This window comes from Pristis pectinata, chromosome 35 (assembly GCF_009764475.1).
Source record: "Pristis pectinata isolate sPriPec2 chromosome 35, sPriPec2.1.pri, whole genome shotgun sequence".
Classification (NCBI taxonomy): domain Eukaryota; kingdom Metazoa; phylum Chordata; class Chondrichthyes; order Rhinopristiformes; family Pristidae; genus Pristis; species Pristis pectinata.
This window is the reverse complement of record NC_067439.1, coordinates 10,018,061-10,139,199: the sequence shown is the minus strand read 5'-3', so window position 1 is coordinate 10,139,199 and position 121,139 is coordinate 10,018,061. Positions and strand designations below refer to the sequence as shown.

Below are 121,139 nucleotides of genomic sequence, written 5' to 3'. Positions count from 1 at the left end.
GCCCTCAGGCTCCTGTATCTTCTACCTGATGAAAGAGGAGAGAAGAGAGAATGACCTGGGTGGGTGGGGTCTTTGATTATGCTGGCTGCTTCACCAAGACAGCAAGAGGTAAAGACAGAGTCCAAGGAGGGGAGGCTGGTGTCCATAATGCACTGGGCATCGTCCACAACTCTGTGCAGTTTCTTGCGGTCCTGGGCAGATCAGTTGCCGTACCAAGCCGTGATGCATCCAGATAGGATGCTTTCTATGGTGCATCAATAAATGTGTTGTGTATGTTTCTTATCAGGGCAGTTGACGATCCCCTCTTCTTTCACCAGCAGCAGCTCACACCCCTGGATGGGAAGATCCAGTTCTCAGGAGCCTCCTCAGAGTTTGTGGAAAAGCTGGAGATCCCCCCATTCCTCCCATCTGGTTCCATCTGCCATACACCTCTCCCCTAATGGTTCCCAGTATCACCTTCCTTACTTATCACGTTCCAGCACTTTGTGTTCCTGGTTATCACCTGTCTCCCCCTTCACTTCCCCTCACCTCACCTCGATCCATCTTCCTTTCTTTCATTTGTCTGCCTCTCTCTATCATCCATCTGCCTCTGTTTCCCAATTCCACCCCTGCCCCTCCCCGACCTGGGTCCATCTGCCCTCCTCGGTCCACCAATCACCTCGGGCCCCTGTCTCACCACTGCCCCCCTCTCCCCTTAATACTGACTACCTTCTTTCTCCACACTTAGTCCTTAGTCTTGAACCGAAACGTCAACGATTCCTTTCCCCCACCAGATGCTGCTCGACCTGTTGAGTTCCTCCAGCAGGTTGTTGCTCCAGATTCCAAGATCTGCGCTGTCTTGTGTTTCTCTGGAGTTCACTTCTCTGGTATCCGCCATCTGTTGGGTGAGTGGCTGACGGGGGACAGATCACGAACCTGGACAAAGACACAAGGAGCAACACACACAAAATGCTGGAGGAACTCAGCAGGTCAGGCAGCATCTATGGAGGGAAATAAACAGTCGACGTTTCAGGCCGAGACCCTTCATCAGGACTGGGCTCGTTGGTCTAGGGGTGTGATTCTCACCCAGTCCTGATGAAGGGTCTCAACCCGAAACGTCGACTGTTTATTTCCCTCCGTAGATGCTGCCTGACCTGCTGAGTTCCTCCAGCATTTTGTGTGTGTTGCTCCAGATTCCAGTGTCTGTGGAACCTCTGGTGTCTCCAAAGACACAAGGTTTGTCTTGTGCTATCCCCAATCTTGTGCTAACCTTTCTGAACCAAAGAGGTTCCTCACTGTGGCCCTGCAGGGACAGTCTGGGGCAATTGGAAGCAACGATTTCTGAAAGTGGCATTGAGCTGTACGCATACACACTCTCCGTCTCTCTCACACTCTCTCCCTACGCAGACAGCAGCAAGGCAAATGACCACTGCAGTCCGGCTTGGCCACACTCAGTGGTGGGGAGACGAGGACAGTTTCAGAGAGGGATTGGGGGTACATGGGAAGATTTTGGGAGAGATGTCAAGTGGGAACGTAGGTGGGGAAGGGGACAGGGGAAAGGGGAGACTGTTGGTGTGGGGAGGTTATTCTAAAGGCCCATTCCATCCCCTCCAGAACTACTGAATAGAAAGGAAGTAGGAGACACAAGAGACTGCAGACAATGGAATCTGGAGCAAAAAACGAGCTGCAGGAGCAGGAGTAGGCCTCTCGGCCCCTCAAGCCTGCCCCGCATTCAATATGATCGTCGCTGATGTCCTCTCCATGGCTCACAATTCCCAAATCTTTCAAAAATTACTCGACCTCCTCACTAACACCTGCAACGATCCAGCCTCCACATCCCTCACAACCCTGAGATTCACCACCCTCTGTGAGGACAAATTCCTGTCCACTTCACTTTCAAGTGACTGCCCCCTTACGGAGTCACGGCAACAGGCCCTTCGGCCCATTGAGTCCGCACCGACCGTCAACCATCCACTTACACTGATTCCATTTTATTCTCCCCACATTCCCATCAACTTCCCCCTCCTCCAGATTCTACCCTTCACCTACACACTGGGGGTGACTTACAGCGGCCGATTAACCCACCAACCCACGTCTGTGGGAGGAAACCGGAGCACTCAGGGGAAACAGGAAGAACGTGCAAACTCCACATAGACAGTACCGGAGGTTGGTATTGAACCCGGGTCTCTGGAGCTGTGAGGCAGTGGCTCTACCCACTGTGCCACTGTGCTGCCCTGTAACTTGTCACTTGTAACTATGCCCCAAAGTCTGAGACTTTATACTTGAGCAAACATCCCAACATCTACTCGTCACATCTCCTTATGATCTTCTATGTTTCAGTAAGATCTCCCCGCATTTTTCTGTACTCCAGGAACACAAGAAAATAGGAGCAGGAGTAGGCCGCTCGACCCCTCGAGCCCCACCATTCAACACCATCGTGGCTGATCTGCCCCTGATCTCATCTCCTCTTCTGTGCCAGTTCCCCGTGGCCCTCAATTCCCTGATTTTTCAGAAGCGTATCTACCTCCACGTCTAGTGATCCAGCCTCCACAACCCCCTGGGGCAGAGAGCTCCAGAGGTTCACCACTCTCTGCAAATCTCTAATCTCCTCAGTTTTAAATGACTGGGCCCTTATCATGTAACTACGTTGCCTTTTTCAAGACACTCCCACTAGTGGAGACATCTTGACATCTAGCCTGTCACACCCCCTTATACGTCTCAATAAGGTCACCCCTCATTCTTCTAATCTCCAAGGAGTACAGTCCCAACCAGTTTAGCCTCTCTTGGAATCATAGGATCGAACGGCACAGAAATGGCCCTTCCAGCTCACCTCCTCCACGTCTATCTACGCTAACCCCATTTCCCACATTAGGCCTGTATCCCTCTGTGCCTTTTCTCTCCAAATGCCTTTTAAGCTTTGTAATTACATCTGCCTCTACTGCCTCCTTTGTTCCAGATAATCATCACCCTCTGTGTGAAGAACTTGCCCCTCATATCTCCTTTAGATCTCTCCCCTCTTGCTTTAAACCTCTGTCCTCCAGACTCTCCTTCCCGGGTAAAAGGCTCTGACTATCTATCATATCTATGCCCTTCATCATTTTATAAACCCCTATAAACCCCTCACCTCCTACGTTTTAGTGAGAATAAACCCAGCCTATCCAATCTCTCCTTATAACCACAGCCCTCCATTCCAGGCAACATCCTGGTGAGTCTCTTCTGCACTCTCTCTACTGCTGCCACACCCTTCCTGTAGTGTTGTGACCAGAACTGTGCACAATACCCTAAGTGCAATCTATCCAGTGTTTTGTACAACTGCAACATGATGTCCTAAATCTTATACTCACTTCCTCAGCCTATAAAGGCAAGCATACCAAATGCCTTTTTCACTGCCCTATCCACGTGCCTCATCAGAGCTATGGACTTACACACCAAGGTCTCTCTGTACATCAACATTCCTAAGGTTCTTGCCATTTACTCCATATGTTTAATTCCTTGGAACGCAGAAGAATGAGGGGAGATTTGATAGAGGTTTACAAAATTATGAGGGGTATAGACAGAGTAAATGCGAGTTGGCTCTTTCCACCTAGATTAGGAGAGATAAGTACGAGAGGACATGGCTTTAAGGTGAAAGGGGAAAAGGTTAGGAGGAACATTAGGGGGAACTTCTTCACTCAGAGAGTGGTGGGAGTGTGGAACGGGCTGCCATCTGACGTGGTAAATGCGGGCTCACTCTTCAGTTTTAAGTATAACTTGGATAGATACATGGATGGGAGAGGTCTGAAGGGTTATGGACTGAGTGCAGGTCAATGGGACTATCAGAATAGAGTTTAAGCACAGACTAAAAGGGCCGAATGGTTTTCTGTGTTTTCTATGGTTCTATGGTTCTATGTTCTATCAGAATTTGAGTTCCCAAAGTGCATTACCTCACACTTGGCTGGATTAAATTCCATCTGCCACACCTCCACCCAACTCTCCAGCTGTTCTGTGTCCCACTATATCTTTAGACAACTTTCTTCACTGTCTGCGGCTCCACCAATTTTTGGGCCATCTGCAGACTTACTGATCAGACCACCTACGTCCTCACCCAAGTCATTTACATGTACGACAAACAACAAAGCTCCCAGCACTGATCCCTGAGGTACACCCCTGCTTACGCACTTCCCGTGAGGGAAGCACCCATCCACCTCTTCCCTCTGCCTCCTGCCACCCAGCATGTTTTCGATCGGATGATTTTCTCATCCCAGGAATTATGCTGGTGACTCTTTTTTCGGACTGCCTCCAACGCTACTGTGTCCTTTCTTCGGTAAGGGGACCAGAGCCATTGTGCAGTACTCCAGGTGTGACCTCACCAACCTGTACAATTGTATGGAAACCTCTCTATGCTTAAACTGCAGACCCCTTGTGCAAAATACAGGTGATGCCCTGAATGGGGTCCAGTGCCATTGCTTGAATATGTTCATTCACAAAGTGCAACTGGCTTGGGTTACTGGCACACTGCTCTAAATTCCCTAAAGTGGACACAGGTTGACTCCGTGTAACCAACAGGTTCCGTTTTTACAGATGTCCATAAGTCGATTTTGTCCATGTCAGAATATGCACAAAAATCCCTCGATATAGTAACCATACCTCCATAGCATTGCAATGAATGGCATCAAAAACACACAAGACTGATAAGAAATAACAATTAAAGTGGAGAGAGAGCGAGAGAGAGAGAGAAAATTGGCCCTGCCATTTGTAGGGATAAATGCATTACATATAGATCACAGAACATTACAGCACAGTACAGGCCCTTCAGCCCACAATATTGTGCCGACATTTTATCCTGCTCTAAGATCTATCTAACCCTTCTCTCCCACATTGCACCTCCCCCCCCATTTCTCTATCATTCATGCGTCTATCTAAGAGTCTCTTAAATGTCCCTAATGTATCTGCCCCCACAACCTCTGCCGGCAGTGCGTTCCACCCACCCACCACTCTCCGTGTAAAAAACTTACCCCTGACATCCCCCTTATACCTTCCTTCAATCACCTCATGTTAGCCATGTCAGACTTTTGAATTTAATAATATTATGGGAGCTTGTTCATATGTACATGGGCATTCTCAACCCAGGGACAACCTGTACAGTATCGTCCACGGTAATTTGTTCTGCAGTACAGAAGCAAAGACATCCAGCCACCAGGTGGCACAAGTGTCACTCATACAGTCTCTCCAACACCGCAGCTTCCACAGTGAAATACGTCAAGAGTCTTAATGTTACTTACACTAAGTTTGGATTATCATTCAATGAGGAATGATTAAAGTGAATTTTATAAATCTCACCCCAATGCCTCAATTTCACAAGCTTCATGTGTCACTGTTCATGTTTGGACAACAGGCACCTTGTGATAGACCAGGATAGTCTAAGAATACTTAGAACAGGCGGTTGTCTTCTGAGGAAAGGTAGGCTAGGTATTTTGACAAGGTGGATGTGGAGAGATATCCCCTGTTGGGGGAGAATCGAGACGAGGGTTGATTGGTTGATTGCTGCCAATTTACTACAGAGCTGAGGTAAGATGCTTTCTCTCAGAGGAGCATGTGTCTCTTCCTCAAAGGGTGGTGGAATCAGAGTCTCTGGATATTTTTAAGGCAGAGTTAGATAGATTCTTGATAAGCAAGGGAAGACAGCAACGAGAAACTGAGATCACAATCAGATCAGCCAAGATCTTAGTAATTTGAGACACAAGAGACCGCAGACACTGGAATCTGGAGCAACAATCTGCCAGAGGAACTCAGCAGGTCGAGCAGCATTTGTGGAGGGAGCTGAACCCTGCGTCAGGATTGAGAGCGGAAGGGGGAAATAGCCTGTATAGAGGAAAGGGGGAGTGATGAGACAGGGACTAGAGGTGATTAGTGGACTGATGGGGGGGGGGGGGCATCTTTGAAGGATGACGGGCAGATCAAGCCAGGTAGGGGAGGGAGAGGGGTGGAGTTGGGAGACGTGATAGATGGAGGCAGGTGGAGCCAAGAGAGAGGAGGGGAGGGTGAAGGTGGAGGGTGATGTGGGGTCACAAAGGGCCACCAGTGCTGGAAGCTGATAAATTAGGAAGGTGATAATGGGAACCATTAGGGGAGAAGTGAAGGACAGAAGGAACCAGGACCAGACGAGGGGAGAGGTGGGGGGAACGTGGGTGAAATGTGTGAGTAATAGGCGGATGGGACACAACATGTTAAGTTCTCCTGCAACTGAGCTGCTGTCCAACTTCCCCCACCCAATCTCTACGAATTCCAACCCCTCCTCTAACCCTGCTACCAATGTCACACAGGTAGCCGTCCCCTGCCCTTTTTCATTTACGTATTTGCATTTTGATTTGCAGGCTGTACATAATGGTCAAAGACCAATACTTGGTCACCACGCCCCGCTAACAGTAGATGAAGGGATCAAATATATAGCCGTTAAATTTGCTGACAATAAATAGAGAGGAGGAAAAGTGAGTTGGGAATGGTTCACAAAGAGTTTGCAAAGATATGGAGATGCATTAACTGAACGGATAAAATTTAGCGGATGCTGTACAGTGTGAGGAAATGTGAGATTTCTACTTGATAAGAGCAATAGAAAAGTGGAATATTTAAATTTATAATGCTGCTGTTCTGAACAATCTGGGTGCTCTTATACATGAAACACAGAAAGCGTGCAAATGCAACAAATGATTAGAAAGGCAAATGGAACGTTGCCCTTTATTCCAAGACGGCTAGAGTTTAAGAATATGAAGTAAGGATGTTAATGGGATCACATCTGGAGTGCGGTGAACAATAATGGTCTCCTAATTTAACCAGGAATGTACTTGGGTGGTTCAGAGATGGTTAACTGGGATGTCTCACATTAAGGGATAGTTTAATGAAAAAGGACTGAACGATTTAAGGCAATGGGACCCCCACCATCCAAGTCCCGCCCTCTTCTCGATGCTGCCATCAGGCAGGAGGTACAGGAGCCTGAAGACCCACACCTCAAGGTTCAACAACAGCTTCTTCCCCACTGCTGTCAGGTTCTTGAACCCACCTGAAAAACCCCAACACTCCCTCGGACAGTACTTTTTACCTCTCTCTCACTCTTGCACTGGGGTTGTTATGTTTACATTATTGCTTGTTTTGCACATGTGTATGTTATGTATAATTTATGTTAACTTTAGTTCCTGCTGACTTATGTTTGTCCCCGTCTTGTAAGGTACTGTGCTGATGCTGCAAAACGCTCATTTCATGGCATTTACATGAATTTGAACAATATTTGTTGTACTTTAGAAGGATGAGAGGTGACATTTTTGAAATGTATGAGGCTCTAAGCAGGTCGATAAGGTAAATGCTGAGATGTGTGGAGGAATTTCTTCTGTCCAAGGTTCATGGATCTTTGTTTCCCGGGGGCCGTGGAGGCTGGCTCATTGATTATGAAGCCGAACTGACAGCTTTTTGAACAATAGTGGAGTCAGGGTCAGGAAACAGATAGGAAAGGGTAACTGGGGCCAAGATCAGATCAGCCATGGTATTAGGGACAGGTTGACCAAGTACAAGAAGTGATACTGGTATTGCTTCTACCATTTGCTACGTTCTTACGGGAAGCTGCTAGTGTCACAGCATCAACCTTCAGTACGTTTCATTATGCAAGCTATCTTTAGCCCAGCACAACGCAGGACAGAAGGGAATACAGGCAGATGGGAGAAAAGCAGCATTTAGTAGTTGGAGGATCAGGCTTGGGGGAGATGAGAGGCTTACCCCTGCTTCATAGAGTCATACAGCATGGGAACAGGCCCTTCAGCCCAACTGGTCCATGCCAACGAAGACGTCACATCCAAGCTCGTCCCATTTGCCAGCGTTTGGCCCATAACCTTCTAAATCTTTCCAATCCATGTACCCGTACAACTGTCTTCTAAAAGTTGTTATTGTACCTGCCTCAACCACTCCTACTGGCAGCTGATTCCGCACAGATACTGCCCTTTGTGTAAATAACTTGCCCCTCACGTTCCTCTTAAATCTTTCACCTCTCACCTTAAACCTGTGCCCTCTAGTAACTCAGGGAAAAAGACTGAGTGCATTCACCCTATCTATGCCCCTCATGATTTTATACACCTCTATAAGGTCACCCCTCAGCCTCCTACACTCCACAGAATAGAGTCCTGGCCTGTCCAACCACTCCCTATAGCTCAGGTCCCGGCAACATCCTTGTAAATCTTTTCTGCACCCTTTCCAATTTAATAACATCTTTCCTATGGCAGGGCGACCAAATCTGAACACAATACTCCAAGTGCGGCCTCACCAGTGTCCTGTACAACCATATTCATATGTTATAGAGTCATTGAGACATACAGAACAGAAACAGGCCCTTTGGCCCAACTGGTCCATGCCAACCCAACCGGTCCATGCTGGTGTTATTACCATGTTTGTATTAATCATTTGGAGAAGGTGAGAGGGTATGGAGACTGGAATTGAAAATCATGGGTTCTGTACTGGTCACGATAGAGTGGCCCAGCTGCTAGAGGCGCTGCCTCACAGCTCCAGAGACCCAGGCTCAATCCTAACATTGGGCGCTGTCTGTGTGGAGTTTGCGTGTTCTCCCTGTGACCGCGTGGGTTTTCCCTGGCACTCCAGTTCCCTCCCATGTCCCAAAAACATGCAGGTTGGTGGGTTAATTAGCTTCTGTAAATTGTCCCCAGTGTGTAGGTGAGGGGTAGAATCTGGGGGGGGTGGGGGTGTGGGGGGGGGGTGTCGATGAGAACCTGGGGAGAGTAAAATGGGATTAGTGTAGGATTAATATATAAATAGGTGCTTTATGGTCAGCACAGACTCAGTGGGCCGAAGGGCCTGCTTCTGTGCTGTATGACTCTATGACAATGCAGATGCCCTAATGCTGTTCAGGGAAGGAGACCTGTTGCTCCTGCCTGCTCTCAGCTTGTACGTCACTCCAAACCCTAGACCAATGTAGTCAGTGGTGGTGTCCCTGGCATGGTGATTCCTCCTATCAAACAATAACTCAGCACTTCAAGGAATGAGCCCAACACCACCTTCACAGGGCAACTCAGGGTGATCAATAAATGTTGTCTTGCCAGCATTGCCCATATTCCCAGAGAGAAAGAAACCAGCTTTTGACATGGATCACTGCATCAAGCGTCCCACTCAATGTCAATCCCTCAAGGTGACACCTCCCCTGAAGTGACCCTCTAGAGTCAGGCTGACATTTTGGAAGACCTGTTCTCCACTATTTCCAGGAAGCTTTCTGTACCGTTCTTCCACAAAGACAAATTCAGGGTCTTGACCCGAAACGTCGACTGTCCATTTCCCTCCACAGATGCTGCCCGACCCATTGAGTTCCTCCAGCAGTTTGTCTTTTGCTCCAGATTCCAGCATTCAAATACAAATGATTTGGTTAAGTTCTCTGCAGCTCCCAATAGACTTTCTTAGTCCATAAAGAATCAACGTTAACGGGCTAATCTTCTTTTTCTTTTTACATATCTATTGAAACTTTTGCTGTCTGTTTTCATGTTACCACTAGATTACCGTTCTATCCTGGTCTCCTTTTCAATGGTCTTCCTCTGTTGGTCTGAAATCCCCTCAATCTCCAGGTTTGCTGCTCTCTTTAGCAACATTATTGGGATTTTCTTTGACGTAATCCCAACTTTAACTTCTAGAGTTAGCCACTGTTGTGTTTTAAAGGGAAAGGTACTTGTCTTAGGTCAAGTTCTATAAATGTTAGCTTGTTTATGGCTATACCTTTAATACCATTTCTCGATCTACTAGAACCCAGGTAAGATAAGATTGCTTTATTAGTCATGTACATTGAAACACACAGTGAAATGCACCTTTGCGTAGAGTGTTCTGGGGGCAGCCCGCAAGTGTCACCATGCTTCCAGCGCCAACATAGCATGTCCACAACTTCCTAACCTGTACATCTTTGGAATGTGGGAGGAAACCGGAGCACCTGGAGGAAACCCACACAGACACGGGGAGAACGTACAAACTCCTGACAGTCAACGGCCGGAATTAAACCTGGGTCACTGGCGCAGTATTAGCGTTACGCTAACTGCTACACTACAACCAACTTGTGCATCATATCTTCAAAATGTGTTTCATTAGATTTGGGACCTTAGTTTCAGTTCGAACTGAATCAACTTTCAGCTTTAGCTTACACTGCTGTTATACGATGATCAACCTTCCACAAGTTCTTCCCCTTGGCATTATATTGCCAGCACAAGTTAATTCATACTGTTGTCACCCATAAATTAGAAATCTTTAATCCAGTTACAGGACTTCCATATACAGGTTGACACCAGTGCAGTATTGAGCAAACGAGCACTGGCAGAGCGCTCGTTTGCAGACCTCAGCAACCTGGCTAATACTTTTTCCATCAGGTACAACACCCTAAGATAAAAGATCTGCCTTTAATTAGACCTTGCCATGTGCTCGCTTGTAAAAGTTGAGAAAGTTCTGTATTAGGGTTGGTCGTTGTACACTGCCAATGCATCATCATTGCACTGCTTGTATCTTGTAGGTGTCCCACTGTGTATCTCAATAAAACAACACTATGGCCACTTTGGCCACTTTGCACTGCATTCATTTTTTTGTTGTTCTAATTGTGTTTTCTTGTATAATTTTGTGTAATTTATGTTTTTCTTGTGAATGCTGCTTATCTGACGCTATGTGCCTGTGATGCTGCTGCAAGTAAGTTTTTCATTGCACCTGTGCACACATGGACTTGTGCAGATGGGAATAAACGTCACTTTGACTATAATAAGACCATATGACAAGCCATGGAGGTCGAGCATCTCAGCCACACCTCTGCGGGAGTTCCTCAGAGTAGAGTCCCAGCCCAACCATCTTCAGCTACTTCATCACTGACCTTCCTTCAGTCGTGACATCAGAAGCAAGGATGTTCGCCGATCATCGCACTACATTCAACACCATTCACAACTCCTCAGATAATGAAGCAGTCCACATCCAAACGCAGAAAGCTCTAGACAACATCCAGACCGGGGCTGACAGGTGGCAGGTAACATTGGCACCACACAAGTGCCGGGCAATGACGATATCCAACAAGGGAAAATCCAGCTATCACCCCCTGACATTCAATGGCATCACCATCACTGAATCCCCCACTATCAATATCCTGGGGATTACCACTGACCAGAAACTGAACTGGAGTAGCCATATACACAATGTGGCTACAAAAGCAGGTCAGAGGCTAGGAATCCTGTGGTGAGTAACTCACCTCCTAATTCCCCAAAGCCTGTCCACCATCTACAAGGCTCAAGTCAGGAGTGTGATGCAACACTCTCCACTTGCCTGGGTGAGTGCAGCTTCAACAACACTCATGAAGTTTCACACCATACAGGATACAGCAGCCCACTTGATAGGCACCCCATCCACACCCTTTCACTCAATACCACCACTGACGCACAGTAGCAGCAGTTTGTACCATCTACAGGATACACTGCAGCAACTCACCAAGACTGCGGAGACAACACCTTCCAAACCCACCACCTCTACCAGCTGGAAGGACAAAAGCACAGGGAACACCACTCCCTGGAAATTGCCCCCCAAGCCACGCACCATCCTGACAGGGAGATATATCGCCGTTCCTTCACCGTGGCTGGGTCACAGTCCTGGAACTCCCCCCCTAACAGCACTGTGGGTGTACCCACACCTCAGGGACTGCAGCCGTTCAAGAAGGCAGCTCACCACCACCTTCTCAAGGGCGACTAGGGACGGGCAATTAAATGCTGGCTCAGCCTGTGAAGCCCACGTCCCTTGAATGAATAAAAAAAGAACAGCAGAGTCAGAGAGATGGAATGATTAAGGTCAGCAGAGAAGCTGTTTGAATGATAAGATAAGATATTTATTTATTAGTCACATGTACATCGAAACGCAAAGTGAAATGTGTCTTTTTGTGTTACTGAGAACGTGCTGGGGGCAGCCCGCAAGTGTCGCCACTCTTCCATGCCCACAGCTCCCACCAAACCTTATCATCAGGGCAACAGAGACACATCCTCAGTTCTGAAAAGTCTGTAGTCAGAGGCTATCTGCTTCGGTCTCGATTCAGCTGCTGCACTTCAGCATCTGTGGTTTCATGGGAGTTACACTATGAAGTCTCAGGGTTGGGTACAGATCTGCCATCCACAATGTTGCAAGGATATTGCCAAATATTTACAGCTCTAAAGCAATGTGTCTGTGCTGATATCTCTCACTCCATAAGCATTCTCTCAATCCCATCGAGGCATCCTTCTACTTTCTCTTTTGTGCCGTTGTAGGCTGCAGTTGAAGTCAGTTGTTGCCTGCAGCCTGACCAGTGTCTGTCACAGCAAGCTTCACAGGAAAGAGAACAAGTCTGGCTTGACTGACAGACTGTACTTTCATTGTCGATGTCATTAAATATAAAGACATTGTAAAGTCTTTTAAACAAATAAATATGGTGAATTGGAAGGGTGAGTTTTGGAAGAATTCTTTTCACTCAGGGAGTTGAAAGGTGTAGTTGAACTGGAGAGGGTGCAGAGGAGGTTCACCAGAAGGTTGCCTGGGGTGGAGCGTTTCAGTGACGAGGAGAAAATGGTTGTTTTGCTTGGAGCGGAGGAGGCTGAGAGGGGACCTGATCGAGGTGTACAAGATTACGAGGGGCATAGTCAGAGTAGAAAGTAGGAAACTTTTCCCCATAGCAGGGATGTCTAAAGCTAAAGACGTATGTCTAGGGTAAGGGGGAAGAGGTTTAGAGAGGGTGTGAGGATGAAGGTGGTTGGAATCTGGAACGCACTGCCTGAGGGGATGGTGGAGGGGACTCAAGATATTTAAGAAGTTTTTGGATGCGGCCTTGAAATCACCAAGGCATAGAAGCCTTCTGACTGAGTGTGCCAATATATGGTACTTGAAGGTCAACATTGAGAAGGTGGGCCAAATGGCCTGTAACTGTGATAGAGTGCTCTATGGCTCTACTTGTTAGAAAATATAGCTTGAAAACATGTACCACCAGGGTCAAGGACAGATTCTATCCCACTGTTATAAGGCTCTTGAATGGACCTCTTATACGATAAAGGTGAACTCTTGATCTGTCAATCTATCTCGTCATGGCCCTTGCACCTTATTGTCTGTCTGCACTGCACTTTCTCTGTAACTGTAACATTATATTCTGCATTCTGTTATTGGTTTTCCCTTTCTACAACTTCAATGTACTTATGTTTTGGAATGATCTGTATGGATGGCATGCAAAACAAAATTTTTCTCTGTACCTCAGTACATGTGTCAATAATGAACGAAAACCAATATAGGGAGTGAAATGAGGACACTTTATTTCTAAGCTTGGCTCAATGAGTAAAACACTTGTCTCTGAGTCACGAAGTTCAAGGTTCAAGTTGCATGCCAAGAACTGAGCAGGAAATCAGTTAGGCTAATTCTCCAACACAGTGCAGAGGGAGAGCCACTTCCTTAGCAATGCTGCTTTTTGGTGTGACGTTAGGCCAAGTCTGCTGCTTCACGGTAGTGTAGCGGTTAGCGTAACGCTTTACAGCGCCAGCAACCCGGGTTCAATACCGGCTGCTGTCTGTAAGGAGTTTGTACGTCCTCCCTGTGTCTGTGTGGGTTTCCTCCCACATTCCAAAGACATACGGGTTAGGAAGTTGTGGGCATGCTATGTTGGCGCCGGAAGCGTAGCGACACTTGCGGGCTGCCCCCAGAATACTCTTCGCAAAATGATGCATTTCACCGTGTGTTTTGATGTACATGTGACTAATAAAGGTATCTTATATTATCAGAATCAGGATCAGGTTTATTATCACTGACTTGAAATGACGTCAAATGTGTTGTTTTGCGGCAGCAGTACAGTGCAAAGATATAAAAATTACTATAAATTATAAAAACAAAAAAAAGTGCAAAAAAAAGGAATAACGAGGTGGCGTTCATGGGTTCGTGGACCGTTCAGAAATCTGATGATGGAGGGGAAGAAGCTGTTTCTAAATCTTTGAGTGTGGGTCTTCAGGCTCCTGTACCTCCTCCCCAATGGCAGTAAGGAGAAGAGGGCATGTCCCGGATGGTGAGGGTCCTTAGTGATGGATGCCGCCTCCTTGAGGCACCGCCTCTTGAAGATGGTAGGGAGGGTTGTGCCTGTGATAGCATAATACAGAAGAAGGAATGTTATTGACAGTGCCCTGACCTCTCAAAGTGGAGAAGGAGCATTCAGTACAGGAGGGCAGGCATGGTAGTATAGCGGTTAGCGCAATGCTTTTACAGCACCAGCAACCTGGGTTCAAATCCTGCCACTGTCTGTAAGGAGTTTGTACGTTCTCCCTGTGTCTGCGTGGGTTTCCTCTGGGTGCTCTGGTTTCCTCCCACATTCCAAAGGCATACGGTTAGGAAGTTGTGGGCGTGCTATGTTGGCGCCGGAAGCATGGCAACACTTGCGGGCTGCCCCCCAGAACACTCTACGCAAAAGATGCATTTCACTGTGTGTTTCGACGTACATGTGACTAATAAAGATATCCATCTGTCTATCTATCTACCTACCAAGAAACCTGAGTCCGTGCATCAGGGGCATGTGGAGTCCTAGCGTGACTATCGATGGCGAGATGGTGCATGGTCTGCTCTCTTCCGTGTGTTTTTCTATGAATCAGAGATACCCGAGAGAGAGGAAGATGCGGCCTCACAGCTCCAGCGACCCGGGTTCGATCCTGACCTCCGGCGCTGTCTGTGTGGAGTTTGCAAGTTCTCCCTGTGATGGCAGGGATTCCCCCGAGTGCTCCAGTTTCCTCCCACATCCCAAATCAATTGCCCGCTGTAAATCACCCCTGGTGTCAGTGGATGGCAGGAGAATCCAAGTTAATTGATGGGTGTGAGAGAGAGGTCAGGCCTCAGTAAAATAAGTGGGAGAATGGGGCTTGTAGGATTGCCCCAAGAGTCGGTACATACATGATGGGTTGAAAGGCCTCCTGTCCTGCTAGAAAAGTCTAAGAGATAAGCAGCAGCAGAGACACGTTGTGTCTACAATGTAAATATTATGCAAAGTTCTTGCAGTATTACAGCAGGCACATCCAACCCCAAGACTTGTGCAGATCTAAGGTCACTTAGATCTGAAACACAAAGCACTGATGATTTGAAAGGAAACAAAAGAAGGTTGGGGAGGCTGCTGTGCCCTGGGCTGGGAACCAAAATAGAGGGCTTTGCCTTTTAGCCGATCGTTATAGAGTCATACAGCGCAGAAATGGACCCTTCAGCCAATCACATCCATGCCGACCTTTTTGCCCAACTGCATCAATCCCACTTGCACGCATTAGGACCGTATCCTTGCCTATTTAGGCATCTGTCTTAAACGTAGTCATTTGCCCCTGATTCCACCATCTCCTCGGGCAGTCTGTTCCAGGCACCAACCACTCTCTGTATACAATGACAGCGTTTAAAAGGCATCTGGACAGGTCCATGGATGGGAAAGGTTCAGAGGGATATGGGCCAAATGCAGGCAAACGGGACTAGCTCAGGAAGATACCTAGGTCAGCATGGACGAGTTGGCCTGTTTCCATCCTGTATAACTCTATGACTCTATAACTAACCCCTCAGATCCCCTTTAAAATTCCTTTCTCTTAAACCTACCCCCTCTTGTTTTTGATATCTAAACCATGGGGAAAATATCTCTGCTATTTAAAAATACTATTTTTAATATTTCGACTACTTAAAAATACCTCGACTATTTCAGCCTCTCAGAAGTGCAGGAAGTTTTAGGGGAAGTGCAGCATTCCGAAATGACAGGTAAGCTTGATAATTGTCATACTGTGAAACAGGACAATGTACCAGTTCCCATTCTGTCGCTTGCCTCACTGAGCTTCATGTTTAGTCCTGTTCTCAAGGGGATGTAGACTACTCACGACCTTTGTAACTTCCTCCAATCCTACGGCCCTCCGAGGTCACCGGGCTCTCTAGATCTGGTCTTGTAGCTGCCTCAAATTATCATCACTCGACGCTGGCTGATTTCCAGGCCCTAACCTTTGGAATTCCCTCTCTAAACACCTGGATATTTCTACGTTTCTTTCTTAAAATCTGTCTCGACTAAGATCTTGGTCACCTGCTCTGATAATCCCACACAGGGATTAAAAGTCAAAGTCATACATGTCTGTACAGGTACAAAGAAAAACACTTGCGGCAGCATCACAGGCTCTCAGCATCATAGAAGCAGCATTAAACATAAACATAAATTAAACACAATTACAGTCATGTAGTCATAGAGAGGAACAGCCCTATGGCCCACGGAGACTGTACCAACTATCAACCACCCATTTACACTAATCCTACACCAATCCCCACATTCCCGTCAACTTCCCCCAGATTTTTCCCCTCCCCTACACACTAGGGGCAATTTACAGCAGCCAATCATCCTACCATCCCACACCTTTGGGAGGCAGGATGAAACCGGAGCACCCGGGGGGAAACCCACGCAGTCGCAGGGAGAACACGCATACTCCACGCAGCGCCGGAGGTCGGGATCGAACCCGCATCTCTGGTGCTGCGCTACTGTGCCGCCATTTTGTCTGATAGCGTTCCTGTGAAGTGCCTTCAAATCTTTAGCAGGAGTAAAAGAGGGTCAGAAATGAAGAGGAATTATTCCCATAGGTGCTCTTGCCTCCCTGCACTGCAAGGTTTGGTCACACAAAAGGTCTTCATTTTTTTGGTATTTCTCACATGGGAAGTTCTGGGAAATGTGACAAAGGACGTTTCAGTCTTTGTGATATAGTACTTGTTACCCATTGCCAGCCATTTTAATCTCCGTCCCCATTCCCACACGGAACTATCTGTCCTCGGCCTCCTCCACTGCCTGGGTGAGGGTAAAGGTAAACTGGAGGAACAGCACCTCATATTCCCCCTGGGTAGTCTACACCCCAACGGCATGGACATTGCAACTTCTGGTAAACCGCTCCCCCTCTGTCCCTTCTCTCTCTCCTCCTGATCCATCCAGTTCCTCCCACACCCACCCCAGCCCCACCTCCTCAAGCTGTTTCTTTCCCCTCCTCCACCCACCCCATCTGCCCGTCAGCCACACACCCGTCCCACTGGGTCCCCTCCTCCACTGTTCAAAGCTGCCCTCCCCACCTCCCTCCCTCGGTTCCAGGCTCCACCTTCCCCTCCTATCAGATTCCATCATCTGCAGCCCTCCACCTCTCACCTCCCAGCCTCTGCCGCTGTCCCCACCCTCCCCTCCTCCATCCGCCCGTCACCCCTCCTCACCTGGATTCACTTATCGCCTGCCAGCTCCTGCCCCGCCCCTTCCCCTCACCTCTTTATACCGGCTCTCTCCCCCCTACCCTTTCAGACCAGATGAAGGGTCTCGACCCAAAACCTCGACTGTCCACTTCCCTCCACAGATGCTGCCTGACCCGCCGAGTTCGTGCAGCATTTTGTGTGTAGCTCCAGATTCCAGCATCTGTAGTCTCTTGTGTCTCCTCATTCCCCTGTCTTGCCTCTGATCGCCTATTGCAGGCACTGTAGCCCCAGTATGCCTTTATGCACAGTATTAAAGTATGTTTAATCCACAGAAGAGAAACAAAGGACTGCAGATGCTGGAATCTAGATGAAAAACACTCTGATGCTGGAGGAACTCAGCAGGCCAGGCAGCATCCGTGGAGAAAAGCAGGCGGTCAATGTTTCGGGTCAGGACCCTTCCTCAGGACTGAAGATAGGAAAAGGGGAGCCCGATATATAGGAGGGAAAAGCAGAGCTGTGATAGGTGGACAGAAGAGGGGAGGTGGGGTGGGGACAGGGTGGTGATAGGTAGATGCAGGTAAGAGATAGTGATGGGCAGGTGCGGGGGAGGAGGGGAGAGCAGATCCTCCGGGGGATGGGTCAAAGGTGTGGAGAGAGAAGAAATAAAAAAGGTGGAAAAAAAGGGCTAGGAAAAGGAAGAAGAGAAGAATCATGGTGGGGTGGGGTGTTGTTGTGGGGAAGGAGGGGGTGGGGATTACTTGAAGTGGGGGAATTCAATGTTCATGCCGTTAGGCTGCAAGGTTCCAAGATGGAAAATGAGCTGCTGTTCCTCCAGTTTGCGCTTGGAATTCTCCTGGCAGTGGAGGGGGCCGAGGACTGACACATCAGTGATAGTGTGGGAGGGGGAGTTGAAGTGACTGGCAACGGGGAGATGCAGATCGCGGTTACAGACAGAGCGCAGGTGTTCTACGAAACGGTTATCTAGTCCGCATTTGGTCTCACCAGTGTAGAGGAGGCTACACTTGGAGCACCGAATGAGGTGGATGATATTAAGGGAGGTGCTGGTGAATCTCTGTCTCACCTGACAGGCCTGTTTGGGTGCCGGGATGGAGGTGATGGAGGTGGTGTAGGGGCTGGTGTTTCACCTATGGCAGGAGCGTAGGAGGATGTGAGGCAACTTGATAGAGGTGTATAAGATTATGAGGGGCGTAGACAGGGTGGACAGCCAGCACCTTTTCCCCAGGGCGGTAATGACTAATACCAAGAGGACATCCGTTTAAGGTGAGTGAAGGAAAGTTTAGGGGAGATGTCAGAGGTAGTTTTTGTACACAGAATGGTGGGTGCCTGGATTGCACTGCCGGGGGTGGTAGTAGAGGCTGATACAATAGGGACATTTAACAGACTCTTAGGTAGGCACATGGATATAAGAAAAATAGAGGGTTATGGGCTGTGTGGGAGGGAAGGGTTAGCTTTATCATGGAGTGGGTTTATATAGGTCGGCACAACATCGTGGGCCAAAGGGCCTGTACTGTGCTGTACTGTTCTAAGACACATTGCCCAATGTACCTCAAAACACTTTCTAAACAATATCTTGAAATTAAGTAACATTTCTGCTAATATAAGATAAAATACTACAAATGATATATCTTGAGGAATGTTTTTAAAAAAAAACCTACAGGGCAGCACAGCAGAGAAGCCGGTAGATTTGCTTCCTCCCAGCTCCAGAGACCCGGGTTCGATCCTGACCTCTGGTGCTGTCTGTGTGGAGTTTGCACGTTCTCCCTGTGACTGTGTGGGTCTCCCCCCGGGGGCTACCAGACTGTGATGCAACCAGTCAGGACACCTCCAACTATGTTCCCTCATTCAAAATTCCCCCACCAGTGGAACCATCTCGACATCCACCCTGTCATAAACCCTCACGATCTTATATGTTTCAATCAGATTACCCTTTATTCTTCTAAACTCCAAAGAATATAGATCTAATTTCTTTAGCCATTCATGACAGAACAACCTTCTCATCACTGGAATCAGCTTCATGAGTTTCTTTCGGACTGCCTCCGATGCCAATAAATCCTTCCTTAAAAGAGCGGACTCAAACTGTGCCCAGTACCCCAGGCGTGTCCTCACCAGTGTGCAGTACAACCTGTAACATTACCCTGTTTCTAAACTCCGACCTTGTGGCCATGGAAGTTCAATTTCACTTACCCTTTTGGAATTCATACTTTGCTCGTTTGCATTGTCCCTCTACTTAGATAATGATCTGCCCTTTCTTTCCTCTTAACTGAAGTGAATGACTTCAGACTTTCCACCATTAAAAACCACTTGCCAAATTTTCACCCACTCACCCAACTCATCCATTTCCTGTTGCAGAGTCCAAGGATCCTCAAAACAACATGCCACCGCACCTATTTTCATGTCACCACCACTCTGCTTCCTTCTCCAAGTCATTGCAGTAATAGCGATGGTAAGTGAAACTTGAAGCCTAGTCCACTGAGAAGTGATATAAGTATTGATTTACTGTATCTGTCACTTCCTTGTTATCAGTTATTACTTCCCCTGTTTGACTCCCCAGAAATCCCCACCCTAGCTAACCTCTCACATTTGATATAGCCATTGTAGACTTTGCTGTTTGCTTTGCTGCCTGTTATCTCTCATAATCAATTCTCTCTTTCCTTATTAACTTTCTAGTCTCGTGCTGCTGGTTCTTGTAAAGTTCCCAGTCCTTAAGGAAGTGGTTGAGGCAGGTACAATAACAACATTTAAAAGACACTTGGACAGGTACACGGATAGGAAAGGTTTAGAGGGATATGTGCCAAAAGCGGGCAAAGGTGGGCAGGCACGGTAGCGTAGCGGTTAGCGCAACGCTGTTACAGCACCAGCGACCTGGGTTCAATTCTGGCCAGTCTGTAAGGAGTTTGTACATTCTCCCCGTGTCTGCGTGGGTTTCCTCTGCATGCTCTGGTCTCCTGCCACATTCCAAAGACGTACGGGTTGGGAAGTTGTGGGCGTGCTATGTTGGCGCCGGAAGCGTGGCGACACTTGCGGGCTGCCCCCAGAACACTACGCAAAAGATGTATTTCACTGTGTGTTTCGATGTACATGTGACTAATAGAGATATCTTATCTTATCTTAAATGAGTTGAGATTATAGGGTATCTTGGTTGGCATTGTTGAGTTGGGCTGAAGGGCCTGTTTCCATGCTGTATTACTCTATGAATCTGGTCTACCACCAGCCCTTGCCACATTGTGTGCTTTAGTCTTTGATTTAACATTTCCCTTGACCTCCTTCGTTAGCCACAGAAGGTTCATCGTTCACCTGAGATCCCTCTTTCTAATTGGGATCACTTTAGCTGAGCGTTATGAACTATCCTCCACTGCTCACCCACTGATCGATCCCTCGTCCTATTTACCACCTCTCCTCCGGACAACTCTTCCTTCATACCTTTGTACTTAAGTTGAGGACACTGGTTTAGGACCTGCGATTTCCGCCCTCAAACTGTGTCTGGAATTTTATTGTGTTGTGATCACTACTCCCTAGAGAATCCTTAACTCCACCGTCTTTTATCAATCCTTCCTCTCTTCACATGACCAAATCTAAAATAGCCTGTTACTGAGTAGTTCCTGTAACATACTGCTCGAAGGAAGAATGCTTGATGTATTCCGTAAATTCCACTTCCGTGGTATCCTTGCCAATTTAATTAGTCCAAGCAATATACAGAATAAAATCACCCATGATAATCGCGGCTCCCTTCTGACAAGCCTTTGATATTTCCCCAGTAATGCTTTATCCTATCGAGAGACAAACCTTGGCGGCCCGGAGACCACTCCCACCCGTGTCTTCTTCCCCCTGAGATTCATTATTTCCAGCCAAACCAACTCCACATCACGATCCACTGCTCACCAAAACACCGAGACCTTCATTAACTAACAACACTATCCTACCGCTTTTCCCTTTTTGCCTAGTTTTCTGGAACACTGAGTAACCTGGAATATTGAGTTCGCAGTCTCTGTCATCCTGCAACCACAGCTATTAAATCAAACACATGTGTTATTATTTGTACTTCAACTAATCAAGCTCGGTACAACTGCCACGTGCATTCAGATCGCAAGCTTTAAGCGTTGACACTTTACACATTTTACGTTTTGCCGCACACCTTTGCTTGTATTTCCTGTCAGGCTTTGAGGTTCAGTTTCCACTCGCCATCCTGCACCTCTGCTTCATGTTTCTTTTGGAGGTACTAAACTTCCCACCAGAACCCTCATCCCTCTCCAAACTAGTTTAAAGCCCTGTCCACAATCTTGGTTATGAAATTCACCAGAACATTGGTCCCAGCACGATTCAGAAGAAGCCTGTCCCAACAGAACAGCACTCTCCTTCCCCAGTGCTGCTCCCATGAGTCGGAACCCATCTCTCCCACACCAATCTCTGATCCACCTATTTACTTCTGTAATCTCATTTATCCTTTTCCAGGTTGCTCAGGTAATAAACCGGGAATGATCAGCTTCTGCTTTTCTAATCCCTTAGCCGGACTTCGTTCCAAGTCCTACTGTAGAAGAATAAATGGTGCCTTCTGACTATAACTGGGGCTGATGGGATACTTGACATTGTACAAGAGAACTGTGCTTGCAGCCAACAATTAATCCAGGCTTGGAGCCAACAGGCCTGCAGAAGTCTGCTGAAACCAGACTTTGAACATGCATTCTGTTTTATTTCAGCCTTGAGCGCATTGATTAAAGGAACTGGTTGGTTTTGTCTTATTTTAATCTATGTAACACATTGATTAAGTTCTTAAGTATGTATCAACCATAACTGAACTAGTCACGTGATATAGCTGTTGTTTTAACATATAAATTGAGCTTGCAACCTTGTGTATGTTAGAGTCTGGGTAACGGTGGGGATCGCTGCCCACTCTCCATGGTACCATGTATAAATAAAGCCTTGGAACGAAACTCGGAGTTATCGTCTCTTATTGTAGATTAAATTAGAGTTTCCACGACATCCACCTACCCCATTAGTGCCTCTGTGATCACAACAACTGGACCCACCCCTTCCCACTGCAAGTTCTCTAACCGAGAAGAGATGTTCTTAACCCTGGGAACCCTGTCTTTGCTGCGGCGAGCAGTATTGACATCACTTGAAAGGACCCCGTGCCATGGTGCTTTGGACAGTTTGCACATCCTCCCCGCAGCCCCCACCCTCGTCCAAAGAGGATCAAGAACCTTGTGCCAGTTGAACAAGGGCTAAGGCCACTCCAGGACTACCCTCTGGATCTCTCCACCTGCCTCTTTTGCAGTCAAACACTCCTGTCCCTGACCACTGATCAAATTTGAGGACATTAATTAAGTGGTGTGACTACCTTAATTATTCACACCTCCTGATTAATGTCCTCAAATTTGATCAGAGGTAAGTATCCAGGTAACTCTCCCCCTTCCTGAAGTGTCGCAGGATCTGTGCAGATAATTGACTGCAGGTATGGTCACTGTGAACCACCACAGGACCCACCTGTTCCCACATGGTCTATTTAATTAGATTAAATTAGCTTGGATGTTCTTATTTTAACCTGCTACAATCCTAGGCTACAATAGTATCCCTGATCGAAGCCTGTTGGCCAATCAGAATGACAATCTTGACAATAAACTTGAAATTGAACTTGAGAAGAGACTAGGTAGAGGTATGCACCAATCACCTCCTATTTTTTAATATAAACGTTTATTAACTAAAAGCTCTACAAAAGGACAACCAGTGTCAGTACACGACAACCAATACAGAAAGAGAAGAAAATAACCTGAGCAGCTACGTAACTGCAGCAAAATAACGCGAACTAAACACCCGCGAAACACACACGCAACACAACACCCGTTAAACGCAATAGGCAACCCTTCAGAGAATCGCATTCGCACTGTCCACGACACACGCAATCCCCTGAGGGGCCCACCGAGCGCGGAACTCAACCAGGGTGCCCGCGGAGACCGCGTGCTCCCTCTCCAAGGACACCCGCGCACGCACGTAAGCGCGGAAGACGGGCAGGCTGACCAGCCGGAACCCTCGGCTGCCCCAATCACCTCCCTGCTGGCCTGTGACATCTCACCCCAGCACTGACAACCAGAAACAACAGTGACCAGGGATGCCTGGGAGTTCATTTAACCTGTAACCTTTACTCCCTATCTTGGGTTCCCACTCTTTCTCCACTCACCCTCTCCTTCATCTCAGGCCTTCCTCTCTTTTCTCGGTCTCGCCGCCAGATCCTATTTCATTGCCAAGGCTTTTAAGTCACCTTCTTTAGCCCACTGCCATTTTATTGCTATCTGTTTATATTCCTGTTAAGTTCCTTGGGGATTCATTATTCTTCACTTTCAATAAACAGAGAGGAAAGTCTCCATCCTCCCAACCTTGGCTGGTCTCGAACCTAGAACGAGGCACAGACGGTGGGTTAGCATGGAGCCGTCAAACAGTTGGGCAGTTCAGCTATCTGGTGTGCTCTCCATCGAGGTGTAAGGCAGAAAGATGAGCTGATCACACCAGTGTCTTAACAATTGAGGTGGGTTTAAATGCCCCCCTCTTCTCTCCCGAATAATTCAGTGCTTCGTTGTTTGAGAGCCATGCGTAAAATACGTCCTGTGGTGAATAAATAATTTGATATCTTCATCAAATGTTTGTTCATTCAATGCAGTCTCTCAGGCTCGTCGTCTTTTAGAAACATCACAGAACCATGAAACCTCACTGCTCCAGTACCCAGGGTCCTGCCGGATAGCATTTGCCAATGCACACTCCACCGCCAGTCCAAACCTGACACAGCTGCAGCCACTGGAAGCTCGTGTACGGTTGGAGACTGACCTTGGAGCACATGTGTACACTAAACAACTGCCGTGAAGAGCCACAATGCCTGTGCCCAATCTCCTTTCTGATCCAGTGAGAGACGCTTGGTAGAGCTGCAGGGAATCCCCTGGCCAATAACCCTCTGTCTGATTGGCCACCATGCTTTGGTGCATCAAGGATGTGCAAGATGCCATTTAAATGCAGGTTTTAATAGCCTGCAGCGAGTAAGCAAATCGTGCATACGTTGATTCTGTTCTGTGTGGTGCCTGCTGTGCTTGCTTAGGGAATGGCAACGATACAGTGACATCCAATGAAGCTGTGTACGAAGAGGAATATCCACCCTTGGCAATTAACTGAATTTGCAGTTAATCCATTGCTGTAGATTTATAGAGGAATGTAGTCCAAGGTGCCAGAAAAATTTAGTGTTGCTTTGTAAATTTCCGTGGGAACTTCTTGCAAGGAAACGCCAAATGAATACAGATTGAATCTGACTTCACAGCTCCTCTAAGGTCAACACCTCTACCTGTAGAACACCTCTTTGAATAAGCCTGACTTATGTTCTCAGGCACAGAAGTGGGGTTTGAACCCGCAACCTCCAACTAAGCCACGGTGCCACTGTAGACAGCTAACTGCCACAATCACGAGATGGAAAAGTATGACACAGGCAGGGATCCTGCTGCTGTTCCAGTGACCCCAGCTCTAAAAGTGGACGGGGTGAGCTGAGTCTTGATATGCCCAATGGTTGACTAACTTACTGAATACTTGTACAGTCACTGCCTCAAGAAGGCAACGTTCATCATCAAAGATCCCCACCATCCGGGCCGTGCCATCTTCTCGCAGCTCCCATCGCGCAGGAGGTACAGAAGCCCGAAGTCCCACACCACTAGGTTCAGGAACAGCTGCTTCCCTTCAACCACTCGGTTCTTGAACCAACCTGCACAACCCTAATCACTGCCTCAGTATAGCAACACTATGACCACTTTGCACTACAAGGGACTTTTTTTTTTGTTCTACTTGTGTTCACTGTGTACACTGAGTGATGATAGAGAGGTGCTCCCACAGGATGAATCCACCACCATCGGCTGGGAAATCTTGCAGTGAGACCCACCAACCCATCTGTGTGTTCTGGGAGTAGAGCCATGGAGATACAGCATTGAAACAGGCCCTTCAGCCCATCGAGTCTGTGCAGACCATCAAGCACCCATTTACGTTAGTCCTACATTAATCTCATCTTTTATGAAACCCACATTTTCATCAGCTGCACCCCAGATTCCACCCCTCACCCGCACACTGGGGGAACTTACAGCGGCCAATTAACCTACAGACCTGCACAACTTTGGGACATGGGAGGAAACCGGAGCACCCGGGGGAAACCCACAGGGTCACACGGAGAACTTGCAAACTCCACACAGGCAGATCAGGATCGAACCCGGGTCTCTGGAGCTGGGAGGCAGTGGCTCTACCTATTGCAGGTCCGTGGCTGGAACGCAAGCCTCTTCTGGTCCACACTCAAACCTGCAGCACTGAATGTTAAAGAAACCGGTTAGATGTCAGAGTGGGAGAAAGAGGAATGGAAAGGAAGGACTTTTAATGTCCTCAGGATCCCTCCTGCCAGTCCTGGACACTTCCTATCTTTCTGGTCAAAGGTAGAATCACAGCACAATTTATACTATCTCAAACACCCCAAAGATTCGCGGCTCTCTGCCAGTGGCACAGTGAGCAGTCAGCAGGTGGGTGGTAGGATCGGGAGGGGTTGATGAGAAGGTGGGCGAATAAATCAGGCTCAGTGTAGGATTTGTGTAGATGGGTGCTTGATAGTCAGCACAGACTCGATGGACTGAAGGGCCTGTTCCTCAGCTGTGTGACTGTGACTGTGACTGTGAAGGGAGGACAGTTATATAATGTATATTAAAAGAAAAACCTCCTCACTGATTCCACATTTCCATGGCACAGGAGGCCACTCAGCCCATCGAGATCATGCTGCATCGCATTCCCAACTAAGTTCAGTCTCCAGCCCAGCGGCATGAACATCGAATTCTCAAACTTCTGCTAACCTCTCCCCCTCTGTCCCTTTTCCCCCATTTTTCTTTACTCTCTCACTTCCAGATCCAACTGGCCCCCATCACCCCATCTCTTTCCCCTCCCACACCCTCTCCCTCTCCCTCTGCCCGTCACCCACGCACTCCTCCCACCCGTTCCCCTCCCCACCTCCCTCCCTTTATTCCGTGCCCCAACTTCCTCTCCTATCAGATTCCATCTTCTTCAGCTCTTTGTCACCTCCTGGCTTCTGACATCATCCCCAGTCTCCCCCCCCCCCCCTCGCCTGCCTATCACCACCACCCCCCTCACCTGGACCCACCTATCACCTGCCAGATCTTGCTCCACCATCATCCTTTTATACTACCTCCCCTCTTTCTTTCCAGTCCAGATGAAGGGTCTCAACCCGAAACATCAACTGTCCATTCCCCTCCACAGATGCTGCCTGACCCGCTGAGTTCCTCCAGCAGATTGGAATTGGTTTATTATTGTCAATTGTATGGAGGTACAGTGAAAAACTTGTCTTGCATACCGATCGTACAGGTCAATTCATTACACAGTGCAGTTACATTGAGTTAGTACAGAGTGCATTGAGGTAGTAATAGTAAGTGACATAGAATTTAAATTTAAAAGTGTAGTACGATTGTAGTAAGGGTAATGATTACATCTGTAGAAAGCAGCTTGCAATGAGTCGCCACGCTCCAGTGCCACCTCTCAGCATCCTCCTTGTGTGTTGCTCCAGATTCCAGTCTCTTGTATCTCTCTAATTTTCCCTATGACGTACTCTCCCCACATTCCCATTGATTCTACCACCCACCTATAATGCAGATGATTCACAGTGGCCGATTAACCCACCGACCCGCACGTCTTTGGGACGTGGGAGGAAACCGGAGCACCCGGGGGAAACCCACGCGGTCACAGGGAGAACATGCAAACTCCACACAGACAGCGCCCAAAGTCAGGATTGAACCAGGGTCTCCGGTGCAAGTGTGCCACCCGTCTCATGAGCTGAGCAGGTGGGTTCAGTGGCACAGATTGGTTCCCTTTGTAGCAACTCCCTGCCTTGTAGAATTAAGAGAAAGGAGTGTCTCACCCACACAGCATGTTTCACAAGCACAGGACTTCTCAAGTTACTTCATAGCCAATAAAGTAAATACTTCTGAAGGGTTGCTAGCTGTTGCAATGGGGGAAACTATATCAAGGTCACACAAAATGAAACCAACCTCCTGGTACTTGCTGATGGTGCATACTGCCCAATTCTCATGGATAACGCCCCTCGCGCTTCTCTCGAGATTATTGCTCAAAGACTTTTTACAACCACAGGATCTCAGTTTGACTTCCCATTGCAATAGTGGCGTCTTCAGCATTCAGGTGCCAGCCTGGAATTCTGTGCTCATGTCTCAGGATTTACAATCCCATGCGTTCAGTGCCGGAATTCTACCCCACCTCCCCATCACTCTGGTCCGTCACTGAGACTGCAGCTGACATCCAAGCAAGAAGCGGCGGAGTCTGTCGGTGGAGGTCCGCGGTGGAGGGACAGAGTAGTGGCTGTTGAGGGAGGTAGTGGCTGTCGGGAGGGGTTGTTGCTGAGGGAGGGGTGGTTGGCAGTGGAGGGGAGGCCATAGGGGTCGATGCGACAATTCTGTTTCTGTGGAGAGGCCAGGACACTGTTGCTTGAATAGTTGCATCAGTAGAGACACTGGCACCTTCACGCTGTACTCAGTGACAACGCAGACGAATTGGCAGCAGCTTAACCAGCTGACTGCTGTTCTTACCAGGCGAGAGAAGCGTTCGGGGAAGCTGAATGTGAGCTGAAGCCCAAGGTGGACGATTGGTTCTCAGACGTGTATGAAGAAACAACAGGAGGTGCTGCAGAGGTAGCTGAGGGTGTGTGGGGGAACCTCCCATCCCCAGCCCCATCCAGGGCTTCGCTGTCCTCATGTTAACTCTTCGATATCTGGTGACCCATTGATTAACGCAATGATAACCCTTCTTGTTAACCTTTTGATATAGTTTCTCCTACTCTTTCTGACCTCAACCAATATCCCTTCAGTGTTTTGCCCACTTTAATACGTTCGAGGGAAAAAAAAGGACACAGTCGGACCCTGGTACAAATATAGTTTTATTCACTTGTCAGATCAGGTTAGGTTTATTGCCATGTGTACAGGTACAGTGAGGTACAGGTGCGATGAAAAACTTGCTTGCAGCAGCATCACAGGCAGGTAGGTACAGACAACACACAGGATATAAATTATACATAAATTGTACATAAAATTATATCAAAATATTAAGATTAAGATTTCTTTATTAGTCATATGTACATCGAAACACACCGTGAAATGCATTTTCAATCACCAACAGCCTGTCCTGGTCAAATCATGTAGATGCCACGGCCAAGAAAGCTCACCAGCTCCTCTACTTCCTCAGGAGGCTAAAGAAATTTGGCATGTCCCCTTTGACACTCACCAACTTTTATTGATGCACCATAGAAAGCATCAGCTTGGTACGGCAACTGCTCTGCCCAGGACCGCAAGAAACTGCAGAAAGTTGTGGACACAGCCCAGCACATCACAGAAACCAGCCTCCCCTCCATGGGCTCTGTCTATACTTCTCGCTGCCTCGGTAAAGCAGCCGGCATAATCAAAGACACCACCTACCTGCGTCATTCTCTCTTCTCTCCTCTCCCATCAGGCAGAAGATACAGGAGCCTGAGGGCACATACCACCAGGCTCAAGGACAGCTTCTATCCCACTGTGATAAGGCTATTGAATGGTTCCCTTATACGATGAGATGGACTCTGACCTCACGATCTACCTTGTTGTGACTTTGAACCTTATTGTCTACTTGCATTGCACTTCCTCTGTAGCTGTGACACTTTACTCTGTACTGTTAATGTTTTTACCTGTACTACCTCAATGCACTGTGTAATGAATTGACCTGTACAATCGGTATGCAAGACAAGTTTTTCACTGTACCTCAGTACAAGTGACAATAATAAACCAATACCAATTTTTGCGTGGTGTTCTGGGGGCAGCCCACAAGTGTTGCTATGCTTCCAGCGCCAACATAGCACGCCCACAACTTCCTAACCTGTACGTCTTTGGAATGTGGGAGGAAACCGGAGCACCCGGAGGAAACCCACGCAGACGCGGGGAGAACGTACAAACTCCTTACAGACAGCATGAAACAAATGCACAATCAGAGACAAGTCCATGGCAGTCCAAGAGGTGGTCCATAGTGTTCCCTTGCTGAGGTAGGGTTAGAGCTGTGCTGGTTGATTCAAGAACCTGATGGTTGTAGGAAGGTAGTTGTTCCTGAACCCGGTGGTGTGGGACTTCAGGCTTCTGTACCTCCTGCCATCGTGCAATACTAAACTTAGACTCTAATTATCTGTCCCAAGTCCCAATCACTAGCTGGTCACAAGCATCTTCTCTGGGTTCCCGGAGTGCAGGATTCTCTGCTCTGCACAGAGGTCGGCCTCCTGTCTCGGCTGGTGCTGCTGCATTCTACACTCCCTCGGATGGAGCCCTCACGCACGGCTTTCACTGCCTGTGCTCCTCGCTGCCTTCACCGGCTGCCGTCAGCATTTTTCACTGCTGACCATCAGGGCGGAGTTATCATTGCCCTGGTTTGCCGGTGGGAGTCAGTTACACCCCTGCTGTGGCCTTCCTTCCAGAAAACTCTCTCGGCTTCACCAATCGGATGGTGAGGTGGTAGGCCCACTGCTGTTACTTCAAAGGATGATGAGTTTCGGGGAAGCTTTGAATGCAACCCTCTAAATGAGATGGAGGCAGGAAACCCAAGGACCCATTCGGTGTGTCTCTCTATTGTTTCTCTTCCCCTGGACCGACACTTACGTTAAATATTCAGTCACTGATCAATGAATCTGAACGTGGTCAGTACCACCTGTCCTTGCCTCGGATAGCATTTGCCAGGTGACTTTGGACGCAGTTTACCTGAGTGTTTGGGCAGTTAGACCAGACCAAGCTGAGGGCACAGGCACGGGTAAACTGCACCAGCTATCGCTAACCTGTGAGCTCAGACTGAACGTCTGGCCCAGCTAGTTTTGTGGATTTGGATCTTCCACTGGTCTCAGGGCAGCTGGGCCAACCTTCCCATGATTCCCAGCTCCCTACTCTGGGGAACTACTTGGCCACAATATCTTGTTGATCAACACATTGATAACCCACTGACTTCCTTCTCATTAACCCACTGACTTCCTTCTCATTAACCCACTGACTTCCTTCTCATTAACCCACTGACTTCCTTTTCATTAACCCACTGATTTCCTTCTCGTTAACCCACTGATTTCCTTCTCGTTAACCCACTGGCTTCCAAAACCTAACTCCTCACTAATTACAGGGATCCTCTCCTCTTCCTACAGCACTGCATCCTGCAGACCCCAGTGCACTGTGTTCCTGCTGCTGGTCGCTGGAATTTGGAGGAATCTGACGGCACTTGGTGATCACCCCCTGCCTCCTCCCCCACCCCCAACAGTGAGACCCATCTGGCACCTGGGAATGATGTCAGCGAGAAGAAGAGCCCATCCCTTAAAGTGCCCGTGCCCAATGACCCCAGTGCAGGCAGGTGGCTGGGAGAGAACATCACAGGAACACAGGAGACATAAATTGTCCCATACAATCAGATGAAGCAAAGGGTAGAAAACGGGAATATAAACATGGTTAGAAAAAGCCTGGTCTGAAATATTCCATAAATTTTTTGAGGAGAAGTGATGTGATGATCCGTGGGGATAGTTTTATTGCCTCCTGGCCTGGCCTTCTAAGCAGAAGTTGCTGTCTTCGGAATGTTTATATAATTCCCACAGAATATTGAAAGGCCTGGATAGAGTGGACATGGAGAGGATGTTTCCAGTAGTGGGAGAGTCTAGGACCAGAGGGCACAGCCTCAGAATAGAAGGATGTTCCTTTAGAACAGAGATGAGGCAGAATTTCTATAGCTAGAGGGTGGTGAATCTGTGGAATTCATTGCCACAGACGGCTGTGGAGGCCAAGTCATTGGGTCTATTTAAAGCAGAGGTTGATAGGTTCTTGATAGGTTCTTGATAGGTTCTAAGGGCATCAAAGGTTATGGGGAGAAGGCAGGAGAGTGTGGTTGAGATGGAAAGATAAATCAGCCATGATCAAATGGCAGAGCAGACTCGATGGGCCAAATGGCCTGATTCTGCTCCTATGTTTTATGGTCTTATGGTCTAGGAGGCAAATGCTATTTACCCATGTTTCCAGTCTCTCCACCCACCCTCCTGCCTTCTGTTGTGTCTGCCTTCCCCAGTCTCCTCGTTACTTAAGGGGAGGTACAAGGCCTAGAAGCCAGGCGAAACGCTCATGCAGCCTGTGATGAACCACGCCAGGTGGCTCAGTGCCCTGAGCCTGGGTGGTTGGTGGGGCAGGAAGCCTGTAATGTCAACCCTCTCCCCTACAAGGTGAGGGCAGGCACAAGAGACGCTTGGATCTAGAGCAACAACTAATCTGCTGGAGGAACTCAGCGGGCCGAGCAGCATCTGTGGAGGGGGAATGGAACTGTCAGCGTTTTGGGTCGAGACCATGCATCAGGACAGAGAGCGGACAGGGGAAATAGTTGGTATAAAGGGGAGAGAAGGAGTGGCGAGACAGGGGCCAGAGGTGATTGGTGGACGGAGGGAGTGGAGGATGATGGACAGTTCGAGCCAGGTAGGGGAGGGGCTGGGGTGGAGTTGGGAGGCAGACACACAAAAGGAGTCAGGATGGGGGAAGAGAGGGTGATTTTGGAGACAGCTGCTGGAGGGAGAGAAGCAGGGACACAGCGGTCTAGCAGAGCTGGAATCTGGTATCTAAGGAGGGTGATAGTGAGAACCATTAAGGGAGAGGTGAAGGGCATATGGAACCAGATGGGGGAGTGGGGCAGAGCCAGTGGGTGAAAGCTGAGGATGGAATATGGATGGTACTAGTAGGGGAAGGGGGACGGAAATGGCTGATGGGGGAGGGGGAGGCTGGAGGTGGGGCTGGGGGGGGGGGGCGGGGGGGAGCAGGTTGAGGGCAGGACTGGGCTTGGCTCCAGTGAGCCTCCAGTCCAGGCTCACACACAACAGGCACACATCGTGTGCGCCCACAGTAGTCAGTGCGCGGTGGAGGGAGAGGGTGTGAGGGGTCTATTGTGGCAGTGGGGGGGGGGGGGAGGGAGCTGGGGAGAACAAACAAAACAGACTGCACAAGGGGAGAGTGTGAGGAGAACAGAGCAAATGGAAAGCTTTGGAGCCCTCTGATTCATTCAGTGGGAAGCTCTGGTCATCGGTGAGCAGTAGTTACCCATAATGTTTACCCAGGCCAATACGTGCAGTCTCTGTGAGTTAGGGTGCAGTGCTGCCACTGAGCAGGGTCCTATGTGTTCCACACCCACTCCCTCCATCCTGGCTCAGAGTCATACAGCAGTGAAACAGGACCTTCGGCTCAACTTGTCCATGCCAACCCAGGTTCCCACCTAATCTGGTCCCATTTATCCGTGCCAACTTGTCTATGCCAACCCAGGTGCCCACCTAATCTGGTCCCATTTGTCCTAAGAAGGTTATAGACTCAGCCAGCTCCATCACGAGCACAACCCTCTCCACCATCGAGGACATCTTCAAGGGGCGATGCCACAAGAAGGTGGCATCCATCACTAAGGACCCTCACCATCCGGGACATGCCCTCTTCTCATTACTACCATCAGGGAGGAGGTACAGGAGCCTGAACACCCACACTCAATGATTCAGAAACCCCTTCTTCCCCTCCGCCATCAGATTTCTGAACGGTCCATGAATCCAAGAACACTACCTCGTTATTCCTTTTCTTGCACTATTTATTTATTTTTGTAATTTATAGTAATTTTATGTCTTTGCACTGTACTGCTGCCGCAAAACTACGAATTTCAGGTCATCTAAGTCAGTGATAGTAAACCTAATTCTGATCCATGTACCTGTCGAAATAGCTTTTAAAATGTTGTTATTGTACCTACCTCAAACACTTCCTCTGGCAGCTCGTTCCACATACACACCACCCTTTGCGTGAAGAAGTTGCCCCCCCTGCTGCCTTTTAAACCTTTCCCCTCTCACCTTACACCTGTGCCCTCTAGTTTTTGGTTCCCTGGGAAAAAGACTGAGTGCATTCACCCTCTCTGTGCCCCTCATGATTTTATACATCTCTATAATGTCACCCCTCAGTCTCCTACACTCCAAGGAAACGAGATAATGTTTTATATTCCCTCGTACAGAAAAATAATCCATGTTGAGTTAAAATCGATATCAGGTATCACTGGTTAACAGCTGCTGGTGATTGCACACATGACCAGCTGATGCAAATTCTTTGTGTAATTTTCTGAGTAATATATAAATATGTGCAAGAAAGGATTTTCTCAAAATATACACTGAACATGTTCTCTCTGCTCGTCTTTATTAACCCTGGGTCAGCAGAGATGTGCGTGCTGGTGTACAAGCGAGGTAATTTCAGCCAGTGTTCCCTATCATTGTCTGGTGACCCCTGGTCCTGGGACACAACTCCTTTGGTTGTAAGGAGGGGACACAGGAGACTGCAGATACTGGAATCTGGAGCAACAAACTGGAGGAACTCAGTGGGTCAGGCAGTGTCTGTGGAGGGAAAGGAATTGTCAACGTTTTGGGACGAGACCCTGCATCAGGACTGAGAGTGGACAGGGGAGATGGCCGGTATAAAGAGACGGGGAGGGGTGAGACAGGGGACAGAAGTGATTGGTGGACCGAGGAGAGGTGAGGGATGATGGGCAGGAGCCAGGAGGGGGAGGGAGAGGGATGGAGGTGGGAGAATGAGGCAGGTGGGTGATAGGTGGGAGCAGGCAAGGGAAAGAAGGGGCAAATGGGAGTCAGGGGAGGGTGGAGACAGAGGCAGGAGGGTGATGAGCAGGAACACACAGGGCTGGAATCTGATAGGTAAGGAAGGCGATAATGGGAACCGTCAGGGGAGAGGTGCACGGCAGGTGGAACCAGAGAGGGGGAATCGGTGGGTGAAATGTGTGGGTGGTAGGCGGATGGAACCAGGTGGGGGAGGAGGATGAAAATGGGTGGAGGGGACTGCTGGACGGGGGTATGGGGAAGGGGACAATGGAGGGACTGGAGATGAATAGGAAGGAGGGAAGGTGAGTGGGATACAGGAGGTAGGGGTTACCTGAAATCGGAAAACTCAATGCTCATGCACTTGGGCTGTACTCAACCCAGGCAGAATATGAAGTGTGGCTCCTCCAGCTTGTGTTGGGCCACAGCCTGACTGTGGAGAAGGTCGCGGATGGGCAGGTTGTTGTGGGAATGGGAAGGGGAACTGAAACAGCACAAAGCCGGGAGCTCGGGATGGCCATTCCAGATACCCTGTATCCGACCTTCACGTCTTCCTTAACGATTCCCAGTATCACCTTCCTAACTGGAAGAGCTAGTCCTAGAGAACTGAGTGGGGAGATTACAGTGAGACGTCAGGTTTTCTTGTTAATGTGTGGTGAAGTGGTGTTTGTCTGCAGAGGAGAGGACCATGTTGCTCCCTGTCTAACAATTGCCCTGGGGAACTGGTTTGCCCTCATTCTCAAGGGTTGCCAGACTCAGGCCCAGAGAGGTGTTATGGCAAAATGTTTCAGAAACAGAAATGCTGGAAGAACACAGGCAGTCAGGCAGCATCTGTGGAGGGAGAAATGAGTTAACGGTTCAGAGCAGAGACTCTTCCTCAGAATTGGTGGAAGAGTGGAGGGTGATGGTTTCAAAATGGCGTTGTGGGGGAGGAGTGAGGTGTATGGACTCCATGGACTCTTATCTACACATCTCGTTGCCTCGGTAAGGCAGCCAGCACAATCAAAGACCCCACCCACCACTGACATTCTCTCTTCTCCCCACTCCCATTGGGCAGAAGTTACAAAAGCCTGAAAGCACGTACCACCAGGCTCAAGGACACCTTCTATCCCTCTGTTATAAGACTATTGAAAGGTCCCCTAGTACAATAAGGTCTCTTGACCCCACAATCTACCTTGTTATGGCCTTGCACCTAATTGCTTGCACTGTAGTTTCTCTGTAACTGTAACACTATATTCTGCATTCTGTTATTGCTTTTCCCTTGAACTACCTCGATGTACTGATGTAATGAATTGATCTGTATGGATGGCATGCAAAACAGTTTTTTTTTACTGTACCTCAGTACATGTGACAATAATAAACCAATTTAAGACAGAAGAGGATACAGAGATAGGTTGAGACAGATCATGTGATAAGGGCCACTAGTGAGGCATGATGTAGAAATAAGGTAAGAAAGGGAAATCAGCATGATCATAGAAACAATGAGAGAGGAGTTTATCTGCTATTTGGTACTCATTCCAGAAGGTTGCAAAGTGCCCAGATGGAAGATAAGAAGACACAAGAGATTCTGCAGACACTGGAATCTGGAGCAACACACACAAAGTGCTGGAGGAACTCAGCAGGTCAGGCAGCCTCTATGGAGGGAAATAAACCGTCGCTGTGTCGGGTTGAGAACTTTCATCGGGACTGGGAGATCACAGAGGGGGAGCGGTGAGAGAGGCCCTCACAGAGCCCCCATCGAAGAGAGGAGGAAAACTTCGGGGGAGGCATCCCTCGAAGAGACTTCACTGTGCAGCAGCAAGACGGAGACACTGCTCTTCTAGCAGTGGGCCTCACTACAGCAGTAGAGCAGATCTTGATGGGAGTGGGGTTGAGAATCAGAATCAGGTTTATTATCACTGTCTTAGCTGATGTGAAATTTGTTGTTTTGTGGCAACAGTACAATGCAAGGACAGAAAAAAACTATAAGTTAGAAAAGAACTAAATAGTGCAAAGAAATGGAATGATGAGGTAGTGTTCATGAGTTCAGGGACTGTTCAGAAACCTGATGGCAGAGGGGAAGAAGCTGTTCCTGAATTGTTGAGTGTGGGTTCTCAGGCTCCTGTACTCCTCCCTGATGGTAGTAACGAGAAGAGGGCATGTCCCAGATGGTGAGTGTCCTTAATGATGGATGCTGCCTTCTTGAGGCACCGCCTCTTGAAGATGTCCTCGTTGGCGGGGAGGGTTGTGCCCGTGATGGAGCTGGCTGAGTGATGGACCGCCTCTTGCGATCCTGCATATTGGAGCCTCCATACCAGACGGTGATGCAACCAGTCAGAATGCTCTCCACCGTACATCTATTGAAATTTGCAACAGTCTTTGGTGACATTGCAAATCTCCTCAAACTCTTAATGAATTAGAGCCGCTTAGGACATTTAAGCTTAGAACATTAACACTTAGAGCATTAAAGTGGCAGAAAGCTACAACTGGCGTCTTGGTGGTGAATTGTATCCCAAATAATTGCAGTAAAACACAGTACCTCCCCTTCAGAGCCAGAACTTCCTCCCTGTGTAGTCAGGAGTGGATGTGACCCTGGACACAGGTACGAAGCTCTGACAATTACATGGGTTGAAGGCTGCAGCAGGGAGGCGAAGAGGAGAAGCTGGGAACACTGAGGTTTAAACAACACACACTGTTCGATGTGTTGCACTTTCTTAAACTGGCAGTTGCTGGTATTGAAGTTTGATGTTGGTTTGAAGTCTATTCCTATCTTAACATGGAGCTGAGACTTGGATCTGCATTATGAGGAGGAATTGCCACTACATACCACAGAGAAATAGAGACAGACAGCACGGAAACAGGCCCTTCAGCCCAACTCGTCTATGCTGACCTAGATGTCTATCTGAGCTAGACCCATTTGCTTTGGAGGAACTCAGCGGGTCAGGCAGCATCGATGGAGGGAAATAAACAGTCGACGTTTCGGGTCGAGACCCTTCATCAGGACTGGAAAGGAAGAGGGCAGAAGCCAGAATAAGGAGGTTGGGGGGTAAAAGGGAATGATGGAAGAAGCTGAGAGGTGATAGAAGAGGCAAAGGGCTGAAGAAGGAGGAATCCGGTAGGAGAGGGCAGTGGACCATGGAATAAAGGGAAGGAGGTGGGGAACCAGAGGGAGGTGAAGGGCAGGTCGTGAGGGCGGGAGAGGGGAAAGTGAAGGGGTGAGGGGGCCACAGGAATGAGGGAAAAAGGGAGGGGGAAGATTGCTCACAGGAGTTTATCATTTATATTATTTTAAGTTGATGTTAACTTATGTTTGCAATGTACTGTGCTGCTGCTGCAAACCACTCATTTTCATGGCATGAACTTGAACTTCAATCGCTCTTTCTCCACAACAGCCTATTCCCCTGGCTGCATTCAGATCTGTAGTTACCTTCCTGACGTTTCAGAGCAATCCATAACGCTTGCAAATATTGCTACATTACCATACAGGGCAGCTCAGCGACAGAACGTTGCTGTTGTGTGTGAGGGTGCCTGCTTTTACTACAGAACGTGGAGGCTAGATCCTAATCCTATAGGTGGGGCAGGCCCCAGAGACAGGAATCTCAAGTTACAAACCACGGTGACTATCGACACTGTTTTTCCAGCCCACACTCCATACTCCTTTCTGCTTCCTCTTCCTCATCCAGCCCACACAGCTGTCAAATAAACAACAGTCATCAATTGTCACATGGCTGTGAGTTCACTCCCTGCACAAGTATTCAGACCCTGACGTCCTTAAATGCTTTGCATTTCAGTGGATTAGCATGCAGTGAGACAAAAAGAGTATATATGTCCCTGTGGTCACCCTATCGTAGATATTCCCCATCCCCCACCCTTCCTGCAGCTCAATGAGCTGCCTTTCTCTCCTTCCCATGTTCTGATGAAGGGATTTTGATTGAAACATAGAAAACCTACAGCATAATTCAGGCCCTTCGGTTCACAAAGTTGTGCCGAACATGTCCCTACCTTAGAAATTACTCGGCTTACCCACAGCCCTCTGTTTTTCTAAGCTCCATGTACCTATCCAAAAGTCTCTTAAAAGACCCTATCGTATCCGCTCCCACCACCGTTGCCGGCAGCCCGTTCCACGCACTCACTGCTCTCTGAGTAAAAAACTTACCCCTGACATCTCCTCTATATCTATTCCCCAGCACCTTAAACCTGTGTCCTCTTGTGGCCACCAATTCAGCCCTGGGGAAAAGCCTCTGACTAACTACCCGATCAATGCCTCTCATCATCTTATACACCTCTATCAGGTCCCCCCTCATCCTCCGTCACTCCAAGGAGAAAGTGCCATTCCCTCAACCTGCTTTCATAAGGCATGCTCCACATCCTTGTAAATCTCCTCTGCACCCTCTCTATGGCTTCAACATCCTTCCTGTAGTGAGGCGACCAGAACTGAGCCCAGTACTCCAAGTGGGGTCTGACCAGGGTCCTACATAGCTGCAACATTACCTCTCGGCTCCTAAATTCAATTCCATGATTGATGAAGGACAATACACCATATGCCTTCTTAACCACAGAGTCAACCTGTGCAGCTGCTTTGGAAAGATGTCACTGTTTCTCTTCCAACAGGTGCGGCCTGACCTGCTGAGTGTTTCCAGCATCTTCTGTTTTCATTTCAAATATGTCAGGGGTCTACCCTCAGTCGATGGACCACAAGCAGTATCACAGCAGGAAGGTGTGTGTGTGTGTGTGATGTCAGCAGGTTCCCTGTCCTGTCACCACTGGAAGAAGCAGGATCTAGGGGGAACCTCTGTTCAGGCACTTTCTCCGTGCTGCTTGCTTGCCTGCCTTAGCTGGACAGCTGTGGTTAGTGAGAAGGGAGAGGGCACACAGTGAAGTGCACCAATGGGTTCCAAGAAGCTTATCCAGAAGCAGTCTGTGCATTTTAAACAGACAGAAAAGTACAACTTGCTCAGTTCTCAGACCTCAAGGCAAAAGATGATGAAATCCCAAGAGGAAGTTTGTGTCTGACCTGCAAAACTGCCACCCCACCCCTTCCTGCACGCCCAGTGTGTGCTGCTTTCCCTCCGTTTACTCACTTCTGCTGTTAGAGATAATGTGTTTGCCAACTCTGCTTACACTCAGCAGCCTAGCAAAGGGGTCAGGACTTTGCTCAAGTTGCCCAGCACCTCAGCCTCAACCAAACCGTCTTCTTTCCTTTAAGAACAGTGTGCAGTATCCAAAACTCTCTTTAACAAGGTGAACTCTACACAGTTTATTATTGATATACAAAACCTTCAGTATTTTTCTTTTTGCTCTCAGTTATGTTGTGTTGGTTTATTCAGAGACTTGGCTTTGTAAATGTTCCATCAGGAACTTCCTGTTGCTGTGAAATTTCTTCAGGTCATTGAACCCTTGGCAACCCCACATGGTCCAAACCAGGAGACAGCTCACTGCTGTTAATGTACAAATTTAGTGCTAACTGTTCAACATTAAATTGATACTGCTGTCAGGATGAGAGCTATTTTGGTAGCTTGTAACTCAATGGAAGAGGGGCTGGCTAAAATTCACTAGAAGCAGCCTAAGCAAATCCAAATTTCATATTCATCAACTACAAATGTGTTAAAGCTGTGTGTATATTATTTGATGATTTAAGGAAAAGGAATAAAAATTCATTGAACAGATGGTGAGAAATCATACTTTCTTAAACTGGCAGTTCTGGTATTGAAGGTTGATGTTGGTTTGAAGTCTGTTTCTATCTTAACATGGAGCTGAGACTTGGATCTGCATTATGAAGAATTGCCACCACGTACCACAGAGTCATAGAGATATACAGCATGCAAACAGGCCCTTCAGCCCAACTCATCCTTGCTGACCGAGATGTCTCTCCGAGCTAGTCCCACTTGCTTGCATTTGGGCCATATCCCTTTCCTATCCATGAACCTGTCAAAATGTCTTTTAAACATTGTAACCGTACCCACTTCTACAGCTTCCTCAGGCAGCTCACTCCACACACACACACACACACAACCTTCTGTTTGATAAAGTTTCCCCTCAGACCCCTTTTAAATCTTTCCCCACTCACCTTAAATCTATACCAGAGACAAGAGATTCTGCAGATGCTGGAATCTGGAGCAACACACACACAAAATATGCCGGAGGAACTCCAGGTCAGGCAGCATCCATGAAGAGAGATAAACAGTCGACGTTTTGGGCCGAGACCCTTCATGAAGTCTCTGTTTATCTCTCTCCATAGATGCTGCCTGACCTGCCGAGTTCCTTCAGCACTTTTTGTGTGTGTTGAATCTATACTTTCTAGTTATAGACTTCCTTACCCTGGGGAAAAAGACTGACATCCACTTTATCTATGCCCCTCATGATTTTATAAGCCGCTATGAGGTCACCCCTCAGCCTCCTTCACTGCAGGGAAAACAGTCGCAGCCTGATAACTCAAGCTCTCCAGTCCTGGCAACATCCTCGTAAATGTTTTCTGCTCCCTCTCCAGCTTCATGTCCAACTGCACAGTATGGAGACTTTGAACAAATATCACTGCCTTGATGGCTCTTTCCCCAGACTCTCAGATTTCTCAGCAGAAAAGTTTAAATGTGGAGCTTCCTATTACAGACCAAGTGATTCTCGCTCACCCTTCATTGTGGCTTGTTCAGCTCCATCCATCCTGGGCCCAGTACATTGATGTAATCACGAAGGCAGCATGCCAGCAGCTCTACTTCGTTAGGAGTTTGAGATTCGGTAGGTCACAAAGACTTGCAAATTTCTATAGATGTATGGTGGAGAGCATTCTGACTGGTTGCATCACCACCTGGTACGGAGGCTCCAGTACGCAGGATTGCAAGAGGTTGCAGAATCAGCCAGCTCCATCACAGGCACAACCCTCCCCACCATCGAGGACATCTTCAAGAGGCGGTACCTCAAGAAGGCAGCATCCATCACTAAGGACCCTCACCATCCAGGATGTGCCCCTTTCACATTCCTACTATCAGGGAGGAGGTACAGGAGCCTGAAGACCCACACTCAATGATTCAGGAACAGCTTCTTCCCCTCCGTCATCAGATTTCTGAACGGTCCATGAACCCATGAACACTACCTCGTTACTCCTCTTTTGCACTATTTATTTTTGTAACTTATAGTAACTTTTATGTCTTGCACTGTACTGCTGTCGCAAAACACCAAGTTTCACGACATACGTCAGTGATGATAAACCTGATTCTGATTCCCTCCTAAGTAACATTTGTGTTGACTAGAGCACAGTTAAAGCTCCTTGAACTATCCCACATGCCAGGGACAGGTGTTTGACCTCAGTGGTCAACTTCCTTGGAATTCAATTCAGAGGATTCCCTGATCAACAAACCCTGGAATTTTAAGTGTGTGGTATCTATGCGGAAGGGCCTAGACTTTTGTCTAGACTGTGGTGAGAAGACCCCTCGCCTCACTAAGTGCAGGGGAGCAAGGCTTCTAAGGATTTCTCAAATGGAATGGGCGAGGTTTTCATAGATCACTCCATTTCAACAGAACAGCTGGGCATTATCCCAACCTGCCTGGGTACTATGTGCAAAGGTGTGAGCAATAAAGCTGTATTTAAAAATAAACTGGTTGATTTACTGAGATTCTCTGTTTCAGAACAGTATCAGTACTGTGGATGCGGAAAAATAGAACATAGAACACTACAGCACAGTACAGGCCCTTCAGCCCACAACATTGTGCCAACATTTTCTCCTGCTGTAAGATCTACCTAACCCTTCCCTCCCACATAGCCCTCCCTTTCTCTATTATTCATGTGTCCATCTCAGAGTCTCTTAAATGTCCTTAATGTATCTGCCCCCACAACCTCTGCAGGCAGTGCGTTCCAGGCACCCACCACTCTCTCTGTCTTACCCGACATCCTCCTTATACCTTCCTCCAATCACCTTAAAATTATGCCCCTTTGTGTTAGCCATTGTTGCCCTGGGAAAAAGTCTCTGACTGTCCACTCAATCTATGCCTCTTATCATCTTGTACACCTCTATCAAGTCACCTCTCATCCTCCTCTCCAAAGAGAAAAGCCCTAGCTTACTCAATCTATCCTCATAAGACATGCTCTCCAATTCAGGCAACATCCTGGTAAATCTCCTCTGCACCCTCTCTAAAGCTTCCACATCCTTCCTATAATGAGGCGACCAGAACTGAACACAATACTCCAAGTATGGTCTAACCAGAGGTCTAAGGAGCTGCAACATCACCTTGCGGGAAGTCTGACAAAATATTGAAGAGAGATGAACTTAAACTGAAAAATCAAAACAACTGCAGATGCTGAAAACCTGGAGGTAAAAAAACAGAAAATGCTGGAAACTCAAATCTGTGGAAAGAGAAAGAATCAACCTTTCGAGTCAAAGGCCTTGCGTCAGAATTGGGGAAGAGATTTTTTTAAAAAATAGAGCTAGTTTTAAGTTGGCAGGATGAATGACTAGGATAAAGGAGATATCTGTAATTGAGTGAGACCGCAGTTGCCCTGAGGATGAGTTGTACGAAGTGTATGAGAGAGATACAACACGGAAACAGACCCTTCGGCCCATTGAGTCCGTACCAACCACCAATCATCCATTTACACTAATTCCTTTTTATTCTCCCCCCAGTCCCATCAGCTCCCCCCAGATTCTACCCCTCACCCACACATTAGGGGCAAATTACAGCAGTCAATTAGCCTATCAACCTGTATATGTCTTTGGGATGTGGGAGAAAACTGGAGCACCCAGAGGAAACCCATGCAGTCACAGGGAGAACGTGAAAACTCCACACAGACACCACCGGGGGTCAGGATTGAACCTGGGTCTCTGGCACTGTGAGGCAGCGGCTCTACCTGCTGTGCCATCCCTTTGTCTGGTCAAATGGGGATGGGGTGGGTCAGTCAGCTGGCGATAACACAAACCAAGCATGTGCGTTACTAGTAGCCAGATGTGGTACATGCCTGACAGGTCAGGCAGTACTAATGGAGAGAGAAAACCAGACCAACATCACAGATGGGTGAGAGCTCCAGCAGAGGTGGCTGGTTCTGGTACAGACAGAGAAGCCAAGTTACCTGGAGTCGGAGAATTTGATATCGAGTCTGGAATAAATGTAAATAGACTCGACCTTGAAATAAAAACAACAAAAAAATGCTGGGAACACAGTTGGTCAGGGCAGCATCCATGGAGAGAGAAACAGAGTTAATATTTCAGGTTGGGAACCCTTCATCAAAACAGGAAATTCTAGAAAATCTCAGCAGTTCCGGCAGTGTCTATGCAAAGGGAATTAGTTAAGGCTTCAAGTCTGAGGCCTTTCATCAGAACTGAGAACAGGAGAAACAGGTTAATTTCGGCAGCGGAGGAGAATAACAGGACTGTCTCTGGTAAGGTGAAACAATGGGGTGCTTGTTGCTAATGTTGTGTAGTCAGGCCTGCTGGAACAGGTCAACTGAAAGTGAAAGGGAGGGATGGCAGGCAAAGTGGCCAATCCTGAAACAAACCAAAACAGCGATTTATCTAAAGTTGGAGAATTCAACAGAGTCCTGAAGTTTGTAACATGCCCAGACAGATGAGATGTTGCTATCCCTTGAACTTGCGTAGGGCCTCAATGTAACAGTGCAGGTGGTCACAGGGAGATCAGAGTGGGAGAGGGATGGGGAGTTAACACAGCAGGGAAACAGAAGATCTGGGTCACTCCTGTGGACTGAATACAGCTTCCCTGCGAAGCGATAGCCCAATCTGTGTTTGTTTTCTCCAGTGTAGAGGAGGCCACCGTGTGAACACTGAATTCAGCGTACTGGATTGGAAGATGTGCAAGTATTTCCTTGCACCTTATTTGTCTGTCTGCACTGCACTCTCTCTGCAACTGTAACACTATATTCTGCACTGTTTCCCTTTTGTACTACCCCAATGTACTTACATACAGAATGATCTCTCTGGATGGACGCAAAAGGCTTTTCACTGCGTTGCAGTAGACGGGACAATAATAAACCACTTACAACTGACGCAGAGCTCAGAGACATTAACAACTCATTCACTGAAGTAAACAAGAGGATGGGGGGGTTTACGCTCAACGTCCACAAGAATAAGGTTGTCTACCAACCTGCCCCCTCCCACTCTGAAGAGAAAGCCAAATAACAAACACTAAATCCTGAATGGCAATAATGGAATGTATTCCAAACTTCCCATCTGGTGGCAACTCTGCACAGGAATCCAAGCTCGTGCTCGAGCATTTAGAGTGGGATTTGAACCCACAATCTTCTGAGACACCGGGGTTTTATCATTGTGTGCTGGCCAACATCGGATCCCCCTCTCTCGGTTGTTGTGCGAATCGCCGTGTTGCCTCCAATTAATACAAACGCGTCAAGATACAGAATGGAGGGCGATGGGAATTTCTGCAGTGGGAGTGGGTGGGAACAGGCCGGTCCATTCGGATTTAGTGCAGTGGGAGTGAATGGAATGAGACCTAGCCTCACCCAGGTAACTGGATGGCAGAGTGATTGGATAATAAAAAAAATACACAGCCATTTGTCAAAGAATTAATCTATTCAGCAACATCTTGACAATAAGAACATTAAATACTGAGAGAAAACCTTAGTAGGCATGCACTGTGGCACTACTCTCAACACAGCAGGATGGACGTCCTTCAAGCTGCTAAGCATCACCACAAACTCCACAGCTCTCTGCTAGTGCCCTGCCCTGTTTTCTCTGGCTCCTGCACAATGCCCATCCAAATATCATCATCCCCGCGCCCCCAGTCACCCCCCTCACACCCCCCCCCCAGCCATTTGTAGCCCTGACTCACAATGGAGTGAGCGCCTGTGGTTTGGGTACTGCGGACTTGGTCCCACTGCCCAGCCTAGAGGTCAGAGAGGAAGGCGGATGGGTGCTGGAAACCACTGGAGCCCCACCTTAGAGTCATACAGCATGGAAACAGGCCCTTCTGCACTAGTCATCAGGTCCCGATCCTACACTAACCCCGCTTTATTCTCTCCAGAGCCCCATCAACTCCCCCTAGGTTCCACCACCCACCCACCCACACACACATTAGGCGGCAATTTACAGCGGCCAATTAACCCATGGACCACACAGGCAGCATCTGAGGTCAGCGCCGAACCCGGGTCGCTGGAGCTGCGAGGCAGAGGATCTGCCCACTCCGTCGCCCCTTCTGATCCGCTGCAAGTGCTGAAGTTCAGGTGGTTGAAGGAAGTGGGTGCTTTGTTTACTGCTGAAGATGTTCAGCAGGTCAGGCAGCATCCATGGAGAGAGAAACAGTGAACATCTCTGGATGATGACCCTGTATCAGAACTGGAAGTCTTTAGAGATTCGTTTACACTTACACACCCGCCTGCCCTCATCTCAGCCTCCGCCCAGCTCCCCAGTTAACACCCTCACTTTGTTGGCACCATGCCTCTCACAACCTTCCTCCTCCTGTCATGGTCGTATGTTGAGCGACCTCAAGGCTCCGTTGCCAGTCAGTGAGCACTACAGTTGCCAGCGCCCCACTCCAGAGGGGAGTGGGGAGGGGTGGGTTCTAGCACTGGAGCTCAGGGCTGTGCAGAGCCTTCCAGAGCTGCATGGTTTGGAGAGGGCTCCGCTGGTGGACGAGGATCAGCCTGCGGTGGGCGCAAGGGTCGTTGCGGTGCTTCGCCTCGATGTCAAAGGTCTGGAAGCCCTGGTGATGCAGCGGGCTAATGCCCAGCGCGCTGAAGCACATTCCGGTGAAGACATCATCAATGGGGTAGAACGGAATGTAGTGCGAGACTGCGTAGAGTGACCCGACCAAGCTGCCTGAATAGAGGAACCCACCACCCCCGGCATAAGGTGGGTAGGCTCCATCGTAGAACGACATGGGAATACTGTATTTACTTTTTGCATCTCGCAATGGGGTGGCTTCTCTAATGGTCTGTCCAACATAGAGTTGCTTGCTTTGGTTTTTATCCAGTGACTGGAGGTACTCCAGAATGACAGGGGTGTTAAGAAAGATATCGTCGTCCCCCTTGAATATGTACTGGGCAGATGGACAGTGGGCAGTGGCCCATTTGAGAAACAGGTAGTCCTTCAGGGTGAGGTTAAACAGAGAGTCCTTGAACTCCCACTGGAGGATATCCCCGTACAAGTGGTCCTCAGAGTTCAGCAGCCTCTGTAGGTCAGGCCCCTGACCCAAGTTGAAAGCTGAGCCCACGAGGAAGACAGTGCGGACCCGGATATCCTCCAAGGTCAACTCCTTGCCCCAAGTCTCGCGGATGGCCTGCCTCCTCTCAAAGTTAGCCGCAGTGGATTTGACCGCAAGCAGCAGGAAGACCCCATCGCTGCACTTGTCCGAGTGGTTGATCTTCTGCAGGTGGTCCCTGCAGTTGATGTAACGCACAAAGTCCCTGTGTGTCTCAGAGTAAGAATGTATGTCAGGAATCTCAGTCTCCAACCCGGTCAAGTTGCATGTCTGCGGTGGGACGTACACGGTGGCGCCTTGGAGACGCAACTTGTCCAACTCCTGGAACATCTGATGCTGCTTTTGGTTCCAGAAACTCTTCTTCATGGGAATGAAGTTCTTAAACGCAGAGGAAATGCTCAGCAGAGAGATGGACGTTTGGCCTTTGGGAAGGGAAGCATTTTGGGAAGAGTTGTGGCCATTAGCTCTGTGTCCTAGAATTTGAGGCAGGAACTTAAGATTCCAGTTCAGGAAAAAGTTCAGAAATCCAAATCCCGTCAAAGCCAGCACTCCAATCTGTAACCAGGAAATTTTCATTTCCCCACCTGCGCCCTAAATGAAAAAGGGAAAAATACTTAAAACACTGCTTCTGTCAACAGTTGTAACATTTAACTAAAATATAATTTAAAAAAGGCCCCACAGAGGGGCGACTTTTTGCATATGTCTCCAAAGACTCTTACAAATTTCTATACATGTACGGTGGGGAGCATTCTGATTGGTTGCATCACCGCCTGGTATGGAGGGTCCAATGCACAGGATTGAAAGAGGCTGCAGAGGGTTGTAGACTCAGCCAACTCCATCACAGGCACAACCCTCCCCACCATCGAGGACATCAAGGCGGCAGCATCTATCGCTAGGGATCCTCACCACCCGGGACACACCCTCTTCTCGTTACTACTATCAGGGAGAAGGTACAGCAGCCTGAAGACCCACACCAATGATCCAGGAACAGCTTCTTCCCCTCCACTATCAGATTACTGAACAGTCATAAACCTATGAACACTCTCACATTATTCCCTTTTTTCTTTGCAGTTTATTTTACAACTTATAGTAATGTTATCTTTGCGCTGTACCGCTGCAAAACAACACATTTCACAACATACAAGTCAGTGATAATAAACCTGATTCCAGTTTCATGCCCTTAATGTTAAATACAAAGTGCTTCACAAAAACAATTACTAAACAAAACTTTCACACCAACCCACGTGAGAGTGGGGGACAAGTGAATGGATGTTTCAAGAGGCAGAATTTTGAGAGGAGATTTAAAGGACAAAGGGGTCAACAGGTGATTGTTGGTGACACTGCAAAAGGTGGTATCGCGGACAGTGAAGGTTATCAAAAGTGACAGGGGGATCTTGATCAGCTGGGTAAGTGGGTCGAGGGATGGCAAACGGCTTTCAATTCAGATAAGTGCGAACTGTTACATTTTGGGAAGTCAACCCAGGGTAGGACTTGTACAGTGAACGTCCGGTCCCTGGGGAGTGTTGTAGAACAGAGGGACCTAGGATTACAAGTGCACAGTTTGCTGAAACCGGTGTCACTGGTATTCAGGGTGGCGAAGAAGGCGTTTGACACGCTGGCCTTCATTAGTCAGGGCACTGAGTACAGGAGCTGGGATGTTATGTTGCAGTTGTACACGATGCTGGTGAGACTACAAGGAGTACTGTGTACAGTTTCAGTCATCCTGTTATAGGAAAAAATGTCATTAAGCTGGAAAGATTTACAAGAACATTGCCAAGACTCGAGGGCCTGAGTTATAGGGAAGAGGTTGGGCAGGCTAGGTCTTTATTCCTTGGAACATAGGAGACTGAGGGGTGACCTTGTGGAGGTGTATAAAATCATGAGGGGCATCGATAGATAGGGGCATAGTCTTCCCTCCCCCCCCCCCCCCCCCCCACCAAGGGAAGGGGAACTAAAACAAGTGCATGGGTTTAAGGTGAGAGGGGAAAGATTTAAAAGAGACCCAAGGGGCAACTTTGTCATACAGAGGATGGTGCTTATATGGAATGAGCTGTCAGAAGAAGTGGTTCAGGCAGGTACAACAACAACATTCAAAAGATGTTTAGACAAGTACATGGATAGGAGGGGTTTAAGAGGGATATGGGCCAAATGCAGGCAAATGGGACTAGCTTGGTGGGCACCATAATCAGTATGAACAAGTTGGGCCAAAGGGCTCATCTCCATGCTGTATTACTCTATGACTCTAGGTTAGGGATCACGTTGGCTAAAGGTGTAACTGCCACGTACAGAGGAAAGTTTAGGGAGATGTCACAGGTAGGTTTTATTTTCCAAAACACAGAGTGGTGGGTGTTTGGAACACACTGCTAGGGGTGGTGGTAGAAACTGATACATTTAAAAGACTTAGATAAGCACATGGATATAGGAAAAATGGAGGGTTATGGGCTGTGTAGGAGGGAAGGGTTAGATTGATCATGGAGTAGGTGTTTATATAGGTCAGCACAACATCGTGGGCCAAAGGGCCTGTACCGTACCGTGCTGTCCTATGTACAAACCAACAGAAATCTGGGATGCAAAACAGTCCACCACAATTTCAAATGCGCAGAGATCTCAGGAGGTTGTGGCACTGAAGGACGTTGAAGAGATACAGAGGCCCGACTTCAATGGAAGGCCTGATTACATCTCTTGCTGGCTAAGCCGAGCCATTTTTCTTCACACCCACACAGAAAGTACATCTGGTCAGTGTGGTTTGTTCCTGTATCAAGCAAACCACATATACTTATGAGCTAACTAGCCACATAACGAGCCTCCTGTCACCTACAGGAGGACCTGAAGGCAGGCAGGGGGACGTGGAAGTTGAACGTCAAGCTGCTGACTCCAGAGAACATCAAGGAACTAAAGAGGGATTACACAGGTTGGAGAACTGTGAAGCTCCTCTTTGACTCCCTGATTCACTGGTGGGAATCAGCCAAGGAGAACATCAAGAGGTTCTTCATCCTCAGAGGTGTTCAGAAAGCAAGAGAGTCTGAGGGAACTAAGCCAACTCCAGACAGACGCAGCAACTTCTCCTTCTGCAGTCGAGGGGGTTGGATGTGAGGGAGGAACTCCAAGAGGTGAAGAGACGGCAAGCTGCGCTCTTTGCCTCTGAATTCTCAAAGATCATCTTCTGATCCAGGGTCCACTTTGTGGAACAGGATAAGACGTGCTCACGCTTCTTTGTCCAAAAGGTTCACAGGGGGAGCTCAGTGATCCACAGCTTTAAGGAAGAGGATGGCTCAGCAACATCCTCACAGTCGGACATATTGAGGATCTGCAGATTCTTCTAGGCCGGTCTGTATGACAGTAAATCCACAGACAGCACAGCCTCCCAAAATTTCCTGTCCTCTTATCACAGAGGTGCTAGACAACAGCAAGCAGGAGAGCCTGGATCAGCCACTGTCCCTGGAGGAGCTGACTGTGCCATCCGTTCCCTTGGCACCAATAAACATCCCAGAAGTGATGGCTTACCAGCAGAGTTGTACTCAGCTCTGTGGGATTGGATGGGCCCAGACCTGCTGGAAGTGTATAACGCTATAGGCTGGCAGAATGTCAGACTCCATGAGGAAGGGCATTATTACCCTCACTGACAAGCAGAAGGGGAGGAGGAGGACATCAGGAACTGGAGATCCATTTCACTGTTCAATGTTGACTATAAGATCCTATCCAAGGCCATCGCCAACCAGGTCAAGTCTGCTCTGGGACAGGCGATCCACCCAGACCAAACCTATGCTGTACCTGGCAGGAAAATCTCTGACAGCCTTGCGCTGCTCAGGGATACCATTGCCTACGTGTAGGACAGAGGGGTGGATGCCTGCCTGGTCAGCTTGGACCAGGAGCAGGCCCTCGACAGGATATCACACACGTACGTGATGGACATGCTCTCCAAAATGGGTTTTAGGGAGGGAGTCAGGAATTGGATCCAACTGCTCTACACAGACATCCGTAGTGCAGTCCAAATCATTGGGTGGGAGACAGATAGTTTCCCCATCAGGTCTGGAGTCAGGCAGGGTCGTCCACTCTCCAGTCTTGTTCATGTGCTGCATTGAACCCTTTGCCAAATCCATCAGGAAGGACGAGAGCATAAGAGGGGTGAAGTTGCCAGGCAGTGGAGGCGCACAAGTCAAAACCTCCCTGTACATGGACGACGTCGCCGTCTTCTGCTCAGACTCACAGTCAGTTCACAGATCGATCAACATCTGTGACCAGTTCGAGTTGGTATTGGGGGCCAGAGTCAACCGCAGGAAGAGCGACGCCGTGCTCTTCGGTAACTGGCCCAACGTCCCCTTCACTGTTAGGTCCGACTACCTGAAGGTGCTGGGGATCTGGTTTGGAGGGGCTGAGGCATGTAACAAGAATTGGCTGGAGCGGATTGGGAAGGTAAAATAAAAACTGGGTCTGTGGAAATGGTGTTCTGTCAATAACTGGGAACAACTTGGTCATCAGGTGTGATGTGCTCTCAGGGCTACTGTACTTGGCACAGGTGTGGCTTGTTCCTCGCTCCTCTGCCTCGGCAATCACCTGGGACGTCTTCCAGTTTATCTGGGGGTCCAAGATGGAGCGAGTCTGATGGGTCATGCTGCACAGGTCTCCTGAGAATGGGTGCAAAAGTGTACCCAATGTTGCCCTCATCCTGATGACCACCTTCGTGTGTGGCTGTATCAGTCGGTGTGTGGACCCCAAGTACGTGGGCACCAAGTGTCACTACGTGCTGAGGTTCTACCTGTCCCCAGTGTTGCGGAGGATGGGCCTGGCCCCTCTACCGCCCAACGTCCCAGTCAGCTGGACGTTGCCGCACTACCTGTTCTTCGTGGAAGAGTTCTTCCATGTAAACACCTTTGACCACAAGTCCATCAGACAGTGGTCAGTGTGGAATGTACAGCAGACACTGCGGGACAGGGACACTGGGTTTGTTCCTGGTGCAAACAGCCCAAACCATCTGGCAAAATGCCTCATCACCAGATTTGACCAACAAGCACCAAGACCTCGCTTGGCTGGTGGTGAGAGGTGCCCTCCCAGTCAGAGCTTTCCTCTACAGATGACACATCACCCCCCAGTGCACGCTGTCCTCGGGACGGCTGCGGTGGGAAAGAAACGGTCACTCACCTCTCTGCAGACTGTGGATTTGCTGAGAGGGTGTGGAGACGGATGCGAGGGTCCGTGTCCCGGTTCATCCCCAGCAGCTGCGTTACAGAGGACTCTGATCTACAGGCTGTTCCCGGGGACACACACTGAGACAAACATCAAGTGCTGCTGGTAAGTCATCAACTCAGTGAAGGATACCCTTTGGTCTGCCCGAAACTTGTTGGTCTTCCAGCACAACAGGTTGTCCGTGAGGGAATGCTGCCGACTAGCACAGTCCAGGCTGCAGGAGTACATGCTGAGGGACGCACTGAGGCTCGGTGCAGCCACTGCAAAGGCTCTGTGGGGAAGGACCACAGTCTGGGCTCCTTCCACTACCACATATGGAGGGGTCGAATCTGGAGGAGGAACTCCTGAGACAACACAAGGGTGCATCACCTTAGGGGGCCCCATGAGTGTCATTGGTGTTATGTACAAAATAGATAACACCACTATATTTAGAACCAGCAACACTGGATGCATTGACAAAACAACACTAAGAATGTAACGTGCTTTGCACAGGGTTCTTCTTTTGTATATTTGTTATTACTATGAATAAAGTTTTTATTTTTGAAATAAAACTAAAGTGGCTACACTCACTCCTCAAATAGGTCATCAGCTCAGTGAAGGACATGAGCTAAGGGATGCAATGAAACAGTGCAGCTAACACAAAGGCTTTGTGGGAAAGGAGTGCAGTCTAGGGTCCTTCCACCTCTAGACATTGAGGGGCTAAGTCCAAGGTAGAAGCCCCTCAAACACTTGAAGTGTGTGTCATCCCAAGAGGCCACATGATAAGATACCTTTATTAGTCACATGTACACCGAAACACACAGTGAAATGCATCTTTTGCGTAGAGCGTTCTGGGGGCAGCCTGCAAGTGTCGCCACGCTTCCGGCACCAACATAGCCATGCCCACAACTTCCTAACCCGTATGTCTTTGGAATGTGGGAGGAAACCGGAGCACCCGGAGGAAACCCACACAGTCGTGGGGAGAACGTACAAACTCTTTACAGACAGCAGCCGGAATTGAACCTGGGTCGCTGGCGCTGTAACAGAGTTACACTAACCGCTACACTACCCTGCCTGCCACGAGTGAACGCTACCAACATATTGAACCTGATAGCACTGTGAACGTGTATACTGAACAACACTACGAATGTAAAGAGAGCCATGCACTGTTTCTTGTACACCTTTTTTCTTAAAATAAACAAAGTTTAGTTTTAAAATATAACAAAAAGCTGGCTACACTCCTCCGTGCCCTGACAGAGACACCATTAAAAGGAAGCACGACAGGTTGATAAAATTGCCCAATAGGATATTTTCCTTTATTAACCAAGGAGTGGAATACAAGAGTAGGGAAGCTGCACTCAAACTGTACAGGGCACTAACTAGACCACAGCTCAAGTGGGATAATACAGAGACTGAGAATGTGAAATACCGAGATGGAGAACGAGAAATACACAGAAGAGAAATGCAGAGGTGGAGAAAGGGAAATCCGGAGCTGGAGAAAGAGAAATTTGAAGATGGAGAAAGAAAACTACGGAGAAGAGAAATGCGGAGATTCAGGAAGAGAAATACGTAGATGGAGAAAGGAAAATACGGAATTGGACAAAGAGAAATACTGACAGAGATACGCACCCTCATGACAAGGGTGGTGCAGAGGGGATTTAGGAAGATGCTGCTAGGATTGTATAAAAAACCTACGAGGAAAGGTTGAGTAAGCTAATGATTTCTGTGAAACAGACAAGACTTGGAGGGGAGCCTTACTTAACGAGTACAAAATTCAGAAGTAGCCAAGTAAGTGGGAAGGGCCTGCTTCCCTAGTGATCAAACAACAGCAGATATCGATTTAAAACTATTGGTACATGGATTAGACGGGACTTGATACCCACCCCCCACCCAAGAGGGTGGTGGGTTGTGGAACTCGCTGACTGGAAGGGTACGGGAGGTGAAGGCCTTTGGTCGCAGGACTTGGGTTTAGACTTGAAGAGCCGTGATCGGCAGGGCTACAAGCCCAGCAACAGAGAGTGGTATCAGCTGTCACTTTATTGATCCACATGGATACAATGGGCCAAATGGCCTCATGGAGCACAGAAATAGGCCCTCCGGCCCATCATGTCCATGCCAATCATGGTACCCACCTATACCAATTCCATTTACCAGTACTTAGTCCATAGACTTCCCTGCCTTGAAGATTCAAAGGCTTAGATGTTGCGAGAGTCTCTGCCTCCACCATTCCCTCAGGGAGTGTGTTCCAGGTTCCAACCATCCTCTGGGTGAGAAATATATTCCTTAGATCCCCTCCAATGCTCTTACCCCTCACCCTAAACCCATAGAACAGTACAGCACAATACAGGCCCTTTGGCCCACAATGTTGTGCCGACCTTTAAAACTCACCTAAGTCTATCTGACCCCTTCCACCCACATATATTTTAAATTCCTCCATATGCCTATCTAGTAACCTTATGAGTTTGACCAATGTACCTGCCTCCACCACCACTCCAGGCAGTGCATTCCATGCCCCAACCACTCTCTGATTTTAGATATCTCTGCAATGGGGCAAAGTTTCTCACTAATGTTTTACAGTTATAACATAATCATCCTGCTGTTATATTCTATGCCCAGCTAATAAAGGCCAGTACCCTGGTACCTTCCTCACCACCTTCTCTGCCTGTGCTGCCACCTTAGAGGATCTACGTTGTAAATTTTCTGTGATTTACACAAAGAGAGATCAACAAATAATGTACTGACAGGAAGCCGAAATTCCTTTGTGCAATCTGAAAGAATGCAGGAATGCAACGATTATGTAACTTATTTCAGGACTCCCAATGCAAGGCCCAATGCATTGCACTGCAGCTTGTTTCCATTGCTGATCTTCCCTCTCAACTTCACCCGCCCCCCCCCCCCCCCCCCCCCCGCAAACTTCAAATGCCTGTCAAAGAGCCAGAAAATGATAAGTGGGAATTTAAGGACACTAAAATTCTAACCTTAGTTGGTTAATTTGAGGACTACACCAAATCTCTATGAAGTAGTTACACTTGCTAATGTCCTGGTCTACCCACATAAGTGCTATGGCCAAGAAAGCTCACCAGCACCTCCGCTTCCTCAGAAAACTAGGGAAATTCAGCATGTCCTCTATAAACCTCACCAATTTTTACAGATGCAACGTTGAAAGCATCCTATCTAGATACGTCATAGCTTGCTATGGCAACCACTCTTCTCAAAACTACAAGACATTGCAGAGTTGTGAACACAGCCTGGTCCATCATGCAAACCAGCCTCCCTTCCATTGACTCGATCTACACCTGGGTAATGCAGCCAACGTAATCAAGGACCCCTCCCAACTCAGTCATTCTCTCTTCTACCCTCTCCCAAAAGCTTAAGAACATGTACCACCAGACTCAAGGACAGCTTCTATCCCGCTGTTATTAGACTCTTGAACTGACCTCTTTACACGATGAAGATGAACTCACTCTTTCAATCCATCTCATCATAGCCCTTGCACTTTATTTAACTGCACTGCACTTCCTCTGTAACTGTGACATTATATTCTGCATTGGGTTTTTTTTCTATTTGTACTACCTCTACGTACTTATGACGGAATGATCTGCCTGCATGGCATGCAGATAAAAGCCTTTCACCCTATCTCGGTTCATGTGACAATAATAAACCAATTAATGATTCAGTGGCTCAACTTAACATAAGTGCACCTCCAACAACACAAGAACCTCGGGACCAGAGGAGAAAGCAGCCCGTTTGATTAGCGTCCATCCACTTCCCATGCACAATGGTGGGTGTGTGTACCATCTACAAGATACATGGCACTTCCTCCAAACCCACAGGCTCCACCGCTTCGAAGGACAAGGGAAGCGGGTGAACAGGAATTCCACTGTCTGCAGGTTCCTTTTCAAGACACACACCACTCCGATTTGGAAATACGTCACGGTTCTTTCATCGTCAATGAATCTAAATTGTAGACCGCGCACTACATCCCACAAACTGAATTCAAGGAAACCTCTCAGTATAACCTGCCCCTTCTAAAACTGCGCTTTCCCAGATCAATGCCAAATAAGAATATGACCTGAACACTTACATCAGTTACGATATCGTTTTGCATTTAGTTATTTATGAATGCAGGGCTCTTGGGCTTGCTCGATAAGCTACTTCATCACTGACCTGAAAGGGGTTACGGGGAGAAGGCAGGAGAATGAGGTTAAAAACAAAATGTCAGCAGACTTAATGGGCCGAACGGCCTACTTCTGCTCCTATATCTTATGGTTTTATGACCTTCCTTCAATCATGAGGTCAGAAGCAAGGATGTTCGCCGATGATTGCACTACGTTCAACACCAGCTCCTCAGTTAATGAAGCAGTCCACATCCAAACGCAGCAAGCTCTAGACAACATCCAGGCCAGGGCTGACAGGTGGCAAGTAACACTGGAACCACACAAATGCCAGGCAATGACGATATCCAACAAGGGAAAGTCCAGCTATCACCCCCTGACATTCAATGGCATCACCATTATTGAATCTCCCCACTACCACTGACCAGAAACTGAACTGGAGTAGCCACTCTGTGTATATGGCTACAAGGGTAGGTCAGAGATGAGGAATCCTGAGGTGAGTGACTCCCTTCCTACCTCCCCAAAGCTTGTCCACCATCTACAAGGCTCAAGCCAGGAGTGTACTGCAACACTCTCCATTTGCTGGGTGAGTGCAGCTTCAACAACACTCAAGAAGCTCGACACCATCCAGGACATAGCAGATAGACACCCCATCCACAACTGTTCACTCACTCCACCACCGATGCACAGTAGCAGCAGTTTGTACCATCTACAGGATGCACTGCAGCGACTCACCAAGACTCCTTAGACAGCACCTTCCAAACCCACCACCTCTACCAGCTAGGAGGACAAGGGCAGCAAAAGCACGGGGAACACCACCCCCTGGGAGTTGCCCTCCGAGCCACACATCACCCTGATGGGGAGATATATCGCTGACCCTTCACCGATGCTGGGTCAAAGTCCTGCAACAGCACTGTGGGTGTACCCACACCTCAAGGACTGCAGTGGTTCAAGGTGGTAGCTCACCGTCACCTTCTCAAGGGCAACTAGGGATGGGCAAACAAATGCTGGCTCAGCCTGCAAAGCTCACATCTCTTGATATAATAATAAAAAAAATAGGTGGTTAAACCTCAGCAAGAAATTTGACCAGACATTTCACAAGGAGCAGCAGTCAATACTTGCCCAAGCTTGATGTGGCTAATTAGCTGAACTATCTGCATTGTGCAATGTTCTTCAGGTAGAAATTCATGAGTAGTCCCAAGGCTCATGGTAGTAATGAAAGGGAATGGCTTGGGTTCCATCTCAGGGTAAGACTTGGCTGTGGGGAGAAGGGAAGGGATGGGTGGTGGAAGGCATTTCCTCTCCCAGCACATGCTCCTCCTCATTCCTCTGAAGTTGAAATGCAGAATAAAACATATAAGAGCAGGAGTAGGCCAACCAGTCCCACAAACCTGCCCCACCGTTCAATAAAATCGTGGCTGATCCAATTGTCAACACAACATACCAGGAGAGAGAATACAGAGAGAGTGAACGAGAACGCGTGGAGAGAGAGCGCGAGGGCGAGTGGGGAGAGAGAACAGTAGGTGAGGGGACACAGCGGGAGGAGCGTGTGGGTGATAGGCACACGAGGTAGGTGGAGGAGGGGCAAGAAACAGGGTGATGGGGCTGGGGGACGGGTGTAAGAGGAACTGGGGAGATCAGGAGGTGTGAGAAGTGGGACAGAGGGGCAACAGGTTACCCGAAATTGGAAATTTCAATTTTCATGCTGTCAGGGTGTGGACTACCCAAGGGGAATGTGAGGGGCTGTTCCTCCAGTTTGTGTTTGGCCTCACCCTGTCAGTGGAGGAGGCCGAGGACAGACAGGTCAGTGTGGGAATGGGGAGGGGAATTAAAATGGCTGGTAACCAGGAGATCTAGACAGCCACAGCAGACGGAGCGAAGGTGCTCAGTGAAGTGGTCACCCAGTGGGTGACGGGTCTCACTGATGTTGAGGAGGCTACACCGGCAGCACCAGGCGCAATAAGTAAGGCAGGGGGATTTGCACGTGAACGACTGCCTCACCTGGAAGGACTGTTGAGGTCCCTGGATGGTGGTGAGGGAGGTGGTGTAGGCACAGGTGTTACACCTTCTACAGTTACAGGGGAAAGTGTTTGGAAAGGGGGAGGGGGAGGGGGAGGGAATGGGATGGGAGTCACGTAGAGAGTGCTGCCTGCGGAAAGTAGAAATGTGGCTGGTGGTGGGAACTTGTAACTGGAGGAAGTTGCAAAGAATGATGTGCTGTTTGTGGAGACTGGTGGGATGATAGGAGAGGACATGGGGGACTCTGTCCCTGTTCTCTCTGGGGAGGGCGTGTGGGCAGCGGGTGCGAACAGGGAGCTGGGGGCAGGAGCACACGCAGGGAGAGAGGGTGGGTGGGGACGGGGAGGATCCCACCCGAGTGCCAGTCCCTGTCTGGGAACAGGAATCACCTCAAAGCCCAACACCAGGGTCTGCCCCAGAGACTCACCCCACCGGTACCTCGCATTGCCTGGGGTCGGGAGGGGGAGGTGTTGTAGAGCCTGGGAGGAGAGGATGTGGTGACGGGGGAGAGAGAGAGGGGGAGAGGGGAGGGGGGAGGCAGAGAGGGTGGGGGAGGGGAAGCAGAGAGGAGAGAGTGGGTGAGGAGAGAGTGGGTGAGGGGAGGGGGTGAGGGGAGGGGAGGAGGGGAGGGGAGGAGGTGGGGGTGGGTGACAGGGTGAGGGTGAGGGTGGGTGAGGGGGTGAGGGTGGGGGGAGGAGAGGAGGGTGGGTGAGGGGAGTGGAGGGGAGGAGGTGGGGGTGGGTGACAGGGTGAGGGTGAGGGGAGGGGGTGAGGGTGGGGGGAGGAGAGGAGGGTGGGTGAGGGGAGTGGAGGGGAGGAGGTGGGGGTGGGTGACAGGGTGAGGGTGAGGGTGGGTGAGGGGAGGGGGTGAGGGGAGGAGGGTGGGTGAGGGGAGTGGAGGGGAGGAGGTGGGGGTGGGTGACAGGGTGAGGGTGAGGGTGGGTGAGGGGAGGGGGTGAGGGTGGGTGAGGGGAGTGGAGGGGAGGAGGTGGGGGTGGGTGACAGGGTGAGGGTGGGTGAGGGGAGGGGGTGAGGGTGGGGGGAGGAGAGGAGGGTGGGTGAGGGGAGTGGAGGGGAGGAGGTGGGGGTGGGTGACAGGGTGAGGGTGAGGGTGGGTGAGGGGGTGAGGGTGGGGGGAGGAGAGGAGGGTGGGTGAGGGGAGTGGAGGGGAGGAGGTGGGGGTGGGTGACGGGGTGAGGGTGACCCAGTGGAACTCCCTACCTGAGCACCGAGCCGAGGGATGGTGCAGGAAGGGTGGCGGCTCCGGCCGGATCCCGCCCCGACCCTTCACACGGCTCCGTATCCCGCCGCGCCCGAGCCTGGGACCGCCGTGAGGGAGCCGGACCGAGCACACACGCCGCCTGCTGCCGTCCCGATCACCGAGGTCCCATCGCCAGTGAACCCTCCGCTCGGCTCCCACTCACTCTCCCTCCTCGCAACCCGACCGTCCCGCCGCCTCTGGCACTCACACACAATTCAGGTGTCAGACAGGACACGGGATCTGCTCCCCCCCTCCCTCCACACAAAATGTTGCTTTAACCCTTTCCTTCCCTTCACAGACCAGACCTGTCAGCGTTAGTTTACTTTCTAAAATATATTTTCAATACGAGGAAGTGCTGGAAATCGGATATTACTTTCCATAATATTATTGTATATTTTTAAAATCCCTCCTCTGGAGTGTTTTAAATCTTCGTTTTGTACTTGGAGAATTTTTAGCATTTTGTTTTCTGATTTTTTTTTGGTTGTTAATTTTCAGCGTTTATTGCCCATCTCTCCCTTGGGGGACAGTGGGTTAAAACCCCTCTGGGGAGTTGATAATCCCACTAAAGACTGCAGGAGCTGGAGACCTGTGGGTGCTGGGGAGAGAGTTCCAGGACTTAGATCCAGCCAGGATGAAGGACTGGCAACATGTATGTCAGGTCGGGATGGCATGGGCCTTCGGGGGGAACCTGCGGGTGGTGGAGAAGACGCAAGAGACTGCAGATGCTGGAATAAGACATAGGAGCAGAATTAGGCCATTCAGCCCTTCGAGTCTGCTCTACCATTCGATCATGGCTGATGTATTTTTCCCTCTCAACCTCATTCTCCTGCCTTCTCCCCGTAACCTTTGACACCCTTACTAATCAGGAACCTATCAACCTCCGCTTTAAATACACCCAATGACTTGGCCTCCGCAGCCGTCCGTGGCAATGAATTCCACAGATTCACCAACCTCTGGCTGAAGAAATTCCTCTTCATCTCTGTTCTAAAGGGACGTCCCTTTATCGTGAGGCTGTGCCCTCGGGTCCTAGACTCTCCCACTACTGGAAACATCCTCTCCAAGTCCACTCTATCCAGGCCTTTCAGTATTGCGTAGGTTTCAATGAGATCCCCCCTCATCCTTCTAAACTCCAGCAAGTACAGGCCCAGAACCATCAAACACTCCTCATACATTAACCCTTTCATTCTGGAGATCATTCTTGTAAACCTCCTCTGGACCCTCTCCAACCCTTCCTTAGATATGGGGCCCAAAACTGCTCACAATACTCCGACTGTGGTCTGACTAATGCCTTATAAAGCCACTGTACATATGCGACTGGTGGGATTGTACAGTGGGACAAGACATATCCAAGGAGTGACATTGTTTGGTACAATTCTGTGACTACGACTGTGTCAGGCTGTTGCATAGTCGTCTGTGAGACCGCTCTCCCAATGCAGACACCTGTTCCCAGGTGTTTGTGAGGTGGAGATTGCAAGAATGACTGGGTTGGGATCAACACTGCCATGTCTGAATTTGGTGGCCCATCCAGTTTTATTACTTCTGTGTTTGAGTTTACTGGTAATGGTATCACTGAGTGGCTTTCTAGTCAACTTCAGAGGGTAATAGACAACTGCATGAGGAGGATTTGGTGTCACATATAGGCTAGACTGGGTAAAGATGTCAGATTACCTCTCCTGAAGGACATTGGTGAACCGTGGTTTTTTAACACAAATCCAGCAGCTTTATTTGGTAGTCATCATTACTGAGACTGGTGCATATTTTCCCAAAGCTCCAGGACATGAACTGAATTTGAATTACACAGTATGGGAACCCTCCTCTCTGGAGTGTTGGTCCAGGTATCTGGACAACTAGTCATGTACACCACCCTGCCTTCTGCTGTACATGATTGTCCAACAAAACTGTTAATCCTGAAAAAATGCTCTAAACTCCTTTATAAAGCATTATTACAAGACCAATCTGCTGGATAAGAGATGATTGGATCCCAAATACTGAAATTAAATTACCTGGGCAATATATGGAGCAGTTCACAGCTGGAATTATATTTTGGTTCAACCTTTGTTCTTCAACTATTTCTTTGTTCTATTGTTTCATTTTAGTGCATTTACTGATAAAACTTTATCAGCTGATAGAAGCGGGGCAGGGTTTATAACTCAAGATAATTAACTGAAAACTGTACAGCAAGTATATCCTTCCTTTGTTAAGCAGGCCAGAACTATACACCACCACTTGGCTTAATCAAGATCTCTTCACACTTATTAACCATGTTCCTTGCAAAAAGGACATTTATGTAATTTGCTTTCCGAATCACTTGATGTACCAAAATATGGACATTCAGTGTCTACTGACAACACTGCTTCAGCCAATGAACTGGAGGTTAAAAGGGGTTTATAACTTATGGTAAATTATTTGCAATTCTGCATTAAATAGAATTAATTTACTAATTAAACAGTCTATATAAAGATTGGAAGTCTCAGACACTACGCTAACTTCTCACCAATGAAGAAGAGAATATCTTCAGAAATAACTTCAGTGAGTGAAGAATGGTTTTGTGAATCACTATACTGTTATCCTTATAGTGAATCCTTATATCCTATGCGAATCCTTATAGTTTCTCCTATTTCTGTTTCTTTGGCTCTCATATTTACTTCTCTGCTCTCTTCCCTTTTAGATACTTGCAAGGCTCTTACAATCTACTTTTATATTTCTCTCTAGCTTTTCCTCACACTTTATTTTCTCCATTTTTTTTTGCTGATCCTTTGTTAATCTTTAAATTGTTTGAATATTCAAGCCTGGAGACTGTTGTGACTGTGACTGGAAGCTGGTGGATGCAAAAGGTCTTCATGCATCACAACAAGCAGGCATTCTCTTGGACACTCTGTCAGAAGAATCTCTCCGAACTCAAAGTACATTAAGTTTTTATACTCTTAAGGATAAAGGCTACAGCAGGTGATTCAATACAATTTCAATAGCTACAATGATGTTTACTTCGATATTTTGAGTCTGACAAATGGTTCCATTGAATTACACGTTTACAGTGGGAGCACACTAAGTGACAAGACACCTCTAAATGTTCAAACAACTTTGTTGGCACAAAGTAATTCACATGGATAATTTTGGCAGACACACAAAATGAATGTTGTGAGGGCTGACTTTCTGGGTCCACAAATATCCCAACTATAGGCAGACAGAGAAAATATGCCAATGGCCATGTCTGATGTGCTAAGTGACGAAAAGAACTGGTCTGGAAATTTCCTTAAATTCAGTCACAATGAAGATGTCTGACGCCTGTTTGGATGTAGGCCAATAACATAACCCCATTGTCTTACGTTTGGCAGATAGCATTCAAGAACGTCTCATGGTCGTGGCAGTTTACAAACCATATCTCTTGAGCAGTCAGCCTCCTGCTGTGGGCGAGCAGCCTACACCCTGTACACAGCACTTTGTTTACATAGCCCTCATTTTAATTTCAAAACTGATTACAGCTTGTAGTTTACACAAACAGGTATTTTTTGAAGACTAGCTCTCATCTGTATCAATGCCAGCTATCCACATAATTTCATAACTCCTGAATAACCCCTAACAGGGACACAAGAGACTGCAGATGCTGGAAACTGGAGCAAAAAAAAACAAACTGCTGTAGGAACTCAGCGGGTCGAGCAGCATCTGTAGGGGGGAAAGAAACTGTGGATATTTTGGGTTGAGACCCTGGATCAGGAGTGAGAGTGGAGAGGGAAGATAGCCGGTATAAGGAGGTGAGAGGGAGGGGAGGGGCAGGGGCTGGGAGGTGATAGGTGGAACTGGGTGGAGTGAGGGCTGACGGACAGCTGGAACCAGGTGGGGGAGGGGGACAAAACTGGGTGATGGGTGGGGCAGTGGGGGGGGGTTGCTAGAGGGTGCACGGAAAACAAGAGGGTGGGAGATTGTAAGTGGATCAGGAGGGGGGGGACACAGGGGGTAAGGGTTAACTGAATTCACTGTTGATCCCATTGGGTTGTAGACGACCCAGGCAGAATATGAGGTGCTGTTCCTCTAGTTTGTGTTGGGCCTCACCCTGGCAGTGGAGAAGGCTGAGGACGGACAGGTCGGTGTGGGAACGAGAACGGGAGTTGAGCTTGAGACGGCCATCACGGACGGAGTGCAGGTGTTCCGCAAATCGGTCGCCGCGGCTGTGCCTGGTCTCACCAATGTAGAGGAGGCCACGTCAGGAGCACCAAGTGCAGTAGCTGATGTTGGAGGAGGTGCATGTGAATCTCTTCCAGAAATTTGAGAGACTCAGGGGGCAGAAGTGAGTGCAGTCACCATTACTAAGGAGAAGGTGCTTGGCAAGCAAAAAGGTCCGAAGGTGGATAAGTCACCTGGACCAGACAGACAATACCCCAGGGTTCTGAAAGAGGTAGGTAAAAAGATTGTGAAGGCACTAGTAGTGATCTTACAAGAATCAGTAGATTCAGGAATGTTTCCGGAGGACAGGAAAATCATAAATGTCACTCCACTCTTTAAGAAGGGAGGGAGGCAAAAGATAGGAAATTATAGGATAGTTAGCCTGACTTCATGATTGGAAAGATTTTGGATGAGATTTTGGGGTACTTGGAAGCACATGATAAAATAGGCCGAAGTCAGCATGGTTTCCTTAAGGGGAGATCTTGCCTGACAAATCTGTTGGAATTCTTTGAGGAAGTAACAGGCAAGATAGACAAAGGAGAGTCAGTGGACGTTGTTTACTTTGATTTTCAGAAGGCCTTTGACAAGGTGCCGCACATGAGGCTGCTAAACAAGATAGGAGCCCATGGTATTACAGGAAAGGTACTCATGGATAGAAGACTGGCTGACTGTCAGAAGGCAAAGAGTGGGAATAAAGGGGGCCTTTTCTGGTTGGCTGCCGGTGACTAGTGGTGTTCCACAGGGGTTGGTGTTGGGTCTGCTACTTTTCACGTTATATGTTAATGATCTGGATGACGGAACTGATGGCTTTGTGGCCAAGTTTGCAGATGATACAAAGATAGGTGGAGGGGCAGGTAGTGTTGAGGAAGCAGGGAGTCTGCAGAAGGACTTGGGCAGGTTGGGAGAATGGGCAAAAAAGTGGTAGATGGAATACAGCGTAGGGAAGTCTACAGTCATGCAGTTTGGTAGAAGGAATAAAGGTGTAGATTATTCTCTAAATGGGGAGAGATCAGAGGTGCAAAGGGACTTGGGAGTCCTAGTGCAGGATTCCCTAAAGGTTAACTTGCTGGTTGAGTCAGTAGTAAGGAAGGCAAATGCAATGTTAGCATTCATTTTGAGAGGACTAGAACTTAAAAGCAGGGATGTAATTCTGAGGCTTTATAAGGCATTGGCCAGACCACATTTGGAGTATTGTGAGCAGTTTTGGGCCCCATATCTAAGGAATGATGTGCTGGCCCTGGAGAGGGTCCAGAGGAGGTTTATGAGAATGATCCCAGGGATGAAAAGGTTAACATCTGAGGAGTGTTTGATGGCTCTGGGCCTGACCTCACTGGAGTTTAGAAGTTTGAGGGGGATCTCATTGAAACCTACCAAACATGGAAAGGCCTGGATAGAGTGGATGTGGAGAGGATGTTTCCAGTAGTGGGAGAGTCCAGGACAAGAAGGCACAGCCTCACCTGGAATGGCTGTTTAGGTCCCTGGATGGTGGTGAGGGACTAGGTGTAGGGACAAGTATTCACCACCTGCAGTTGAAAGGGAAAGTTCCAGGGGTCAGGGAGGGGTAGTTGGAGAGGGATGAGTGGACAGGGAGTCACGGAGAGAGTGGTCCCTGAGGAAAGCAGAAAGGGGAGGGGAAGGGGAGATCAGGACTAGTTTGGAGCTGAAATGGAGACAATTCCTGTCCCCCCCCCCCCCCCCCCCCACAGATTCCTCCCAACTGCCGGGCACAGGTTTAAGGGGAGAGAGGGAAGATTTAACAGGAACTTGCAGGGCAACCTTTTCACACAGTGGATGGTACATATATGGAACAAGCTGCCAGAGGAAGTGGTTGAAACGATTATAATGTTTAAAAGAAATTTAGACAGGTGCATGGATAGGAAAGGTTTAGAGGCATATGGGCCAAATGCAAGCAAGTGGGACAACCTGAGATAGGTATCTTGGTTGGCATGGACGAGTTGGGCTGAAGGGCCTGTTTTAATGTTGTATAACTCTATGAATTTATGAGATGCTGCTTGACCCGCTGAGTTCCTCCAGCACTTTGTGTGTTGCTCCAGATTCCAGCGTCTGCAGTCCCTTGTGTCTCCAAAGGAAATTATCTGTCTGCAGCACAGAAGATTTAAATCAACATTCTCGGAACAAGTTCTGCCCATAACCAAACATTAACATGTCAACAGTTATCATTCATTTACAGCCCTCCCATGTATAGTCCACTCCTGCAACTATATTTGACAAACATATGCTCTCCCATCCGTCATACAAAGGCAAGTACTGAGGCTGCCTCAATCAGCATCACCCATACCTGCCTCTGCTGAGGTCATGGCCTCTTGCCGCTCACTCTGAGACTGTTCCTCTGAGCTGCAGTTCCCTACACTGGGTGTGGGATCCACCCTGTTCACCACCAGCTCCACCTGCTGCAACAGGAAACACCGGCTGCACATTACATACTTAATTCATTAACATTTCATTCATTAAAGTATATCTAGATTGTATTTTATCCATAAAATTTGGAAACACGTAATGCTGTATATTTATAAATGTAGACAGATTATATTCTTTACGTACAGTGCGTCTGATACCAGAGCAACTCATTCACAGAGTCCTAGAGTCACAGAGTCCTACAGCATGGAAACAGGCCCTTCGGCCCAACTCATCCATGCCGACCAAGTTGCCAGACTGAGCTGGTCCCATTTGCCCGCATTTGGCCTATATCCCTCTAAACCTTTCCTATCCATGTACCTGTCCAAACGTCTTTTAAATGTTGGAATTGTACCCACCTCTACCACTTCCTCTGGCAGCTCCTTCCATATACCCACCGCCCTCTGTGTGAAAAACTTGCCCCTCAGGTCCCTTTTAAATCTTTCCCCTCTCACCTTAAACCTATGCCCTCTAGTTTTGGATTCCCGTACCCTGGGGAAAAGACTTTGGCTGTTCACCTTATCTATGCCCCTCAAGATTTTATGCAGTAGAAGGAAAAAAGTCCCAGCCTATCCAGCCCCTCCTTAGAGCTCAAGCCCTCCAGTCCCGGTAACATCCCCTTGAACCTTCTTTGCACCTTCTCCAGTTTATTTACACATTTTAACTTTACATCACTGTGACATCAATTATTACAACCATTCTCTAACAGTCTGAGGGATTTTCTTGGGTTCCCCCCCTCCCTCAGTGTGTGACGGGTGGGGGGGGGGGGGGGGGGGGGGGCCTCAAACCACCGCCTTTCCCTATGGAGATTCTGCACCGAGCTTCAGTGCATTCCTCAGTGCATGGTCCTGGGCCTTGGGACGTCCCACCTGCGACGTTTGCTCGCAGGCAGCTCCTGGCACGGGAAGACCAGCAGGTTTCGGGAAGACCAGAGGGTGTCTCAAGAACCGAATGGTTGAAGGGAAGTCGCTGTTCCTGAATCTGGTGGTGTGGGACTTCAGGCTTCTGTAGCTCCTGCCGGATGGGAGCTGTGAGAAGATGGCACGGCCTGGATGGTGGGGATCCCTGATGATGTTACGGTTACAGAGAACGTGCAGCTCAGGCAGACAAAGTTCTGGTGACGGGACGATCTACCAAATGACTTTGACGCTCTACTCGGGAACCACCCAATGGGCTCCATCTCCTCTTCTCTCATGGCTTTGAGTACAGACCACTGCCTGACAGAAAATCATAAAAGGCAGCAGATGCTGTAAATCTGTCGGCAGCATTTGTGGAAAAGGAAACAGAGTCTGCAACCTGAAACATTAACTGTTTCTCTCTCCACAGATGCTGCCTGACCTGCTGACCTGCTCTTCCATCAGGTAGAAGATACAGGAGCCTGAGGGCACGTACCACCAGGGTTAAGGACAGCTTCTAGCCCACTGTGATAAGACTATTGAACGGTTCCCTTATACGATGAGATGGACTCTGACCTCACGATCTACCTTGTTGTGACCTCGCACCTTATTGCACTGCACTTCCTCTGTAGCTGTGACACTTTACTCTGTACTGTTATTGTTTTTACCTGTACTACCTGTGGACCTGTACGATCGGTATGCAAGACAAGTTTTTTACTGTACCTCAGTACAGGTGACAATAATAAACCAATACCAGTACCAATGCCAATGATGTTTCCACCAGTTTCTCCTTTTATGAATTGTGTTTCTGCACATAGATTTATCCACAGGAGACTGGCAGTGTGGTTTGGTCCAACTAAGCAGAACCATCCTTCATGACACCGGGGGCACATGGAACCTCAGCACATCGTGACACTTGGTGTCTGCACACCCAGGGTTGATGCACAGCGAGAAACAGCCACTAACAAAGGTGGCCATCAGGATGGGCGCCAAGCTGGGTACAGCTTTCCCTGGTGATTTGTACGTCCATTTTGACCTGCAGGTGAAATGGAGGTGACTGCTCTGGCCCAGGAGGTGGGTGTGGGCCATTGAGCAATATAAACAGCACCTCACCCCAGTGACTAGGCACGTTCCCACAGTGTGGAGGGAACATCACCACCTCATCTACCAGGTCAAAACGCCCATATCACTACTGCCTCTTCCTTGACACAGTGCCAGCCTTTGCTGAGACGCCATTCGAATTGTCGGCTCTTACATGACTGCAAAAGCCGCACACCACTGACGAGGCATAACTCCTGCCTGTCTTATGCAGTTAATTCATTCACAATTAATGCCACCAATAACTCGGTTTGTTTTAACTGAAAACAGCACTGCTCCACTCTCATTTGAACATTCCATCAATGAGTTTGATCTAATGGTCATTACGGAGATGTGGTTGTCGGGAGACTAGGACTGGGAACTCCATATTCCGGTTATTTGATGTTCCAAATGAATAGGCAACAACAGAAAGGAGGTGGTGTTGTTAATCAAGGCCGATCTTGGTGCTTTGGGGAACAGTGATACGGTACTGTGCATCGTGAAATGGAATTGGTTCGGGTGGAAGTAAGGCAATAGCATGGGAAAGAAGACACGGATAGGAATGGTCTCTAGGACCCCAAGGTGCTGCCTCTTGGTGAGACAAATCATAAGTGGGGAAGTACTGAAGATGTAAGAAGGGAACTGTAGTTTTCATTAATGACTTAAATATTGATAGCGATTGGATTAATTGAATGAACAAGGGTACTGTGGAAGAGGAATTTGTGAAGTGTATTAGGGATTGTTTCTTAGAGCAGTATGTTACAGAAAGCAGCTACTTGTTGTGGTTAAGGATCTCCTAGGGGGTGACCACAACATGGCCGAATTCCAGATATATTTTGAAGGCAAACAGGGTCCTCAACTTAAATAAAGCCAGGTGCAATGGTTGGAGGCAGGAGTTACTGAAAGTGGACTGGGAAAATGGACAAAGGGAAAGATCAGTGGATGGGCACTGACAGATATTTAAGCATCTAGTTCATGACGCTCAGCAACAAAGTGTCCCGATCGAAAGTGCAACTCGATGAGAAAAACGAACCATCCGTGGTCAAGAAAAACATGAAATCAGACTAAAGCATACAGACCAGAGGATTGGGAATTTTTCAGGAACCAGTAGTGAGAGGCTAAAAAACTAATGAGGGAGAAAGTTGATTATGAGATGAAACTGGCTAGTAATATGAAAATAATCAGCAAGAGCATCTGTGTATATATAAAGAGGAAGGTAGCTTAGATTGGTGCAGGACTCATAGAGAGTAAGACTGGGGAATTAGTTACAGGATACGGATAATTTAAACCAATTCATTGCACCTACAATCCGCAATCCTTGTGAAAGACACAGCAAACATCCTTAAGATAACAGACGGGTTAGTTTCAAATGGGAGGGGAGGACCTGTAGCAATCCCTATCACGGGGCACAGTGTATTGGAAAAACTAATAAGACTAAAGGCAGGCAAGTTGCCCAGACCCGATAGCCCATATTCAAGGGTTTTACAGGAAGTGTACACAGAGATAGTAGGGCCACTGGTAAAAGTTTTCAGAACTCAGCGAGTTCCTTGAGAGAACAGCAGTTTGGAAAATTGTGGACATGACGTCCTTGTTTAAGAGGGAGGGAGACAAAAAGCAAGAAACTGTAGGCCAATTCGCTTAACATCCATTGTTGTCAAGATACTGGAATCTATAATCAAGAAAGAAATAAGCTAGTTGTTTAGAAAAGCTTAAAGCAATCAAACCAAGCCAACATGGTTTTTATGAAAGGAAAGTGATTTTTGACAAATTTACTGAAGTTCTTCGAAGATATAAACAAGCAAGGTCAACAGAGGCAAACCTGTAGACTGGTTAGATTACCAGATTACCAGAGGCATTCAATAATGTGTCACACAAAAGGTTAGTGTACAAGAACCCACAGTATTGGGAGAAGTGTGTTAACATCAATTAAAAATTGGTTGTCACTTAGAAGACAGGGAGTCAGAATAAATGTTTTTTTTCAGATTATAAGGATGTAGCTAGTAGAGTGCCCCAAGGATCAGTTCTTGGCCCTCAACTATTAGAACATAGAACAGTACAGCACAGGAACAGGCCCTTCGGCCCACGATGTCTGTGCTGAACACAATGCTGAATTAAACTAAATCTCACGTGCCTGTACGTAATCCATATCCCTCCATTCCCTGCATATTCATGTGTCAATCTAACATCCTCTTAATATGCCACTATCATATCTGCTTCCACCACTACCCCTGGCAGGCTATTCCAGGCCCCACCACTCTCTGTGTAAACAAACCTGCCCCGCACGTCTTCTTTAAACTTTCTCCCTCTCACCTTAAATTCATGTCCTTTGGTAGTTGACATTTCTACCTTGGGAAACAGATCCTGACTATCCACCCTATCTACGCCTCCCATCATTTTATAAACTTTTATCAGGTCTTCCCTCAGTCTCCCACACTCCAGAGAAAACAACCCAAATTTGTCCAACCTCTCCTTACAGCTCATAACCTCTAATCCAAGCAGCATCCTGGTGAACCTGTTCTGTACCCTCTCCAAAAGCCTCCACATCCTTCCTGTAATGTGGCAACCAGATTTGCACAAAATTATTTCCAACTATATTACTGTAGTAAGGAAGAGGAGGCAGAGTGGTTGGTTGCTTGTGACCTGAAAGTAAATGGGAGGGTATGTTGCTTTGAAGATTCTTGGATTATGCAACAGGATATGAGTGAGTGAAAGAGAATTTAGCAGATGGAGTTTGATGTGGGAAAGTGTGAGATCAGGGCTTTGACTGGAGGAATCAAACACTATTAAAACAGAGAAAGACTGCAAATGATTGAAGAACAGAGAGGTGCAGACGTTCTTGTGCATGAAACACAAAAAGCTAGCATGCAGGTGAAGCAAGTATTAAGAAGGCAAACGATATACTAACCTCTGTTGTGGGGGTGGTTTGGAGTATTGTTACAATTGTACAGAATGTTGGTGCAACAGTAACTGGCATATCATGTGCATTTTGGTTCCCTAACTTAAGAAAGGATTTACATTACACCCCCCAGCACTATGGAGGGGTTGTGTTTCTCGAAAACGGTCTATATGGCGATTTTCTGTAACAAGAACCCTTGACAAAAATTGACAACATTTATTGTTTCTTTCATGTTTAAGTTATTTTTTTACTTATATAAATTCCATAAGAATGTATTTTAACATCTCACATTGTTTGGAAGTGATCTGTGAATTCTGTAAGGATGAGTTTCAGTCACCCATTTAACAAATACAATTTGTCTAGATCACACTTCTTTCGATATTTGCAGGATTTTTTAAAAGCTACTATACCCTCTTTTCCGACACCATACAAAACTGAAATTATGGAAAAATTTTAGGTCTTAATCCTTATCAGAAGGGCTTGATAGCAACAATCTATGATTTAGTTATGAAAATACGTCCAGAATCACTGGACAAAATTAAGAATGAATGGGAGAGTGAACTCTGGAATCTTTACCTACAGAGACATGGAAGAAAATTCTTCATTTAGTTAATACATCTTCAATGTGTGCCAGACATTCTTTGATACAGTTTAAGGTATTTCACAGGACCCATATGGCAAAAGATAAGCTAGCCTGTTTTTATCACCATATAAATCCTATATGTGACAGATGTAATTCGGATGTGGCTTCCCTGACACATATGTTTTGGTCCTGCCCTCTTTTGGAAAAATACTGGAAAGACATTTTTAACATTATTTCAACTGTATTGAATATTGATTTACAACCTCACCCTATCACTGCAATTTTTGGATTACCAAGGATAGAGTCTGGCCATTTATCTGCTTCCGCTAACCGTATGATTGCCTTTGTTACATTAATGGCCAAACGATCCATTTTGCTTAAATGGAAGGATCCAATACCCCCTACTACTTTTCAATGGTTCTCTCAAACAATATCATATTTAAACTTGGAAAAAATTAGGAGTGGTACTGTTGATCCTTCGCTTAAATTTGAAGATATTTGGAGTCCATTTGTTCAATATTTTCACATGATCTAGATCCCTCTTCAATAACTTTCCAATTTAGAGGAATGGAGTTGATGACATAATATTGCTCTGTTTCTATTGAGAAATTTCAGTCCAGTCCTTTTTTTCCTTTTTTTGTTTTTATTCTGTTGAAATTTTTCTTTTTAGTTTGGTTTGATATATTGTTTATAATTTTTCTTATTGATTTGGGGATTTTTTTTCTTTTCTTTTATATACACAATAAAGCTTTTTCTTCCCTTTCTTTTATATTATATTCATGTACTAAGAGATCGTGGGATCTCCAGATTTTTTAAATATTTTATTATTCTTTATGATTATCTATGCCATGATTGTTCTCCTGATCTCTTTGTATTACATGTACAAACATCGATGTTATATATTCATCTGTATTAATTTGGAAACTAATAAAAAAGATTGAAAAGAAGAGTTTCAGTTACCCAAACTGCAGGGATAACTCTCTACTGGCTTTAGTTCAGAAGAGATTCACAAGGCTAACTTGTAGGATGAGAGAGTTGCCCAATCACAGACAGCTAAAAAAGTTAAGCCTGTATTCTTTGGAGTTCAGAAGTATGAGGGGTGATCTTATTGAAATGTGTAAGATCCTGAGGGGGCTTGACGAGGTAGGTGTTGAGATGTTTTCACCAGTGGAGGGGACATCGTTACAAGATAAGCAGCGCTGTTATTTAAAACTGCGGTGCATTGGAATCTCTTGTCACAGAGGGAGGTGAATCTCTAGAATTCTTGACCCCAGAGCAATTTGGAGGCTGGATCACTGGAGATTTTTAAAGAGGAGGCAGATACATCGGAGAATTGAGGGCAATGGGGAATTGGCACAGAAGAAGAGTTGAGGCCTGGGGAAGATCAGCCACGATCATATTGAATGGTGGGGCAGGTTAGAGGGGCCGAGTGGCCTACTTCTGCTCCTATCTTCTGGCATGTGCTTCTGAGGCACTCTGACAACATTCATCAGCTTCTTCCTAAATGCAACAATGCTGCTTGCCTCATGATTCCCATATGCAGATGTCTCATTGGTTTTAAGTGTGCTGCCTTGTGGTTGGCAGTGTGTCTCAAGACAGCATCATGTGTTGCCCCAAGGAGGGAGGAAGGACACTGAGAACAAAGGGAGCATCTGTGCTGATTCATTCACTCTCTCTTGGTCATCACCCTGTCAGACATCTTCCTGTCATTCTTCCCCATTCTCAGCAATTTAACAGTTCCGATGGAGGGAAGTTGACCAGAAACATTACCTCTGTTTCTCCCTCCACGGATGCTGCCTGACTTGCTGAGTATTCCGAGCATTTTCTATTTTCTGTTCTGAAATTTAGCATCTGTCATTGTTTGTGTTTTGATTATCTGAGCATCGAGGAGTCTGCCTGTCCCTGCTGGGGAATAAAGAGCTGGTGATAAATGACCATTACCCCTCCAGTGGGATACAGCACGATTGTAATGTGTCCAATACATTCTCCACGTTACATTTGACAGATTTATGGTACAAGAACATTAGGAGCAGGAGACCATTTCGTTCTTTGGGTCTCTTCCACCATGCACCAGGGTCATGGATGATCTTCTATCCTGGGAAAAAGATCTTGACTGTCTACCCTATCTATGCCTCTCATAATTTTATAAATTTAATCAGGTCTTCCCTCACCCATCTTCCAGCACTACCCCCATATCCCTTAATTCCCTTAATACCCAGAAATCTGTCAAGCCCAGTGACTGAGCCTCTACAGATCTCTGGATTAGATAGTTTTGAAGATTCAACAATCCCTCAATAAAGAAATGTCTCCTTATCTCCGCCCTAAAGGGCAGGCACGGTAGTGTAGTGGTTAGTGTAACACTATTACAGCGCCAGTGACTCAGATTCAATTCCAACCGCTGTCTGCAAGGAGTTTGTATGTTCTCCCTGTGTCTGCGTGGGTTCCCTCTGGGTGCTCCGGTTTCCTCCCACATTCCAAAGACGTACAGGTTAGGAAGTTGTGGGCGTGCTATGTTGGTGCCGGAAGCGTGGCGACACTTGCGGGCTGCCCCCAGAACACCCTACGCAAAAAGATGAATTTCACTGTGTGTTTCGATGTACATGTGACTAATAAAGAAACCTTATCCTATCTTATCTAAATGGCTGACCCCCCTATTCTGAGACTGTGACCCCTGGTCCTAGACTCCTCAGCCAAGAGGAGCATCCCTGCATTCATCCCATTGAGCACTGTAAGAACAATGTAAGCTTCAGTGAGATCTCCTCTCCTAAACTCTACAGGATTTAGTCCCAGTCTGCTTAAGACAGAAACCCACCCTCCCTGAAATCAGTCTGGTGAATCTTCACAGCATTCCACCAATGGCAAGTACATCCTTTTTCTGATGTCCAAACCTACATACAATTCTCTCCACATGTAGCTAATGAGACATAACATTTTCTTTACTTTCGTCTCTTCTGGTTTATCTTACATCGCCTGCTCTAGGAAGCTAAACCAGGGCAGGACATACATAGTAAATGGCAGGGCCCTGGAGAGTGTTGTAGAACAGAGGGACCTAGGGGTACAGACACATAGTTCCCCGAAAGTGGCAACACAGGTAGACAGGTGGCAAAGAAGGCATTTGGCACACTTGCCTTCATTGGGCAGGGCATTGAGTACAAGTGTCATGACGTCATGTTACAGCTGTACAGGATATTGGTAAGATGGGCAGTGATGAGCATAATAAGAGTATTATGGGCAGTTCTGATCACCATACAATAGGAAAGATGTGCTTAAGCTGGAGAGGGCGCAGAAAAGATTCACGAGGATGTTACCGGGACTGGAGGGCTTGAGTTATAAGGACAGGCTGGAAAAGATATCTTTATTTACATGTACATCAAAACACACAGTGAAATACATCCTTTGCGTAGTGTTTTGGGGGCAGCCTGCAAGTGTCACCACACTTCTGGCGCCAACATAGCATGCCCACAACTCCCTAACCTGTACATCTTTGGAATGCGGGAAGAAACTGGAGCACCCGGAGGAAACCCACACTGACACGGGGAGAACGAAGAAACTTCTTACAGACAGCAGCCAGAATTTAACCTGAGTCGCTGGCGCTGTAATAGCATTACACTAACCGCTACACTACCGTGCCTGCTTGTTTTCCCTGGAGTGAAGGAGGCTGAGAGGTGACCTCATGGAGGTTTATAAAATCATGAGGGGCATAGATAAGGTGAATGGTCACAGTCTCTTTCCCATAGTAGGGAAGTCTATTGGTATTGATATTGGTGTAGAATGATTATATTAAAAGTCGTCATTGTCGTGGCTATCCCTCGAGGTCGAGGATGATGGTCTTCGTTCCGTTGATCTATTTATGGGCTCTCAAGTGGCTTATGAGTCCAATCTTGGCTCTGAAAGTTCTTCCGCGTTCAGGACAGGTCGTTCCAGATGGCAGATCGGGCTTTGGGTGTTGCTGCTTCTCTTTCCATTTTCTTCTCTTTTCCTCTAATTCTGCACATCTGTCGGCCTCGAAAGTTGCTGTTCCTTCTCGGATGATGGTTTGCCGGAGTTTCCTGTCCCTGGCATTGGTTTCCCAATTGCTGATGTCGATGTTACATTTCTTCATGTTGGCTTTTAAGACGTCTTTGAATCTCTTCTGTTGTCCGCCTCTTTTACTTTTGCCTACTTTAAGCTGGGAGTAGAAGATTTGTTTCGGCAGATGTTCGTCTTTCATCCTAACAACAATATTAAAAGTAATGAGTAGATCTGCAGAGAGCAGCTTGCAACGAGTCGCCACGCTCCAGCGCCATCTTGGGCATAGGTTTAAGGTGAGAGGGGAAAGATTTAAAGGGGTCCTGAGGTACAAGTTTGTAACACAGAGGGCGGTGGGTATGTGGAGCGAGCTGCCAAAAGAAGTGGTAGAGGAGAATACAATTACAACATTTAAAAGACATTGAGACACAAATATGAATAGGAAAGGTTCAGAGGAATATGGGCCAAATGCAGGTAAATGGGACTAGCTCAGGTAAGCAACTTGGTCAGCGTGGTTAAGTTAGGCCAAAGGGCCTGTTTCTGTGCTGTGAAACTCTGTGACTCTACGATATAGTGTAAAGATCTTGCTCTGTTCTTTGGACAGATTATTTGGTGCTGCATCTCACTTGAATCACACAACCTGCCGTCAGCAAGTGTTACTCATCTGGGAGGGATCACAACCAGCATTCCATTTTCACATTCAGACATGGAGTCCAAATTTCATAGTTTTATCAACCACCACTTCTGATCCTATGTTTCAGTATCACTCTCTGAGTAAATCACAGATAGCCAATGTTCAACTCCTAAAGTACTTTACCAAACAAAACAATAGAGGCCAGGGGTGAGAGAGAAGCAGACAGTACATTTTTCTGCTATGTGATTTCCCACAAAGTAAAGTGATTGAGTCCATTAAACAATGTAAGAATACACACAGTGCAATTCCTAACACAGTACATAACACCAACACCTGAGTCACATACCTAGACTGCCCTTAAATGCCTCAAGGCTGTTTGTTTCACATCGCCACACACAGGCATGGTAGTGTAGCAGTTAGCGTAACGCTATTGCAGCGCCAGCGACCCGGGTTCAATACTGGCTGCTGTCTGTAAGGAGTTTGTATGTTCTCCCTGTGTCTGTGTGGATTTCCTCCGGGTGCTCCGGTTTCCACCCACATTCCAAAGATGTACGGGTTAGGAAGTTGTGGGCATGCCATGTTGGCGCCGGAAGCGTGGCGACATTTGCGGGCTGCCCCCAGAACACTCGACGCAAAGGATGTATTTCAATATACATGTGACTAATAAAGGTATCTTATCTTATCTTATTGTATTTATGTGAACTGTCCTTCAGATGAGGTGTTGTGCTGAGGTGTCATTCAAATTTCTTGGTGGAATGGCGCAGTGGTAGAGCTGCTGCCTCACAGCGCCAGAGACCCGGCTTCGATCCCGACCTCCTGCGCTGTCTGTGTGGAGTTTGCATGTTCTCCCTGTGACCGGGTGGGTTTCCCCCTGGGGGCTCTGGTTTCCTCCCACATCCCAAAGACACGCGGGTTGGTGCGTTAATTGACCCTATAAGTTTTCCCTGGCGTATAGGTGAAGAGTAGAATCCGGGGGAAGTTGACGGGAATGTGGGGAGAATAAAATGGGATTCGTGTAAATGGGCCAATGGTCAGCATAGACTCAAATGGGGTGAAGGGCCTGTTTCTGTGTTGTATCTCACTATGATTCTGAGATACCATGGTGCTATTTCAAAGAAGAACAGGGAAATTTTCCCCTGAGTCCTGGTTGGTATTCATCCCTCAATTAACATTATTAAAGCTGTTATCTGATGACCAGAGAGCTGATTGTTGCACTATTGTTTGTGAGCATTTGCTGTGTACAGATTAACTGCACCACTTTCAGCGTTACAACAGTGACTGTGCTTCAAAGGTATTCAAAGGATTGTGAGATGTTCTGGGACATCCCAAGTTCATAACAGAGAATTAAGGAAATGTAAGTTTTCTTTTTCTGTGCTTTTGATCTTTACAAGAGCAGACATATAGAAACTAGCCTAAAAGATTGGCCCAGAGTTTAGAAGACTAGCAGCTGATAAAATTCTGATGGGGGTTTGACAGGGTAGGTGTTGTACAGATAGAGTCATAGAGTTATACAGCACAGAAACAGGCCCATCAGCCCAACTCATCCATGCTGGCCAATGTGTCTTCCTGAGCTAGTCCCATTGCCTGCATTTGGCCCATATCCCTCTAAAACTTGTATCCATGAACCTCTCCAAACATCTTTTAAACATTGTAATCGTACCCACTTCTACCATGTCCTCTGGAGTCTCATTCCAAATACCCACCACCCTCTGTGTGAAAAACATGCTCCTCAAATCCCCTTTAAATCTGTCCCCTCTCACTTTAAACCTATGCCCTCTAGTTTTGGACTCCCCTACCCTGGGAAAAGGACTGTGATCGTCCATGGTCCTCATAATTTTATGAGCCTCTATAAGGTCACCCCTCAGCCTCCTTCGCCCCAGAGAATCTCAGGATATGAGGCAGAGTCTTAGGATACAGGACTCATTGGGAGGAATTTCTCCGCTCAGAGGGATGTGAATCTTTCTCTATCCAAGACAGCTGTGTCACTGAGTACCTTCAAGCATTAACAGGATGGTGTGGTCTACTCCTGCTCCAGATTCTAATGTTCCATCTGTTCCCATTGTGTGGGGTCACTGTAATGGATCAGTGTTTTTAAATACCCATAAGCACAAGACCACACGACAAAGGAGCAGAAGTAGGCCATTCGGCCCACCGAGTCTGCTCCGCTACCTCGCCATGAGCTAAACTATTCTCCCATCTAGCCCCAATTCCCGGCCTTTTCCCCATATCCCTTGATACCCTGACTAATTAGATACCTCTCAATCTCATCCTTAAATACCCCCAGTGATCGGGTCTCTACAGCTGTATGTGGCAATGAATTCCATAAATCCACGACCCTCTGGCTAAAGACATTTCTTCTCATTTCTGTTCTAAATAGGTACCCTCTAATTCTAAGACTGTGCCCTCTAGTCCTGGACTCACCCACCAAGGGAAACAACTTAGCCACATCTACTCTGTCCAGTCCTTTCAACATTCGAAATGTTTCTATGAGGTCCCCTCTCATTCTTCTGTACTCCAATGAGTACAGTCCAAGAGCCAACAATCGCTCATTGTATGTAAGCCTTTCTGTTTGAATTAACTTGCTCTTATAATCATTCTCACTCTTTCTTTTGACACAGATGAGGCTCTTTGGCCCATTGAGTTGATGCTGGCTCTCAGTGCAATCCCATCCATACATCCTCCCACTTACTTTGCTCATAACCCATTCTCTCTCAAATGCCCATGAATTCACCCTGATTCCCCTACCACTCACCTATACTAGGGGGTAATTTACAACAATCAATTAACCTACCAACCTATGAATATTTGGGATGTGGGAGGAAACTGAAGCGCCCACAGACGTCACAAGGGAGAATGTGCAAATCCACACAGGCAGCTGAGGACTCCACTGGCAATGCCAGCATTCACTGCCCAGGTAAAGCCGGTATTGCTTTGTACCTACAAGTAATGGCAACCACCCTGCTGTAGGTCTGGAAGTCCATATGGACCAAAGCAAATAAGGGCAGCAGATCTCTTTCAAAGACATTAGGGGTTGTAACACAATCTGCTAATCTCACAGCCACTATTATTGCCTTATTATTGTAAATGTGCTAAGATACAGTGAAAAGCTTCTGTCTGAGTGCCATCCAGACAGATCATTCCACACATAAGTACATCAATAGTATAAAGATATCTTTATTAGTCACATGTACATCGAAACACGCAGTGAAATGCATCTTTTGCGCAGAGTATTCTGGGGGCAGCCCGCAAGTGTCGCCACGCTTCCAGCACCAACATAGCACTCCCACAACTTCCTAACCTGTGCGCCTTTGGAATGTGGGAGGAAACCGGAGCACCCGGAGGAAACCCATGCAGACACACAGGGAGAACGTACAAATTCCCTACAGACAGCGGCCGGAATTGAACCCGGGTTGCTGGCACTGTAATAGCGTTATGTTAATTGCTACACTACCGTGAAAACACAATGCAGAATACAGTGTTACAGTTAGAGAGAAAATGCAGTGCAGGTGGACAAGTAAAGTTCACGGGCCATGAGAGGTAGACTGAGAGATCAAGAGTTCATCTTTGGAGTATAAGGGGGCCATTCAAGAGTCTTATAAGATAGAAGCTGTCCTTAAGCCTAGTGGCACATGTTCTCAAGCTTTTGTTTCTTCTGCCTGATGGGAGGATGGAGAAGAGAGAATGTCTGGGGTGGGAGGGGTCCTTGATTATTTTGGCTGCTTCCCTGAGGCAGCAGGAAGTGTAGATGTAATCAATGGAGGGAAGGCTGGTTTGCGTAATGGAATGGGCTGCATTCATAAATAGCTTTTTAATTATTTCAATTAATTCAATTTAAGTTCCTCAGCTGCAGTGCCGGGATTTGAACTGAGTATTTCTCCAGTAACTGAACCGCTCTGTGACTCCTACCGCTGAAGCTGGCGAGGTGCAGGGGTGGACACTGGGAGGATGGAGTCTGATTTCCCTCCACCATCACTGATAGTCAGCTCACTCACACACAAGGAATGCCAGCCTGGGCTGGGCTGGACAGTGCACCCTGAAGCTCGGGCTACAGGGCGGGCTCTCGAGGTGGTCACACAATGGAATGGGCGTGGAAAAAAGGTGCTGCTTCAGTCACAGCACAGAGATGCTATGAGGGACAGCAGGTCAAACCTGAGAGGTTCAGTTTCTTTTCGAGAAATGGGTGGAGGCTGAAGCTTCTGATCAGAAATAAGAAGGAAACGCATGTCAGGTACTTGGTTTCCAACGAGCCTTTTGGGGTAGGTACGGGATGGGGGAGAAAACTTGAGGAATTAGGAGGGGAAAAAGCGGACATGAAATGGCCCCTGCAAGCAGAATCCCAAAACCTTTTATCATATATTGGTAGCAAGATGATAACTAGGGAGAGAGTAGGGCTCCCCAGGGACCAATGGGGAAATCTGTGTATGGAGCCAGCGGGATCCTAAATTCTTCTCATCGGAAGGGAGAGGAACATCGAGGATGGAGAGTTAGTGGTCACGCTGCAGCCACTGTGCATTGGTGGTGAAGGGAATGCCAAGAGGGCTCCTATATCCCGGGTAGTGATGAGACTCTTGAAAGTCATTGAAGCTGCCACTCATCCAGGCCAGTGGAGGTATTCCCTCACACTCCTGAACTGTAGCCTGTAGACGGTGGAAAGGTCATGGGGTTTCAGATGAGTCATTTGACACTGGATGCTCAGTTTCTGAATTACCTTTGAAGTCACAGTATTCACGTGGCTGATCCAGGTGAGTTCCATGATGATGGTGGGAGACTAGGGAAAGGTTGAATAGGTTAGGACTTTATTCCCTGGAGCGCAGGAAAACGAGGGGCGATCTTATAGAGGTATACAAAATTATGAGCGAGTATAGATAGGGTGAATGCATGCAGGCTTTTTCCCCTAAGGTCAGGTGAGACTAGAACTACAGGTCATAAGTTTAGGGTGAAAGGTGAAATATTTAAGGGGAATCTGAGGGGGGAACTTCTTCACTCAGAGGGTGGTGCGAGTGTGGAACGAGCTGCCAGTGGAAGTGGTGGATGCGGGTTCAATTGTAACATTTAAGAGAGGTTTGGATAGGTACATGGATGGGAGGGGTTTGGAGGGATATGGTCCGGGTGCAGGTAGGCGGCACGGTAGTGTAGCGGTTAGCATAACGCTTTACAGTGCCAGCGACCCGGGTTCAATTCCCACCGCTGTCTGTAAGGAGTTTGTACGTTCTCCCCGTGTCTGCGTGGGTTTCTTCCGGATGCTCCGGTTTCCTCCCACATTCCAAAGACGTAAGGGTTAGGAAGATGTGGCCATGGTGTATTGGCACCGGAAGAGTGGTGACACTTGCGGGCTGCCCCCAGCACATTCACAGTAATGCAAAAAGATACATTTCACTGTGTGTTTCGATGTACATGTGACTAATAAATAAACATCTAACTTAGATGGGACTAGGCAGAAGATCAGGTCGGCATGGACTAGATGGGCTGAAGGGCCTGTTTCTGCCCTGTAGTACTCTACTGTATGACTCAACCATAGAATAAAGTGGGGAGGTGGTTAGACTCTCTTGCTGGAGATAGTTTTGTGACTGCTCATCTTTTGCTTACTGCTCATCAGCCTGAATGCTGTCCAGGCCTAGCTGCATGCAGGCAAGGGGTGCTTCACTTGCTGAGGACTTGCAAATGGAACTGTATGTCTTGCAGTCATCAGATCATTCCAAAGGAATCACATGCAGGAGGTGGGTTTAACAGAAGTCAACTTTATCATCTGGGGAAATGTAAAATGTACAGCAAGATTCCATATATAAAGAATGACCCTCTGGATTTCGTGATTGCTCTTCAACTGACAGCCCCACAGAGTACCAGACGTATCCTGGAGATTGCAATACTAGCAGATGATGCCTTTGTGGTATGGATATTGCACTAGGAATGAAGCATCCATTAAGATTATCACCAAATAGCATCGACATGCTGCCTTTGGTGTAGAAAAAAATCCAAAAAGCTTTGAGAGGTCTTGAGGCCACAGAGGACACTATATAAATGCAGGTCTAATTCTTTTTCCCTACATGAACCATGGCTGAGTGGGAGGGGAGGAGAAGGATTTTCCTTGGGTGACAGAGAGGGGAGGGTCTCACCCCCTCTGACATCACAGCCCGCCCATCAACTTCCACCCTTAACACAGCTCCTCTGGCACCCCCCAACATCTGGGCCCTTGGCCCCGACCCTTCCTCAGGACCCACCCTAGCTCCAGTATTAAGATGCTAAGTAACAGGAGCAGGAGTAGGCCAATTGCCCCCAAGGATCTGCTCCACCATTCAATATGAACGTGACTGATCCAATCTTGGCCTCAACCCCACTTTCCCATTCTCTTCCCATAACCCATGATTCCCTTGTAGTCTGTTAATGTCCACCTTGAATATACTCAAGTATAACTCTTTGGGTAGAAGAATTACAAAGATTCACAGCCCCCCGAGAGAAGAAATTCCTCCATGCCTCCCATCTTATTCTGAAACTATGGCTCCCCCTGTTCTAGATAGGCTGCTGGAGAATCGTCGCTTAATATCCATCCTGTTGATCCCCTTCAGAAAATGATATGTTTCAACAATACTTCTGTACTCCAATGAGTCCATCAACGGTGCTGAGGTCGAGAGGGTTGAGAGCTTCAAGTTCCTGGGAGTGAACATCACCAATAGCCTGTCCTGGTCAAATCACGTAGATGCCATGGCCAAGAAAGCTCAACAGCGCCTCTACTTCCGCAGGAGGCTAAAGAAATTCGGTATGTCCCCCTTGACACTCACCAACTTTTATCAATGCACCATAGAAAGCATCTTATCTGGATGCATCACGGCTTGGTACGGCAACTGCTCTGCCATGGACTGCAAGAAACTGCAGAGTGTTGTGGACACAGCCCAGCGCGTCACGGAAACCAGCCTCCCCTCCTTGGACTCTACCTTTCGTTGCCTCGGTAAAGCAGCCAGTATAATCAAAGACCCCACACACCTGGGTCATTCTCTCTTCTCCCCTCTTCCATCAGGTAGTAGATACAGGAGCCTGAGGGCACATACCACCAGGCTTAAGGACAGCTTCTATCCCACTGTGATAAGACTATTAAACTGTTCCCTTATACGATGAGATGGACTCTGACCTTACAATCTACCTTGTTGTTTGACCTTGCACCTTATTGCACTGCACTTTCTCTGTAGCTGTGACACTTTGCACTGTACTGTTATTGTTTTTACCTGTACTACCTCAATACACTCTGTACTAACTCAATGTAACTGCACTGTGTAATGAATTGACCTGTACGATCGGCATGCAAGACAAGTTTTTCACTGTACCTCAGTACAAGTGACAATAATAAACCAATACCAATAGCGGCCCAACCTGCTCAACGTTCATACGTAACCCTTCCGTTCAAGGGATTAACCCAGTGAACCTCCTCTGCACTGCTTCCAATATAAGAACATCCTTCCTTAAATATTGAAGCCAAATGCCACTGTACTCCAGGCGTCATCTCACCACTGCCCTGTAAAACTGCATCAAAACTTCCCTACTTTTACATTCCATACTCCTTGCCTTAAAGACCAGTGTTCCATAGTCTTCCTATTGTTGTATCTCGATGCTACCTTTTTGTGCTTCCTGTACTAGGTCCCTGTTTCAATCCCCACAGGCAAATCCTGCTCGACGACATGACAGAGCAGGAATTGGCAAGGCCTTTCCACAACACCGGGGAGTGTTTGTTTGTCACTACACAACTGCAGCATGTTGTAACAACGCTGTTTATGTCTGAGCCCCACCCAGAGTAGGCTGACACCATTCTGCCATGCTGAGGGTGCACCCTCTTTGTGGAGGGGACTTTGACCTTTCGTCCTATTTATTACTGAACTGGGTGAAGGAATGGTATTTTCTATCCAGGTTCATGGATGGTTTTTGCTTATAAAGTTACACTGAGGGGAACAGAAAATTACAGAAGGACATGGACATTGAGCATGATGTCTCTGCTATAGACCCAAGGGAGATGGATGAGGCATTAGCAACAGTAACAGAGCAGAGATCAGGGAGACCTGATACACAATGCAGTCAGTCAGACGAATGGAATGTTGGCACGTACTTTGAGGAAGCCAGAAGACAAGGGAGAGGAAACATTGCATCAGATGTTTACGGCTTTGGTCAGTTCCCATTAACTTTGCTTGGTCCCAGGCACCTTATGTCAGGAGGAGCTCCTGTCCCTGGAGGAAGTTCAGAGCAGATTCCCCAAGAATTCTGAGTAACCCATTAATGTTCCAGTCACTGATTCCAGTTGGTGCTGGTTTTAGGGTTTGCTCTGATAACATCTTAGTACAGGATCAGGAAAAGAATTTGCATTAACACAGATCATTGAGCTAGGTATGTGGGCTGAGGATTGGCAGATGGCTTTCAATCCAGATAAATGCGAGGTATTGCATTTGGGAGATCAAACCAGGGTAAGACTTATACAGAGAATGGTAGGGCCCTGGGGAGTGCTATGGAACAGAGGAACCTATGAATGCAAGTGCATAGTTTGCTGAAAGCAGCATCACCAGTTGATAGGGTGGTGAAGAAGGCGTTTGGCACGCTGGTCTTCATCAGTCAGGGCATTGAGTATAAGAGTTGGGAAGTCATGTTGCAGTTATATAAGACGTTGGTGAGGCCGCACTTGGAATACAGTGTACAGTTTTGGTCGCTCTGTTATAGGAAAGATGTTATTAAACTAGAAAGAAAGAGTGCAGAAAAGATTTACCAGGATGTTGACTGGACTTGGGGGCCTGAGTTACAAGGAGAGGTTGCGTAGACTAGGACTTTATTCCCTGGAATGTAGGAGATTGAGGGATGATCTTATAGAGGTAAATAAGATCATGAGGGGCATAGACAGGGTGAAAGCACACAGTCTTTTCCCCAGGGAGGAGGTGCTAAAAACAAGAGGGCACAGGTTTAAGATCAGAGGAGAGAGATTTAAAAAGGACACCAGGCTCAGCTTCTTCATGCAAAGGGTGGAGCGTATTTGGAATGAGCTGCCAGAAATAGTGGTTGAGGCGGGTACATTAGCAACATTTAAAAGCCATCTAGATAAGTCCATGGATAGGAGAGGTTTAGAGGGCTATGGGCCAAATGTGGGCAGATGGGACTAGCTCGCTGGGCAACACAGTTGGCACGGACGAGTTGGGCCGAAGGGCCTGTTTCCATGCTGTATGACTCTACAACTATTCATGTTCATAGGTGGCTGTGCCAAGTCTTAAGTTCTGGAACCTACTGCCCCACCCCCTCTCCTCCTTAAAGCCCACCTCTGATCCAACAGCCTCTGGTAGTTTGGTCTCAAGCTTTGTTTGGCTGCATCCCTTGGGTCACCTTACCATGTTAAAAGCACTTTACTGATGATGTAGTACTTTGAAGCACCGTTGTGATGAAGAAGCCAATTTTTGCACAGCAAGCTCCCAGTGTGATAGCAACACGATCACCTGTTTTTGTGGTGTAGATTGAGTGAGGAAAATTGACCAGGTCATGGTCGAGAATTTCACTGTTCTTTTCTGAAATAGTTCCATGGAATTGTTGATATTCACTTGAGAAAGAGCTCCATGTCTCATCTGAAAGATGTCCCCTCTGACAGTCCAGCACTCCAGGGGTGCTGGGAGCAAAAGCCTGGACTGCAGTCACTGGAGGGGGACTTGAGGTCATGATGTCCTGACTCTGGAGGTACAAGTGTTACCCAGTGAGTCAACAGAGCAAAGGGTTGGGCCATACGTAGGGATCGTAGAGGTGGTGTACAGTTCTGGTCTCCACACTACAGGAAGGTTGTTGTAGTAATAGAGAGAGTGCAGAAGAGATTCACCAGGATGATGCCTATTCATCTTATCTCTGCCCCTCATAATTGCAATGGGGAAGAAGTGGATTGTCAGCCAGCAGAGTCTAATCATCTTGTAAGTGGTAACATCAAATCTCCGACCTTTTCCGAAGAAATTATGGACTCATCAATGCAACTTAATCAGAAGCAGACTGACCTGGCTTCATCTGTTAATTAAGAGGTGTCTGGACGAGCACATTAATCTGCCTCGGCGTGGAAGGCTCTGGGCCATGTGCTGGCAGATGGGGTTAACAATGATGGGTGCCCAAAGGTTGGCATGGACACAGTGGGCCAAATGGTCTGTTTCCATGCTGTATGATTCCGTAACTTTATGTCTCCAATTACAGATATCCTAATAGATAGACCAATCAGAAAATCTTGCGTTCAATCTTGCTGAAAACTTTACAATTTCAGACCAGGCCAAAGTGCTGTGCCTGGGTACACAAGGTCTTAGCTGAAGAGGCAATGAGGGCCACCAGCTCATGCACATAATGCAAGACCTGGTGTGGCTTCAAAGATGGTTTCAGAAGTATTGGGGCTAACATTTAGAACTGATATGGGCAATGATGTCAGACAAGTTTTTTTTGCAAATACAATATTTAAAAGCCATTTCGACTGGTACTTGGATAGAAAAGGCACAGAGGGATACAGGCCTAATGCAAGCAAATGGAATGAGCGTAGATAAGTATAATGGTTGGCCAAAAGGGCCTGTTTCTGTGCTGTACAGTTCTAGGATTCTATGAAAATTTGCTTGCTACCATGGTGGCAGATCACACTTGCAACTCATCAGGAAACTGGGCAGGATGGGAGATAAGGGATAAAGGGGTTGGTGTGGGGCTCAGGATCCTCCATCATTGTTTGCTGGAATTGGTATTGGTTTATTATTGTCACATGTACCGATGTACAGTGAAAAACTTGTCTTGCATACCGCTCATGCAGATCAATTCATTACACAGTGCATTGAGGTAGTACAGGGTAAAACAATAACGGAGTGCAGAATAAAGTGTAACAGCTACAGAGAAAGTGCAGTGCAGGCAGACAATAAGGTGCATGGTCATAACGGGGTAGATTGTGAGGTTAAGAGTCCATCTTATCGTACAAGGGAACCATTCAACAGTCTTATAACGGCGGGATAGAAGCTGTCCTTGAGCCTGGTGGTACGTGCTTTCAGGCTTTTGTATCTTCTTCCCGATGGGAGGGGGAAGAAGAGAGAATGTCCAAGGTGGGTGGGGTCTTTGATTATGCTGGCTGCTTTACCGAGGCAGCGAGAAGTATAGACATGGAGGGGAGGTCGGTTTCCGTGATGTGCTGAGCTGTGTCCAAAATTCTCTGCAGTTTCTTGTGGTCACAGGCAGAGCAGTTGCCATACCAAGCCGTGATGCATCTGGATAGGATGCTTTCTACAGTGCATCGATAAAAATTGGTGAGGGTCGATGGGGTCATGCCAAATTTCTTTAGCATCCTGAGGAAGTAGAGGTGCTGGTGAGCTTTCTTGGCCAGGGCATCTACGCGGTTGTTTCGGTTTCTGTGAAAGAGTCGGACCCTTTTTGATAGCTTTTCACTGGAACCCTTGTGGGCTGATGCCCCTAAACATGTGTACTATTTTATAAAGAAGATAAGGCCATTCAGCCCAGTCAGTCCATGCTAACACTGATGCTTCACTCAAGCCTCCTCCTGCCTTTCCTCATTTAAATCTATCAGTGTAACCCTCTATTCTGTACTCCCTCACATGCTTATCCAGCCTCCCCTTAAATGTATCAGTGCTATTCATTACAATCACTCCCTATGGGACTGAATTCCCTGTTCTCACCGCTCTTTAGGTAAATAAGAATCTTCTCAATTCCCCACTGGATTACTTCAGTGACCATCTTATACTGGAGGCTTAGGATCTTAGGATGGCAGCTCCCTCTCAGACCGTCTCATTAACTGCATTCACCAATGTACTTGGAAAACAACTTTTAATTATCTGATCATTCTAAAATCAGAAAATGGTGTTAATACTCAGCAGATCAGAGAACATGAGTCCAGGGAAACATTTTAGGCTGACGATCTTTGCTCAGGACTGGGAAAACCTGCAGTGAGAGGGCCAAGAAGTGGACAGAACAAAGAGGGCTGTGATACAGGACGTTCCCTCTCACCGAACTTCCCCTCCTCCCTGGTGAAGCAGCAGTTCACTTGAACTTCTTCCGATTTAGTGCACGACATTCAGTGCTCAAGATGTAGTCTCTGCTTGGGGAAAACCAAACACAGAATAGGTTGGGTGACTACTTTGCAGAATCCCATTCACTCTGCAGGAGTGACCCAAAGGCTTGTCATTTTAGTTCTTCATTCCACTCTGACCTCTGTCTTTGGTCTCCTACACTGTTCCAACACCGTCTCAAGGAACAGCACCCCATCTCCCAACCAGCCACAAGCCTCAGCACTGAATCCTATGATTTTAGGGAAACACACTTCACATTTCCAGCATTTCTTCCCCCTCTCCTCTTCTGGTATTTCAGCCTCCTTGTTCTTCCACCGTCACCAGACACACGATGTTACCCTCTTTCAGCCAACACCAACATCAGCTGGGTCACCAATCCCTCCTGGTTTCTGTCCTTTCTTAAAGCTTGTCCCATTCTAACTTTGGAGACACAGGAGACCACAGACCCTGGAATCTGGAGCAACAAACAATCTGCTGGAGGAACTCAGCGGGTCGAGCAGCGTCTGTGGGGGGGAAAGGAACTGCAGACGTTTCTTTTCCTGCATCAGGACTGAGAGTGGAGAGGGGAAGATATCCAGTATAAAGAGGAGAAGGGGCAGAGGTGAGATTTATGAAAAGGGAAGTCATACTTGACATACCTGTTGGAGGATGCTTGAGGTTAGAACTGGCAGAGTAAAGGGAACTGTGGCGTGGTGTATTTAGACCTTCAGAAGGCCTTAAGATGACAGGTTATGAAAAATTAGAGCAAAGGGATTGAGGGTCGGTTAATGGACACAAAACAGAGTGGTAATAGATAGCAACAAACAATCTGCTGGAGAGACTCAGCGGGTCGAGCATCATCTGTGGGGGGAAAGGAATCATCGTTTCGGGCCACAGGCTTCAGGTGAGGGGAGAAATTTAAAGGAGACGTGTGGGGAAAGTTTTTCACACAGAGGGTGGTGACTATCTGGAGGGAGCTGCCAGAGGAGGTGGTGGAGGCAGATACAATTACAGTGTTTGAAAGGCATTTGGACAGATACTTGGATAAGAAAGGCACAGAGCGATATAGGCCCAATGGAGGCAAATGGGATTAGCGTTGATAGATATCATAGTCGATGTGGACGAGTGAGCCATGAGAGCCCGTTTCTGTGCTGAACGATTCTATGAATGTGGAAAAAATATGGGGTTATCCACTTCGGTAGAAAGGTAGTAAAGTGGTATATTTTGATCAGTGGGAAATTGAAGATGCTGGAATTGAGAGAGACCAGGGCGTACACAAGTCACTAAAAGTTAATGTGCACATACAGTAAGCAAATAGGAAACAAGTGCTGTCTTGCCTTTACTGCAAGAGGATATGTGTAAAAGAATGAAGGCATCTTGCTGCAATTATACAGGTCCGTGATAAGGCCGCACCTGGAACATTGTGTACAGCCAGATCTCCCCACCTAACGAAGGATATACTTGAAATAGAAGAAGTACAATTAAGGTTCTTGTGAAGATGGATTTGTCCTATGAGGAATATTAAACAGGCTGGGCCAATTCTCTCTTAAGAATTTAAGAATGGCCTACTCTCGCTTCTATTCTTTACATTTGTCCTCTGATTTTATTTAATTTTCCTGGCCTTCACAGGATTTTGTTTTTAGTAAATGCTGAACGTGGATTCCTCGTCATTTAAATATTCTGCCTGTGTATTTCTCATGTTTTCACAGACTTCTTTGGAACTAGGCCATTCAGCCCATCAAGTGTATGTCTGCTCCCAGAGCATTCTCATTAATCCCAATTTCTCCATTTATTTCCCCGTAACCTCTTCTCCCCACATTTCCATCAACTCTTCTACCAATAGGCTACACACCAGGTGAGATTTACAGCTGCCAAACCCACCAACCCGCACATCGTTGGGATGCGGGAGGAAACCGGAGCGCCCGGGGGAAACCCATGGGGTCATGGAGAACGCGCAAACTCCACACAGATAACACCGGACATCAGTCTTGAACATGGGTCCCTGGAGCTGTCAGGCAGCAGCTCTACCAGCAGCACCTTCGTGCTGCTTAATGAGATGTAACCCTAGGTCTCTCTGCCCTCAGATGACCGCAGGATTTCCCAGGGCTCTATTCTGAAGAGCTGACAAGTTTATTCTCCACAGTATCCTGTCAATATTACTTTCTCGGATTAGCAACTAAAGTAGTTTTTTCCAGTGTTGAAACACTGGAAGCATCACAATTTGTGCACAGCATGTTTCCACAACTATTTTTAAGATATTATTTACTAAAGATAAATATTGGTTAGGACCCTGGGGAGAATGCCTCAGCTCTTCAAAGTAATACTGTGCAATCTTTGGGATAGGAGGCGGGAGCTCAGTTTAACACCATCTCTGACAGTGTAGCACTCACTCTGAGCAGTTCTAGGAGCCACAGCCTGGGTGTTTGTGGTCAAGTCGCCAGAGTTTAGCCATAGCCCAAGGCCTGCTGACTCAGAAGCATAAGTAAGCCCACTTCAGGCTGTGAAACCAGCAAACAGCTTTTCATTCACTTAGGACAGGCCTATTCTTAGAATCTGGATCACATTCTCTGTGCAAATGCCAAGGCTCACGCTGTGTCTTGGTAGGGATGACGTCAACTTGTAAACTAGTCTTTGAGAGATCGGAGTTATTAAGAACCTGAGTTATAGTTTCCTGTCACTTGTGACTGCCCATTGTGTGGGGAAGCAACAACGTCATGTTCCAACTCGTTCTAACAGTTAAACAATATCTTTTACAGGGAAGCGATTACAACTCTCACACTGGTCTGGCATAAACAGACTCGTCCAAATCCTGTGTTCCAATGTTCTAACACAGCTTGGAGCCTTCAGTTAAAATCAGCGGAGCAGAACCTCTGGCATGCTGATATTTTGCAGGAAGTGGTTGGAACAAGCCCTATTAAAAGTTCATCACAAAAGATGAACTGTAAAGTTGCACTTAGTTTCAAAGATTCATATTTTCCAGCTGTTTTGCCCCTACTTTCCAAATTCACTTCTAATTGAAAGCTCCAGCACAACTATGTTAACTATTCACGGATTGTGAACGGTTTTCAAATTCCACATCTTCTCTGCGCCACAGAGTCCTTTTTCAACAAAGAGTTCTGAAGGAAGAACGTCCGCTTTAGATCGACGGAAGCTTCCTCTCCTCTCAGGCAGGAGGTTGTACGTCTGAGTCCCAATCTGGGCGTAATGTCTAGGCTGATGGTCCGCTGCCTTGTTGAAGGTGCTGCCTTTACGATGGAGTGTTAAACCAAAATAAAAACAGAAGCTAAAATGGGATGTTCAGGATGTGAAGCTTGCCCTTGTTGGAGGACATTATACTTGTCAAACAAGAGGCCAATGTTTATCCCTCATCCAACATCACTAAAAGGGTCATACTGCTGTTTGTGGGAGTAAGAGCACAAGTTGGCTGTCCAATTCTCTATATTTATTTTTCAGGATCTGGCAGTTGCTGACAACGCCAGTATACTCTTGCCCATCCCTAACTGCCCTAGTGAAGTTAGTGTTGAGTTGCCTTCTTGAACTGCTGCTGTCCATGTGGTGAAGGTGCAGTTGGGGAGGGAGTCCTAGGACTTAGACCCAGCAATGGTGAGGGATCAGTGGTATATTTGCAAGTCAGGATGGTGTGTGGAGAGATACCTGCAGGGGATGGTGTTGCTATGGGCAGCATCCCACTTGGTGGTGAGCTTGCAGGTTAGAGAGGAGCTCCTGTAGTAGCCTGGGCATGCGACTTCAATGCATTTTGTTGCTACACACTGCGGCCACTATGCATCAGTGGTGAGGGGTGACGGATGGGGTATCAATCAAGTGGGCTACTTCATCCTGGATGGTGTTGAACTCGCTGAGAATTGTTGGTGCCTCACTCATCGGGTAGGTGGGGGGGTTCCATTACACTCCAGACTTGCGATTTGAATGGAGGAAAGATTTAGTGGTGTTAGAAGGTGAATCTCTTGCCATGGGATACCCAGCCTCTGACTAACTCTTGCAGCCAGAGTACTTGTGGCTAATCCAGACATGTTTCTGGTCAATGGTGACCCTCAGGATGTTGATAGAGGGGAACTCTGATGGTAACATCATTGAACGTCAAGGGTAGTCGGTACACTCCCTCTTTGTGAAGATGGTCATTGCCTGGCCCCTTTGTGGCACAACTGTTACTTCCCACTTATCAGCTCACGCCTGGATGTTCTGTAAGTCATGCTGCACGCAGGCATGGGCTGCTTCATTTGCAAGTGGAATTGAAAATTGTGCAGAGTGTAGCGGTTAGCGTAACGCTATTACAGCGCCAGCGACCCAGGTTCAATTCCGGCTGCTGTCTGTAAGGAGTTTGTACGTTCTCCCCGTGCCTGCATGGGTTTCCTCCAGGTGCTCCGGTTTCCTCCCACATTCCAAAGACGTACGGGTTAGGAAGTAGTGGGCGTGCTACATTGGCGCCGGAAGCATGGCGACAATTGTGGGCTGCCCCCAGAACACTCTACGCATAAGGTGCATTTCACTGTGTGTTTCTATGTACATGTGACCAATAAAGAAATCTTGTCTTATCAAATCAGCAAACATCTTCACTTTTGACCTGACGATGGAAAGAAGATCATTGTTGAAACAGCCTAAGATGGTTGGGCCCAGGACACTGTCCCAGGGAACTCCAGCAGCAGTGTCCAGTGTCGGAATGATTGACCTCTAAAAACTGTCTGGTTTTGTGCAAAATATGTTTCCAACCTCTGGAAAGTTTCCCCTATATGCTCATTGAATTCATTTTCACCAAGACTCTTTGATGTCACACTTGGTCAAATGCTGCCATGGTGTCAAGGCCAGTTACTCTCACCTCACCTCCAGAATCCAGCTTTTGGTCCATGTTTTGGTCATTGACTTCAGGAAGGGGAGCAGTACACACGCTCCTGGTTATATCAACAGTGCTGAGGTCAAGAGGGTTGAAAGCTTCAAGTTCCCAGGAGTGAACATCACCAATAGCCTGTCCTGGTCCAACCACATAGATGCCACGGCCAGCGCCTCTAGTTCCTCAGGAGGCTAAAGAAATTTGGCATGTCCCCTTTGACCCTCACCAATTCTTATGGATGCACCACAGAAAGCATCCTATCCAGAGAGAATTATGGACACAGCTTAGCACATCACAGAAACATAATCAAAGACCCCACTCACCCCAGACATTCTCTCTTCTCCCCCCACCCATTGGGAAGAAGATACAAAAGCCTGAAAGCACATACCACCAGGCTCAAGGACAGCTTCTACCCTGCTGTTATAAGACTATTGAACGGACCTCTTGTACGATAAGGTGGACCCTTGACCTCACAATCTACCTAGTTATGGCCTTGCACCTTATTGTCTGCCTGCACTGTACTTTCTCTGTAACACTTTATTCTGACTCTGTTATTGTTTTATCTTGTAGTACCTCAATGCACTGTTGTAATGAAATGATCTGTATGGATGACATGCAAAACAAAGTTTTTCACTGTACCTCGGTACATGTGACAATAATAAACCAATTTACCAATTTTGTTAGGACCCAGGTGTTGTTGAGGTCTGGAACCCCAGTATCCAAACAGAACAGTGGTGAGCAAGTTACTGTTGAGTAAGTGATCCTTGCTAGCACAATCAACAATACCTTCCATCACTTTGCTGTTGATTGATAGGTGACTGACTGGGTGGTAATTAGCTGGATTGGAATTTTCCTGCTTTTTGTTAACAGCAATTTACAGGACAATGTACGCACTGTCAGATCGATCCCGTGTTGTATCTGTAGTGAGACAGTTTGGTTGGAGGTGTTGCTAGTTCTGAAGCACAGGTCTTCAGTACCACAGCTGGGATGCCACTGAGCCTCTGGATTTGTCCAGGCCTCTGGATTATTAATCCATTAACTGATGTGCCACCACCAGAACCTGAAACATTAACTGTCTCTCTTTTCACAGAGGCTGCCGGACTTGCTGAGTGTATCCAGCATCTTCTGTTTATATTAGTGTAGAATTGCAAGCTTTTCCCTTTCTATGTCACACCACAGTTCACCAACAACACCCCCCCCATCCACTCACAATGAGTGTGGCCAAGGAATCCAACAGCACTGACCACCTGCTCTGTGCCAGTGGGCTCCTTGAACACGACAACAGTCTCATAACACATGTGTACTGTCACTCACAGAAGATGCACAGAATCAGGACCAGCGGCTGGTTAACGTCACCCTCCTTCAGCTAACTCCATTGGCATTACCTCCATTCCCACCTCTCTTCTATGTTGTGGTTCAATCACTGATACTGGCTGCAAGTTCCACATGCTCACCCGGTCCCTGGGTTCTTGTCTGAGTCCCTCGTCAGATTGATTAATGATGATCTTCTGTTTATTATAATGAACTATTCCAAACTGTTAAAACCACGATTAGCCCTCACGCTACTGCTGTACATAGGAGAAGGCAGGAATTTAAATACATCTCCACGTTACACACATACATACTTACAGAATAGAATCACACAGCACAGAAACAGGCCCTTCGGCCCACCTTGTCCATGCTGACCATCGAGTACAAATATACTAATCCCATTTACCAGCACTTGGTCCGTAACCTACTATGCCTTGGCAATTCAAGCGTTGGTCCACATGCTTCTCAAATGTTGTGAGAGTCTCTGCCTCCACCACCCCCTCGGGCAGTGTGTTCCAGATTGCAACCACCCTCTGGATTTAAAAAAAATTCTTCCTCAGATCCCCTCCAAATAGTGATCTTACTCCACACCTTAAACCTCTGCCTGCTGGAGTTAGAGTCTCTGCCTTGGGGAAAGGTTACTTACTACCGTATCTATGCCTCTCATAATCTTGTACACCCCTATCAGCCTCCTCTGGTTCAATGAAAACAAATCCAGTCTCTCCGGTCTCTCCTCATAACTGAATTATTCCATCCAAGGCAACACCCTGGTGAATCTCCTCTCCACCCTCTCCAGTCCCACCACATCCTTCTGATAGTGTTGTGACCAGAACTGCACACAGTATTCCACCTTTGCCCTAACCAACGTTTTATAAAGTTACACCAAAATCTCCCTGTTTTTATACTATAAGGCCCAGCTAATGAAAGCCAGCATTCCATAAGCTATCTTCACCACCTTGTCTATCTGTTCTGTCACCTACAGGGATCCACAGACCTGTAGATCAAGGTCCCCCTGTTCCTCAACACTCCCTCAGGCCCTACCATTCATTATGTATCCTTAATATGGGTCCAGATGAAGGATCTCGACCTGAGACGTCAACTGTCCATTTCCCTCCGTAGATATTGCCTGTCCTGCTGAGTTCCTCCAACTCTCCATGTGTACCTAGCATAGATGTTAGGCTAACTGGTCTGGTTCCAGCCTTCCTTCCTGCTAACCCTCACGTTGCAGATAATGCCTGGGTTGGGACACGCAGTGACTCAGCAAGGGGGATGAACGGAGAGGGAGAATCTGAACATCAGAACTATGAAATGGGAGCAGGTAGAGAATGTGAGCAGGAACAAAGGGATGTTAAAGATGCAAAGTGCAGAGCTGTAGGACATGGCCACTCACCTTCTGCAGATCGAAACTGCAGCCACGGGCATTCCCAAGTGCCCAGGTTGTGCCCGTTTACTGTGGGACATGTGAAACAGCCTTTGTTTCAGTACTAATCGGGCTCCCTCCCTCAAATCTTTCTCCAGTACTTTGACAACTGCATTGATGCAACTTCCTGCATTGAGGTAACTTCCTGCATTGAGGTACAACTCAGAAATGTCATCATTTTTGCTGTCAATTACCACCCCGCTTTCACCTTCACATTTCTGATTCTTCCCTTCTCTTCCTGGATTTCACCTGAGGGGATAGATTTGAGTCAAATGTCCATTACACACCCCTGGAAGAACTCCATGTCATTCTCCCAGTTCATCCGCCTCCATCACATTTGCTCCAATGACTAGACTTCCCGCACTGTTGTCTCCGAAATGTCCTCCTGAACCATGGCTTCCCCTCCACCAGAGCTGACAGAGCCCCTGACTGCATCTCAGCTATTTCCCGCATCTCTGCTTCCCCCTTCACCTCCTGCACAGACCAAGGATAGACATCCCCTGGTCCTCACCTTCTACCAAGCCAGCCTTCACATTTAACAGATCATCCTTTGCAATTTCCAACCCTGCAACAAGATTTCACCACCAGACACATCTGCCCCTTTTCACCATTCCCTTTGTCCATATCCTGTTGCAATCTATTTCTATCTTCTTTGCAGTTCACAATGCTGCCAGGTTTTGTGCCATCTGCGGACTTAGGCAGTGTGACTTGCACCAAGTCTCGTTCATTAATCAAAGAAAAGCAATGGTCACAACACCTGGGGAAACCACTATTCATGTTCCTGCAGTGCACAAAACCATTCACCACAGCCTTCCGTTGTTAATCCAGGGTTTGATAAAGAAAGAAAAGGAACATACAGTAGGCACAGAACAATGAAAACAGGCAGGCTCTTCAGCAGTCTAGAGAGTGTAAGGGGGTGCTTGATAAAGAAATTAGGAGGACAGAGGGGGGAGGGGCACAAAATATCTCCAGTAGATCAAATTTTAAAAAATCCCAAGGCATTTTATATTTATGTTAAGAGCAAGAGGATATCCAGGGAAAGAGTGGGCCCACTGGAGACCAAAGGGGCCATCTGTGTGTGGGGCCAAAGGAGATGCACGAGGTCTTAAATAAACACTTTCTGTTTGTATTCACCAAGGAGAAAGGCATTGTAGTGGGGTATTTCTGACTAACTTAGAGTTTTTTTATGAAGTGGTAACCCTATCCTAACCTATTTTGTTCTCTGCTCATTCCTACCAACCTGCATGATTTTGTTTGGGTTGTGGGAGGTCGGAACGTTCATCCAGGGCAAGTTGATAGGAATGTGGGGAGAACAAAATGGCTGAGTAAAAAATGGGGGCTTGACGGCTGGAGCAGACTCAGTAGGCCGAAGGGCCCGTTTCCAAGTTGTACGTCCCCATGACTCTATGGCATCAAACACTCCGCCCTCTCGACGTGTTTAGTTACCACTTCAAAGAGCTCAGGATCTTCTATCCCTACCCGATCCACACCTTCCCATGTGTTGATAACTTCCGTCCCTGAGAATTTTTTTTCAATAATTTCCAGACCACTGTCATTAGTCTATAATTAGTCTATAAGTAGCCTATAATTACTTGGTTTCTCCCATGAATAAAGGTAACTCATTTGTTGTCTTACAGTCCTCTGGCACCTCACTTGCAGCCAGAAAAGATTTAACTGTCACTGACAGGGCCCCAGCAATCTCCTCCCTTGCCTTCCAAAGCAGCCTGGGGTACAACTCGTCAGGCCCTGGGGATTTATCCACCTTTACACCCCCTCTAAGGTGAATACAAACAGAAAGTGTTTATTTAAGACTCATCCATCTCCTTTGTCTCCCCACACAGACAGCCCCTTTGGCCTCTAATGGGCCCCACTCCTTCACTGGATACCCTCATGTTCTTATGATACATAAAAAATACCTTGGGATTTTCCTTAATCTGATCTACCAGTGATAGTTCATGGCCCACTTTGCTCTGCTAATTTCTTTTTCAAGCACCCCCTTACACTCTCTATATTCCTGAAGGGCCTCCCAGTTTTCAGTGTTCTGTACTTACTATATGTTCCTTCTCTTTCTTTGTCAAACCCTCATTAAGCTTTGACATCCAGGGTTCCCTGTACTTCACCCTCATGGGAACCCGTTGGCCTTGAACTCTCACTATTTCACTTTTAAAAGACTCCCACTTTTCAAGTGTAGATTTACCTACAAGCAGCTGCTCTCACTCAACGTTTGCCGGGTCCTGTCTAATGATATTGAAATCGGTCTTCCCCTGTCCATAGAACATCGAACATGGAACAGTACAGCACAGAAACAGGCCCTTTGGTCCACGATATCTGTGCTGAACACGATGCAGAATTAAATTAAATCTCCTCCGCCTGTACATGATCTATATCCCTCCATTCCCTGCCTGTTCATGTGTCTAACACCACTATCGTATCTGCTTCAACAACCACCCCTGACAGTCAGTTCCAGGCACCCACCACCCTCTGTGTAACAAAAAACCTTGCCCTGCACATCTCCTTTAAACTTTCCCCTGCATTCTGTTATTGTCTTCCCTTGTACTACCTCAATACACTGTTGACATGAATGTTCTAATTACGTTCTTTCTTCTAAAAATTGTGTATAATTTATGTTTAATTTATGTTTTTCTTGTGAATGCTGCTTATCTGATGCTATGTGCCTGTGATGCTGCTGCAAGTAAGTTTTTCATTGCACCTGTGCACACATGTATTGTACATATGGCAATAAACAACTTTGACTTTGATCTGTATGGATGGCATGCAAAATAAATATTTTCACTGTACCTTGGTCTGAGGCTCTCATAATGTTATATAATTGTATATATAATTCTATATATTATGAATAATATATTATATATAATATAATTGTATGTACAATATAATTTTATATATATTTTTACTTAAAAATACATAAAATTATAAAATTCTATCAGGTTTACACCCTCACCATCCGGGACATGCCCTCTTCTCGTTACTACCATCAGGGAGGAGGTACAGGAACCTGAAGACCCACACTCAACGGTTCAGGAACAGCTTCTTTCCCTCTGCCATCAGATTCCTGAATGGTCCATGAACCCATGAACACTACCTCGTTATGCTTTCTTTTTCACTATTTATTTATGCTTGTAATTTATAGTAATTTTTTGTCTTTGCACTGTACTGCTGCCACAAAACAACAAAAATTTCACATCATTTAAGTCAGTGATAAGAAATCTGATTCTGATCATCCTCTTACACTCCAGAGAAAGTAATCCAAGTCTGTCCAACCTCTCTTCATAGTTAATAAACTCCAATTCAGACAAAATCCTGGTGAACCTCTTCTGCACCCTCTCCAAAGCCTCCACATCCTTCTGATAGTGTGGTGACCAGAAATGCACACAATATTCCAAATGTATGCACCCAGGTTTATACAGCATGACTTGCCAGTTTTTATTCTCAAAGCCCCAGATAATGAAGGCAAGCATGCATGCCATATGCCTTCACTAAGGCAATCACAGGTAATACTGGGGAAGCTGAACCCCGGTTACTGCTACTGTCACCTCTCTGTGATTTAATTGCTTCTCAGTTTCCTGCTGACTGTTGGGACACAAGTCAGGTTATCAACAACCTTATCAGTGATCAGGTATCAGTAATTACAAGTTCCCACATTACTTCATCAGGGGAATTCCCTTGGGTGATCTAGTCTATATTTGTCCACAAGCACCATCTCTGAAACAGATTTTTGAGACATCATTTCTTTGTAGATTTTCAGGAGACTGCTCAGGAGTGAGGAGCGGTCAGGATTTATCCACACTCTACCGTCTCTGCAGCCTTGGCAATGAGCATGGGAAGGAAACCAGGAAAGAAAGCAAAGAACAAAAGAAAAGAGGAACGAAAAATGGAAAGACAGAAAATGAAGCATTTGTACTTCTGTCGCTCTTTTTATGACTTCAGAGCACCTCAGAGCGCTTTGCGGCCAATGGAGTACTTTCAAAGAACGAAACGGGGGGAGAGGAGGAGGAAGCATTTATTGCACAGCAAGATCCCATTAACAGCAATGTGATAATGACCAGTTCATCTGTTTACTTTTTCTTCCTGATGGAGACGTTGGTTGAGGAATTGATATTGACCAGTTATCAAGAAGAACTGCAAAATAGTGGCCATAGGATATTTTACTTAACCAAGGTTCAGTAAAAGCAGCAGGGAAGGGGAAGATTGCCACAGGGGGTAGATATTCAGCCCTTCCAAGCTGCTCAGTGATATCTGCACCTTCATTCTGGGAACCAGTTTTTGCCCCATAATATCTTTAGTAACAAAAAACTATCAATGCTCGATATAAAGTCACCAAATGCCTGCCATGCCTTGCCATTTCTAGAAGAGAATTCCCTATTTTTGCCACCCTCTGCTTCTACTCCTAACTTCTTGTTATCAGACAACGCTCCCCAACTCTCCGGGCAACAGAAATATTTTGTACCCCTTAAAGCTTGAACATAAGATCACCCCATAACCTTCCAGATTCCAGGGAACACAACCCTTGCTGCTGCGGTTCACGTGGTAAAGCTCCGGCGACACAGGTAGACAGGGTGGGGAAGAAGGCGTTTGGCATGCGTGTCCTCATTGGACATTGAGTACAGGAGTTGGGACGTCATGTTGCAACTATACAAGTTGTTGGTGAGACCACGCTTGGAGTATTGTGCGCAGTTCTGGTCGCCACACGACAGGAAGGGTACTAGAAAGGACGCAGAAAAGATTCACAAGGAGGTTACCAGGACTGGAGGGCTTGAGTTATAAGAAGAAGCTGGATAGGCTGGGACTGTTTTCCCTGAAGCGAAGGAGGCTGAAAGGTGACTTTATGAAGGTTTATAAGATCATGAGAGTCTATAACTAAAGGACACAGACTTAAGGTGAGAGGGACCCAAGGGGCAATTCGTTCACACAGAGGGTGGTGGGTTTATGGAACGAGCTGCCAGAGGAAGTGGTTGGGGTGGGTACAATTACCACGTTTAAAAGACCTTTGGACAGGTACATGGATAGGAAAGGTTTGGAGGAATATGGTGCAAATGTAGGCAAATGGGACGAGCTTAGGTAGACGTTTTGGTTGGTATGGACGTTGGGCCAAAGGGCCTGTTTCCTTGCTGTGTAACTCTATCGCTCTGCACGCCATTGTTGACACAACTAGCAGTACTACTGGACAAAACCACCCAACTCCAAAGGGTATTAATAACTGCATCTTCCCACTGTGGGAGCACTTTCACCAGGAGGACTGCAGCGATTCAAGGTGGTGACTCACCACAGGCTTCTTGAGGGCAGTTAGGGAGGGGCAATAAATGCTGATCCTGTCACACTCTAGGAATGAGCACTCAAAGTATTCTTTGCGGACACTCACCACAAAGGCGTCACCAGCCAAGTCACAGTAATGAAAAATTTAAACTTAAATTTAATAAATTACTAGTTCAGATATCTGAAACAAGTGATTGGACTTAAACTGAGGCAAAAGCATAACTAGAGAACAAATTGATTAAGTTCTGTAAGGGTAGCGTTGCAGTGAGGTCTCCTGTGGTTAAAGGTTAGTGCACAGATAGTTAAGGTTAGTCCACACCGGCCTGGTTAATTCACTCCACTTAAAAGAACCAAGTTACCACCGACTGTTCCTTCCCTGCCCTCCAGTGGCTAGATTGAGAACATCGCTGATACCAGGCTGGTGGGGAACAGATCGAGGAGATCTTGAAACCTCTTCAGGATGCCTTAAGTCTGTTTGGTTTTAGTCAGGAAAGCTCGGTCCAGCCCGATCCTTTGTTCAGATGTGGAGTGGAAGCATTCTGTCCAGGAAGGGGCTGCTGTAACAATCCATCTTCGTACTCGATTCCGACAACCATACACTGTGGAAGGCTCTCCTCCAGCAGAATCCTCACCAGTCCTCGGTTGTCTACTGAGGGAAGGTCTGACAGGTCCAGGCGCTTGAGGTTCCTGTGCAGAGGAGACAATGATCAACAGCTGGATTAAAGTCAAGTTGAGGGCAAAGGAAGGGATCAGGCAGTACCAAAGGCAGGAGATGCCACGTGGCTATTGGAAAGTGCAGACCTTATGCAATGGCTGTGGCCCTGTGGGGATCACAATTCAAATCCTTACTCCAGAGACTTAGGCCGTACAGCTGGGGCAGTGCTGAGGGAGTGCCGGGTTGACAGAGGTGCCACCTCGGGGGTGTAAAAGATCCCTCGGGAGTACGTCGAAACGGAGCTGGGGAGATCTCCCATGCTGTTCGTTCCTCAACACGTTGCTGCGAGCAGATTGTCGGCCGGGTACCACACTGTGCTCACCATCCGTCCCTCCAGGAGGGCACCCCAGAGTCAGCTGCTTATCAGAGCTCAGCTCTCCCACACGCGAGTCATCGAGTCATGGAGTTATACAGCCCTTCAGCCCAACTCATCCATGCCGACCAAGTTGCCTACTTGAACTAGTCCCATTTGCCTGCATTTGGCCCGTATCCCTCTGAACCTTTCCTATCCGTGTACCTGTCCAAATGTCTTTTAAATGTTGTAATTGTACCCACTTCTACCGCTTCCTCTGGCAGCTTGTTCCATATACCCGCCACCCTCTGTGTGAAAAACTTGCCCCTCAGGTTTCCTTTAAATCTCTCCCCTCCCACAAACGTATGCCCCCTGGTTTTAGACTCCTCTACCCTGGGGAAAAGAAACTGTCCCCATTCAACTTATCCACGTCCCTCATGATTTTATAAACCTCTATAAGGTCATCCCGCAGCTTCCTTCACTCTGGGGAAAACAGTCCCAGTCTATCCAGTCTCTCCTTATAACTTGAACCCTCCAGTTCCAGCAACATCTTTGTGAATCTTTCCTGCACCCTTTCCAGCTTAAAGGCATCCTTCCTATAGTGTGGTGACCAGAACTGCGCACAATACTCCAAGTGCGGTCTCACCAATGTCTTGTATCGTGACATCCTAACTGTGGTACTCAGTGCCCTTGACCGACAAAGGCAAGCATGCCCAACGCCTTCTTCAGCACCCTGTCTACCTGTCCCTCCTATGCTTGTGGGATGTTGAATCAAAATGGAAGCCAGATAGTTCAGCTAGATCAGGCGACATGGACTAGATGGGCCAAAGGGCCTGTTTCTGTGCTGTAGTACTCGATGACTCTCATTGCTTACAAAGTTTTCCAAGAATAATAGCCAAGTCTATCCGGCATATATAAAACAAGAGCAAGGATGTGGAGTTGTACACACCAGTTAGACCACAGCTCGAGTGCTGCACGCAGTTCTGGTCACCATATTACAGGAAAGATGTGATTATACCGGAGAAGGTGCAGAGGAGATTTAAGAGGATGTTGTTAGGACTGGGAAATTGTAATTATAAGAAAAAACTGAATCAGCTCGGATCATTTTCCTTTGAGCAGAGGCCAAGGGGAGGTTTAACCAAGTCACATACAGTGATGTGGGGCCTACACAGATGGTAAGTGGGAAGGACCAATTTCCTGGGGCAGAAAGATCAAAACCCAGCAGGGGAAGATCGAATATAATTTGTAGGAGGAACAGAAAGGAGATGGGAAAAGATGTTTTCTCATCCAGAGGGCAGTGGGGAGTCTGGAAGTTACTGGGTGACAGAGACAGAGCCCTTCATTACAGTTGCAAAGCACATGAACATGTGCTTGAAAAGCTGTGACCTGCAGGGCTTGGGACCTCATGCTGGAACGTGGGATTAGGCTCAGCAACTCTTCACAACAGATGCAGTGGACTGAATGGCCTCCTTCTGTGTTGTAAATTCTCTGCAATTTTACTCCTCCCAGCTAAAATTGAGAGCCCTTGAACATATTCCATTCAACAATACCTAGGAGTAATCACTGTGCCTAGCTATCCACTATACACTTGCAATGCAAGTCACTGTTGCTAGATGTTCTTCCCAATTTGTTTTTCTAGGTTTGGTGTTCATGGGTCCAGAATCTTGGTCTGGGCATTGCTGGCAAGGCCCAGCATTTCTGCCCATCCTTAACTGCCCTTGAGAAGGTGGTAGCAATCCAATGAAGGCTGCAGTTCTTCTGGTGACGGTGCTCCCACGGGGCTGTAGGGGAAGGAGGACCAGGACTTAGATCCAGCGACAAGGAAGGACCAGAAAATCAGGATGGTGGGCAACCTAGAGGGAAACCTGCGGGTGGTGGTGCTCCTGTGCGCCCGCTGCCCTTGGTGCAAGGGGGTCACAGGTTTCGGAGGTATTGGGGTAGTAACCTGGGCAAGTAACTGCAGTGCTCTCTGTAGACAGTGCACACTGCAGTCACTGCACCAGTGCTGGAGGGAATGAATGCCTAGGATGGTGGATGGGGTGCCCATCAAGCAGCTTCTTACGAGTTGGTGGCACTCTACTCATGCACACCGAAGAAGATAGGGCAGGCATGGTAGTGTAGCGGTTAGTGTAACGCTTTACAGAGCCAGCGATCCGGGTTCAATTCCAGCCACTGTCTGTAAGGAGTTTGTACGTTCTCCCCGTGTTTGCGTGGGTTTCCTCCGGGTGCTCCGGTTTCCTCCCACATTCCAAAGACATACAGGTTAGGAAGTTGTGGGCATGCTATATTGGTGCCGGAAGCGTGGCGACACTTGCAGGCTGCCCCCAGAACACTACACAAAAGATGCATTTCACTGTGTGTTTTGATGTACATGTGACTAATAAAGGTATCTTATCTTATAAGAGTATTCCGTCATACTTCTGACTTGCAGATGGTGGAAGGACTTTCAGATGTCAAGGGATGGGCCATGGGCAGGAGTCACAGGTCAGAGCAGCGGAAGATGAACTCAAGCCTCAACAGGGAAGTGTGAGGCTGCAACAGTGTCCAGGCAGCTTCACTGGGAACAGAGAGTCGATTCTGGTGGCCCAGCCCGGACACAGGCTGAATCTGGCCACAGCACCAAGGCAATGAAACAAGAGAGAGTTGTAGTCCACGGCTAGTTAAGCCGCTGCCTCACAGCGCCAGAGACCCAGGTTCAGTCCTGACCTCAGATACTGTCTGTGTGGAGTTTGCACGTTCTCCCTGTGACAGCACGAGTTTCCTCTGGGTGCTCCTGTTTCTTCCCACATCCCAAAGACGTGTGGGTTGGTAGGTTAGTTGGTCGGAGTAAATCCCCCCAGTGCCTGGGTGAGAGGTAGCATCTGTGGGGAGCTGATGAGAATTTTAAAAAATGGGATGAATGTAGGATTGGTGTCATTGGGTGGTTGATAGTCAGAACAGACGATGGGCCGAAGGGCCTGTTTCTGTGCTGTACCTCTATGACTGTATGACAACCCCCCCACCCCGCCCCCTCCCACCGCCCCAATGGGTGTTTATGTTTTGACAACATCAGATAAAGTGGGAGGTGGCAGGACTCCACATCTCTAGAAACCGGTGACAAGGTTCAAGTAAAATTAGGAAGTTTCAAACTTTCAAACTTCTATGAACAGAGAATTCTTTGGAATTGCAGTTTTTAAACTGTTTCCATGAGGTTAAAACAAGTCAGGTATTCATTTTTTATAGCTGTCCTTTCTCATTCTGACTACAATTCCCTCACAAACACTTATAGGGCTTAACAGGGTCCTAGTGACATCCAACATGGAAACAGGCCCTTTGCCAGCCATCAAGCACCCATTTACTCTAATCCTGCACATCCCATTTTATTCTCCCCACTTTCCAATCAACTCCCCCCCAGATCCTACGACCCTCTTACCCATAAGAGGCAATTTACAATGGACAATCAACCTACCCCATGGCTTTAGGATATGGGAGGAAATTGGAGCACCCGGAGGGAACTCATGAGGTCACAGGGAGAACATGCAGACTCCACAGACAGCACCCAAGGTCAAGGTCGCTGGAGTTGTGAGGTAGAAGGTCTATTAGCAAGGATCAGGTTTCTTCTGACTAGAACATCTAGAACCTGGAGTCACAACCTCAAAGTATGAGGTCCACCATTCAGGACTGATAGGAGAAGACATTTCTTCCCCTCGAGGAATCTTCCGAATTCTTTACCCAATGGGACTGTGGAGGCTCAGTTGCTGAGTAGATTCAGGACAGAGATGGTTAGACTTTTAGATAGAAGGAAATAAAAGGCAAAGGTCGACTGTGACAGTCCTTCGAAAGGCTGGCATGATGAAAGACTTCCCAGCCAATGATCAGGATTGTTGTCATCAATGTAATATAGGAAACCAATCACCTCTATTGAGCAGAGGAAGGTCTCACAAGCAGCAAAGGACAGGCATTGGCTGAAGACAAAGAAGACAATTTCCTACTGTTTGAAATAATGTTATACACCCTGTCAAAGACAGGAGCTTCAGGTTTAACGTTCCATCAGCAAGACAGCACCTCCTTGAGGGTTGCACCTTCTCAGTGTTACACTGGAATCATCAGCCTGGATTGTGTACTGGAGACACAAGAGACTGCTGGAAATCTGCAGCAACGCACAAAGGAGCTGGAGGAACTCAGTGGGTCAGGCAGCATCTATGGAGGGAAATGAACAGTCGAAGTTTCGGGTCGAGACCCTTCATCAGGACTGGATTGTGTACTGGAGTCTCTCGTGTGGGGCTTGAATCTGCGACCTAATTATTGAGAGACAAGAGCACTGCCAGCCACCCACAGAAGAATATTCTGCAGCAAACTTGGGGAGAGTTGATAGAAGTTTATAAAATTATGAGAGGCACAGATAGGGTAAATAGCTAGTCCTCTTTCCCAGGGTCAAATACTTTAAGTTGAGGGGTGAGAGGGGGAAAGCTTAAGGGAGATCTGCAGAGCAAGTCTTTTTACACAGAGGGTGGTGGGTGCCTGGAATGCGCTGCCAGGGGTGGTGGTGGATGCATATATAATAGTGGCATTTAAGAAGCATTGAGACAGACACATGAACATGAAGGGAATGAAGGGATATGGATTACCACACCCGTTACTGGTTGGCCCAACTTACTTCAAATGATGCAGTGAGGCCAGACCTCGCTCAGTGACCCTGGGACAGCCCGCCAGCCCCAACTCTTCAAGTGAGTCTCCAAACACATGCAGGCGGCTCAGACACCAGTCGTCAATGTAGGGGCAGTTGTTCAGGCTCAAGTACTTCAGCTCCTTCAAACACACTAAACGAGCAAAAGAACGTGAGTTAAGAAAAAACAGTGGCATTTATATCACGCTGTCAATACTGCAAAATCTCCCAAGTTGTTTCACAGGAACATTAGAAGACAATAACCGATACAAAGTCATATCAGGAGTCACAGAGTTATACAGCATGGAAACAGGCCCTTCAGCCCAACTCGTCCATACCGACCAAGGTGTCTTCCTGAGCCTGCGTTTGGCCCATATCCCTCTAAGCCTTTCCTATCCAGACACCATGTTTATAAAATTATAAGAGGCATCAATAGGGTAGGTAGTCAGAGTCTCTTTCCCAGGGTAGAAATGTCAAATACTAAATAATTTAAGATGAGAGGGGGAAAGTTTAAGGGAGAAGTGAGGGATAAGTTTTTTTACACTGAGAGTGGTGGGTTCCTGGAATGCAGTGCAGGGGGAGTGCTGGAAGCAGATACGATTGATGTGTTTAACAGGCATTTAGATAGACATATGAATATGAAGAGAATGGAGGGATATGGATCGTGTGCAGGCAGATGGGATTAGTTTCATTTGGCATCATGGTTGGCACAGACATTGTGGGCCGAAGGGCCTGTTCTATGACGGCATCCCAGGGATCAGTCTGGACCTTCACTGCACTCCCTACGGCAAGTATATGTTTCCATAAGTAAGGAGACTGAAACTGCACACAATACTCCAGTTGTGGTCTCATCAAGATCTCAAGGCACTTGAAGAGGAAGTGAGACTCCCCTAGTGTCGTGGGCAGTATTTATCCCTAAATCAGATTAGTGCAAGTGGGATTTCTCAACATTGTCTTTGTTACTTTGGACTCAATTCCAACTCATTCCTGAATCCCTCATTCTACTCTCCTTAAATCTGAGGTTTTAAGTTGAATAGTCCCATGGAGCACATTGGGATGGTTTTAGCTACTGAGAAATGCTTCAAAAATAGAAGTAGTTGTTGTTTTTGGGTTCTTGCTCTATCAGGCTGGCTGTTGTGTTTCCTACAGTACAACAGTGACCAGATTGCAAAAATACATTTCATTGTCTGCCATGCTCTTTGGGAAGTCCTGAGGTTATGAGAGCTGCTACATCCTTTAATAAGGAGAGCATGTGGAAGGACCAGGAACAGGAAGAGTAGGACACTCAGCCCTTCGAGATGGCTTGCCATTTAATAAGATCATGGCTGACCTCATTCCCTGTACTTCAGGCAACCTTCCATCCCCTTCACCATCAAGAGTCTATCTAACTCCGCCTTAAAGACTCTGCTTCTACTACCCTTTGTGGGGTTCCATAAACTCAAGACCCTCGGAGAAAAAAATTCACCCCATCTATCCTAAATGGGCAGTCCTTATTTTTGAAAATGATCCTTTGTCCTAGATTCTCCCATGAGAAAATAAGATATCTTTATTAGTTACATGTATATTGAAACACACAGTGAAATGCATCTTTGCATAGAATGTTCTGGGGACAGCCCACAAGTGTCACCACACTTCCGGCGCCAACATAGCATGCCCACAACTTCCTAACCTGTACGTCTTTGGAATGTGGGAGGAAACCGGAGCACCCGGAGGAAACCCATGCAGTCACAGGGAGAACATACAAACTCCTTACAGACAGTGGCCGGAATCGAACCCGGGTCGCTGGCACTGTAATAGCGTTACGCTAACCACTACACTACCGTGCCTGCCAAGAGCTCAGCAGAAAAGCTGGGCTGCGAGTCACTGAGTAATAAACGTTCCCAATTTCATGCATCACTCACCCAAGTTCTCCAATCCATCATATGTTATTGAGGAGCCGCTGGCATCGACCGCTTCTAGTGGGACCTCTCTGAAGTTGAGGAAATCCCAGCTGAACTTGCCCCTTTTGTTTGGCCTTATCCATTCCTCCTTCCCTGCAAAGCTGCAAAACAAACTGACGGGAATCAGACTCTGCCAAGCCCACAGTGAACCAGACACCGACAGCGCACATGCAGGTAGTGCCTCTGTAGCCAAACACCCTGGAACTAATCCTTCTGGCTTTAACACTTCCCAATAACCCCGACTCTTCAAAGGCGGAAAAATCTGCAAATGTACGTAGAACATACTGGGAATATTCAGCAGGTCAGGTAGAACTTAAACAGAATCTATGAAGAGTGAAATGGAGTTAACATTTCAAGTCAATGACCTTTCATCAGAACTGGGAAAAGCTGGATGTAAATCACTGCCAGGGGAGGTGGTGGTGGAAGCAGGTACAATAACAATACTTAGGAGGCATTTAGACAGGTATATGAACAGGCAGTGAATGGAGGGATATGGACCATGTGCAGGCATATGGGATTAGTTTGAACTGGGATCATGGTCGGCACAGACATCGTGGGCCGAAGGGCCTGTTCCTGTGCTGTACTGTTCTATGTAACAGGTTGTAAATAAGTATAGGGCAGGGTAAAAGAGGAGGGGAAGACCAAAGAGTAGTTCTTTGATAGGGTGGATGGCAGAAATTTAAAGACAGAAAGGATGACGATGCAAGGCAGGAGGAACCAAACCTGGGGCGAGAGAAGATGGAAGTGGACACAGTACAAACAAAACCCTGGAGTTATCCGACACGGAACTGGAAGGCTGTCAAAAGCCTAAGCGAAAATTCAGATGCTGTTCCTCCAGTATGTGTTCATCATCAATGGAACAGAAACGTTGACTTCTCTGGTGAGGGAGCCCAGAATAACAGAGCACTACGGTATCATTGGAGCTAACAAGACATCAGGGAACATTTCTTCCTCCCTTCATAGAAGAGGCGTTGATACAACATTGACTACTTTCTATTTTGTGGACCTTATGACCCACAGAACTTAAACAGCATCTGCCTGTGTCCTGATGTGTGTGTGCATCTAAAGGGGGGTGTGTTTGTGGAATTGGAATTGGTTTATTATTGTCACACATCTGAGTGAAAACATTCCCCTTGTGGAAGAAAATTTAAAGCATTATTAAAAAGGGTCAAACCATTTCTGCTGACAGCTGTCTGTCCTTGGTTAACTGCCAACTAACTGACCTTATCTAGCTTGCTTGCTTGCTTGTTCTCAAAGGACATGGGAACTTGCCTTTCTTTGGAATCATTATTTCATAATCTACCCTAACGCTGCAGGCAGAGTAACTTTTAAGCTGATAGGCGCTTCAGGTTATCGCCTAGAACATGCTGTGAAACTTTTGTATTTGTGAAAATGCTTTTTGTCACGTATATTTTAACTATAAAAATGAGTGTCATCCTTTGCTCAGCAAAGTTTCGGAACTCCGCTTTTAGGAGTCTGAGCTCTCCATGATATCGTGCTACAATAAAGGCTTTCTGAAGCAGATGCCCTCCGGCTCTGAGTAATCCTTTTCCGCGACACCCCTCACCTCAGTCCACAGTGGTCTGAGAGGAGGAGATCCTTTGTAATTGGCAATTGGTTTATTATTGTCACGTGCATCGAGATACAACGAAAAGCTTTTGTTTGTTTGCCAGCCAGACAGATCATTCCATACATAAGTACAAAGAATAACAGAGCGCAGAACATAGTGTCACAGTTACAGAGAAAGTGCAGTGCAGACAGACAAATAAAGTACAAGGTCCATGACGAGGTAGATTGGGAGATCAAGAGTTTGTACATGTGTGTTACCTGGTGTTTGTGTCAGTGTGGGGTCTGTGTTCCACTTGCTGAATAGTCCTGTCCTGTCAGGCCTCTTCTCAACTGGTTGGGGTGAAATTGGTACTGAGGCCATTGGTGGTCACTCACTATATAATCAGACAGAGGATCACTCAAACCCATTATCCGATTAAAAAAAACAATGTTAACTTTTCCTTCAGTGATCAACCCAGCATGTCAGTAGAATGCAAAGGAGTCAACACCACCATCAGTGAACTCACAAATTACAGAGTCTTGGTCAACCTTGGAATCCGTCTGTGAATGGAGAGATTGTGGAAACGCAGAACAGCTGAAATGCATTGAAGGGGAATTCAGTGGACACACAACGTTGAGGGTGTGGGGGAGAGGAACGTAAGGAAATATGGATAGGATGAAACAAAGTGAACAGCGGGTAGAGCCACTGCCTCACAGCGCTAGAGACTCAGGTTCGATCCTGACCTCAGGTGCTGTCTTTGTGGAGTTTGCACGTTCTCCTGGTGACCACATGGGTTTCCTCCCACAGGTTAATAGGCTGCTGTAAATTGCCCCTAGTGTGTGGGCGAGTGGTAGAATCTGGGGGGAATTGGTGGGAATGTGGGGAGAATAAAAAATGGGGTAAGTGTGGGATTAGTGTAAATGGGCGCTTGGGTGGTCTCGATGGGCTGAAGGGCCTGTTTCCATGCTGTACCTCTCTAACTCCATAAATTGTGAGGAGTCTTTGAGGAGCATAAACCAGCATGGGCTACTATAGCCAATGGCCCACTTCAGGGCAATAAATATATTTTGCTTCGTTTGTAACTGGGAGGAGAAATTAAGTGAAGGGCTTCCACGGGGCTCAGTATTCAGTCCACTTCTTCTGTAATACACATCACATGCCATCACCAGGTCACAAAGGAGTTCCACTTTAACAGACATCCTTAAGTCGATTTTGTCCGCAAGTTGGAAAATACACACAAATCACTCCATATGGTAACCCTCCCTCCACAGAATTGTACTGAATGGTATCAAAAATAAACAAGACTGATAAGAAGGAACAATTGCTAAAAGTGGAGAGAGAGAAGAAACTCGTTCTGCAGCTTGTAGGAACAAACGTATGTATGTACTTCAGACTTTTAAATTTAATATTATTATGGGAGCTCACTCATATCTATGGGTGTCCATAAGTCAGGCGTTCATAACCCGGGGACAGCCTGTAATAGTTTATACTTAATATACTTAAACATAGGGAGCACAACATAAAAGTTTGCAAATGATGCATAAGTTGGCCATGTGGTTGATAGAGAGAAGGGAAGCTTCAGAGCATAGGAGGATATAGATAGTCATAGTGTCTTACAGCACAGAAGCAAGTCCTTCGGCCCACCTTGTCCATGTTGACCATCAAGCTGAGCAGAAAAGTAGCAAAAGGAACATAATCCAGAGATGTACAAGGCAATGCATTTGGGGAGGGGAACCTGGGGATGGGGATGTATAATAAATGGGAGGATACTGAGTGGTGTGATGAACAAGCACATCTTGGAGTGTATTTTGGTAGATGCTTAAAGATAGCAGCTCAGGTCAAAAGGTGATTGAAAATGCTTTCCTTTATTAGCTGGGGCATAAGAGCAGGGAGGTTACGCTAAAATACAAAATACAAGGTAGGTCACAGTTTGAGTATTGCATACAATCCCGATACCACATTACAGGAAGGTTGAGATTACACTGAAGAGATTTAGGAGGATGTTAGCAGCACTGGAAAACTTTAGCTCTGAGGAAAAATTGGAAAGTTGTTACTGTCTTCTTTGGAACAGGCTGAGGGGAGGAAATTGATGTGTATAAAAATTATGAGGGGCCCAGAGAGAGTCAATTGGAAGGTCCCATTTTCCTTATCAGAAGGGTTAAAACCAAGGATTTAGATTATGTGGGAGAAAGGGAGATGAGGATAAATCTTTGTACTCAGAGGGGTTCTGGAGCTCACTGCCTGAAAGGGTTGTGGAGGCAGAAACCCTCATCACATTTAGGAAGTGCTTAGATGTACACTTGAAGGGCTGTGAGCTGCACAGCCATGGATTACAGATAAAATAAGATTATAAGATTACAGGATGGGGCTCATGGATTTCAGAGAGTCATACAGCACAGAAATAGGCCCTTCAGCCCAATATGTCCACACCAACCAATAATACCCATTTTACCCCAATCACATTCTATTCTCCCCACATTCCCATCTACCCCCTCCACATTCTACCCCTCACCTACACACTAGGGGCAATTCACAGCGGCCAAGTAACCAACCAACCCACACGTCTTTGGGAGGTGGGAGCACCCAGAGGAAATCCACACAGTCACAGGGACAACGTGCAAACTCCACACACAGAGTTGAGAACAGGTTGAGTGAACTCAGCCTTTTCTCCTTGCAGCGACGGAGGATGAGGGGGGACCTGACAGAGGTGTATAAGAGGTATTGATCGTGTGGATAGTCAGAGGCTTTTTCCCAGGGCTGAAATGGTGGCCACAAGAGGACATAGGTTTAAGGTGCTGGGGAGTAGATACAGAGGAGATGTCAGGGGTAAGTTTTTTATTCAGAGTGTGGTGAGTGCGTGGAATGGGCTGCCAGCAACGGTGGTGGAGGCGGATACGATAGGGTCTTTTAAGAGACTTTTGGATAGGTACATGGAGCTGAGAAAAATAGAGGGCTATGGGTAAGCCTAGTAATTTCTAAGGTAGGGACATGTTCAGCACAGTTTTGTGGGCTGACGGGCCTGAATTGTGCTGTAGGTTTTCTATGTTCTATGTTCTAGACAGCAGAGGTCAGGATCGAACCTGGGTCGCTAGAGCTGCGAGGCAGCAGCTTCTGCTATCTACGCCACTGTGCTGTCCTTGACTAGCACAGGAACGATGAACCGAATGGCCTCCTTCTGGGTCGATAATTCTCCAACAACTGACTGAGGTGGCACTCTGCATTATCTGGGAAGTGTGGCCCCCAGCGCAGGGAGAATTACAGCATGACATACCGTACAGCTCCTCTCTGGCTCAAGATGTAGTACGCTGCTGCAATATAAATGCCGTATGTTTTCTGGGTGTACCCGTAGTACCTGCAACAAGGAGAAAGGCTGGGTTAAGAGGGTGTCTTTCACAACCTGGAACAATGCAGCACAACAGACAGTAATTCTTGGTCCTCACACCTGTACTTGGTCTTTGGGTTAGTCCCATCCCACTCCTATTTTCCTAGCCCTCTCAACTGTTTTCACTTCAAGAATTCATCTAATTCTCTTTAGAAAGTTCCTAGTGACTCAACTCTAACTGCCTTTCAGGTTATGCATTCCAAATCACAACAAATTGCTGCAGAAAAATAATTCTAGTCATCTCCCTTTCTGGTTCATTTTAAATCTGTGACTTCTGGTTCCCAATTCTTCTGCCACTGGAAACATTTTTGTTCCTAAATTTCTGTGAAGTTCAACAACTCTGAGCAATTCTCGCCTGAGCCATTTCCAGTCTCCCCATTGCTGGCATTGTTTTAGTAAACACTCTTCTGCACCCACTCCTTGATGACCTTCCTGAAGTACGGAGCTCAGAACCCAACAGAGTAACTGCTCGACTGTCTATTTCCCTCCACAGATGCTGGCTGACCCACTGAGTTCCTCCAGCAGTTTGTTCATTGCTCCAGATTCCAGTATCTGCGGTCTCTTGTGTCTCCAGAGTGAGTGGTGATTTAAAATAAATGGGGTTATCAGTGCTTCATTTTGCAGCACTTATGACAAGTGACCAGATAATCTGTTTTATTGAAAATCAAAAAAGAACACAGATGCTGGAAATCTGAAAGAAAAACAGAAGATGTTGGAAATACTGAGGTCAGGCAGCAACTGTGGAGAGAGAAACAGTCAACAATTCAGGTTGAACTTTGTTTCTCTTTCCACAGTTGCTGCCAGATCTGCTGAGTGCTTCCAGCATCTTCTGTTTTAATTTGTTCCAGTGATGTTGGTTGAGAAGCAAATCCTGGGCGGGACACTGGGGATAAGACAATGCAATTTTTAAACAATGGTGGGAACATTTATTCCACCTGAGAGATGGGGCTTTAGTTTTAACGTCCCATTTGAAAAGACAGTGGCAAGAAAGAAAATATTCGGATTATAAAAGGCTGAAGTTACAATTTTTTTTCGATTTGGGTTTTTTTTATATGATAAATCTTTTTCTTTCTCCTTTTGATTTTTTTTGTAATACATTCGTTTACCAAGAAACTGTGGGGTCTAGAAGATATTTTTTATTCTTTATGACTATATATGTCATGATTGTCCTCCCGATCTCTTTGTATTATGTGTATGATTACCAATGTTATATGTATTAATATGTATTAATTTGAAAATTAATAGAAAGATTGAAATGAAAGGCTGAAGTATCAGGTTTCCAGTAAGACATTTGCCAATTTATCTGCATCCTGTTTTGTGGAAAGTTGCTTATCCTTTAGGCTGTGAACGGTTCAGGATGGCTGTTATTTAGAACCACAAGTATCTCACTCCCTTGCAGTTGAGCTGCACAAGAGCATTTGGCTCTCAGGTGGTGTGTTGGGAACATGTACAGGCAAGACAGTAAGTGCTTCCATCCTACTTTCTGCTGCATTAGTTGATTCATACATATATATTAGGAGCAGGAACAAGCCACTTGGTCCCTTGAGCCTGACCTTAAGATCCAAGGCTGATCTGATTACAAGCCTATTCCCAGTATAATTGAGTCATACAGCATGGAAACAGGCCCTTCAACTATTCAGTTCTTGAACCAACCAGCAAAACCCTAATCACTACAGTTTAGCAACACTATGACAACTTTGGACTAAAATAGACTTTGTTTTTTTTTTGTTCTGATTATGTTCTTTCTTGCAAAAATTGCATAAAATTTATGTTTTTCTTGTGAATGCTGCTTCTATGATGCTATGTGGCTGTGATGCTGCTGTAAGGTTTTCATTGCACCTGTGCTTACATGTACTTGTGCATATGACAATAAACTCAACTTTGACTTTGAACTGGTCCATTCTGACCAAGGTTCCTATCCAAGCTAGTCCCATTTGCCCAATATCCCTCTAAACCTTTCCTATCCATGTACTTGTCTAAGTACCTTTTAAATGTTGTTACTGTACCTGCCTCAACCACTTCTTCTGGCAGTTCATTCCATATACGGACCACCCTCTGTGTGAAAAAGTTGCCCCTCCTATTAAGTCTCTCCCTCTCACCTTAGACCCATGTCCTCTAGCGCTTGATTCCCCAACCCTGGGAAAAAGACTGTGAGCATTGACCCTATCTATGCCCACTGTTAGTAATCTTTCATATTCTTGCTCATCTAGAAGCTGTATGTGGTTCAGATGTTGTCTGATTATGAACCACCTGGGGTGGTGTTACAATGCTAATTTAAATTGCCATTGTTGACTGATAATACATACGCATTCTTCCTCCTCAGGTTCCAGTTTCTCAAGGCCATACTCCAATTGAAAAGGTTTTCAACGTCATAAAAACGTTCGTAAAGTTTCAGCAACCCACGTTGCATCCAATGAACCTGTTTTGGTTTCGAAGGGTTGGAGTGTGCCTGGCAGCGGCGTGGCACTAGGACCTGGTAGCCTCTCATCTGGAATTAAACAAAATGTCAGCATCAAAACTAAGGAGTAACAGAGCGCCCAAAATCACCACCCAACCCTTAGTGGTCACATAGGGTCTTGTCTTCAAATCATCCACCCCCAACAGTAATGAAACACAGGGTTAATCTCCACAAATGCTTCCCCTAGTGCTACTGAGTAACACTAGTTGCCCCCAGTTACCCTCCTCAACAGTGACCAATCACACAGGGACTGTCCCCCAACCACCTTCCTCAACAGTGACCAATCACACAGGGACAGTCCCCCAATCACCTTCCTCAACAGTGACCAATCACGCAGGGCTGACCCTTCCCCAATCATCCCCCCCCTTTAAGACTAATCACACAAGAGATTGGCCCCAACTCCCCCTCCTCCACAGTGACAAACTGCATAAGGGCGATCCCCCAATCCCTCCTTCAAGAATGGTCAATAACACAGGGACTATTCAGGCAGTCCAGCAGGGATTGACTCGTCTAACTTCTGGAATCAAAGGATTATCCTATTACAAGCAACCAAAGAAATTAGATCAATGTCCTTTGGAGTCTAGAAGAATGAGAGGTCTCCTTATTGAAACATGCAGGGAGATGACAAGTTAGATGTTGAGATACTTTCACTACTGGGTAAATCTCCAGTGAGAGGACATGGTTGAAGAATAAGGGGACAGTTATTTAAAACTGAAGTGCTTGGAACTTCTTCTCCCAGAGAATCTTTGGATTCTCCACCCAAGAGGACCGTGGAACCGAGATCATTGAGGGTACGTAAGGAAGAAGGTGGTATATTTTTGAAAATTCCCCAAAGACCTCAGCTGAGGTCTATGAGGAACTGGCAGAGAGGTGGAGATCACGCTGAATGGCAGGGGCAGGCTCGAGGGGCCGAGTGGCCTACCCCTGCTCCTGTTACCACTCTTAACCCCAGCCCAATACACAGTGGAGAGGGTCAGGCTGCATCCAAGAGGATCAGGGTAGTGGGTGCAGCTCCTGAGCCAAGGAGAGGGTCCCTGAGGGGCGAGGCTACAGGGCTGATGGGTGGGACTATGGGGGGGCTGGGAAGGGGCGGGGTTATGGAGATGATGGACAGGTGTGGTGGGGCGGAGCTAAGAGAGGGTGAAGCTGTGATGGACAGCTGTGCGGCTGGGATTGGGGGCGGGGCCTAGAGGGTGGGACCGGGGGCGGGGCCTGGAGGGGTCGGAATGAGGGGCGGGGGGCTGGAGGGGGAGGGACCAGGGTGGACTGAAGGGTGGGGGCTGGAGGGGGCGGGGCCTGTAGGGGGAGGCGGGGCTAGGACTAGTCGCCGGGCGCGTAGCCAGGGCGCCCACAGCCGCAGGCCGGACCCAGGTCCCGGTTCCCACCCTATCCCGGCGCGACCCAGGGCGTGCGCCTCCTCCGCGGGAAGCAGCGAGGACTCCGCCGCTGCCGCCTCCCTACCGTCCGTCTGGAGGAGAGCTCCAGCCAGTGGCTCAGCACCGCCGCCATCCCGCACACCGCGCCAAGGCCTGAGCGGGCCGACCAAGAGCGGCCCCTGTAAGCCTGGGGTTGCGGGGCGCGGTGCAGCGCCACGGCAGGCGGGAGGACCGAAGTGCCGAGCCCGCGACATTCCCGGCTGGACTCCGCACACCGCTGACAGTGGCGAGTGGGTAGGAAATTCCACGCGATTTATTGTTGTTTTCCTTCACTAAATGCTTCCCAGGCCAAGCATAACCCGTACGAATAGCTTATCAGATGGCTGGGGAAATAACATAGAACACTACAGGCCCTTCGGCCCACAATGTTGTGCTGACACCTTATCCTGCTCTAATATCCATCTAACCCTTCCCTCCCACATAGCCCCCCATTTCTCTATCATTCATGTCTATCTAATAATCTCTTAAATGTCCCTAATGTATCTGCCCCCACAACCTCTGCAGGCAGTGCGTTCCATGCACCCACCACTCTCTGTGTAAAAAAACTTACCCCTGACGTCCCCCTTATACCTTCCTCCAATCACCTTAAAATTATGCCCCCTCATGTTAGCCATTGTTGCCCTGGGAAAAAGTATCTGACTGTCCACTTGATCTATGCCTCTTGTTCACCTCTATCAAGTCACCTCTCATCCTCCTCCTCTCCAAAGAGAAAAGCCCCAGCTCACTCAACCTATCCTCATAAGGCATGCTCTCCAATCCAGCAGCATCCTGGTAAATCTCCTCTGCACCCTTTCTAAAGCTTCCACATCCTTCCTGTAATGAGGTGACCAGAACTGAACACAATACTCCAAGTGTGGTCTAACCAGAGTTCTAAGGACCTGCAACATCACATTGCAACTCTTGAACTCAGTACCCTGACTAATGAAGGCCAACACACCATCCGCCTTCTTAACAACCCTATCCACCTGCGCGGCAACCTTGAGGGATCTATGGACGTGGACCCCAAGATCCATCTGTTCCTCCACACTGCTAAGAGTCCTACCATTAACCTTGTATTCTGCCTCCAAATTTGATCTTCCAAAGTGTATCACTTCACAGTTTTCTGAGTTGAACTCCATCTGCCACTTCTCAGCCCAGGTCTGCCTCCTATCAATGTCCTGTTGTAATCTACAGCAACCTTCTACACTATCCACACCACCACCAAGCTTTGTGTTATCAGCACACTTACTAACCCACCCTTCCACATCCTCATCCAAGTCATTTAGAAAAATCACAAAGAGCAGGGTTCCCAGAACAGATCCCTGTGGAACACCACTGGTCACCGACCTCCAGGCAGAATACACTCCACCTACCACCACCCTCTGTTTTCTATGGGCAAGCCAATTCTAAATTCACACAGCCAAGTTACCCGAGATCCCATGCAGTGGGACAAATAGGTCGTAGGAGGGATGAGAAGGGTCGCCTATAATTCTATAAACCTTACATGTGCATAGTGTATTGTAAATATCCGAGATGGAGGGAGGAGGTACTCCAATGATCTTTTTTGCTGTACTCGCAATTCTCTGCAAAGACTTACGGTCAGAGATGTTAGTTACCGTACTAGGCAGAGATGCAGCTAGTAAGGACACTCTCAATGGTACCCCTGTAGAATGTAGTGAGGGTGGGGGAGGGCAGGTTTGCTCTTTTCGGCTGCCGTAAAAAGTGGAGACGCTGCTGTGCCTTCTTGGCGAGGGAAGAGATGTTAGTTGACCAGGACGATTTAACACCCTGAGGAGATTTTCATTTATATAGCATTCTTCACAACCTCAGGACGACCCAACGTAGCTTGAAGCTAAGGGACTATTTTTGAAATTTACTCCGCAGCATAATGCATGAAGCACAGCCACTAATTTGTGCACAGCAAGCTCTCACAAACTGCGACCAGTTAATACAGTGCGCTTCCTTGATGTTTATTGGGGTGAATATCTGCCCAGGGATACACAATTATGGGTTGACATCGCAGGTGAAGATGCACTGTTGCTTTTTCTGCAGTAGAAGCTGCACCTCGAGATGCTCAAAGATGCGATTTTCTCTCTCTCTCTGGGTTAAGGCAGTGGAATCCAGCTCTCCTCCCCAGAGTATAGCCCATTGCTGAACTATTGAATAGGTTGGGTCAGTGTCAGAAAAACTGTTTAAGTAGTAAATTCTAATTGTGCTGATCAAGGTGGTTTAAATTTTTCATGCAGCGTTTGAATTGTGCAGGAGTGGTGGATTCACTTAATGGTGAATTCCTGACTGAAGGTCATGGGGTGGACCCTATTTGACCCCATACTCCATGCAGACACCCACTTGGGTGCATTAGAAGTAGAAGCAGGTTTCACTGATCTTTTACCTCAGTGCCACTTCCCTGCACTATCCCCATATCCCTTGATCCCCTTAATATTAAAACAAAATCTATCGATCTGTGTTTTGAACACTCTCAGCGAATGAGCATCCTCACAGCTCTTGTGCAGAGAATTCCAAAGATTCGACACCCTCCGATTGAAGAAACTTCCCATCTCTGTCCTGAATAGCTGACCTCTTATTTTGAAATTGTGAGCCAGTTCAAGGAGCCCCAGCCTTCCTGCACCTCCTCCAGACTTTTGTACATTTGAATGAGATTACCTCTCATTCTTCCAATCTCAGATCAACAGAGGAGAAACAAAGGACTGCAGATGCTGGAATCTAGATGAAAAACATGATGATGCTGGAGGAACTCAGCAGACTGGGCAGCATCTGTAGAGAAAAGCGTTCTCCACGGATGCTGCCTGGCCTGCTGAGTACTTCCAGCATCATGTTTTTCATCAAATCAATGGAGACTCTGTTTTCTTAATCTCTTTCATTGGACAACTCCCTCAATGCACATAAATTCATCCTTGGGTAGGGAAACCAGCCTGTACACAATTAGTCTCACCAGGGTCCTGTATAATTGAAGCATGTGGTCTTTACTCTTGAATTCAGATCCTCTTATCCAGTAAAGACCAATATACTGCTTGCCTTCCTAGTTGCTGTTGACCAAACCTCAGTCCTGCAGGTTAATCTTCAATGACTTGTGTACAAGGAACACAGGTCACTCTGAACATCAATACATTTCAATCCTTGGCCATTTAAAAGATACTCACCTTTCCTCATTTTTTCTGCCAAAGTTGATGACCCCATACTTTTCTACATTATATTGCATCTGCCATGTCCTGGTCCAATCACTTAGTTTATCTATCTCCCTTGAAGATTACCTGTTAATCATATACAGATTGTGAACAACTGTGGTCCCAATACCAATCCGTGCTGTCCCTCACATGTCACAGCCTCCTAATCTTAAAATTACCCTTTTATTCTCGGCGTTTTCTGTCTGTTAACCAATCCTCAATCCATGCTGGTATATTACCCCTCATGTAGTGTTTAAAAACCTCTTGACTGTCACATTATCAAAAAAGCCTTCTCAAATTCTAACTACATTACATCCACTAGTTTCCCCTCATCTATTCTCCTAATTACAACTTGGAAAACAAATCTAATAGATTTGTCAAACATGACTTATTTTCATGAATCTACATTTTGCCCAACCCTAATATGTGTGAAGCATTTTGCTACCATATTCTCAGTAGCAGATGCTAACATTGTCCCTCTGTCTGAATGCAGGCGAACTTGCCTATAGTTCATCATCAACTTTTTCTTTTCTTTTTTAAATAGTTAAGTCACCTCTGCTACCAGTGAATCTGTGGAAGCCATTCTAGCATCCCTGGAATTTTGGAAAACCACAACCAGTGGATCCACCGTCTCCATCATCACCTCTTTCAAAGCCTTAGAATGCAAGTCACCAGGTCCTGGGCACTCATCATCTTTCAGATCCACATGCTGCTCATTCCTTTTTCTTCCTAAAGCTTACTTCTATCTGCTCATTGACTGTAGAATGTTGTTCTCCATTATTTTCAGGAGGTGTTCTGTGTTTTTTCCCGAAGAGAAAACAAATTAAGAAAAAAATAATTTCACTGCCATTTCCTAATTCCCCAATATAATTTCTCTTGTCTCAGTCTATTAGGGACTCATTAATTTGTGTTAAATTTTTTCTTTTTACCCATATATAGGAACTATAAGGCTGTTTTTCTGTTTCTCATTAGCTACAAACACCCAACTTCTGTACAGCCCATACATACAAAACAAGCCTCTGGGAGACGGGCAGGATGGATTTGCCAGTTGCTGCAGACTTCTTTTGCCGGGTGGGAACTGGGTTCACAGCCACAGTTCCGACTCGCGAACAGTTTGGGTTACGAATAGATCTCAGGAACAGAACCCTGCCGTAACCTGGGGAGGACCTACTCTTCCTCATCAACGTCCTGATTTGCTGAAATCTGAGATTTTCCCACTCCTCAGATTCTCCCAAAGCCAACCTACATTCATAACTTTATAGTTTGCTTACTTTAGATTTAAGACCCTGGTTTTCCATTAAACTTAAATCACTTTCAATCTTTGAAATTCTATCATTTTATGATCAATCTTCCCCAAAGGCCCTTCAATTACCAAATCATCAATTAATTCTTTCTCATTGCGCAGGTAGATCTAAAATAGCCAGTTCCTTTGCTGATCTGGAAGACCATTTCTTATATGCCAAATAAATTCACCATG

The 121,139-nt window shown here is 47.1% G+C and overlaps 2 protein-coding genes across 4 annotated transcripts; both read right to left on the bottom strand.

Annotated features, from left to right (window-relative positions):
- Positions 1 to 41,607: 41,607 nt before the first annotated feature.
- LOC127586366 (N-acetyllactosaminide beta-1,3-N-acetylglucosaminyltransferase 2-like) lies at positions 41,608 to 58,784 on the bottom strand. 3 transcript variants are annotated; one of them, XM_052044273.1, is made up of 3 exons: positions 58,507 to 58,784; positions 56,389 to 56,595; positions 41,608 to 46,579 (listed from the first exon to the last, which is right to left on the bottom strand). In XM_052044273.1, the coding sequence occupies exon 3, from the start codon at positions 46,562 to 46,564 to the stop codon at positions 45,350 to 45,352; it is 1,215 nt and encodes a 404-aa protein (XP_051900233.1). In that variant the 5' UTR covers positions 46,565 to 46,579; positions 56,389 to 56,595; positions 58,507 to 58,784; the 3' UTR covers positions 41,608 to 45,349. The 3 variants fall into 3 exon arrangements, with proteins under 3 accessions (XP_051900233.1, XP_051900232.1, XP_051900234.1); XM_052044274.1 differs by having other exon boundaries at positions 44,603 to 46,579; positions 56,389 to 56,524; XM_052044272.1 differs by lacking the exon at positions 56,389 to 56,595.
- Positions 58,785 to 98,665: 39,881 nt separating this feature from the next.
- Positions 98,666 to 116,724, bottom strand: dmac2 (distal membrane arm assembly component 2). Its single transcript, XM_052044288.1, has 6 exons — positions 116,524 to 116,724; positions 114,911 to 115,092; positions 112,494 to 112,574; positions 107,635 to 107,774; positions 105,725 to 105,887; positions 98,666 to 100,768 (listed from the first exon to the last, which is right to left on the bottom strand). The coding sequence occupies exons 1-6, from the start codon at positions 116,569 to 116,571 to the stop codon at positions 100,567 to 100,569; spliced, it is 816 nt and encodes a 271-aa protein (XP_051900248.1). The 5' UTR covers positions 116,572 to 116,724; the 3' UTR covers positions 98,666 to 100,566.
- Between the last annotated feature and the right edge of the window lie 4,415 nt (positions 116,725 to 121,139).

Excerpts from the sequence above, each read along its gene's own strand:
- LOC127586366 (XM_052044273.1), bottom strand. The coding sequence starts at position 46,564 with ATGAAAATTTCCTGGTTACAGATTGGAGTGCTGGCTTTGACGGGATTT.
- dmac2 (XM_052044288.1), bottom strand. The coding sequence starts at position 116,571 with ATGGCGGCGGTGCTGAGCCACTGGCTGGAGCTCTCCTCCAGACGGACG. Across the intron at positions 115,093-116,523 it reads AGCTCTCCTCCAGACGGACG|ATGAGAGGCTACCAGGTCCT; the intron begins GTAGGGAGGCGG and ends GTTTAATTCCAG. Across the intron at positions 100,769-105,724 it reads GCCTCACTGCATCATTTGAA|GAACCTCAAGCGCCTGGACC; the intron begins GTAAGTTGGGCC and ends TCCTCTGCACAG.